Source organism: Adiantum capillus-veneris, chromosome 21 (genome assembly GCF_014529385.1).
Source record: "Adiantum capillus-veneris isolate H3 chromosome 21, ASM1452938v2, whole genome shotgun sequence".
Classification (NCBI taxonomy): Eukaryota; Viridiplantae; Streptophyta; class Polypodiopsida; order Polypodiales; family Pteridaceae; genus Adiantum; species Adiantum capillus-veneris.
In genome coordinates this window covers 90,580,691-90,724,869 of record NC_140951.1, presented here as the reverse complement: position 1 = coordinate 90,724,869, position 144,179 = coordinate 90,580,691, and the positions used below count along the sequence as shown (strand labels likewise).

General features: G+C 44.8%; 1 protein-coding gene across 1 annotated transcript; it reads right to left on the bottom strand.

Annotated features, from left to right (window-relative positions):
- Positions 1-42,725: 42,725 nt before the first annotated feature.
- On the bottom strand, positions 42,726-129,481 carry LOC147431327 (thioredoxin-like protein YLS8). The gene is made up of 2 exons (XM_086493930.1): positions 129,304-129,481; positions 42,726-43,384 (listed from the first exon to the last, which is right to left on the bottom strand). Exons 1-2 carry the CDS (start codon positions 129,421-129,423, stop codon positions 43,076-43,078), a joined length of 429 nt encoding a protein of 142 aa, XP_086350056.1. The 5' UTR covers positions 129,424-129,481; the 3' UTR covers positions 42,726-43,075.
- Positions 129,482-144,179: the final 14,698 nt, after the last annotated feature.

Here is a 144,179-nt window from a genome sequence, read left to right as displayed (position 1 = left end):
AGCTATGCTTGAGTACACAGTGAAGTCATCCAAAAAGATGACCATGAATTTTTGCAAACAAGTAGTGTGCGAGTATGCTTATCACTGCGCTTTGAAATGTTGTTGGTGCATTGCATAACCCGAATGGCATTACTAGAAACATAAATGCACCCCATTTCTTTATGAATGTTGTCTTTCCCTAATCTTCAATAGCCAATCTAATCTGGTTGTAACCATTGTATCCATCCAAAAAACTATACATGTCAAATTCAACCACCTCGTCCAGCATTGTGTCTGTAGACGGTAGGGGAGAGGAGTCTTTGATCGTTTTTTCATTGAGTTTCCTAAAATCCACATAGATTAGAGGCTGCTTCAACCTCTAAGCCTCTGTTTTAGCCTCTTGGAGATCCATCCCGATTGGTATCCCTGTGTCCCCTGACCCCTCCTCAGAAGGTAGTTCATCTTCAACTACGGCCTCTATTGTTGCATATTCTTGGATGACTCAACTAAATCTTATTCTCTAGACTCAGTAGCCTCATCAACTCTTGTGGGATGCATGTCTAACCTCACCATCCTATCTTATTGTTGCAGTATTAGCGAGAACCACGATTAAATTGTCAATCCATGGGACGAAGCTGACTCGACTAGTACATAGAGGTTACAAGAGAGTGTCAATCTCTTGGAAAACAACTAACAACTCGCATCTAACTCAAGTTACAGTCAAGTGACTGAAATCACCAAAAGCCAATCGCTCATCAACAAACAAATCACATCCGTTACAGCATCAAATGACATCCAAACATAACGAAACTTCTAGGACAAGTTTATAAGACCTAAGCACACATTCTTATGGTCTCAAACCCCACTTTAGGTCAAGTTCCAAAATCACGATTATTAACAGTAATGGATTTTTGACCTAGTTGTTTTCGACCCAGAATGCATCTTAATGCTTAGCAATGATGTCCCAATACCCTACCTATGCTTAGTTTTTTATTTGAAAGTGTAAATTCCTAGTTATGATAAAATTAAGTTGTGGGTCGGCGACGCCAGAAGCTACGAAATAATGTGAACTGCTTACGTCAATGCGTAGAGCTCTTACCTGCGGTTGTAATGCAACAATCGCGCTTGCAATGTGACAACTGGGAAGGGAGTAGGAAGCGCGAGAAGGAGAGGAGTGAGCACCGTTAGCTCACGCTCTGTATTTTTTATCCAAAAAACTTATAAAAGAACTTACAAAAATTGTCTTGTATACCTTAACCAAGGTTTTTGGGTGGTCAAAACTAATAATTAGGAGTTCTACCAAAGTTGGGAAGTGAGTGGCTGATACAATTTAGAAGCTTGAAGCCCCAGCTCATTAATTACAGATTTTATCTGAGAAAATATGAGTTACAATATTCTCGATTTATCAAAATAATAAATGTTTTACAAAGAGAACTCCGATAAATGGTATCCGTGTTAGCTTGCTGCTAACATTCCCCCCCCCCTTGCCTGTGTCGTCCCTTGACACAGCTTTATGGGCTGAAATAGTATTTGGGTTGACGACTGGCGAGGTGGTCTTTAAGCGCTTCCAGCGCCTTCTAGTATCTGATTTTTCTTTCTTTGTTTGGCACTTGCAGAAATTGCATGGTCACTCTGTTCTTCAGCTCCACCGTTGAGTAGCCTACAAATTTGGATGTGAGGTTGTTGATCACTGGCGCAAAGATCTTCATTCACCAAGTGAAGAATCTATTGTAGAAAGCTTCCTCAAATTCCAACATATTATGTGATGGCAAGAACATACACCGGGCGTAGAAGCCATAGAGTACTTCTTTGGAAGGCTGACTACTTAGATCATATCATAACCCCTTATTTCCCTCGAGGAATAGCATCCACGGGGTGCCTGCTTGCTCTGGCTCATGAAATACTTCAATACAATTGAGTAGCATTTGGCATATTTTATATAACATGGCGGAGGAGAGATCCGGTAGACTCTTGAAGAAAGACATGACGCACGTTAGGGTTTTCACCATGTATTCCTCTGTTGCTTGTCCTTTCTTTGGAGCTGGCAGTCGTGGGTAATTCAGCCAGGTTGTCCGCTTCTTTGTCAGTGCCTCATGCTCTTGCCACGTCCTTACTCTGGGTACATGACAAAATGTGGGATCTCTTTGCAGGGATGTAGGTGCTCTTGTGAACAGAATCACATATCTCGGATTCTTGTTCAACCAGCTCAATCTCCACTTTGGGCGGTCTTTATCTGTGCCATCTTCTTGCATATCTTTGTACAGCCTCTCTTTTACCTGTAGTGGTTCCACTTTTATGAGAGGGTATTGCAGGGATTGCTGATGCCATTGCGCATTGATCTGATTGGGAGTGAGTTGAGTGACATTGATACAGTGTAGAACTCTCAACTCCCAATCCATTGCGGCTTCCACTGCCCATCCACCTCTTGGGTGATCTTCTCTTTCAGTGAATCCTCCTTGGCTTTTGATAGCTGGACCATAGGCACTGTGTCTGCATCTGTGATGTTAATCTGAAAATCCTCTTCACTACTCGTCTCTGTTGTGGATTATGTCTCAAAATCAGCAAATGAGACTGAGGGTATGTCTATCTGCGGCGGCTCTAAAGTGCCTGCCTCATCCTGCATTTCTGGCTTTCCATCTCTGAGGTGTTGGTTAACTCTCTTGAGGTCTGCTATTTCTTTGAGGAGCTCTTCTTCTATCTGAACCCGCATCAGTGTCAGGTCCTTGCGCTGTGATTTCTCCAGCTTTAATTCTAACTCAAGGTCCTTGTTCTTCTTTTCTAGTGTCTTGTATACTTCATCAGTCCCTTTGATCGAGGCCACAGCTGGATTTTCTCTTATTTGCCACATAAGAAGATTGCATGATCATTGATTCGCTGTTCAGATTACTGTAACATTTGCAACATCCAATTGCACTTGAATATTTTGAGCTGACATGGATGTCGTAAGAAGTTCATTTGTAATTTATGTCAGCTGCTCGTCTTTTGCTTTGCAAGCATCGGATAACTTGGTGAGCAAATCACCTAACTCCTCCATTTCTTTCTACTGACGGCTGCTAGCTGATGTTGTTCAGCTTTGGCTTTCATCTCCTGCACTTGCCTCTGAAGATCGGCGATGACAGTCATTCTGTCTTCTAACTCTCCTTGGAGAGTGTCAATCACCATCTTGAGCTCTTTAGCCTTTGTGTTGCGGCTACGTGCTGCTAATCGAAGTCTCTCCATCATATCTTGCATCTGGCTTGCATATTTGTTTACTTGCAATATGAACTCATCATTTGAATGCCAATCCTCTTGTCTTTCCAGCTGAGTGGATGTGTCTGCAGCCTCATGTGTGTCTTTTTGTTGCGTCGGAGCTGCTAGTTCTTCTTGTGTGGAGGTAGAGGGTTGGTCTTTTTCTTTGTCGCCTTGAGGCCTTGTGGATGCCTCGGCTGTTTCTTGATGTGTGGAAGTAGAGGGTGTTGGCCTAGACTGTGTAGTCTCTTCACCGGCGTGCAGGGCTCACTTCCTTCTTTGGCTCAGGTTCTTTATGTTGTTGTTGCTCCTGTGTAGCAGTGGCCTCTTGTGTAGTGGTAGCCTCTTGTTCTGGCTATGCTTCTTTATCTTTTTCTTTCTCTTGTTGGTCCGCCTCTTGTGCAGATTTTGTTTCTTTGGTGGACTGAGAATCTTTGGCTTTCTCTTTCTCGGGTGATAGTGGTGGGCTTGGCATTGGATGGTCATGTTGTTCTATAGGCGGTGAGGTGGGTCTAGGAGACTCATAACCTTGTTCTTGTGCTTATTCTCTAGCCATCTCCTCGGCTTGTCTTTGTTCCTCCGCCTCTTTGGCGTTCCTTTCCTCTTCTTCTACTTCCTTCAGGTTGAGGGCTTCGGCTTCTTGGTACATTTTTTCCAAAGACTCAGTGGGGTCTTCAGCTTTCTTTCTTGTGTGATGCTTCCTTCTTGGGGCTTTAAGTCCGCTTGGCACCCATTTCTCAGGGTCCTTACCTTGTGCTTGTCGTCTGCGCTAGTAGGCGTGTTTTTCTCTTTCAAAGCGAGCTTGTTTTTGTGCGACTCTTCTTGGTGGGCTGCCGCAGCTTTTCTCTTCATTTCTTCCCTTCTCGCTCTCTTCTCCTCTTTATCAGAGCTCACTGTTGTGCCTTTTTGGCGAGCTGTTAGCTGATTCTTCATAGGATTTATAAGATCTTTTTCCTGACCTTGTAGCTCTTGGAGATGGTTGTGCTACCAATATCCAGGTATTTTGGTTAGGGGCAGGTGGTAGATTGTTGGCCATGCCGATGGCATGGTATGCTATCCTCGTCAAGACTTATGGCGCACCCAAGTAAGTGATTTTTCCTTCTTTCTTGGTGCCCTCCAACGTGGCCAGGACATACTGAGCGTGGTCCACTAGTTGCCTGGTTGTCGACTTTAGAACTTGGGTAAATGTGGTGGCAACTGCGTGATTTGGTGTAGTGTACCTTAGTGGCCTTTTTGCCAAAAAATGGAATTGATGATGGTATAATATGGCTGGCTCTTCCACCTGTTTGTGAATCAAATCTTCAAAGGTAGCCACGGTGGTCTCTTTGGTAAAAGTCCCTGCTGTTTTCCTATCCCTTGCTCTCATGATCATTCCCTCTATAGGTAGTCTGAGTTCCTCTGCCACTATATCTTTGGTTATGGACCACCTCGACCTTGTTTCCCTGAGTGTCAGATATTTGGGCCATTCCATCTTCTTTGATTGTGGATAAAAGCTCGTAAGCTTTCTGAAAATCCACTCCGCAAGGCTCTTGTTCATAGAAGTCTCTAAGTCCTAGCATGCGGTTGGCTTCTTTGGTCTCTGGCTTCACAGCAACAGCATATACTTCCTTAGGTAGGAGTTGCAACTCCACCTGATGCCCCTCTTCACTCTTGAATCTGCCGGTGAAGACTGTAGTGTGATGCTCTTCTAGCTGTTCTCTGGATAGATATGCTGCCTTGGCTGCTTTGATTGAATCAGGGTCTAGTTGAAGCGGGCAGTTCCTGCAACTTCTCCTTCTGGTTGAGCTTTTTCTTGGCCCTCTCTGCTGCTTGCATGGATCCTATTCAATGAATAGAGTGCGAAGTTAGCAGATTTGTCAGAATTTTCTCTACAATGTCCTTTAGTCTGAAATGCTGACAATTTTGGTCCAATTTGCTTCAAATCAGTTTTTGAACAAGCATAGATGCATAAAAACATGCAAGGAACAAAACGGAGGGGGGACGCCTACGGGTACGATGCCTGCTTCTCCCATCATGGCCGCTTTGACACCTAGGGGCGGGGCAGAGGCGGGTACGTCCTCATCTCTGCAGCACAGGCGCACTCGCCGATCTTGACGATCGTCAGGTGGAGGTGGTGGTTGCTGTGGAGGAGGGTCCACAGATGCTTCGACCCCTCCTCGCTCACGACCCCCGTCCTACCCAGGCACACCTCTCGACACACCTCTTAACACACCTCGGACACCTTGGGGGGCACACAATCCTAGTGCCTCCAAGCTCTATACTGTACGAGCAGATGGTTCTGTTGACATGGATAGAGTCGAGACTGAGATGAGACAGCGGATTCGCCAGCTCGCGGAGCTGAAGTTTCCGACCAGCATTCTGACGTCTTGGGGTGAGCAGGATGGGGACAAAGTCAGTTACATAGTGGAGACCATCCTGAGAGAGTACCAGCCTGCTCCGGGTTCAAATGTTGTTCCGAGGAGGTGGATCAAGGGTGTTGCACGGGACACCGTGAAACATCGACAAGATGCAGCTCGGAAGGCTTTTAGGATCGGCTCGCCGAAGCCTTCGGGCATCGCACACGAGACGTGGTTGCAGATCAGGGAGGATGAGCGGACAGCGGACACGCGGTTCAGACAGCAGCATGAGGCCGCGCAGATATGACAGATGACCAGGGGGACATCTCATCTTGGCAGCGGAGGCTTCGACACCTTTCGCTATGAGTTTGTGAGTTTCTAATCCAATCTTAACTATGGCGTTTTTTAAAACACGATGAATCATGTATTCTTATTACTTTGATTTTTGTATAAACGCAGAATCTTGCGATGGATATCAAGAGGTATTGAATGATCTTGATGCTTCAGGAGAGCCTGTAGACTGGGAGGCCTTACAGTCTCGCTAATCGCTTGAGGTGAGACGTTAATATGTGTGAGTTTATTTAATTAAGTAAGTATATGTGAAGTAATATCAATACTAATTTTGTGAGTTGTCCTATGTGCAGTTTGTGACGCCTAGTCATCAGTGGATCGGATTTCATATATATGCTTTGTGAGACACAGACACGCTTCTGTGTCTCTTTTTTGTATAGACATATGTGGTTATGGTTATTTTTCAGACAGTTATTGTTTTCCTTATGGTTATGGTTATGGTTATTGTCATTGTCATTGTATAGACATGATTATTTCTCCTATTCTTGTATAGACATAGTTATGGTTCAGGTTTTGTTTATGGTTATGTTTAAATTTCTGGTTATGCTTATGGTTATTGTTAATTTTGTTTATGGTTATGGTTATCTGTATTATGGTTTTGATCAAAGTGGTTATGGCCGGTTATGGTTTTAAGTTATGGTTATGGTTCGTTATCGTTATGCTTTTAAGTTTGGTACGGTTATGGTTTTGCACAAAGTTCATTTCATTTCTTTCATTGGCCTTAAATCTCATGTGAGATCCTACATGGATAGCATGTAGGAGGCGTATACATGATATTGTTTTTTTTTATATTTTATGTAAAAACGAAGGGAACTCTGCCGAAATTTCTGCAGGAGCACGGTTGATCTTGGTGCTGCTCGCTTTCTTGGGCAGAGGACAGGAAGTCTGGCTGTGGTGGCTGTGTCCATCTTTTCACTGGGCACAGGCCAGGCTACCTGTCCTCTTCCCAAGAAAAAAAAATTATGTTATGGTCGTCGATATATGCGTCTATATCTGTGTCTATACTTCCGTCAGAATCTGCGTCGCTATATGTGTCTATAACTGTGTCTATATCAGTGTCGCTATCTGCGTCACAAATAAAGCCTTTCCACGCGTATAGCGACGCAGATTCCGACGTTAAGCGTCGATATATACGTCGATGACACCTTTTTTTGTTGTTATGAATCTATGTTAGACTCAAAAAATTTCCTGATTGGATTCCTATAGCTCATTCTGCAAGAATTTTGCAAAAGTAGGCCTGGCCGCCTAATTTAGGCTTCTCGCTTCCATCTTTTGATTTCATTGAAAATTTTTGTGCTTGTCCATCTTGTCTTTCTGATCACCATTTTGTAAATTATTTGATACAGTTCTAGAGCTTGATTGACGCAAAGACTAAATGCAATGGGAGTACCCAAAGAGCGGATTAAAGTAGTCATGGATTTATATAGAACAATCTTGGAGTGTGTTCGTACTCCTGAGAGATTTTAGAGGGGAGGCAACAAAGGAGCAAAAAGTTTGCTGCTACCTCCCTCTGTTTCAACATGGTCTACAAGTTTGCAAATGAAATTACTCAAGTGTTCTCTAGTTTTGTAGTTTTCACTTCAATAAACGCATTTTGTGGTTGAACATAAATTTTCAAAAAGGGGTTTGGGTAATGACGGCACATCCAAGAAATTTCCATGCCATGATGAGGATAAATCAATTCCCTAGGCATCTAAAAGTGCATGCCATGGTGACAAAGTAAGTATGAAGGTCAAGGGCACATAGGTCGATCATATTTTGTATGTGTTTTAGGGTTATTTTGGCTAAAAGGATTTTCTATGGGGCCTCTCAAAGGTGATTTATTGGAAAATCTAAAGTGCAAGTTGGTTTTCAAAGTGCTCTACAAGATGATCCAAATGGCTTGCCAATGAAAGGTGTATTTGCTTCAACACCCATTTCAACATGACAACCAAACTATAATAGACACATGAACAATAGCCATCTTGGCTACGGGACTGAATGTCTCCTCATAATCAATCCCATAAGTCTGTGCATAACCGGAGAAAATCTTTGCTTGTGTTAGCTACCGAATGTCATCTACTTCTTTGCCAATAACTCCCCCATGTGTGGTTTTTTGTAGGTGAGACTGTCAAACATTAGGATTTAAAAGAGTTAGCAAAGAGTTATAGAACCTCCTATTATTGCATGAGTAGTAAGAAACCGCGACTGAGATTAAGGGAAGACCATGCCTTGTATTTCATGACACTCTTGAATAGATAAGCTAGCAATGAGCAGATAGGCATGCTAGTAAACAAAGCTTTGCTATATAATGATACTCCCATTGTTTATTGTTGTTCCTTACAAGCTTAACAACGCATTCTTCCAAGAATAATCTTGTGGAGCAAAGGCACAATCGTTTAAGAGCTATCTCTCTCAAGTATACATGCACAAGTTAGCTATTGCAAAACAAACTTTACATGCTTATAACAAGTCAATATCCTTACCTTGCTATCAAGTACCAAATGCCTCTCAAGAATGACTTGTTATTTCTAATGAGTTACGCTCTTGTCTTTATTGCGAAGTTCAATTCTATGTTTGATACTTTATTTGGTTTATAACAAGGTATGTGCACTACAGGTGTTTCTCTTTATAAATACAAAATAGTTCCTTGCTTCAACTTTCAAAAATAGACCCGTGGTAATCAACGTAAAGACATTATAATCATAAACACTATCTTGGATAGCTTATTTAATACTATAGCATCCCACTAAGTTTGTTAGTGCTCAAAATAGTGGGTGTGAGTATACCATTGTGCTCAGAGATGGAGCATGGTCCCTTTTCTACCACATGTTTACCTTGGACCCCACCTCTTTGCTATTGTTATCGAGGGGATCCAAAGGGGACGAGTGATAACTATCTAGGCCCCCCTTGGTGGGGGAGTTTGGGGAGGGTAGTACCTCTAAAGGTTGAAAATAGATCCAGTTGGGGTATGATTTTATATATTTATCCAATCATAATTGGGCGATATTCATCATGTGATGAGAAGTTCTTCAATACACACTTTTGTATGAGACATTGACACAGTCGCACTCTGCATTGGCACCATGCAGTATGCTTAGCGAGGCCTTGTGACATTTACCACTTGTTGATGTGCTCTTGACAACTCAATTTGTGCACTTTCCTTGCAATCTTGGTTTGTCACACATGCTCTATTTTGAGCTTACGAGCAAATGTCATGCAAAAAAACCTGCTGAATATCTCCTCCAAATAATTAGATTGCACCATACCACCACCATGTCGAGTGTTTTTAAAGTACACCCGTCCTTACTCGATAATGGGACTTCTCCATGCCTTGAGTGCTAAAAATCTCAAATGAACCATATTTGTGCATTAAAAATGCACCATGCGCAAACAAAATGTGTTGTTCACATAAGAAAACAATGCACATTATTAAACGAAAACAATCTCTTGTAATAAGTTCACTACAAGACATGGCTTACCATGTAAAGTGTGATGTTGTTTTCACCCCAATAAAGGGTGAAGACCTTGGTAAAATCCTCCAAGACTTCTTGAAATGATTGGCTATGTTCTTCTATTGTGTTGGTAAGGCCCATAAGCTCAACCATTTTATCAAAAGTTGCCCAAACTTGCTTGCACTTTTTTGCAAGCTCCCCATTCAAATCATTGTCAGTAGTAGATTTTCATTATTCCTTCCAGAGTTCCCAAAGGTTACTTGCCTTGTGGTTGGATCTGTTTTGAGCATCATATCAACCTGGATTTCCTTGGTTTACTTTCATCAAAAAGTTTTTGGCTTTTTGTCCACTCATTGATACTTGTTGGGAAATTTCATGGGCCTCCCTTGTGTTCTTTGCAGCAACAATCGACACATTTCCACCGTGACAGTAGATGGAATTCAAAAGTGCCTCCACCCTTTTGATCGCTTCTTGGCACTTTTCCAATGGCTTCATTGTGAAAGCATAGTCAATGTAGAGCTTTAATAGCCTATCAAAAATGTGCATGAATATGTGTAATGTACAAAAATGTATATTCGATAGAGGAAAGAGAAAGATTGGATTCCAAGCCTTGTCCTTTTGTGCACGATATGGGGCATTGAGCATGGGACATCTCAAAACAGACGCTTCCCATTCTTTGCCTTCATCTCCGAAATCAAGATTGTACAATCCTTTGTCTCCATCCCCTTGCTATGGAAGCATTGAACCGCCCTTTGCAAAGTTCTTGTGTGCTTTTTGTCTATTAGGTTTGTACCCTCGAGTGCAAAAAGAACAAGGCAAGAGAGAAGAAGCCTTGTGACTGCTGTCACTCATCATTTGTGTGCTCCACCCAAATGTGCAAGGGTTTCAATGGATGAAAACGTGCACTTGTGCTCCCTTGAACCAAAGAGTATTTCTTTCAATTATGTGATGGTGTTGGAAAGCTTCATAATGTGGGCATTCTTTTCTTGCATTTCTTCTTGGAGAGTTTCAACCTCCCTCTCCGAAGAGGGAATACTTTCCTGTAATTCCATTGTCTTGATCTAAAGAGCTTGACATTTGTGCATCTACTACGAATAAAAAGAAGCACATGCACCCATAAACAGCCGCGTGCAATAGCCTAATAAACCTCCTTCTCCCCTCCCAAGATATTGAAGAAACATGGAAAGGCTATTCAAAGATGGATGAAAGCAGCTTATAGGATCGTAAGGGCACAAATGGCCATGCATCTGTAACATTTAATGCACTAGTAACTTGTGTGTAGCAGAGATTAATAACATAGTGAGAATTGCATTAAGAATAAGTTTCTAATGAGCATAGAGAGAGTACTTAATTGAGAAAGCAACATAGCAATTTACACCTAGCTAGTTTAGCATAGACAATACTTGAAGAGAGAGAGAAATAGAACAATTGAGGACCAGATTTACATGGAACCGTTCCCCCCTCCAAAACGATTTCTATTATAGCTTCTCCCATCAAAGGAGACTTTTCTACAATACAATCTTTGTGTTCCTTTGAAAAAACTCATTGGTGCAATGAAGATGGAAGCTTCATGCACCAAATTATTCTTGAAAAACACACCTCGTGTCCCTAGCCTCACTCCCAAGACCTCACACACCTTCAAAAATGGTGACAGCTAGCAAGGAATGAGGAAAGATTGAGAGGAAGAAGATGTATCTTACAAGGAAGAAGTATTTGTCTCACATAATTACTCTAAGATAATATCTTAGCTTAGTAATTAGCATGGTAGAGGAGATAAGCATGCCATTGAATCTTGTCTCTTGGTTGGATTTGCATTCCATAGCGAAGAGTTGTTGCTGTAGGCCTCTACTTCTCAATGCTTGGAGAAGGAGATGGAGTTTTTTTTGCACACGAGTTGTGTGTGTGTGTGTGTGTGTGTGTAGCAATGTGTTGGTAAAAAATGTAGCCCTCTCTCTCTCCTCTTGGTTGACCTCTCTTGCCAATTACTCTTGTTGGCCTCCCATTGGCTCCTGCAAAGCTTAGCCAATCAAAAATTACAAGCATAATTGATAGCCTTGTGACATGTGTCCCCCTTTCCCCTTTTGTGAGAGCTTTAGGTAATTAAAATAATTTATGAAACTCTCACTGGACCTTTTAGTCTTCTAGCCAATAGGAATCAGGCAAGCCATTGGGTTGCTTGATGCTCATTGGACCTCTCGGTAGACTATCCAATAGTCTTCTGGGTGGTTCTTTTATCAAGAATTTTAAAATTAATTATACTAATTTTACTCTAGTTTAATTCTCATTAGTCCACCTCTATGGCCATCCAATAGGATTTCAGGGAAGATTGGGGGCAACTGGGTTAGGAGTCTGCCATGTGTCCAGTATTCCCTTTGGGGGAAGCTTTGGAGTGTGTGTGTGACATGTGTGTGTGTGTGTGTGTGTGTTTCTCTCTCCTCCCCTACTCTTAGGGATCACCCCCTCCTTGATAGAAATGTGGGAAGACTTTTGAGTCTTCCCATCACCATCCAGTTTTCCCAGCTTTGACTATTGGACTTTTTAATTAAAATTTTGGAACCTTAGCCTATGGAAGTCTTACTAAAGCTAAACCTTAGGTCTTTTAAGCTCCATTGATGCACATTGCTCTTTTGCAGACTGTCTCCTTTGGATCCCTATTTTCCCTCCTTTGGATTCCTACTGAGACCCGGTCTGGCAGCCTTACCAATATTCTAGATTTTACTCCCCTCGTACCTCCCCATATTAAATGATCAGCTTAGCATGAGAAGCTCATTTGTGAGAATTAGATATTAGTTTTTTATGAAATTACCTCTCTCTTGGAATCATAGTCATCCTCGACTATGAGGTAGAGAAGATAAAGCCTAATCATTATGCCGTTTGCTAGCGGGTAGAGGATCCCTATTTTACCCTACGACGCCATTCTAGAATGGATGACTAGTCCATTTGGTGCTTTAGAGCCTTAGCTGCCGCAAGCATGTTTGCACATTAGTCCATTTCAATCTTCCATAGTAGAGTGACAAACTCTACTTGGTGTTCGGGAGATGTCGTCTCCATAAACATGATCCTAAGCATGCATTATTATTAACATTTGTGCACAATAAATAAAAAGAGAGTCTTATAAGACAAAAACTTTGTTCATTCAAACATATTTACGTTTGCTTACCGTTAGGGAATCATTGTAAGCATTGACAAGGTTTAGGTTATCCTTTAATTGTATGCCTTGCATCCATCTAGTATCTTCAAAAGCATAATTTCTAAACTTGATAAGATATCGTCGAATAGTCTTACCACCTCTCAATACCTTGTCTTCATGTCAAAGAATGGAATCAAGTTGCAGCACCTCTTATTGGTCTTCAATCTCTGGTGGGTCTTCAATGGTTGCTTCTTGAGGTGCCTCTCCTTTGTTAGGCTTTAGTAGGCTCACATGGAAAGCATTGTGTATGAGCCAATGGTTGGGAAACTTGAGTTGATAGGTCATCTCATTGATTGGCCTAAGAATCTGAAAGGGACCATAGTACCTTTTTGCTAACTTAGCACAGTACTTTTGGTGTCCTGTAGGATTCTTGCCCATTGTGTGCCTTAATCGAGCCCTAGGAAACTTAAGCAAGACCCAATCATTTTGTTTAAAGGCTAGACTGTAGAGTGCGCAGGTGATGCAGAAGGTAGGAAAGAAGACTACACACACACACACACACACACACACACACACACACTAACACACACTAACACACATTGAGACACACACACACAATCGTTACCCTACAGCATCCATTCAACGTGCTGCTCTCCTCTTCTTCTCTTTTAACTATTATCCAAAGTATATTTACAACATAGTATAGTCGGTGTCCAGCCGCCCATAGCACAATGGACATATTCTTTAACATCATATTCTTTAACACTCCCCCTCAAGCTCAGAGTGAGCTTGCATATGATGGATTCCCAATGCTTCACAAAAGTAGCAAAACTTCTCCTTTCCAAGAGCTTTTGTAAATATATCCGCAACTTGATCATTTGTCTTCACATACACCAAATCAATCTCACCTGCCAAAACTTTTTCTCTAATTAAGTGATAATGTACTTCAATGTGTTTAGTGCGAGCATGGTAAATTGGATTCTTTGCCAACATGATGCTGCTAATATTGTCACAATATATAATGACACTGTCAAGATAGTCAAAACCAAAGTCTACCATAAGTACTCTCAACCGTGACTCTTCACATGCTGCCAAAGCTGCTCCACGATATTCAGCTTCTGTACTTGATAATTCTATAGTTGATTTCTTCTTGCTACTCCAACTTATCATACCATTGCCAATGGAAAATGCATAACCACTTGTAGATCTTCTATCCATAAAATCTCTTGCCCAATCTGCATGTGTGTAACCATAAAGACAAGGTTTCCCATTATTTTCATAAAACATTCCATAACTGACAGTGGCTTTCACATATCTCATAATCCGTCTCACTGCATCAAGATGACTTTTACATGGCTTTTGCATGAATTGACTCACAACACCACTGCATAACTCAAATCTGGCCTTGTTATTGTCAAGTAAATAAGGCTTCCAACCATCTTGCGATACATAGTGACATCCTCAATGTAATGTCCATCATCAAACAACTTCACATTTTGATCAAGAGGTGTATCAACCGGTTTGCACGTTGTCATTCCATACTTCTCAAGCATATCCAACGCGTATTGTCTTTGTATCATCCAAATTCCTGATAAAGTGTTGACAATTTCAATTCCCAAGAAATATCTCAACTCACCAAGGTCCTTCATGTTGAATTCTCTCAACAAACTCTTCTTGACATGCAAAATTTGCTCATCATGACTTCTAGTGAGAATCAACATAGATAACAATAACGACGATCTCTCCATCAACATGCTTCAAAAACAATGAGTGATCAGCAGTAGACTATTTAAATCCAATCTTCTTCAAGAATCTGGTTATCTTTTCACACCAAGCTCTAGATGCTTGCTTCAAACCATACAATGCTTTCTTCAACTTACACACATAATATGGAAACTCTGGATGTTGATAACCCTCTGGATGTATCATATAAACTTCTTCTTCCAAGTCACCATTCAAGAATGCATTATCGACATCCATTTGCCATAACTTCCAACCGAAGATACTTGCCATTGCTATCACCAATCTGACTGTTCTCATCTTTGCAACTGGACTAAATGTCTCATCATAATCAAGACCTTTTGTTTGTGCATAACCTTTAGCAACAAGCCTCGCTTTGTATCTTTCCACACTACCATCTGACTTGCACTTGACTTTGTATACCCATTTTGAACCAATTTCTTTCTTTCCACTTGGCAAGCGAACCAAAACCCCAGTGTCATTCTTCACAAGAGCATCCATCTCATCATCCATAGCTGACTCCCATTCTGATTTTCCAATTGCCTCTTGAAAACATGTAGGCTCTTTATGTTGCACACGTGAAACCATGTATGCATAATGTGTACGCATGTAACCGTTGTATGTCAAATCTATCAACTGGATAATGCACCCTCTCTGATCTTCTCAACTGTGGTGCACTCTTCTCTTCAACTCTTGTATATGGGGGTACATATTTCTCAATATGCTTACTGCCAGGTATCCTCAAATGTGGTAAACCATGCTCTTCATCGAGTCTTTCATCTCCAGAACTCTCTTCAATCACTTTCTTCTTGCCTTTCTCGTCTTGCTTCTTATCTCGCAAACGACCACTCCATGGGTTGACACTTCCTGTACTCTCCTCTGCCATATGTGGTCCTGAAATAGTTCTTGTTGCTGGTCCTGGCTTATCAACAACATGACACACATTCTCTTGCTCTTCATACTCATCTTCTATCATCACTCGCTTTGGTTTATACCATGGTTCATGCTCACAAAATCTGACATCTCTACTGACATAAACTTGTCTTGTCGTAGGATCATAACACTTGTAACCTTTCTTTTCAATTGGGTAGCCCAAGAATATACACTTCACTGTCTTTGGCTCCATCTTCTTTCTTGCTTCATTTGGCACATGAACATAGCAAACACATCCAAAAACTTTCATGTAGGAAACTATTGGCTAGATCCCATAAAGTCTCTCATAAGGTGAAATTTCATGAATGGCAGTTGTTGGTGTTCAATTCATAATGTGTAATGCTGTATGAACTGCTTCAGCCCAATATGTTAATGGCATATTCATCTCATTTATCATGGCTCTTGCAATCTCTGCTATGACTCTATTCTTTCTCTCAACAACTCCATTTTGTTGTGGTGTGTATCTGCAAGTAATCTGTCTTCTTATGCCTTGTTCACGTAAGTAATCATCAAAACTGTGTGACATGTACTCTCCCACTCCATCTGTACGTAGGCATTTAATTTGACAACCATTCTCTTTCTCAACCATAACTTTGAACTCCAAGAATACCTCAAATGCCTCTAACTTTGCCTTTAGAAAGTAAACCCATGTCATTCTGATGTAATCATCTATGAATGTGATAAAATATCGACAACCATTCGGCGTAGCATGATCACAAGGTCCCCAAATATCTGAATGAACAATTTTCAAAGGACTTTGGCTAATTCTCCCCCTCTTTGGAAATGGTAAACGAGATTGCTTTCCAAATTGGCAAGCTTCACAAACATGATCAAAATTCAATCTGCCAAACTTTGGTAATCCACGTACAATTTGATTTGATTGCATATGCTTTAGTCTTCTAAAATTGACATGACCAATCCTCTTATGCCATAACTCAGCCTAGTCATCTTGAGTGGCTGATTTGTTTGCATACATAACGTTGTGTGAACATGGATCTCCAGCTTCCAATGAGAACAAGCGACCTTTCTTTCTTCCACGTGCCAATATCTTGCCTGGTTTGCCTTTGTGAAACTCCTCTATGAAGCAGCCATAACGATTAAAATGGACTTGCAACCCTTGATCTGTCATTTGTCCAACTGATGCTAAATTCTTTGTGATTGAAGGCACATATAGAACATCTCCCAATGTGTTGTATGTCCCGTCTTTTTCTAGCAATGGAACTGAACCAACATGTGTATTCCGATGCATAGTATCATCACCTGTAGCAACAAACTCATCCTCTTCTAACTTCTCTTTTCTGTCAAACCATTCACCATGATATGTCATATGATTTGTGGCACCACTATCTAAATGCCAATCATCTGTATGATGTGGCTCCACCATGCTTCCAACAACATGCTCCATAGGAAATAAATGTCCACTCCATCTTTTTTCATATATGTCTTGATCATGAGGATTGTATCTAGCAAAGTTTCCTCCATATCTTCTATAACCTCGGTCTCTTCCACCACGATCACGATTTTGATTTAGCCTTGTGTAACATTCTCTTTCAAAGTGACCATAAATGCCACATCTGTTACAATATCCATCTCTTTGAGGATGTACGAATCGTCCATCTCCACGTCCACGAGATCGGCTCTCCCCCTACCTCTTTGGCTGTAATCATTGTAACTTTGACTTTGTTGGTTTTGCCATTGACCTCTTCCAACATTGTTTCCACGACCATAGTTTCCTCTTCCACCTCTATTGTTTCCACGACCTCTAGAGTAAAAAACCTGATCTCTGGAACTGATATTTGATGTAGAAGGACCTGACTTGCCTAACTTCACCTCTTCTTGTAAAAAAAGGTTTACTAACACTTCAAAATCAGGCATGTGTCCTTGAACAGATATAGATGTATCCAATGACTTGTATTCCGGTCCCAAACCATTCAATGTCACTGAAACTAAGTCATCATCTAGAACTTCAACATTAATGCTCGCAAGATCTTCCTGTATTTTCTTTATCTCTGTCACATAATCTGATATGGATCTATTTCCTTGCCATACACAATGTAACCTTTGCTTCAAGTGAACTTTTCGTGGTTCTGTATTGGAGCTGTTCATTCTTGCTAGTATCTCCCATGCTTCCTTTGGAGATTGAGCCTTCTTCACATGTGGTATAAAGAAGTCACTAATGCATAGTGAAATCCAATGCATCACTTTCCTTGAATTCTCGATCCACTTCTTGTAAGCTTCTACTCCTGCTTGCCATGTTTTATGTGCTTCAACATTCTCTCTGTTTGGTTCCAAACCAACCTCGGGACACTCTTGTTCACCTGTAATGTAGTCCCATAAACCTTTGTCCATGATAAAGTTCTCCATCCTGTAAGACCATATGTTGTAGTTCTCTCTGGTCAGCTTCTCTCCAATAATTTGTGTGACTTGAGTTGAACTTTCTGCCATTTTCACTCTCTCAATTTCTTCCAAAGGATTTTGATAAAATTTCGGCAGAGTTTCGTTTGTATTTGGACAATATCTCAAGTGACAATCTCAACCAAAGTGCTCATAAACACTGACAGAAAATCTCTCACTGCCGGGAAAATCCACTGACTCACTTTGCTATAGAGTGACTCAATACTATGCATAAATACTCTAAAACAATGTCCACATGGACCTGTATGCAAATGCAATCCATATGTTGTCATGTACCACATATCCATACATCCACCTTCTTCCCATAGTCGTAAACGACATATGAGGTCTTTCGCGGGGCCAGTCGGGGGTTCACTCCAGTACCTAGTCCACCTTGCCAAGGTACCAAAGCTCCCAAGGCAAGGCTTCAAAAAACCTCACTCGACCCTCACAAAGGCTGCAGTTTTCCAAAATACATTAACCGCATATCCATACATAACCACAAAGTACTCAATCTGACAATATAACCCCTCAACTTCTTCCGACAACCTTTCTTACATAGGTGGCTGTCCATAACGGACCCACAACAACCAAACATAATCTTCGATAACACAATATCATGATTCAAAAGCTCTATGTCGCTCTCCAAAACCTGTGTAAATGCTGAATTCTTCACCCGTAACCTGTAAATCTACTTCCGAGTGAAAAACTGGAAATCTCCTATGCTTGTGTGAGTTGGCTGTGTGCTGCAGAAAATTATAGATTTTGGCAAATCTGAGTATGCCAATGCATCCAAAATGCCCAAAAACATAAAGATAGACTCCTGGATCACTGTATTCCGAGTTCGAGTAAGGGAGTTATGACCAAAAAACCTCTCTTTTTTGTTGTTTTCCAGAGCTGAGGAAATCTGTGTATTGACTGTAGCTCCTTAAACTGAGCTCGTATACCACTTTGTAGAGTGCGCAGGTGATGCAGAAGGTAGGAAAGAAGACTACACGCACACACACTAACACACATCGAGACACACACACACAATCGTTACCCTGCAGACAGCAACCATTCAACGTGCTGCTCTCCTCTTCTTCTCTTTTAACTATTATCCAAAGTATATTTATAACATAGTATAGTCAGTGTCCGGCCGCCCATAGCACAATGGACATATTCTTTAACATCATATTCTTTAACATAGACCTCTTCTGTGCTTATCAGTAGCAGTAGCCTTTTGGCTTTGCTGAGAGATGAAAATAGCATCCTTAATCTATTGGAAAGATTCTTGCAGGTCTCAGCTATATTCATCTGCAGCAGCGAAGATCTTCCCATGTACCTTGAGTAGCACGGGACTTTTTGATCTCCCCTCTATTACCTCAAAAGGTGATTTTCCCATGGAAGTATGTACAATGTTATTATAAGCATACATCACTAAAGGTAAGTACTTCTCCCATTGGGACTTTTGATTTACTTCTGTGACATAAGCTTTTAGTAGATCAAGGATTGTTCGGTTAGCTATTCTTTGGCCATCCGTTTGGGGATGATAGGAGGAAGATAAGTTTAGCCTTGAACTTAAGTTCTCAAAGAGACCCTTCCAGAAAATACTGGTCATTCTACGATCTCTATCCGACACTATAGACATTGGCAAGCCATTCTACTTGAAGATTTGGGATAGAAAGAGGGTTGCCATTTGATGGGCCTTAATAGTCTTTTTTACAGGTATAAAATGTGCTTGTTTGCTAAACCTGTCTACTATCGCCCATATTCCTATATTCCCATGGATAGACTTGGGCAATCCATGGATATGCTCTCCCACAGTGAATTAGGAATTGGCAAAGGTTGAATCTATCCAGGTTGCTTCCCTCTATCAAACTTCGTCTTTTGGCATACCAGACATTTTGAAACATACTCTTGTATATTTGCTTTCATGGTAGGCCAATAGAAGTATGTTTCTATCCCTTTTCGGGTAGTTGAAATCCCTCTACGCCCCGCATAAGGAGGATCTTGAGATTCATACATTACTTTCTCACGTAGTGATTTAGTAACGCATAGTCTATTTCCATAGAGAAGATAATCATCTTGTAGGGTAAATGGTTCTTCCTTCTTCCCTAGTGCAAGGGCTGAAATCAAAACTCTAAAATTGGGATCGATAGCGTACTCATCTATCATAGAAGATAGATCATTGTGAGTTGCTATGGATATCTCATTCACTCTCGATCATCTTGATAGTGCATCGGCCACTTGATTATTCTTGCCAGCAATGTGAGCAATATGAAAATGAAATTGTGAAAGGAAATTTACCCACCTCATTTGTTTGTCGGAGAGCTTGTTCTACGTCGTGAAGTACTTAAGGCTTTGGTGATTTGTTCGCATAATGAAAGGAGTCCCCAATAAATAGTGCTTCCACAAGTCTAGAGCATGTAAAACTGCTAAGAGTTCCTTCTCATATATCCCTAGAGATTTCTCAATAGGGTCGAGCCTTTGCCTTTTGTAGGCTATGGCATGCCCTTCTTGAAGCAAAACAGCTCCAAGGCAATCACCACAGGCGTCGCATTGGACCTCAGATGGCTTTGAGAGATCCGACAGTGTAAGCACAGGTTGAGAGATAAGCTTCTCTTTAAGCTTTTCGAAATCATTGTTCTCCTTAGTGGACCATATATACCTAACATTTTTCTTTCTTAGGTCATGTAATGGTCCCGCGATTTGTGAGAACTTTTTTATGAAGAGTCTATAGCATGCACGCATACCTATAAAGCTTCTTAGTTCATGCAGATTCCTTGGATTAGGCCATCCTTTTATTACCTCTAGCTTTGATGGATCCATTTGGATGCCATCTTGAGAGATAATGTGACGTAAATACTAAATCTCTTGTAAGAAAAATTCACTTTTCTTTCTATTAATATAAAGTTTATTCTCTTGTAAAACTTGAAATATTACCTGGAGGTGTTTCTTGTGTTCGTCTAATGAATTAGAGTAGATGATTATATCATCAAAGAACACTCCAGTGAAGGTTCAGTGAGGCTTGAATAGCTTCTCCATCAGGTAGTTAAATGTGGTTGGGCATTGGTCAAGCCAAAAGGCATGACAATGTACTCGTAAAGACCAAACGTAGTGTGAAATGCGGTCTTTACAATGTCTTGATCAACTATCCTTATTTGATGGTAGCCATTTTTACGGTCAATCCTACTGAAGTAGGTCAACCCCTGTAACTTATCAAATAGGTCTTCTACCCGTGGAACAGGAAACCTATTCTTGATAGTGATCGAGTTTAGTGCTCTATAATCGACACACATACGATGTGTGCCATATTTCTTTTGCACTAATAACACTTGTGAACAAAATGGAGATGAGCTAGGCCTAACCATGCCTTTCTCAACCAATTCATGCCCTTTCCACATAATCTCCTCTTGTTGAGCTTGGGAAACTTGATAAGGAGGCCTTATTAGGTGATGAGCTTCCTAGAAGAAGTTCAATTGCATGGTCGTCATCCCCTTGTTTGGGAGGTAGGTCACAAGGGATGTCGTCAATAAAAATATCTTGGAATCCCTTGAGGAACTTGGATAACTCTAATTCCTTTTGATTGGTTATATATTCTTTTGCTAAAACATTAGGTCCATTTTGAGAATCTTTAACAAAAATCATGTACACAAAAATAGGCTCTTTATTGACTTATTGAAAACTTGCTTATGTACAATGGGTATGGTACTACCCAACTCCTTAGCATCTATGTATATATCTTTTTCCTTGAACCTAAAGTAGATTTGTCTTTCAGGGAATTTAACATTGGCAGCCATGCAATCGTGACCATGGTGCCCCTAGGATTACATCCTCATGCTTGAGAGGAGAGATGAAGAAATCCCCCTTGTCCACATAGATTTGAACATGGAGCCTCAATTTCCAAATTAAGGGAGTGAGTGAGGCTTCTTGCCCCTTGAAAGCACCATCGGTAGGTAGGACATCTCCCATCTCATAGGCTTGGATGGCTAGATTGGTGGCCAACTCTGTGGATATGAAATAGTGAGTAGAACTAGGGTCAAAGAGAATGGAAGCATCATGTTCTCTTACCTTCCCCCAACCATGACATAGAGGAGATCCTTTGTGATGAGCATCCTTTTCTTGAATTTCGACCAAGGTAGCTTTAGGAAGCTCATTACGTGTATTCTTGTGGGGGCAAGCACAATAGGCATTCCATTCCTTCCCGCACTTGAAACAACGGTTATCTTTTTGATAACGCTCTAGCTATTCAGGAGAGACTCTTATTTTTGCCTATATAAAATCCCTCTCCTTAGCTTTGTTGTTGTTGTCCTTGTCTTTGGGAGACTTTGGAAATTTTCCTTTCCCTTAGGCTCGTTACGGTCCTTGTTTTCCATTGGCTTAAGATTTCTCTTAGTCCCTTGTTGGAAGTTGATTCTTGAAGCCACCATGGTATGGTGTATGACCGCAGATATGGTGTGTGGCCTTTGGGAGTTAACATACTCCGTCAAATCCTCATATAAACCCGCACAAAAATATTATTTTTGCTCTCCAAAATCCATCTTTTTGTAGACAATAGCTTTGAGATGTAAATCCCAAAACTTGTCTACATATTTTTGTGAATAGATTCATAGGGAGAGAGCTTCAAGTTTCACCATTCGGTGCGTACTTTGTCTTTGGCATCGGTAGCCAAAAACTGCTTCATGATGGAATCTCTTAAAGCTTTCCATGTCCGTGGAGCTTCATTGTTTGCTCGTAGGCTAGACCACCATTGCCTGGTGGACTTTTGAAAATGCATAGCTACATGATGTAGCTTAGAGAACTCCGTGAAGCCCTCATCTCCAAACCCCGCATCGAATTGTTGGATAAAGGCCAAGACTTTGTTCGTAGCACCAAAGGTGCTATCGTGGGTAAGGAAAGAGATGTTATTTCCTCCCTCTTTGAGCTTAGACGACCTTTTCCAGGTGGCATAGGATTTCCTATGGCCTCTTCTTTTGGGTGGTTCAAGAGTTGCACCATCACTTTCTTCAGAAGAGGAAGAGTATGAGGAGGATGGAGAAGAGGGTGATCTCTTTCTCGCCTTTTCTTCCCTTGTTCCTCCTTGTCTGCACCATCACTTTCTTTAGAAGAGGAAGAGGATGAAGAAGATGGAGAAGAGGGTGACCTCTTTCTCCCCTTTTTTTTCTCTTGTTTTCTCTCTTCCCTCTTTGAATTATGGTGAAGAGGAGTATGCGATGGTCTTCTCCATTTAGGGGGTGTTGGAGAGCATTTTTCCCGCCGTCTTCGTGAAGCCATCTCCATCGAGGTGGCAGGAGACTCCCTTCTTTCTCGCTGTTTTGGTGGGGGCTCTACTGTTGAACTTGGGTTCTCCTTTGGGAGGGAGATGCCTCATCGAGTAGTAAGTTTTTGAGCCCTTCATATGGATCCTCCTCTTCTTCCCTTATTGGAGAGAGTCCTCTTTTGAAAGTCTCACTAGGAGCTTTCCTAAGTACTCTCTCTTCTTGGTGGGGAGTTTGGAGAATACCATGGGTGCGCAATTGCTATAGCACTTACCTTGGAGGGATTGATTGTCCAAGGCTTGTTGAAGCCTAGAAACAAGATAGTTTACAAGAATAGAGGTATCATTAGTTGCTCTTTCATTAGCAAAATCAAAGCTATCAACATTCATTTCAATCTCTTTTTCCTTGTCATCCATACTAGCAAATTTCATGTGTAAATGTTTACTTGTAATTTGGCACTTCAAGCTCTAGTTGCTACTCCTCTTTAACTTCAAAGATAAGCACTCAAGCATCTATATAGTGGATTGAATATTATTGATTGCAAAGAAAAGAAGAGAGGATTTAACAGAGCCAAGACAACACCGGTTCCTGTCAAGCTTCTAATAGCTCAATAATGGTTAAGCCATGGGCAAGCCCCATAGGACTCAATTATTAAGACCATAGCTCTCGACAGTATCCCCGTTAATTGCATAAAGCAAGCGTCCTTCAAGGATGAAAAATTCCTATTCTACTTACTCTTTTGCAATTAATAACACCAACCATTTGTAGCAAGCTTGAGGACCTCTCTTCTTGAGCATGAAAAGAGAAACCAATAGCTCTGATACCAATGTAACATTTAATGCACTAGTAACTTGTGTGTAGCGGAAATTGATAACATAGTGAGAATTTCATTAAGAACAAGTTCCTAATGAGCATAGAGAGAGTACTTAATTTGAGAAAGCAACATAGCAATTTACACCTAGCTAGTTTAGCATAGACAATACTTGAAAAGAGAGAGAAATAGAACAATTGAGGACCAGATTTACATGGAGCCGGTCCCCTCTCCAAAAAGGCTTTGTATTATAGCTTCTCCCATCAAACGAGACTTTTCTACAATAAAATCTTTGTGTTCCTTGACAAAACTCATTGGTGCAATAAAGATGAAATCTTCATGCACCAATTTATGCTTGAAAAACACACCTAGTGTCCCTAGCCTCAGTCCCAAGACCTCACACACCTTCAAAAATGGTGAGAGCTAGTAGGGAATGAGGAAAGATTGAGAGGAAGAAGATGTATCTTACGAGAAAGTGTTTGTCTCACATAATTATTCTACGAGCATAGCTTAGCTTAGTAAATAGCATGGTAGAGGAGATGAGCATGCCATTGAATCTTGGCTCTTGGTTGGATTTGGATTCCATCGCCAAGAGTTGTTGGTGTAGGCCTCTACTTCTCAATGCTTGCAGAAGGAGATGGAGTTCTTCTTGCACACATGAGTTGTGTGTGTGTGTGTGTGTGTGTGTGTGTGTGTGTAGCAATGTGTTGGTAATAAATGCAGCCCTCTCTCTCTTCTTGCCCGACCCCTCTTGCTAATTACTCTTGTTGGCCTCCCATTGGCTCCTGCAAAGCTTAGCCAATCACAAATTAGAAGCATAACTGATAGCCTTGTAACATGGGTCCCCCTTTTCCCTTTTGTGAGAGCTTTAGGTAATTAAAATAATTTATTACTCTCATTGGACCTTTTAATCTTCTGGCCAAAGGAATCAAGCAAGCCATTGGGCTGCTTGATGCTCATTGGACCCCTTGGTAGACTGTCCATGGGGAGCTTAATTTCTATTGGTTCTTTTATCAAGCATTTTCAAATTAATTAGACTAATTTTACTCTAGTCTAATTCTCATTGGTCCACCTCTATGGCCATCCAATAGGATTTGAGGGAAGATTGGGGGCAATTGGGCTAGGAGTTTTCCATGTGTCCAATATTCCCTTTGGGGGAAGCTTTGGAGTGTGTGTGTGTGTGTGTGTGTGTGTGTGTGTGTGTGTGTGTGTGTGTGTGTGTGTGTGTGTGTGTGTTTCTCTCTCCTCCCCTACTCTTAGGATCGCGCCCTCCTTGATAGGGATGTGGGAAGACTTTTGAGTCTTCCCACCACCATCTAATTTTTCTAGCTTTGACCATTTGGACTTTTTAATTAAAATTTTGGAACCTTAGCCTATGGAAGTCTTAATGAAGCTAAACCTTAGGTCTTTTAAGCTCCATTGATGCACATTGCTCTTTCCCCTTTGGATCCCTATTTTCCCTCCGTTGGATCCCTACTGAGACCGGTTTGGCAGCCTTACCAATATCTAGCTTTTACTTCCCTAGTACCTCCCCATATTAAATGATCAGTTTAACATGAGAAAATCATTTGGGAGAATTATATATTAGTTTTTATGACAACATCCAAATGTCAACATTCATCTCATTGGTGGCACGACGTTCCTGTGATGACCTTTGATCACCCTCACATACGGCGTTTGGTGTAACGCCAGGGACAAGCGAATATGTACATGCTTTTGGTGTGTGGAATACGTGGTGGTGGAGGCATACAATGTGTGATGTCCGTAAGCACCATGGAAACTGCTATGTCAAGAAGCAAAGGATGAAAAGAGAGAGGGGGGAAAGGAAAGGGAGGAGATGGGAGGACAGAAGGGGACGGGAGGGGAGAGAGAGAGAGAGAGAGAGAGAGAGAGAGAAATGGGAGAGAAGGGGTCACGAGAGAAGAGGGAGAGAGAGGAGGGAGGAGGAGGAGAGAACAAAGATTTTTCTTTTTGGGAGAAAGTTTTTGAAAAAGTGGACTTACGATGCTTATAGGTTTTAGAAAAGGTCAAAAAATGATTTTTCTAATATGTTTATATATTGGGGGGAGTTTTAAGTCAAAATAAGTAAAAATGAATTGTCAAATTTTGGCCCTTAGTGACCCACGTTTTTGCTAATGTGGCCACACCCCTTTACTCCCTTCACTTCAAAAAACTAAAGAGAGAAGTGACCTCCTATGTCCACATCCTACATCATGTGTCTAAAAAAAAGACTAGAAAAGCCTACTCAAAACTAACTCTTTGAATGTCCTTGTCCCCTTAACCCTACACGACATTAGCCTTAATCCCAAAAAAATAGGATTACTTACAAGGTCAATGCAAAGTCCATATTTCTCTTAATGAAGCAGAGCAACAATCAAAGCAAGAGTCGGTGGATCCTCTACCAACAAAGGCGGAGTTAGAGCCTTTTTGGAGCCTCTACCACACAACAAATGGTGTTCAGGGAGAAAAATGGAAATCATAGTTGAAGTCGGACATCCCTACCAAGACTTGCAAGCCTGCTCTTTCCAAAGAGCAAGCTTCTAAAGTGCTTCCATGATCCAATGATCGGGAAAAGTGTGCCTCAGCTTAGCCTTGAGCCGGTTGAAAAATTTGTTAGGAAATAAGACGTAGCTAGATAGATATTTGAGTAGATTACTTAATGGAGAGATAAATTTACATACACGAGATTATAGAGTAGAGTGAGAGAGAGAGTACACACGATATATGTGGTTCACCCAATGTGGGCTACGTCCACGAAAAAGCAGCCACTCAATGGCTTTAGTACTTCAAAACAAGAAGTAGTTTACAAAGGGATTATACCCTTAATGGAGCTCCCTCCTTGCTTCACTCTCACCACCTCACACTCACCTTGTTGCATCAACTTCACACTATATGAAATATGTGTAGAAATGGCCTCCTTTTATAGGCCAAAAGGGCTGCCCTCTCTCATGAGAGGCAGCCATGTGTAGCCGTCCTTGTGTAGATAAGTCTAAATCGGACCCTCCAATCCGTCCATGTGTGGCCGCCCTTGAGAAGACAAGTCCGCTTTTGAATTCGGCCACCGGCCACCGGCCATTGACTTCCGACCACCGGCCAACCGACAGTTGTTTTTCGACCACTTTCCGGCCGTCGTCCGGGTCGCCGTCCGGCCATAATATTCCGACGAAAAGGAATATTCCGGCGAGGGAAAAAAAAAGTCTCGAGAGCTTCCGCCCCCGAGGCCCCTAAAGTTGCCCCTGATTTTTGGTTGCCCCTGATTTTTGGCTGTGAGAATTTTGGTTTCCAGTGAGTGATTTTCCTTTACGCACGATGTCTTCTCCTCATAATGGGGGCCTTACAAATGTGCGCTTTTACCACAAAAAATTACAAGGGTAAATCAGGCTCCATACTTAACAATCTCCCACTTGGAGACTGATCTCCAAACCAAACCTGTGACTGCTTTTCATCCTGGCTTCTTATCCTTGAATGCCGATTGAAGATGAGCAAAAGCTCAACTTCTCCTTGTTGACCACCTTTGTGAACATGTCTGCAGGATTTTCACTTGTATGCACCTTTCCTAGCTTTAGCTGTCCCTCTTTCAAAAGAGTGCGTATGAAGTGATATCTCACCTCAATGTGCTTTGTCCTTGAATGAAAGGCTGAGTTCTTTGCAAGATGGATAGCGCTTTGGCTATCACTGTACAAGACACAATTGTCTTGTTTGAATCCAAGCTCTTCTAAGAATCTGTGAAGCCACAGAATTTCTTTGCTTGCCTCCGTCATTGCTACATACTCTGCTTCCGTGGTAGAAAGTGAAACCACTTTTTGCATCTTTAAAGCCCAGCTTACTGTTGTGCCTCCAACCGTAAACACATAGCCAGTAGTGCTCCTTCGAGTATCTTTGTCACCTGCCATATCTACATCAGCATACCCTTCTAGAAAAATATCAGTTCCTCCAAAATACAAAGCATTTGTTGTTGTCTCTTTTAGATACCTAAGTATCCACTTCACAGCTTGCCAATGCTCTTTACCTGGGTTGTCCATGAACCTACTCACAACTCCCACTGCATGTGCAATGTCTGGCCTTGTCCAGACCATAGCATACATTAGAGAACCTACCACTACAGCATATGGAACTTTAGAAATATAGGCTATCTCCTCTTGTGTCTTTAGACACATATCCTTCGTTAGTTTAAAATGACCAGCCAAAGGTGTAGAAACTGGTTTTGCATTCTGCATTGCAAACCTTTCTAGTACCTTCTTGATGTAATCTTCTTGAGATAGCTTTATTGTCTTCTTCGTCCTGTCCCTTGATATTTTCATACCAAGTATCCTCTTTGCAGCACCTAAATCTTTCATTGAAAAAGATTTAGACAGCTCCTCTTTTAGGTCTTTGATGTCCTACATGTTAGCACTTGCAATCAACATGTCATCAACATACAACATTAGTATGATGAATTTACCATCTCCCAAATTCTTCGTGTAGACGCAGTGATCCGAGTTGCATCTTGTGAATCCATGATCCAACATCCATCGATCAAACTTCAAGTACCATTGTCTTGATGCTTGCTTTAAACCATACAAGCTCTTCTTTAATCTGCAAATCATTTTCTCCTTACCTTTTACTTCATACCCCTTTGGTTGAAGCATGTAGATTTCCTCCTCTAAGTCACCATGAGGAAATGCCGTATTTACATCCATTTGCTTGAGATTTAGATCATGAGCAGCCACAAGGCTTAAGACAAGACTAATTGAGTTCATTTTTACAACAGGAGAAAATATTTCATTGAAGTCAATACCTTTCTTTTGAGAAAACCCTTTTACCACAAGCCTAGACTTGTACCTTTTCTTCCCACCTTCTTCTTCCTTCACCTTGTACACCCATTTGTTTTGAAATGCCCGCTTAACTTTAGGCAACTCAACCAATTACCATGTTTGGTTGCGATGTAGTGAGTCCATCTCCACTTGCATGCTCTTCGTCCATTCTTCTTTGGATTCATGTTACATAGCTTCTTCGTATGATTCCGGCTCTCCAGAATCTGAGATCAAGAGACGGTTGAAGAAAGAAACAAACCTTTCTGGAGGTCTAGTTGCTCTTGTAGATCTTCGGGGAATAGGTTGAGGCTCCTCATTTGGTTGACGTTGTTGCACATTGTCACCGTTTGCAGTCCTTGAGTCTTCACCGTCCACAAGCTCCATGTACTCATCACTTGTTTCTTTTGTTTGATTTCTTTCCAAGTAATCTTTGTACATATTTTTTTCATTAAAAATTACATCCCTACTCCTTAAGATTTTACCATCTTCAGGATTCCATAGGCGATACCCAAAGTCACCTTCTCCATAGCTAATGAAGAAACACTTTTTAGACTTTGCATCTAGCTTTGATCTTAGGCTTCTATCTATGTGCATGAAAGCCTCACACCCAAACACTTTGAGAAATGCATAATTCACCGGTTTACCTGTCCATGCCTCTTCTCGAACTCCCCCATCCAATGTCATTGAGGGTGGCCGATTGATAAAGTACACAGACGTACTTACAACTTCCGCCCAAAGCTCAAGCGGTAAGCCTGCATGTAGCCGCATGCTTCGTGCTCGCTCCATGATTGTCATGTTCATCCTTTCCGAAATACCATTTTGTTGAGGTGTCCTTGGGGTTGTCCTTTGCCTCCGAATGCCATTACTAGCACAAAAGCTTTCAAAAGCTTGGCTGCAATATTCACCTCCATTGTCGGATCTGAGGCATTTAACCTTGGTACCTGTTTCATTCTCCACAAAGGCTTTCCACCTTTGAAATATGGAAAAGACATCGGATTTATTCTTCATGACATAAACCCATGTTTTTCTAGTCGCATCGTCTATGAATGTTACATAGTACAATGAGACACCAAGTAATGGTGTACTTGCAAGACCCCAAACATCAGAATGAACCAACTCAAGTTCTTTATTTTTTCTTTCATTTCCTGATTTTTGAAATTTTACCCTCTTTTGTTTACCATAAACACAATCTTCACAGAACTCTAAGTCCACTTCTTTTAAACCTGGTAGAAGCTTCTTTGTTTGAAGGATTTGCATTCCTTTGGCACTCATATGTCCAACTCGATAGTGCCACACCGCACTGTCAACTTCTGTAGTTGCTGCACAAGCTGAAGGTTGCATGCTAACATTACACAATTAAAGTGTACCGACCTTTTCTCCCTTGGAAACCACCAAAGATCCCTTTGAGATCTTCCACCGTTTGTTTCCGAATGCAATGTTGTGACCTTCATCATCCAATTGTCCTGTAGAGATCAAATTTTTCCGAAGAGAAGGAACATGCCTAACATCTTTAAGCTTCCATTCATTTCCGTTAGCAGTTTTGACAGAAATTGTACCTTTGCCGACAATCTCACAAGCTTCATCATCTCCCACGTATACATACCCAAAATCACCTTTGGTGTAGTCTTGAAAATGTTGCTTGTGTGGTGTCGCATGGAATGAAGCCCCGGAATCTACTATCCAAGAATTAGACACATTGTCTAATGAGAGAATTAGAGCATTTTGCTCTACTTTACTTGCCACATTGGCCTCCGATGTTGGCTTGTTGTCTTGAGACTCTGTCTCCTTCTTCTTTTTGGACCAGCAATCCTTCTTGACATGGCTCTTCTTGCCGCAATTCCAACATTCAAGAACTGACTTTGTGTGTGACTTGCTCCGTCTTGAGTGATCACGATCCTTTTGGTTTTTGAACCTCTCCTTAGGCCTTCCTCTTGTTTCCACTGACAATGCAGCACTTGATGATTCTCCTCTGCTTCTCCTTCGTATTTCCTCACTTAGGAGAACACCCACAACATCATCAAACTTAAGAGTATTTGTGCCAGAAATAGAATTACTTACAGCCATCACAAGGCTGTCCCAACTATCCGGTAGAAATGATAGTATAAGGAGAGCTCGCACTTCATCATCGAAATTGATTTTCACCAATCGAAGTTGACTTATGTTTGTGTTAAATTCATTTAGGTGTTCTGCAACTGAACCATTCTCTGTCATCTTTAGATTGAACAAGCGCTTCATAAGAAATACCTTATTGGATGCCGATGGTTTCTCGTAGAAGTCGTCAAGTGACTTCATCAAGTCCTCCGTGGTCTTCATCTCCGAAACATTGAAGGCCACCGTTGACGCCAAGCTTAACCGGATTGTTCCCAGTGCCTTTCGATCAAGGACAATCCATGCTTCATCTACCATCGTTGCGGGCTTCTTTGCAAGACCGCCTGGTGGCAGATAGAGGTTCTTCTGGTAGAGATAGTCTTCAATCTGCATCTTCCAATGTTGGTAGTTTTTTCCGTTGAACTTCTCAATCTTGAGCTTCCCTTCCTCCGCCATAACTCCCACTCAATTCAAGAAATCCTTTCCTTGAGATAATTTAGCTACGAGCAAACCTTGCTCTGATACCAGTTGTTAGGAAATAAGACGTAGCTAAATAGATATTTGAGTAGATTACTTAATGGAGAGAGATAAATTTACATACACGAGATTATAGAGTAGAGAGAGAGAGAGAGAGCACACACGATATACGTGGGACACCCAATGTGGGCTACGTCCACGGGAAAGCAGCCACTCAATGGCTTTAATACTTCAAAACAAGAAGTAGTTTACAAAGGGATTATACCCTTAATGGAGCTCCCTCCTTGCTTCACTCTCACCACCTCACACTCACCTTGTTGCATCAACTTCACACTATATGAAATGTATGTAAAAATGGCCTCCTTTTATAGGCCAAAAGGGTTGTCCTCTTTCAGGAGAGGCAGCCATGTGTAGCCGCCCTTGTGTAGATAAGTCCAAATCGGACCCTCCAATCCGCCCATGTGTGGCCGCCCTTGAGAAGACAAGTCCGCTTTTGAATTCGGCCACCGGCCATTGACTTCCGGCCACCGGCCAACCGACAGTTGTTTTCCGACCACTTTCCGGCCGCCGTCCGGCCATAATATTCCGGCGAGGGAAAAAAAAGTCTCGAGAGCTTCCGCCCCCGAGGCCCCTAAAGTTGCCCCTGATTTTTTGCCGTGAAAATTTTGGTTTCCGGCGAGTGATTTTCCTTTACGCAAGATGTCTTCTCTTCATAATGGGGACCTTACAAATATGCACTTTTACCACAAAAAATTACAAGGGTAAATCAAGCTCCATACTTAACAAAATCAAAATACCCGATTGAAGGGAGAGAGAGAGGGAGAAGGAGAAAATCAGCTTGAAAAATTTAATTAAAAAATGTCAATTATTTTGGAACATTTCCTCTTTGAATGTAACCTAAAGGAAATTTTGTATGTTTGTGAAATTGATTTTTCCCAAACACTCATGTCATTTGAATCCATTGCTCTCTGACAGAAAGCTACTCTTGACGAAATTGTGTCTATTCAACAGGACTTCTTCCCTTTTATGATATCTGCTACTATGAGAGTCCCTTTCTATTTGACAATGATTATAAATACAATCATTCCTTCTGTACTTACGAAACTTCTCTTGATTATTGACGTGATCGTGTCTTTGATAATCACCATACTTCTCCTACATAGAGCTAAATATCATGTTCTCACTAGGACTTCTTTCCCTTCTATGGTGACCCCCACTCCCTTATCACGATCACCGTTTTCTTTTTTCTTGCATGGAGCTAATGGAACTACGCCTACTTTTACAAGGACTTTTCTTTTCTATGGTGTTGCCTTAGTACTCCCTTTTTCCTTGTCGCGGTCTGATAAAGAAACACCTAATCAAGAACCTTCTACATTAGTGGAAGGACCGACTACTCTGTTCTCGGACTGTGAAAACGAAGGCGTCGATTCGTTCTCGCTCTACCTGCTTTTCTTTTCCTTTTTTGAGCGACAAAGTTACCCTGTTTAAAGACTCCTACTCCTTCCTCCTTGCCCTGAATCATCGAGACTTTACTCAGAGAAATATTCATAACTTTGCGGCTTACTTTCAATATTTATGTAAGGAGGATTAGTCCCTCTTCTTTGACGCATTTGGTGAGTTTAATGAAGCTGATCCGTCTTCTGACTGACACAATGCCCTTGTAATCATTCCCTATTTCATCACTTGTTTGATAGCATTGTGAGCTCATACTATTTGTTGCAATTATAGAACACCATCTTTTTGCGATGCAATGAGCTTGCTTGTCATTTTCATGCCCCTACCAACCGCTTTCATCAGGTTTCTTCTTATTATGTAGTGCAACCCTTTTTATTGCCCATTGCAATTTGCTTTTGAGAGACTATGATCCTACCGCATATGGGCTAAGGACAAAACTCTGCCTACTTGGACGAAAGATTCACATGACTATTGAAAAACAAACAATCAATGAAAATCCAAGCGCTAGTGTGCCATGATTGGTTTGTAGAAAATGGTTTAATTTTAGTCATATTCATCAAGTAGTAGGAGGTACTAGCTTGAAGATATTTTAAAAAAATTGGGAATCTCGCGAGATGCGTCGAGTGGATGAAGTCGAGGCGGGTATCAGACGATGCAGTAGGCAGAGCAGGTAGGTGCAGGAGAGCGAAAGGAGGTAGCTGCGTGCAGAGGCAGAGTACAAGGAAAACATCTTCTCTTGTAATCACTTCGTAGTGAAGGCAACCTAACGTACTTGGTAGAGTGGTTACGGAAGCAGTCGTCGTAGAATTTTGAGGGTTCGAATCTGTATCGCTCTTTTGTGGAAATCTCACATAGAGAATCTCAGCCAATAATTGAATATACACCAATATAAGAGTAGTAATGTACTTATATTTTTTGTTAAAAATTCATGGCAAAGCATGGGTATCAATCTTTCAAACCTCGCAAGAATGAAAAATTAGAAGTTAACAGATGTCAATAGTAATAAAAATTTTGCAGACATGGTTTTAGAAGATCATGATCAACGCATTACGTGCTCGCATGCGGTCCCCTCAAAAAATAGAAAAAACCGTCAATAACTCAACACCGTCCTCGTCTAGTTATTATGAACCATAGGGATTGTGCCCTCCCCCCATATACTTGTTTCCTCCTCCAATGTTGAAGGGATACGATATGCTTCTCCTCCAATATAGGAGGGTCACTTTTTTTTGGTATGCAATGCATCGAAAGAAATTCAAGTTTTCAAAAATAGTGGTGTTATGATGATCCTGTTGCAAAATGGTACGTCCTGCGAGCATCCATAAGTGTGGCCAAGTACCTGCAATGCGACCTTTGTCCATGCGCACTTAGCTCCCTATTTCGCCGAGTCAAAATTGCACATTTTCAAGTCACTATATTTACTCCATATGTTGACAAGCACATCCCGTAAGAGCCTCAACTCTACCATGCATTTGTAACCAGGCATTAAGCAAACTCATCAAAAATCACTTTGAATTAAGGATGTTCCATCGCAGTTTCAGTTGTAGATGTTCATGTAATGGGTCCACACAACCAAGCTGCCAGTGTGCGCCTTCCTATTGTCTCTCCACATATAAGTTGTAGGCATCAACTCACTCAAATCGCAATGGGAGCATGTTAAAGTCACAAATACACAGCCGCAAAAGGCTACAAACTTGCATAAAATTTGGTTAACTACTAACTATGCACAAGAAGATTATTTCTCATGTAGGAAAACAAAGTTTTTTTTAAAGTTTCTCATACAATGCATAACATACAATGCATAACATCACGAGCTTCTGCTCGAGAGGCACCGCATACCTAGCTAGGTACGATTGGGGGCAGGGGACCACCGGGCCGGCAGTCCCCTACCCCCAATCGTACCTAGCTAAGTATGCAATACCTCGCTCACAGAAGCTCATGATGTTGAGGTAAGTCGCAATGTGGGAATTATTGTGAGAATTTATCCAAAACTTCTTGTCATGAATGGTGAAGCTTTGTTCCTTGACCTACTATTTCCTCACAAGCCTCCATTGATGAACTGATTAAAAGCACTCCCAAGCAAGATGCCACTCACATGAGTACTCTTTACAATGGTGTAAGCTTGCCATCTAGCTGTACAATTCATTGAGGGGCAGCAAGACACTTACAAAAGAGTAGTTGTGTTTCGGCACCTGAATTGTCTATGCTTAAACAACATGCTCATGAACTTCCATCTGATATCTGCAAGAAATTCATCATAACCCAAAACAAGCAAGCATTAGCAAAAACAACATATGCACATTTCATGCATTTTAACAAAGCCTTTGCCTATTTCATCCATCAGCTAGCATGCCAACATATGGCATGTCGACTTGCTGTAAGCACAAAAAGCGAAAACGTTTTATCTAGTTTAGTATCATGATCCCTAACTACTTTGTATGCTTTCTTTGTGTTGCACTTAACCCTTGATCAAATGTCACATGATAGCAACATAATCCTGCAACACTACGGTCCAAGAGAAAACACTCTCGATAGGATGGTCGTCAAAGACTTGTTGTGCTCTAACAAGTGCATCTCATCTGATTTTATTGCGTTTGGGGATATTCCAAGCACTTGTTTCCAATGAGAGACAAAGGCTTCTTTTTGTATCGCTTCGTATGCTTTCAAAATGCAGACAGACGTAAGCTTAATCCCACAGCTCCAATGCTACAACAAGCTTTAAGACTGCTATATAAATGTTGCCAGTGCACGAAATGCATACTTGCCATGGAGCATCACCCACCAATAATATACCATACACAAGCAAACCCTTGACTTGAAATCTCATCTTGAATTTGCTTTCCTTTGTCTCTGCCCCAGTCACGACACACACATATGGTCGTATAGGTAGTGCACTACGCATAAACTTTAAATCCTTGGAAAACAGCCCAACAGCATCCATCGCCTTGCACCTAGTCATGTCCGCAAATGCATAAAGCCAATCCTACTTGCATCATATGCTTGTGGATCTCTCTCTCTCTCTCTCTCTCTCTCTCTCTCTCTCTCTCTCTCTCTCTGCTGCCCCCGCACCCCTGCTGCCCCCTCTCTCTCTCTCTCTCTCTCTCCCTGCTGCCCCCGCACACCTGCCGCCCCCGCACCCTCTCTCTCTCGCGCGCTATCCGCCTCTGTCCCCCCCCCCCTCTCTCTCGCGCTCCCTGCTACCCCCGCACCCTCTCTCTCTCTCTCTCTCTCTCTCTCTCTCTCTCTCTCGCGCTCCCCTGCTGCCTATCGCGCGCCCCACCCCCTGCTGTCTATCGCCCTGCCCCTCCGCCCGCCCCTCCCCCCCTTTTTTGTTCTATCGCGGGTTAATCCCTCGTCTATCGCGCATTTTTCAGCCTTATTTTTCAGCCCCTTTTTTAAGTTTTAATTTTTTAATTTTTTACTATAGTCTATCCCCCACTCCCCCCCCCCCCCCCTCCGGCTGCTTCTCTCTCTATCTCTCTCTCTCTCTCTCTCTCTCTCTTATCAACCCCCCCCCCCCCCCCCCCCAACGTTTTCACCCCCGGTCGTACCGCCTTTGCCACTCGCCAGGACCGCTACTAGTGTGGGTGCATACGTGCATCTAACCCCCCCTTGCGGACAGCGATCAAGCATGAGAAAGGCAAATGATAAAGCCGACCCCTTAGAGGATGCCATTCGAAAATGCAAAGAGGAAATGACGAAGACCATCACCAAGTTGAACCGGAATCTCTGGGGCACAATAAACATTCTCGAAGGACGTGTGCTGATCCAAGAGAGCAAGACAAGCACGCTGGAAGACCGAGTGACAACCCAAGAGAAAGAGATCGCGTCACTCAAGAAAGAACTCGCCGAAGCCCGATCAAGAAACACAGTGGAAGAGGGCGAACTGCAACCCTCAGTAATTGAACAAATCAACACGATCAAGGAACAAGTACGAGCCATCAAAGAGGGAGAAGAACAGCACAAAGAAATGACGACTTCTTGGGTGGATGTTCTTACCAAAACCCAACAGAAGGCGGACGAAGCCGAGAAATGGATCAAGGTGGCCACGAAAGGAAAAGACAAGGAGATAACGCCCACATCCACACCCAACAACATCATTAACCAAACACTAGAGGTGGAGCAGAGGAGAAGAGTGCGCGCTTTACATGTGAGAATTTGCAATCTTAAAGACAAAGGCAATGTGGACGAAGAGGTAAAAGAACTCACAGCCCTGATGGGGATTCATGAGCCGACACACACAAGGCCATGGAGAGTGGGCACCATAAAGAAAAATGGAGGCAGTGGAGAAACCTCAAAAGAAAGAGCACTCATCCTCCGTTTTCCCTCTATGGAAGCAAAGAAGTCTTTCTTGAAGAAAAGACCAACTCTTAAGGAGACTGGCATCTTTCTCGGGGACGATCTCACCCTCTCGCAGATCGCTCATATGCAGGAAGTAAAGTCGGAGATTAGAGCGGCAAGGGGGAAAGGAAAGATCGCTTTCTACCAAGACGGAAACGTAGTAATACTGGAGCGACGCTCCACATGACGGTGCGAGACTTATGGGACCACACTCAAAGTAGCTGCCTGGAATTGCAATGGATCTATGCGTCTTGATGTGGGTGCTTTTGAGGATAGCTTTACTGGAAGAGACATCATTTTCTACTCTGAGACACGCCAAGCCCCGAGGCAATCCATGCCTCACATCAGTGGATATAGGTGGGAGACAGCCTACAGACAGAAGACACGCGCAGAGCACAGAGGGCGGGGCTCGGGAGGAGTGGCAGTGTTATTTAGAGAGGATCTGCAGCCACTGATACATATAGCCCGCAGGGACGAGCAGGCCAGGTACATGTGGGTGAGACTGAAAGCAGAGACAAGCAGATACCTCTATCTAGCTATTTGTTACTTTCCCCCAAGTACATCAGTTTATGCACCACCTAGGGGACAATCCCCTTTCTCTATTTTAGATGACGAATATGGGAGTTCTCTAGAGACAGTGACATTATCATCCTCGGGGACTTCAATGCTAGGACTGCCCATCACTAGGCAGTGTTTTATGATACTTCAGAGGAGATGCTAAGAGAGATAGATGTGGCAGATACGGGCCTTTCCAGACTATCACACGATAAGGAATACACTGAGTATGGGCGACACCTGATAGACATGGGCACTGCACATGGATTGGCCATCTTGAACGTCCTACAGAGATTTCCTGTTGCGGGAAGTTTTACATGCTTCCCACACAGACATGGAGCCAGCACGGTGGACTATGTCATGGCACAACCGAATCTCATTTCTAGTATCCACGATCTCACAGTTGGGCCTAGACCGGTCGGGGTGGCAGTGGATCATGCTCTGGTGTCAATGACCATCTCTTTCCAATTCAGTGTAGCACACAGGCCACGAGTAGCACCCCCTACTCGCTACACATTCACAAGGGAGACGGACTCTGTATACATGGACGGAATCTACAGACGCCTATGCACTGAGGACCCGGGGCGACCTCTGGAGGAGTTAACTACTATACTGACACAGACATTACATGAGGCAGAAGCAGAAGCATACCCACACACCCAGCCTGAGCAGAGCCGCCGATCTGGGAGCATGCCTCAGAACAGCTAGTACGATGAGGAGTGCCGCCAGACTAGAGCCAGACTTCAGAGGGAGGTGTTGTTGGGGGACGTCACTCACAGACTGTCACAGATGGACTTTCGACGCCTGGTGCGGCGGAAGAAGAGGGCTTTTTTGGCCCGACTCGAGCAGGATCTATATCAGTTATTCATGAGTCAAGACTCGCGTGAGGCGTGGCGGCTCTTTCATGAGCAGTCCCCCCCCCTGCTATTTCCTCCACAGAGACTTGGGGTCAGTACGCATCATCTTTGTACACAGTACCTGAACAGCCGCCCCTCCCCAACCCCCCCGACCCATGCCCACATACATGTGTCTTTTTCACCATTGAGATGGTGAAGAAAGCTATTGACAGGATGAAGACTGGGAGAGCATATGATCATGAGGGCCTAGTAGCTGAGCATTTCATGCATGCCAAAGACCTACTAGCAGAGCTTCTAGCAGTTATGTTTAACCGTGCCATGTGTGAGGGCCTACCCGACACCTGGAGCCTATCTACGATAGTACCTATCTTCAAATCAGGAGACCCCAGGGAGCCTGGGAATTATCACACTATTATGATCGGGCTCACACTGGCACGTTTGTATGCATCCATTCTTGAGCAACAGTTGAGTAGATGGGCAGAGAGGGAAGGAATGCGTGCAACTGGGTAGGCAGGATTCAGGAGAGGCTTCTCTACTCTTGACCATATCCTAACACTCAGGGCCATCATCGAGGAAGGCAGATCTCATGGGAGACGGATCTATTGTAGCTTTGTGGACTTCCGCAAAGCTTTCGACACGGTACCCAGAGCTAGACTGATGCGCAGATTACAGGAAATGGGAGTACCCACAGAGCTCATTTGGGGGATCATGGCATTATACAGATCAGTAATAGGGCATGTACGCACCCCCGCAGGGACTCTCAATACCGGTTCACTCCACTATTGGGGTGAAGCAGGGTTGCCCACTCTCTCCTACTCTTTTCGGTATGTATGTGGATGAGGTTTCTGACTACATTGACAAGGACGGGGATAAAGGTGCACAGTTGGCAGGGACATGGATTCCACTTTTGTTATATGCGGACGATATTGTGTTGATCTCTGAATCCCCAGAGGGAATGCAACACCAATTGGATGCTCTGCATACGTTTGCCCACGAAAGTGGTTTGTCTGTCAACCTTGGTAAAACCAAGGTTATGGTGTTTAATACCACCCCACAATGGATCAGGAGATCAGCACCTACATTCACATACGGGCAAGAGACTGTGGAGTACACAGACGCTTACACTTACCTTGGAGTGGTTTTCACTGGACCCACATTCTCACTCAGAAGAGCAGCAGAGACCAGACTGACTAGAGCCCACGCAGCATTGGGTAGATTGGAGAGGATGTGTTCGTAGGTTCAGTTTCAGGAACCCCGGACGAAGCTCTAGCTCTTTGACACCTTGGTGGCCTCAGCATTGCTCTATGGGGCTGAGATATGGGGACCTTCATTCGATCACCACGGGAGGACGGGTCGCACAGACGGATGGGGGAACATGGAGAAGCCTCTCGTCTCTATGATCTCGCGGCTCATAAGAGCCAAGGCATCAGTACCACGGGCCATTATTCGTGCAGAGCTGGCGGCCCCCCCACTAGTAGTAGAGGCGCTCACCAGATCAGTCTCCTTCATAAACCGCACATGGGAACTTCCCAGAGACAGATATGCTCGCATAGCACTTGAGTCCTCCCGACAGTTAGCCATACAAGGAGATACAACATGCTGGTATGGGGAGATGACATCATGGTTTCAGGCGCATGGGTTCAGCATAGACAGGCTGCCACCATTCCAGTATGCATTGGATGCACCATCTCTCATTCTTACACAGTCAGAGATCACCAAGCTCATTCGCCAAGACCTGACCCAGCTAGACACCAAGAGGACATGGATACAACCAGCACAAGAACTGGGCACGAAGATGGCTTTCTACAGAGACCACCTTCTCCAGCTTACGGAAGATGGTTTTGTGATGAGACCCAGATACATGGATACCCACCTGTCTCATGGGATACGGTGTGCTATTGGCCAGTTACGCACATCATCTCACCAGCTGCGGATTGAAACCGGGAGATATAGCAGAGGCCAGGACATGCCCCTTGTGTGACATGGAACCTAAGACAGAGCTACATTATACATGCCGCTGCCCCGTCTACTACGAGATACGAGGCCGCTTCCATTGCTTGTTCAAAGAGGGTTTTGGACCACTCTCAAGAGTAATGGGATACGAAGATCAAAGATGCCTGGGTTTGTTCTTGCTCGAGCTGCGCAGACACAGAGAGAGAGCCTGATGAATGGCGAGGCTAACCAGTCTCAAAGACGGATTACAGACTTCTTCAGAGCAGACACGGGACAGCCGCAAGAGCCACTCCCACAGCAGAGCTCCCCCCCCCCCCCCCCCCCCCGTCTCACACCAGAGGCACATTGATTGACCGAGCGATTGAACTGGGAAAATCCAGGCGCCCACAACTACGCAGGACTACACAGCATCGACGGAGGCTACATCAAAAGATTCAGAGCACGCTGGCCAGGCATGCACAACGCCCGGTCATACTACTAACCATGGAGAAAATTGATGAGATCCGCCAACGACCGATGCTAGATCTTTTGTGACTCAGCTATCTCAACTAGCTGCCCATTCTTGCTCAATTTTTTGGCTTAGCTCACATCGACCTATCTAGAATCCCATAATATATATCTTTGTTTTGTACTGTTGATTAGGTTATTTTGTTACTCTGACTTTGTATCAAATCCACCACCTTGTAACTTTCTGGTCTCATAGGTCACTATGGCCTTTTGAAGACGTTAATATAACATTTCATTTCATCTCTCTCTCTCTCTCTCTCTCTCTCTCTCTCTCTCTCTCTCTCTCTCTCTCTCTGTGTGTGTGTGTGTGTGTGTGTGTGTGTGTGTGTGTGTGTTGAAAGTAAGATGCAGAAGCAACTATATCTTGGTCTCGTCTTATTAATCAAGTTTTTAGTCTCGTCTTATAAATCAAGTCTTCGTTCGTCAGCTCATCATCTCGTCTTCAATACAACATCCCCAAGAAGTTTTTGGACAACTTTCACAATAATTCCCACACTGTAACTTACCTCAACATCATGAGCTTCTGTGAGGGAGGCGGCCCGGGAGTAAAATTGCCTATTGAGGTCAATAAACATGAAATTGCAGGCGCTACCGACCCGATCACAAGAAGATTTAGAAATTTCCTCATGTAGGAAAACGGAGTCTTTTCCAATGTTTTTCACACAATGAATAACATCATGAGCTTCTGCTCGAGAGGCACTGCATACCTAGCTAGGTACGATTGGACCACCGGCCCCCCCACCGGGCCGGCGATCGCCTGCCACCCAATCGTACCTAGCTAGGTATGCGGTAGCATCAAATCCTCTTGGGTTAAGCATCCCTATTTGCAATGATCTACAATCAACAACAGTGTCAACATCGCCTCCCAATTGGCAGCCTCTCTCTCTCTCTCTCTCTCTCTCTCTCTCTCTCTCTCTCTCTCTCTCTCTTCGTTCACGGCAAGGTATGTAAAGTCCTCTCTTCTTTCTCTACGTTCATAGAAAAGGTTGCTGTAGCAAAGGCTTTATGCGACCCTTTCGGTATTACTAAAAAATGCTTTCACCTAACATACGGAGGCACTATTTGACGTGGTATGTTCACAAGGCAGTATTCATAAGAACTCCCCTTAGGAAATCATGGTAATCATAGAAAGCAAGACATCCACCTCCCTTCCCCTTTCATGACCTTTTCTATCACGCAAGTGTCGTAGATTGGTTATGCCAATTCCCTCTTGACTAAGAGGTCTTGAGTTCAACTCTCCTCGTTGGATAGATCTTTAAGGTCTCTAGTTTCCTACGACATTAAAATTCTCTTCTTCTTCTTCTTCTTCTTCTTCCGTCTCCCTCGCTTTTCTCATGGGTGTGTGTGTGTGGGTGTGTCTCTCTGAATAAGAAGAGCAAACTGGAATAACTTTTCTGTCGGTCATCCCTACTCCATCTTGAATAACAGGTCTCAAGTTCAACATTTGTCGGATATATCTTTGAGGTTTCTTGGGACTGGTCTGTCTTCTTCTAGGCTTTTTTGTCAAAAGGGGGAAGCTTGGATGTTATTGAACGATTTCATTTTTCAGGTTTGGCCAACACAAGTATTTTACAAGGGAAAGCCTGTATTTAACAAAGAGCAAAGAAAGCAATCTATATAACTAAAGACGTTAACTAGTCGGCAAGATAGTATTTATCTCTGGATTAAATCCCGGAAAAGCCCATAATCACCTTAAAAGCTAAGAGTCCATTAGTAAGACTCATGGTAATCACCTGTAAGACAATGTAACCCTTAACTTCGTTGTGCACAGTATTTGACTAAATAGGACAATTCCCACGTATGCTGTTAGTGCCCAACAGGAGAAATAGAACTAGGTACCAAGATCTACTACCATACACACACACGAGCACACATTTATAAAAAGATCTGCGTACTGAGTTTCCATCAAGAACTGCTTTTCAACCAGGAATACAGTGGCTAGCACATACGTGATGCATATACATGCATAGAAAGAACATAGCAAATGTTTCACTTCAATCCACCATTAAACCAGAATTATTCGATAGGAGCACCAAGCATTACACCCATTTCACTTGAATGTGATAGCATTACACTTCATGTTTCACCCATAGCTTTTTCATCTGCCAAACATACGCATACGGATATGAAAGTATGAAAAGAGTATAATTTAGACCCATAGAAAATACCATACATCGGATTTCAAACGCCATAGAGGGGAAATTCAACAAGATGCATGAATTCTGTCATCTTCAAACAGTAGGGCTTCAAAACATAAAAGATTACATGTAAGAAGCTAGAAGTTACAAATTTCACCCAGCCAGGCCAAAAAAAATTGGGCGGCCCAATTCTTTGAGCCTGGAGTACGAAATCCAATAATAACCCCACATTTGCAATTGTCAGATCGACAAAATCATCGCGTATGAAAAGAACTGACATTGTCCACCTTGGCTTTTGATTCCCCCCACTACAAAGTATAGCCATAATGGTTGCTAGTCTAATATCTGTATTTCGTAGAGTAATCCTTGGGTGAAATAACCAGACCACGTCCTTTCCTTGCTCCTCTATAAACTGTCTCAACAATGTCAATGAACTCTTGCTTATCTTTCAAGGCCCAATTAATTTTGTTGTTGTTTCCTGTCCCCAAATCGATCATGATATGCTTGTTGCGGAAGAAAAACATGATGGTGCAAGGATCATACAATTCATACATTGTATTGAAATCTGGTACTTCTGTGATGTCCACAAGATATATCACTGCAAAGTTCTTTATTGTTTCAGCAACTGAGGCCAGTACCTCGTCCATCTGAAATAAAAATTGAACAATGAATCACGACATTAGAACCACACGAGGACAAAGAGAAAACAAATCTATTACGAGCTATACATAATTTATTCAGCTTGATGTTGGCTCAACTGTTAATCATCGGTAGTGTAAAGCCACAGCAAGCAGCTGTGTTTTGCTACCTTTCTCCTATGGTTATGATTCTGTGTGTCTGCTTGCAACCGCATGGGGGGGATTTTTTAAGTTTTTTATTTATTTATTTTTTTGGGGGGAGGGGGGGGGGCTGGGGCTGCAACCTGCTAGTGCTGTCTCCTGCACTCTTTTAACTTTTGTTCGGCCACCATTTGGATGTAGTTAGCTACCCCCGGGTGCGACTGCTGGAGTCTCGTTGCCTGCATTGAGCACTGTTGCCGACATTCTGCCACAATTGCCTTAGGATGCTAATAGTTCTTCCAACCCTACAACTGGGTTCTTGATTAACGTGTGTAACTCCTACTTACATACGTGCAGCCCTAGCCTACCAAAGCCCCCACCCCGGCGCCCTGCGCGGCGATGCTGCCCGAGTGAGCCTTTCCGAGCAGGCCCTCAACCAAGCCATAAAAACTTATGGATTTACTCTACTTCATGCAAAACACTAAAATCCACTGCAGCAAACAGTGTGAAGATGACTATGAAATTCAGTCAACCATATACTAGCAAGGAAGAGATGCTGTCACTATTTGACGGGTTAGGAGGTATACATAGACTGTAACCGGCTTGGACCCGGAGGAAAGAGACATGTGTATGGACAACCAAGGCAAAAATCAGCTTTTCCCGAGGACATAATAGAATTGGAGAATATGTTAAGGTGAGTTAAGTGTCATGAAGCTGTCACCAGCGTGTGACTACTATCTATCCTTTTTGTTGATTTCGTTCTTATTATCTATTTACTTTCACTTTTTGGAAACACCCCTCGAGAAATCTAACTGCCCTGCATTGCATAGCTGGTGTGGAACTGTCCAGAGGGAGTCCAGGCCTGAGGGCAAGAGAGCAATAAGGTTGGACAAGGACTATGGTTAGCTAAGTGGGGTCATTGACTAGCCAAAGCGAATCCTTTGCTACAGAGGCTACATTTCAGTTCTGGATGTGGCCACAGTGTACAAAGAGGGTCGGATGACCTAGAAAGATACAATGGCAGCATCTCCTAAAATTTAGGGAACTGCTATTTTGGGACCTGAAAATGTGTTTGCGTCATTACCTCCGGAATGACAAGGGGAACATTTTCTTGCTTTGCCGTGAAGTCAACTGGGCAACCAGTTGGGAGATTTTTAGGCGGCAACCCCGAAACGGGAAAATGCTTATAAATGTGCCAAGTGGCACCTTCTGGTGCACTTTCCTCATGCAAGAGAAGGGGGCACTGAATTTGAAGAGCAAAGAGGCTCATTTTCAGTTTTTGTCACAGGTTAAGAGCTATGTAGTGCTTGCTTTCCCACCTATGTACAGTGCGGTGCCAGGAGTGATGCCCTGCACGCTACGCACTGCCCTCTCTCTCCCCTATGGCAGTATGTTATGCCTCTCTAGTGGGCTTTTCAATTGACAAATGTACAGTTGTGTGGGTTCATGCGTGATTCCCAAGGCAAGAGCCTCTTGCACAGGTACTGGATTAGCTAGCGGCTAATCCCCCGCAGGTACAGGTGAATTTGGACAGGTGCGGGAGCTCAAGGACTTGCTACGGATGCGACCGGCACGTGAAACGGAGCCCGAAACAGTAAATTACAGCCTGCTGTGTATTTTTGCAGGTTTAGGGTTTTGGCCCTAAACGGTCCCTAATACCCCCAGGAGGTTCGGGGACGCGAGGGGACTGTTGTACAGATGATCTGGCGCATTTTTGGGGCTGAAAACAGAGAATTCAGCGTGCTGCAGATTCTCGCCAGGTTTTGCAAAGTGCCCGTATGCGTCGGGAAAGTCAGTCAATGCGTGGGAATACTGACTGTGAAGGGTCCTAGTACAGTTATGTTGCCAAAATCGGGCTGGAACAGTTGAAATTCAGCCAAGTGTGTGCGGGGCAGCTTGTAGGGATCCACAGCGTTTATTCCCTCTTTTGAACAATAAAGAAATACCGAAAGGGGCGCCTAAGTTAGGGACTAATCTGGTGTCGGTCTACTCATACAGGTGCAATCTAGTAGCCTGTATCCCTCTCCCCTTTGTTGTGTCTTGAAAGTACAAGTAAAGTGGATGACAAATTAAATGGGTGAAAGCTAAATCAAGGTTTAAAGTAAAGTCTACCGCCCTTTTTGGATTGAACAGGCCGGTTTCATGGTTCCATCGACGGGATTAAATCACTTTTTCCCATAGAAGTGAGCCTTGGTCAGTTTGGGCTTGAAGACACAGGGAATCATAGACCAGACACAGGAAATAGCAATTATGGCTGACAGACCAGATGATGTGACTGAAGAGGTTTCCTCGTCACAGGGTCAACAGACACATGAAGTGGGTGAGTCCTCAAGACCACCACAGACGGATGATGATATATTCAGGACCCAGTTGGCTACTGCTGTGGCTATGTTCACACAAGTAATACAGAATCCGAGGTTTTTAGCCTTTCTACAACCTCCTGTTCCGTCTCAGCAAGTTGGGTCACTGGATCATAGTCAAAAGCTTGTTAAGGCTCAAGCACAGGTGATTCATACTGCACAGTCAATGGAAACACCTGTATACTTGACGGAGAACATGCAGTCTCCACAACCTATGCCTAAGGTGCAAGAACAGGTGGCTGAGATGCCAGTCTTTCAAGCTGTACCAGTTCAGTCCGCCACCTTTCAACAACCTATAGCTGGTTCTAATGGGCAGGGAAGCAACCTACAAGCTATGCAACAGGTCTTCCCACCACCTTCAGTACACCCTGGCTATTTTGGAGGTGGATCGGTATTGCTGGTCATGCACCTGGAAATCAGTTTTACACGCCAGGAACAATGTTTGGGGGTGCTCAAACGATGATGCCTAACCCCATGTATGGTGTCACGGGAATGCTACCAGGGTTTCAGAGCACTCAGGGCCAATTTGGGATGCCGCAAGCAAATTTTGGTATGGCTGGAATTACAAATATGGCGTTTCCAGGTCAACTTAATTGCGGTCAAGGAACACGAATGAACCCTAACAGTGTTCCCATGTTTCAGTCACTTCCATATGACAATTTAACGCCGCTGGAAAAGCCAACTCCGTACAAAGAAGGTGGCAAAGGTGTGTCATTCACGACCTTTACAGGGTTTGATGACAGGAAGAAGGCTCTCTCATTCCTCCAACAGTTTGACAAGGCCTATGCAAGGGGAAACTTTACAGAGGCTTCAAAGGTCCGCAAGGCAGCCACTTTCTTGACAGGGAATGCAGGACAATGGTGGACAACTTTATTGCTTCAAGGACAAGCTCCGTCCACATGGATTTACTTCAAGCATATTTTTGCAGCAGCATGGTTATCTGATGACTTTGAAGCAGATGTCATGACAAAATGGCACCAGCTTAATGCTGCTACTTGCAAGAATCTGGATGACTACAATCGGAAGTTTTGGAAAGCTCTACTTCCAATAACTTCCTATAGGTTTGAGCCATTGACAGAACAGATTGAAAAATACTGTTGTGGCCTACCCAAAGGATTGAGAAAATACTGCACGAAGACCAAAGTCACTACTTTGACGCAGCTCATCGAGGTAACAAACACTGGCAATGGTTTGCTCAAGAGAGAAGATTGTGAATTCAATACTGGCATCAAGGAAGGATCAGCCAAGACAAATTCAGCGAAGAAGTATGTTTCCAAGGAGGTTCCTAAAGTGACTGAGGAACCAGCCAACGCAAGGAAAGGCAAAGCTTCGGTTGAATCAAAAAAGGGACCAGCGAAGAAATGGAAAAGACGTTTTCCTCGCAAGTCTGAAGAGCAAAAGAAGGTCCTGAGGACAGAGAACAAATGCTTTATTTGTGAGTAGCCTGGCCACATTGCTTACAATTGTCCTACAAAGAAAAGGCCAACTGATTCTGAAGACGAGGACAAGAAAGGAAAGAAGCCCATGGCTGGTCTAGTGCCAGATATGGTGGGCGACAAGCCAAATTCAAATGCAACTGAGCTTTGCAGAGCATGGGGAAAAGTCAGGGATCAAACAGTGCTTATCTTCTTTGATCCAGGTGCCAAAGCCAACTTCATTTCCCCAGAATTGGCTTCAAAGTTGGGAATCAAACCTGAAGAGATGGGGTATACAGCAGAAGCAGGTTTGGCATGTCCTAGCCATACAGAGGCTGTGACACCCATCATTGGAAAGTTGCGTCTACATATCCAGTCCTATGTAGATGCTGAAGAATTTTACATCATGCCACTGGACGGATGTGATGTGTTGCTAGGTATTCCTTGGTTGTTTCGTGTACAGGGAATCATGGATGCCTACAACAAAAAGATCACTGTACAGAGCAGGGGAAAAACTCACATTCTGGATGTAAAGCTTAAAGGGGAGTCTATTCCCACGGTATCAGCTTCTGCTATTACTTCTGTAATGAAAAAGCATCTTTCTGCGTACTTGGTTTTTGCACGTGAAGTGTCAGATTGTGATGAATCAAATTTATCTGTGCTAGAAAAAGAAAGGTCAATGTTTTTACAACAGTATAGTGACTGTTTTTCCGATTCATTACCGTCTCAATTACCGCCAGAGAGACCCAAGGACCATGCGATAGATTTGGTGCCAGGAAGTAGCCCACCAAATAAGCCTCCGTACAGGGTTAGTGCGGCTCAGCAGAAAGAGATAATGGGCCAAGTACAGGAGCTGTTAGAAAAGGGGCTGATTCAGCCCAGTTCATCTCCATTCTGTTCTCCAGTGTTGTTGGTGTAGAAAAAGGATGGCTCATGGCGTATGTGCATAGACTACCGTGCACTGAACAAGAATACCATCAAGAATAGGTTCCCTATACCTAGAATTGATGACATTATGGACAAATTAGAAGGAGCAGCTATGTTTAGCAGGATAGATCTAAAGAGTGGGTACCATCAGATCCGCATTAGATCAGAGGATGTGCACAAGACTGCTTTTAGAACGACGTTTGGCCTTTACGAATTTTTAGTGATGCCCTTTGGTCTCACAAATGCTCCTACTACGTTCAATAGGATGATGGACAGAATTTTCCGTCCACACCAGCAGTTTGTTGGTACATTCTTTGATGACATGATAGTCTATTCAAAGAATGAAGAAGAGCATAGGCATCACTTGGCCATTGTGTTTGAAGAGCTACGCAGTCATAGGTTGCTCATCAATGCAAAGAAAAGTGAGTTTTTTCTAGAAGAGATTCACTTTCTGGACACATTGTCTGGTGTCAGAATGGATCCTGCAAAAGTTGAAGCGATCAAGTCATGGCCAGATTTGAAGACGGTGCACGATGTCCGAAGTTTCTTGGGACTATGCTCCTATTACAGACGGTTTATCCGAAATTTCGTTGAGATTGCTTCACCTTTACATGCTCTTCAAAAGAAGGCAGTCACCTTTAGATGGACACAGAAAGAGATTTTAGCATTTAATCTCTTAAAGAAAAAGATGACTTCAGATCCCGTCATTGTGTTGCCAGATCTTAGGAAGTCATTTGTGGTCCAGTGTGATGCCTGTGGTAGTAGCATTGGTGCAGTGCTAATGCAAGATGGCAAGGTAGTAGCCTATGAGAGCAGAATTTTGCAAGGGCCAGAGATGACCATGCAGGTCTATGAGAAAGAGTTACTGGCTGTGATTCATGCGCTCTTAAGTTGGAAACACTACCTGCTAGGTGCAGACTTTGTTGTCCAAACGGACCATCAGACCTTGCGATACTTCTTGACACAGACAAAGTTATCTGAGAAGCATATGCGATGGGCAAATATCTTGTCAATGTTCCATTTTCAGATTGTGCATGTGGAAGGCAAGAAGAACGTTGTGGCTAATGCCTTGTCAAGGAAGCCACAAATTTCAGCTGTGTCAATTCCTTATCATCATGAACTTGATGATATGAGAGAACAGTATGCAAATGATGAAGATTTTGCAAGGGTTTTCGAGCAACTAATGGATGGACAACGTCATGAACACTATCTTCTTAAAGACGGGTTCATGATGATGCATGGCAGATTGTGTGTCACAAAGCCATTGCGACGCAAAGTTATGGAAGAGAGTCATGTCCCACCATATGCAGGACATCGTGGTATCGATGCTATAGTTAAAGCGGTTGAGACATTCTTCTACTGGCCTACATTGAGAAGAGATGTGGATGCCTTTGTGCGAGAATGCCTAATTTGCCAGAAGGTCAAGTTTGACAGCCAAAAGGCACCAGGGTTATTGCAACCACTACCTATTCCAGATAAACCATGGGAAAGTATTGCTATGGATTTTATCTTTGATCTTCCGAGAACGTAGACATGAAACGATGGTATTTGGACCATTATTTGCAGATTCAGCAAACAAGCTCATTTTATTCCTGTCAAGAAGAAGATAAAGCTAGATCAAATGGCACGCTTGTTTATGAGCAATATTTTCAAGTATCATGGCATGCCACAGTCGATTGTTAGCGACCGTGATCCATGCATGACTAGTTTGTTCTGGAGAGGATTGTTTGAGAATATGGGCACCACGCTCAAATTCTCTTCGTCATTTCATCCTCAAACAGATGGGCAGTCAGAAGAGGCAAATTCTACTGTCCTAGATCTGCTGAAGTGCTATGTGTCAGAGCATAAAGGAAAGTGGGAGCAGTATTTGCCATTGGTGGAGTATGCATACAATAATACAATGCATTCATCAACTGGCAAGGCACCTTTTGAGATAGTTGAAGGTGGCAAGAAAGTTCCTCCCATACTGCATACAAAGGACAAGATATTTGAAGCAAATAAGTATGTTCAGGACATGGATGAAATGTACAAGAAGGTCAAAGTGGCCTTGGAAAAGACTCAGGCAAAGCAAAAGAAAGCAGCTGATCGACACCGTCGTGAAGTGGTATATTCACTTGGTGATTGGGTGCTTTTGCGCTTTGAAAAGGCAAGGTTAAAGAAGATGAAGGGCAAGGAAAGACTGTTTCCAAAGCTCAGCATGCGTTACTATGGGCCTTTTCAAGTGTGCGACATAATCAGTGATGTTGCATATAGGCTGAAATTGCCTGACAGTTGGAAGATTCACAATGCGTTTCATGTGAGTCTTCTTAGACCCTATGTGGGTGATGTGCCAGAAGATATGCCAGCTGAAGATCAGCCGGAAGTCGAGGAACTTTACGAGATCTTGGTCCCTGAACAGATTTTGGCACACAAAGAAAGGAAAGTGAAAGGCAAGGTTGCTAGGCGTTACTTGGTAAAGTTCAGAAACTATCCACCAATGGATGCTAAGTGGATGGAAGAAGGTGAACTTGCAGAGTCACCAACTGTGTTATCACTTTACCTTGAAGCCTTCAATTTGCAACCTACCTTCACCCCTTGAGTTTCAAAGCTACATGGATTGTCAGTGTGACAATGGCTTTTGAAACAAATGATGTACATGGTATTTAAAGTGAGCTCAAATGAAATACCTGTTACATGAATGTTAGAGCTGTACAGATTGTCAGTTTGGCAATTGCTCTTATGGAATGTCCAAAAGTTTGGTTGGTGCTATAGAAGTGAGTATTTCTTGTCAGTTTGTCAAGGATACGGAAATTGCTTCTATTAAAGAAGAGTACATGTGTAACTGCATTCTTAAACTGTTGGTTTGGGTATGCTCGAAAGTGTTACGGGATCCAACGTGTACTATAAGACAGTGGCAAAATGTGCAGCTACCATTTTGTCATTGGAAAGTTAGTGACTCAAAGCAATGGCAGAGTGCGAAGTTACCACTATGTCATTGGGACAGGGGTCACACGCAGGCAATACATGTGTCGACGAGATGTTGAATACACCAGGGTTGACAATGAGCATGTATGTGTCGTACATGTGTCGACAAGTGTTGAATACATCAGTGTTGACTAGGAGCATGTACGACATAGATGCAAACGAGGACGTTTGAGATTTCAAGAGGGAGATATGTCACCAGCGTGTGACTACTATCTATCCTTTTTGTTGATTTCTTTCTTATTATCTATTTACTTTCACTTTTTGGAAACACCCCTCGGGAAATCTAATTGCCCTGCATTGCATAGCTAGTGTGGAATTGTCCAGAGGGAGTCCAGGCCTGAGGGCAAGAGAGCACTAAGGTTGGACAAGGACTATGGTTAGCTAAGTGGGGTCATTGACTAGCCAAAGAGAATCCTTTGCTACAGAGGCTACATTTCAGTTCTGGATGTGGCCACAGTGTACAAAGAGGGTCGGATGACCTAGAAAGATACAATGGCAGCATCTCCTAAAATTTAGGGAACTACTATTTTGGGACCTGAAAATGTGTTTGCGTCATTACCTCCGGAATGACAAGGGGAACATTTTCTTACTCTGCCGTGAAGTCATCTGGGCAACCGGTTGGGAGATTTTTAGGCGGCAACCCCGAAACCGGAAAATGCTTATAAATGTGCCAAGTGGCACCTTCTGGTGCACTTTCCTCATGCAAGAGAAGGGGGCGCTGAATTTGAAGAGCAAAGAGGCTCATTTTCAGTTTTTGTCACAGGTTAAGAGCTATGGAGTGCTTGCTTTCCCTCCTATGTACAGTGCGGTGCCAGGAGTGATGCCCTGCACGCTACGCATTGCCCTCTCTCTCCCCTATGGCAATATGTTATGCCCCTCTAGTGGGCTTTTCAATTGACCAATGTACAGTTGTGTGGGTTCATGCGCGATTGCCGAGGCAAGAGCCTCTTGCACAGGTACTGGATTAGCTAGCGGCTAATCTCCCACAGGTACAGGTGAATTCGGAGAGGTTTCACGCCAGAAATCTCGTCCGATTCAAAGGGCAAGTAGCCCTACAGGTGCGGGAGCTCGAGGACTTGCTACGGATGCGACCGGCACGCGAAACGGAGCCCGAAACAGTAAATTGCAGCCTGCTGTGTATTTTTGCAGGTTTAGGGTTTTGTCCCTAAACGGTCCCTAATACCCCCAGGAGGTTCGAGGACGCGAGGAGATTGCTGTACAGGTGATCTGGCGCATTTTCGGGGCTGAAAACAGAGAATTCAGCGTGCTGCAGATTCTCGCCAGGTTTTGCAAAGTGCCCGTATGCGTCGGGAAAGTCAGTCAATGCGTGGGAATACTGACTGTGAAGGGTCCTAGTACAGTTATGTTGCCAAAATCGGGCCGGAACAATTGAAATTCAGCCAAGTGTGTGCGGGGCAGCTTGTAGGGATCGACAACGTTTATTCCCTCTTTTGAACAATAAAGAAATACCGAAAGGGGCGCCTAAGTTAGGGGCCAATCTAGTGTCGGTCTACTCATACAGGTGCAATCTAGTAGCCTGTATCCCTCTCCCCTTTGTTGTGTCTTGAAAGTACAGGTAAAGTGGACGACAAATTAAATGGGTGAAAGCTAAATCAAGGTTTAAAGTAAAGTCTACCACCCTTTTTGGATTGAACAGGCCGGTTTCAGAGGCTGCTTCCGTGTGTGCAATGTTGGACCAAAAGTGATCAGTGGGTTTAGCTTTTGTTTGCCTGACATTGAGGGTAACTCGTTTAGTCAATCCATTGGCCAAGATGTCTTTTAAATATCTTCTCGATGTACGTATCTTCTCAAATCGGCCACAATTTTTTCAATTTCTTTGGAAAAACATTGATTCTCCATTGTTGTGGAGGCAATTATCTACCCCCCTTAATGGTCAATGAAACTTGAGGGTGAACACACTTACAAAATGCTTTTCAAATGCACAAGGCTTTATGTGCCACATGGACATGCTACTATATGCCATTACAGCCAACACGTGTCTATGGCGTAGAGGATTCTGTTCCGGTGTAATGTGCAAGGGAAGCAATTTATGGTGAATGCTGAGGATCAAGTGCTCAGTGTGTACTCAAGTTTCCTTTTATTGCATGACAGAGTTCCTTGTACTTCATGTGAGAGATATGCAACAGACTAGAGAGAGGAGAGAATGATATTGTGAGTAAAGGTTCTCTGAGTGATGGAGAGAGAAGAAGACTAACACCGGATGGGTCCCAAACCCCCCTCCAAAGGCCAAGGGCTCCCCCTCTCTATCGCTAGAGAGGTATTTGCTTTAGATTGCAGAAATGCTGATATAAATGGTCCTAGATGTTGAGATGTTGATGGGATCTTGTCATGTGCACATGGCTCCATGTGCCACGTGGGCATGCTTCATCGACTTCTAGAGCCAATTTTCCAGTTTTGGAACCCTTTTGCATAAATGGAGCGTTTTGACAGATGTTATTACACTATGGTGGGCATTTCGTATGAGGTGCATATAGTTTTAGGTTGGAGGAATCAATGAGCCATTTGTTAGAGTTCATGCATCTCTCCAGATTCGTCCAGCCGGTCCCAGTTTCTCCCAGGGACAGGTGCTAGGGAGTGAGGGTTGTTTTGTGGTTGTGCCCGGCCATTGTGAGGTAGGTTTCTCATGTCGGGTTGTCTTTAGCCATGTTCAGCTCCAGTTTTGGCTCAATTCCATAGCCAAGTAGGCTCCTTCTGCCAGAGAGTACTCATCCCCTTTGCAATCCATTGACTTCCCAGGACCCTAGAGGCATTCAGTCCCTCCTTTGCTATTTATCCCAGCATGTGGCCTTTTTAGGGCAGGTCGTGGAGGATTGATCCTTGGGTCGGCAGCCCTTGGGCTGGCCCTATATATGTAAGTAGGGGGGCCCACCTTTCTGTTGTGAAAACCAGCCCCAGAGGGAGCGACCTCCCTAGGGTGTCTCATTGGGCAGTATGGCGGCCAGCCGCCACATGTATGAGGAGGGGTTACCTAGCGTTTTTGGGCAACCCCATACCTAACATTTTTGTTGCCGTACCTAGCATTTTCCAGCCAGAGGGGATCACTTCCTGCTAGGTGCAACGGATGTGAATGTTGAACTTTGCTCAAGGTGAGTGCTCCGAACTGTGCTGAAGGTTCCTTTTTCTTACGCAAGGGAGAGCCTTCCGTTCCTTTAGTGAGAGAGTGCTAATGATCACAAACAAAGTGGTAAACACTGTGAATGAAGGTGCTAAGACTGAGAGATAGAGAGAGAAGAATACGACACCAAAATGTTGTCAAACCCTCCTCCGAAGGCCCCACTCTCTATGGCGAGAGCGATCTACTATTGATTGCACAAATCTCTACAATGCAATGGACTTGCCGACGATGTCGACGACGATGAGGACGGCGACGAGACGGGCTGAAAACTGAAAACGCTAATGGCTGAAATCTGCAAATCTTGTATTTGCTGAATTCTGACTATATGATCGGTAACGACGGCGATGACGATGATGCGACGACAGCGCATTGAAAACCCAGATGCTGAAATCTGCGTTTTCCGGGCTGAATCTGCAAACGTTGGCTGATCTGACCGTGCGGCGAGAATTTGTTGCACAAAGGTGAGTTCTGCGAGGTTTGGGATTTGCGGTGCGGAGTCTACACGCTGAAAACCGAAAACGCTGATCCAAAAACTAGGCGTGTCGCCGGGAATCTACAAAACGCTAGGCTGGAATGCTGGTCCAAAAACGCTAGGGCTGAATCTGTCTCTGCTACAAAAAAACGCTAGGAGAACTGCAAACGCCACACTGATTTGCAAGTGGCAAAACACTGGGGCTGATCTGCACTTGGGAAAAACACTGGCTGTCTTGGTAGCTTGAAAACGCTAGGTCTTCATGCTGGTCTTGCTGAGAAGGTGCACTTCCACTACGGTTTGCTGCTTCTTCTGCTAGAAAGTGCTAGCGCTAGGTTTTCTTATATACTTGCTTAGCCAGTTTGCCCTACCCAGTTTCCCAACAAAGTCACTTATTAATGATTAAGTGAAAAATGGCTAAAATAGGAAAAATAGGTCTATGCACTGTAAAAATGCTCCTAATGGGTTCTGACTGTAATCTGATGATCATGCTGTGTGCAATCGGAGATATGCATCTATTCTAAGTGTCTGGACATGCACGGTCTGCGACCAGACTCACAAAAGTGCCAGAGCACTTCCTACGCTAACTGAACTGAATTGAACCCTAGTCATGAAGTAGCTTATCCACGTACACATAGGGTTAGATGTGCACGTGACATCCCCTCCTTTTCAAAGTGAGATACTGGTACCGAACTATATGGTGTCGAGGGAGACGCCAATAGAGTCTGGAATCCTAGAAGACTCTTCGCCGGCCCACTCTAATGCGTGGGTCCATGCGATACTTGAACTTCATAAAGGTCTGCAACGCTTGCTTCTTTGGGCCGCGCCGAAAGCGACACAAAGTGATCTGTGGCTCCTTCACTGCTTCAACTTCGTCTATAGTCATGCGTCTACCTTCTTCAAGAATCTCCGAGGATGAAAATTCCTAAAACCACTTCCAACACAAAAACATGAACATACCCATTCCATGTAAAGTGACTGGAAAAATTCTAGTCTTCAGACTGTGCATGCAATGTAGATAAACATGTAGACGGAGTGCCAAACTGTTCATCAAACACACGCAAACAATGGAATCGAAACTTGTCTTTCTGATTTAAATCTATTAACTGTGGCAAATCACAATGGAAATGCCGATGCTTGATGCTCAATCCTTTTTGTGCTCTTTCGGATATTGTGTCATGCCAAGGAAGAAACATGGAATGGAATTCCTTGAATGCAAACTTTTCTTCTTTTCATGAGTAATCCGCATACATCCGTGCTCATTCATGAGTGAATCGTGTTCATCGTACAATATGGCATGCCTATGAAAAGGGATCACATAAAGACGGTGACTAAAATATAAGAAACCATCACGAAAGAAACACTTGAACAATGCGTACTGACGAATCATGCGCACACAATACTTCCCGTGGGGGTTCTTTGGACCTCCACTCGAGAGCCAAGATCGGTTCTTCGTGATTGATCGAATCTCCAATGAGATTCGCTAACTTTTTGTTGAATTTTTTTCAATTTGCAATGGAAAAAATAGAGAAAAATTCCACAAAACATATGTGTCCGTCTTTTCCCTTCCAAAAGTCTTTCAGGTGGTCCCCTCGTGACTCCACGTGCAAGCCTTGTGTCCACAAGTGAATTATTCTTGAATTTGATAATATTTTGCTGACTCAAACTCCATAATGCATAAGATTCTCCTCCCTTTCACTATTGACTCTTATTCTTCACCTCTAGTGATTGTTAAGTAGTGACCACCAGGTAGAATCAGCATCCAGTGAATTTTTTGTTTTCATAGGGTTTGTTCCTACCTCTCCTTATTTTCAAGATCCAAGTGTGTCAAAACCATAGCTAAGTACAAAATAAAACATAGAGTTTGTTTTTACTTTAATGCATCAGGTCCCTCCTCAGTGAATCCTTGAAGCCTTGCCATCTCGAACACCATACGAATTCCTTGTCTGTCCTTCGAAGAGGAACCCTCTTCCATAATGCCCTTCCCTTTGTCGGCCATAGTGTAATCCGACGTTTCTGTACTCTGTCTTTACCCGAAACAACCGAGGCTCACTTCTTGAGAAAAAAGTGATTTAGGTCCCGACAACGGAACCTAGGCGGTAGGCTTTGGCTTTCACCCGAAATTCTTTACTTTAACACACACAGAGAGAACGTGCAAAGGTAACCTGCGACGGGGATTAACACTTAAAACACACACACGACTCGGAAGCTAGAATGCTCCAAACAGACACCGACAACCTGTAGGCCCCAAAATTGGCACCCCTTTCGGTATTTTTTTATTCTTTAAGAGGGTAGCTTACAAGAAGAGTCCAGGGAATTCTTAATCCTTTACCTGTATCTAGCTAGATACCACTTGTTCTGGAAAAATTTCAACAACATAACAGCCCCAAAACTTGCTCGAAACCAATTCCCCTGCTGGAACTCACTTCCACTCACATAAACCCTCTGATTTCTGCCCAAAAACAGTAAATTCAGCACGCTGTATTTACTAGTTTTTGCCCTATGTTCAATTCTAAACAGTCCCTGAACTGTCCTCTAACAGTGGGGCACTGTTCCCAATGGTTCTGGCATTCGTATGGCTGAAAAACAGTCCAAATTCAGCACATAACCAGCGCTGAAAACGCACCTGTACAGTGAGGTTATCACCCCCACCGGTGCCTGCTTTTGGAGCAGCAGTTAGCTACTCCTATCCCTGCTCAGAGAGGCTCTTGCCTCAACAAAAACGCATAAGACCTCACAACAATACATGAGTCAAATGAAGAGCCCTCTTGTGGGGCATCACATTACTGCATGCAGGGAAGAGAGAGAGCAGTGTGAGGTGTGCAAGACATGACTTCTTGCACCACACTGTACATGAGAGGGAAAGCTTGCAGTCAGTAGCTCTTAACCTGTGTGACAGCTTGCAAATGAGGCCCTTCCCAGCTAGAAATCGAGCGCCAGCTTTTTTGCATGAGGAAAGGTGCCACTTGGCACATTTACAAGCAGTTTCCCGCTTTGGGCTTCCTGCTTAAAAATCTCCCGACGGGTTGCCCAGTTGACTTTACAGCAGAGTTCTAAAATGTTCCCCTTGTCATTCTGGAGGTAATGACGGGAACAGATTTTATGGTCCAAAATAACAATTCCCTAAATTTTAGGGGATGCTTCCGTTGGACTCCCACTGGTCATCTAACCATCTATCCCCACTGGGACCGCATCCAAAAATGCAATGTAGCCCAGTTGTCAGGTACTTTCCTTTGGTGACCCCACCTTGGCACTATGCCTTTATTGAGTTCACTTCCTAGTATCCACCAACTTGCTAAGTGCGACGAGGGGACCTACATGATCTTGAACTGAGCCTAGACATTCTCTTACTATACGAGTTCCAAGACCGACCAACTTCCCATCTGCGGGTGAAACTACCGTTCACATTAGCCATACAATGTCCGACCATTTGCAACGTCAAAAAGAGGGTCTCAAAAATAAAACAAAAATCATTGGAAAGAAACCAACAACTAAAGTTAGCGGTTGCCACGTCCTTGTCTCGTGATAGTTTCCATGGTCAACCTAGTGGAGTTCTAGCGATGGTGATGAGCAGCACTTGCAGGTTTTCTTCTTCCATGGCGATGGGCAGCAGATCTTCCCTTCCACTCTTCTCCTTAGGGCAGCCCATTCGGTGGGCATAGTAGTCAGAGGCCGAGGCGAGCAAAGATCCCTACTTCCTCTAGAGGGCAGCCACATTGGCAGCCTTGAGGCCTTTGTCTCTCTCTCTCAAGTTCTTCCTTTGCCAGGAGGTGGATCCGTATTGGGGAGCCAGCCCATGTTGTGGCCATGTCAGGAGTCTCATGTGCAGGAGCAATTGACACTGTCAATAGCAGTCGCAGTTGTGTGTGCCTCGGGTCTATCCATTGGGCATGTCAGTTCTGTGCGAGACTACTGTTGGTCACTTGTATGAGCAGATTGCTATCAACAAGGAGAGCCTTTTCCAGATCTCTCTCTCTCTCTCTCTCTCTCTCAAATGTCCCGTCTCTTCTACCTCACTCGTCTCTCTTCTCCACTGGTGTGCCTTGTTCATTCATGTGTTTGGCATTGCAGGTGTTATAGATCGAAGTCGAGGTACCCACCAAATCACGAGCCTGTTCTTGTCTTCATTACATCTCCCGCTGTCACTTTTGACACCATTCCCCGCGTCGATAAATTCCCAGGTAAGCAGATATGCGACAGTCTCACCCAAAACCTAGCCTTGGTCAAAAACTTATAAAATAAATCAATTAATGATTTAATTTGTTGGGTTGAGGGACAGTTTGCCCTATAAAGGAAGCAGTAGAGCCAGAGTTTTGGATCAGATGAGTCAACGCCAAAGATCAGCCCAACGTTTTTGTTGATCAGTCCCTTGGCGTTTTGAACCTTCATCGCGAGCATCCGCGCCGGATCAGCCATAGCAGCCAGTGTTTTCAGTTTTCAGCCCTTTCCCTCGCCAGAAGAGCCACGGATCTACTAACACTAGTCTCTCTACTGCAACCCGGAGCTTTTGGCAGCACATCAAACCTCTCTCCCAGCCATTCCCTCGCCGCATTGAGTGCTCACACGGTTGTCCATCATTTGCTCCATCATCAGCTGCATTTTCAGCCCTGATTCTTGCGACAAATCCGCTGCTTTTTGCGTGCCAAATCTGCGTTTTTGCAGCCAGCTTTTAGCCCTTCATTCCTCTCACGTCGGGAGCACAATCCAGCCACAGATCTACCCCTTGGTGGCCGTCTACAATCCCACACCGAGAAGGATCCAAAGGTGCATCAAATCGGCCCCGGAGGTGCCTCGTCTTGAGGAGTTACTGTGGCGACAGTCATCATTCGAGTCGGTAGAGTCTGCACTTGAGGTATTGCATTTGTGTACATTCCATTTACGCAATCTAAAGCAAATACCACATCGACAACGCTGTGGAGGGCCCTTGAGAGGGTTGGTTGGGACCCCATCGGATGTCATTCTCCTCCTCTCTCTCTTTCTCTCTCCTTCTACACATCTCTACCGCACTCTCATTCCCTCCCTTCAGGGAAAGGTAAAAGGAACCATCATTCAAGCTAAAAGGAATCACTAAGGCAAGGAAAGAAAGAAAAGCATTTGTGGAAGTGTAAAACCTAGATCTTCACCATTTCAATTCCGCTACACCTGACAGATCTTGCTACCGATGCTTGGATCTGAGAGGCTAAGGGCTAAAATGCAAAAACGCTAGTGAAGCTAACGGGATCTGCAACCATCAACGAGGCTATGGCTGATCTGCTATAGCTGATGTTGAGGGTGGGCTGAAAACTGAAAAACGCTGGCTGATGTGAGGGCTAAATCTGAAAACACTGGCGTGACTGCTCGATATGCGACGGTACGGTGAGGTTATGACTGAAAACTCCTAGCTCTAGCGCTGATCTAGTACTATTGTAGGACTGAGGATGCTGGAATTTTAATGGGAAAACGCAAGGAGGCTGGCTGCCCATTGGGTGTGGATGCTAAGAGTACTAATTATCCTCAATGGGTGCCCTTGGGGGTCACCCATATAAGGAATAAATGTTGGGTCGAGTAGAATCTACTGCCTAGGCTTTACAGCCACTGTCTGCTAAGTGTAGGCACTTGGGAGTGTTCCCATAGAGTTGCAATCAATGGGTATGCAACTAATCTAAAGTGCCTCGAGAGTCTGTCACAAATGGGTGACGTGGCAGCAGACCCGGACACACACTGACACGTGGCAACAGTACGGACCCCTGCATATTGCGCTGGCTGGTTGCCGTGGCCACTGTACGGAGTTTGCGGATTTTGTGGACGTGGCATTGCGTACGAAAAATCTGATGGCTGATTTACGCAAGCTTTTGGGACAAATGCTTTTGAATAGGAAGCTTTTAAGTTCAATGCTTTTGGGGCTTTGCTTTTGGGCAACCCTTGCAACAATAAATAAGTGGGAAGGGCCTCACTTCTCAGAGCATCTGGACGTAGAGTCTGAGAGTGAGCACCTACCCACTCTCTTGTACTTTGAACACAGATTAATACAAAAAGAAATACCGAAAGGGCCCCAGTCTTTGGGGCCAATATCTCTAGGCACGGAACTACGCCGTGCCGTGTCGACTCAAGTGTGAATTGTGAACTGTTTTTGAAGTGAATCTTTGTTGTGTCGCGGTAGAATCTTCACTTGGGGTGTCCAAGTTTGTTACAGTGGATCAAAGCACAAAAAGATTCTTCTTCTATAGAGGATCCAATCCTTTTTACAACGCACACAGCTTTTGGGAAAGAATCTTCGTGCGCCGACCACGCACTTATTAGCCACTCCCACCCTTCATACATTGCGCATCGGGCGCGCTCCCATCTTCATCGTTGTGTCTTACAAGGCATAGAGCCATAAAGATCCCAGATTACACATGGGTTCTCGTGAAGAATCTGACAGAGATGACACCTCTCGGTGGGAAGGCAAAGAAAAGTTGAAAATCCGGTGCGGGAACTGAAGAAAAGAATGAAGATTTGGACAAACTTTTTCTTACAAATTTGCCAGAAAGGAGTACAAACGTCAACTGCAGATTGGCATATGTGTGAACAGATTGATTAAGTACTCCAAGGACCCGAGATTGGCGAAACACCTGAAAATTTTGCCACAAGACGAGGACCACGTGCCAATAGAAAAGAGCAGACTGAACAGACTTTTAACACTTCAATAACAACTAAATTGAGAGAGAGAGAGAGAGAGAGAGAGAGAGAGAGAGAGAGAGAGAGAGAGAGAGAGACGACACGCGACACGGAGTGACGGAATTCCACCCCAGAGAGTATTGGCCCCAAACCTTGGCGCCCCTTTCGGTATTTCTTTATATTGCATCAACACAGTACAAGCCGATATTCCAGACTCTGCACCTTCTCCAGGAAGCATGCCAGAGAATTAGCCCTAACCTCATATTTAAAGGCCCTTGGCCTGAAAAGCGGTTACAGTGAAAAGCCTTCAAAACTCAAAAGCTTTTGGTCCAAAAAGCAATGCCAAAAGCTACCATCGTAATTTACGAAAATCCGTACAACCTGCCACGTCATCATGCCAACGCAATTTTCAAAAATCTGCCACGTCATCACTTTTTTCATGTGTCCGGATCCTGCTTTATTTTCTTCCTTTATGTCACTTGGGGCCCCATCGAACAGGGTCCCCATAAGTTGGTAGGACTTCTTCTGTTACTTGTTCTTCTTAGGGTTTAGGCCCCTCGCCCGGCTTCTGTAAGTTGGCTTCATTCTTTAGGCTTTGACACATCAGCAGTTTGTTACATCTCCCCTTCTTGAAAGAGAGTAATCGTCCGTGATTACAGCATATCTGCAAAACAACTCAAGTTAGCTCAAAAAAAAAAATCCGAGGGTCATTTCGAGAGACATTCCGAGGGACAATCAATTTGCTCTTTTTATTAAGGAGTTAGCTTCTCCTGTCTGCTCTTTTGATCAAGGAGTTAGCTTCTCCTTTCGGCTGTTTTGATCAAGGAGTTAGCTTCTCCTTTCGTCCACATCGAAACTCTTGTTATTCCGGCGTAGTAAAATTAGTCATCACACCCAGACCGTACTGATCTTCTTCGGGTGTCTTGATGCACTAAAAAATTTTACACACCCAAGCAATCTCATCCAATTAGGAATATTCAGTAGTTGGCACATCACAATGCATCACAAATGCTTACATATGCATGTTACAAGACACAACAAACAGTGCCGCTAAGCACTCCCCCGAGACAAACGGTCTGCGGTATGAAGCTACTCAACGACTACCTCGTCACTCCCCTCGCAAATAACCTAAAAAGGTCCGGGCCATGAGCTTAGAGGACTGTACAACCAAACGCTCCCCAGACCGCAGTCTGCGTCGCTTGGATGTTCACACATACAACCAAACGCTCCCCAGGCATCCGCCTGCGTCGTTCGTAGGTTTTCTAGCATACAACGGAACGCTCCCCAAGCATCGGCCCGCGTCGTTCCGAGGTTTTCAAACACACAACGAAACGCTCCCCCCGCATCGGCCTGCGTCGTTTCGAGGTTCAAACAATACCAAAAACAGTATTTCTCACTTCTCCACCCGGGAGTAAAATTACCAATCATTGAAACCAATATCAGACCAGAGTCAAACAATTCAAATCGGCACCAAAACAAGTTCAAAACAGATACCATCCATTTCAAACAAATCCCAAACAGGATCACCAAACAAGATCAAACAGAACTCAAACTTAAAAAGAAATCTCGACATCAGTCTAGCTCGAAAAGTCGACTGACTTTCCATCTTGAAACCTGCACCAAAAATTAGGGTTAGGTTCCTTCCATGAGGTCGTAGCCGAGCACAGCATGGTCCATCAGCTCTTGGACAGATAGTGTTTCTTTGGCGGCGAAGGTATTCCCAAGAGATAGCAATCATATCGAACCTCCAAGGTCATTTGCTCGTGAAGAGACATCTACTGAGAGATGTCGAGAAATTTCAAGTTATAATCTGCTAGGGTTTCCATGGCAAGCATTCCAAGATACCCCACTCTGCCAGAAGTTGCACTCTGAAGGAAGATGTCAGAAACCATATAACTTCGGACAAATTTTTTTCTTGAAAGCTTGCCAAGTACTTGGAGTGTGCGGCTTGGTAGCTATAGACATCAACATTTGCATGGCACTGCTTTTGAGAAAAACAGTGACTCGAAACAAATATCAGATCCTTCTTTGCGAGTGATCTTAATGGCTTATGCCCTGTAAAACATGAGCGGTCAAGACGGGAGCGCGCCCGATGCGCGATGAAGGGTGGAAGTGGCTAATAAGTCCGGGTTTGAGGGCGAAGATACCTCGAATAAAATTCCAATAGCTCTGTCTGTTCTGTTGTAGGACCGGTGTGCTTTCAAAAAAGCACACGCTTGATGCTCTGATACCACTGTCACAAGACGGGCACCACGTGCCAATAGAAAAGAACACACTGAACAGACTTTTAACACTTCAATAACAACTGAATTGAGAGAGAGACGACACGCGACACGAAGTGGCGGAATTCCACCCCAGAGAGTATTGGCCCCAAATCTTGGCGCCCCTTTCGGTATTTCTCTATATTGCATCAACACAGTACAAGCCGGTACTCCAGACTCTGCACCTTCTCCAAGAAGCATGCCAGAGAACTAGCCCTAATCTCATATTTAAAGGCCCTTGGCCTGAAAAGTAGTTACAGTGAAAAGCCTTTAAAACTCAAAAGCTTTTGGTCCAAAAAGCAATGCCAAAAGCTGCCAGCGTAATTTACGAAAATCCGTACAGCCTGCCACGTCATCATGTCAATGCAATTTTCGAAAATCTGCCATGTCATCAGTTTTTGCGTGTGTCCGGATCCTGCTTTATTTTCTTCCATTATGTCACTTGGGGCCCCATCGACATTCTTCCATTATGTCACTTGGGGCCCCATCGACAGGGTCCCCATAAGTTGGTAGGACTTCTTCTGTTACTTGTTCTTCTTAGGGTTTAGGCCCCTCGGCCGGCTTCTGTAAGTTGGCTCCATTCTTTAGGCTTTGACACATCAGCAATTTGTTACAGAATTACCCGATTGATAAGATTTATTCGAGATGGCATGTGGCCATTGCTTCTCTCAGGTAGGGAGGAAAGCCGAAAAGACACACGAGTGCAAAAAAGCGGAACCTGTACTCGCAGAAAGACATGGACAAGCACTCTTGAAAAGAAGCACTTCTACAGAGCCAACCAATCTGACTTCCTTGAAGACGAGAGCAAGAAAAAAAAAGAATTTAACGAAGGTGGACAGTCGATTTGAATCCTTTACTAGGTTCCGAGATGCTCGAACATGGTGATCCACTCTTCTTCCGAGGAAGGAAGCTCCAGTTACATGGTTGAAATTCAAAGGCTCTTGATTTTTCTTCTTGGCTGACTTGGGAGTACGAACGAGATATACGAACTACTTCGAATCATCTTCGGATGACCAAAGGAGATTCTCTGGACGCTTATTGCGAGAGATTTTGGAGCTATAGCCTCATCATTTAAGAAGGTCTCGTTTAAAGAACAGATAGAGCGGTTTTGCTGCATACTTCGTACAGAGATCCGAGACTTCTTGTCACGATTGTGACTTGTTACACTCTTCTTGATTCATTACAGATGCAGATGCGAAGTGTGACTAACCCAGGAGAAGCCCTGTTCTCGAATGGTCACAACCCTTCGCCCAAAAGACATACCTCTTCGCCAAAAGCCACACTCCTTCGACGACTGGTCACAACCCTTCACCCTACGGATGCGACTCTTCACCCAATGGTTGCAGCTCTTCGCCGAAAGGATGTGTCTTTTCGCCTAAAGTCATGTCTCTTCACAAAGAGACATGCCTCTTCACTGATGACTATTCAATTCCTATAAAAGAAACCCTTGTATCACACATTCAATCAATCAAACACAGAGTCTTCTAAGTCTTGTTTCTAAGTTCAGTTCAGTTTCTTAAGTCTTAATCATGAGTTTAAGTACTTAATTAAGGATTAGCATCTAGAATCCTTACAGTGGTATCAGAGAAAATTTTCTCCCAGGACCCAAAGGTTGTGAGCCTCTCACCCTCACCGCTACTTCCCCCCCCCCCTTCCCGGAGTTGTATGGAAGCAAAAGAAAGATGGACAATACCTACGTCAGCATGAGGTAATTTTCTCTTCTACACGTACATAAAGACAATCAGAAGACGGCAGACAAAGTGGGTGTTGCGGCATACCGATTGCACTTCTGGAGTTTGTTTCTCCAGCACAAGGTGACTCTTCGCATGGACAATTTGTGCTTTTCCATGAAGAGTCGCACCCTTTCCTTGCGCAAGTGACACGAGCCAGTGCTTCCGCGCCCCCTTCACCCGGCTACTCACGCTCGCAGCGCACGCAGCTTTCGAATCTACAGATCATCGTCTCATTTTTTTTTGCCAGCACTGGATTAAAGTGGACACCCTTTTAATTTTAAGGGGTTTTTGGCCGGCCGCCCAACATAATTTTAAAGTGGGCACCCCAACATTAAAAACAACTAATAACAAAGAGCCACCAACGGCAGCCAGCGCAATGAAAAGACTTCGCCAGCGTGAAGAAAATCTGCTGCCTCCTCTTCTGCTAATCCTCTGCGCTGCCAATTCTAGCCATTGTCGGGTGCGCACGCGGGCTTGTTCACAGTCATGGCCAACGACGCCCTCGACGTTCCACTCATCTTTCTCTCGTACATAGACGAGGTTCCCGAAGTGTTGCCCCAAAATTACCTGGTTTATGTCACTCATTGGCACAGGGCTGGGTGGTGTGGCATATCGTTGTTACGTGCGAGCCTCTTCATTTGCCACACTACGAGCACATACTGGGCCAGTACCCTCACTTGGCCTATTCTCTGACAGAGTGTCGCGTGGATACAGTGAACGACATCATCTCCCAGCGGCCTTTGGTTCGGGTTCAAAGCGAGTTGTAGCTTCCAGACTATATGCCTTTGACACCAGACGACACACCTCCTATCAACGAGGTGGAAGATATCGAGGATTCGGATCTTGGACCAGATTTCTTAGAGGAGTGGGACGCAACATCACTACCAGCTTCACCCTTTTACGGCTACCACACCTCTCCAGCCTCTCCGAGATATTCCCTCTGAGCTGTAAGAATGTCAGAGACAGGCAGTGCTCCACCCGCACGATCCGATAGCCATCCTCACAGAACAGATGTCCATCCTCCAGGAGGCCCTTTCCACCGGTCTTGCATCGATGACCGCCCGTTTGGATGTCTTACAGGCCTTGTCTTCTTCGAGGACGCAGCCAGCTACATATTCAATTTCCTCGGTAGCAGAGTCAGTTCCTAAGCAAGTCGAATCTCGAGAACCCGAGGTAGACAATCCTGAATTAAAATATCTTTTTAAGGTAATAAACACAGCACAAAAAAAGAAAATTGATGCAAAGTTGCCCGAGCCATACAACGGTTGCCGCGATAAGCGCATGCTGGACCATTGGCTTTTCAAAATGGAGGTTTATTTTCAAATACCGATCTCATTGAAAGCAAGAAGGTTGCTTTGGCAAGCTCCCTACTAAAGAATATTGCATTCCTTTGGTGGCGTCGCCACGTTAAAGATGGAAAAATCACCGCTACTTGGGACAAATTCCGGCGTGTTCTTTGCAAGGCTTTTGAGCTTGCAAATGCCGATTTTCACGCCTGGTCTTCTCTTCGCCGCCTGAGCCAAACTGGTTCCTTGACCACGTACATCTTGGAGTCTCAGAAATTAACTCTTGAGATAGAGACTCTCAGTCCTTCCGACAAACTCCACAATTTTGTTAAAGGACTTGAGCCTTCCCTGCAAGATGATGTCCATAAATTTAACCCTGCCACACTGGATGCTGCAATCGCTTATGTCGAGCGTCTTGGTAATAATCGGCGCCCATTCAAAAATTTCCTTCTTAGTGATCGAGTTTCCAATTCTGCAAGCTCTTCACAGCGTAATTACCAAGGACAAGGTGGTCAAAATCAGCGTTCTTTCTCAGGATCTCAATCTTCGAGACAATACTCTGCTGGACAAACTTCTTTTCGACCCCAATCTTCTGGACAAGCAACCACTTCCAGAGCCTCCTCTTCTATAAATAATCAGAATCGACGAAACAATCGTCCCAATCATAGAAGGAATGGTCGTCGTGATTTTCGGCCGGATACTTCCTCTGGACAACAAGCCTCTTCATCAGCTCCTTCAACCTCCAACTCCAACCGTACAGGATCATGTACAATTTGTCATGGACAGCACAAGTGGTATGAATGCCCCAAGAAGCCAAACCCTTCAAATCCTCGCCAGAATTCTCACATGGAGACCACAATTTCAAAGCCAATCTTCTGTTCCAGACAAAGGCAAACAAGCAGCACGTTGTGTTCGAGTTTCCAAGATTGTAAGTGCCTTAATGATGAATGCTCGAAATCATGTCACTGCTCTAGTGGATCTTTCGAATCAGGTTCTTAGCCTCCTTGGCTTTGTTGGCAAGCAGCCAATCAATGTTCTTGTAGATAGTGGGTGTTCTACTAATTTCGTCAGCACATCTTTGATTACTAAACTGTGCCTTCAAACTCAACCTAGTGAGGCAACTTATCAAGTAGAACTTGCTGATGGTTCCTTCCTCGAGTGCAACAAAAGGATTGAAAACCTGGATTTTCAGATTCAGGATTACTAGGATCAGCTTGGTTTTTCAGTTATGCCCTTGTCACATTACGACTTGATCCTTGGCCAGTCTTGGTTATTTCAGTATGATCCAATAATCAGTTTCAAAGATCAATCAATTCGGCTCTTTCACAAGCAACAAGAAATAGAGCTTCGTGGTCTTTTCAGTACCAAACCCATTATATTGGTTTCTGCTTTACAAGTCAGACGGCTGGTTCGAAAACGTGATTGTGCTACTGCCTTAATCATGTTGCGAGATGTCAAACCTGGTGCAGAAGACGCAGAAGTTAAATCATCCTCCAACATTGCTTATTTGCAACAACCCTTCTTTCAACCACATCTAGACTTGTTTCCCGACGAGCTACCAGCAACTTTGCCTCCTCGGCGTCCCGTGGATCATCCCATAGATTTGATCCCCGGCCAACCTCCACCAATTCGAGCCCCTTATCAAGTTTCATACTCAGAATCTCAAGAGATACAGCGGCAGCTAGAAGATTTGCTGGATGAAGGTCATATTCCATTCGGGTTAACCAATGCCCCGGCCTCTTTTATGACCCTGATGAACGAAATTTTCGGACCTTACTTAAACAAGTTCGTGATTGTCTATTTGGATGACATTTTAGTTTTCAGTCGAACGATGGCTGATCACAAGGAACATTTGAAGTTTGTCTTCCAAGTTTTGCGAACCAATGTGCTATACATCAATAAGAAGAAAAGTGATTTCTTCAAGAATCAGGTGGAATACCTTGGTCACATTATTTCTGCTAGTGGCGTTGCAGTCGATCCCAAGAAAATACAGGTCATAGTGGATTGGCCTTTACCGCTCACCATCTCAGATGTGCGCTCTTTTTTGGGACTTGCAAACTTCTATCATACCAAGGTCCACAAAATCTACAACATTGCAGCTCCTTTGACTGAGCTTACCAAGCAGTATAAACTTCAATGGACTGAAGAAGCAGAACAGTCGTTCAAAGCCCTTAAACACACCTTGACGACAACTCCATTTTTGGCTATTGCAGATCCCACTCAACCTTTTCAGGTCATGACCGACACGTCAGATCATGCTTATGGAGGTGTTCTTATGCAGAATGAGCGTGTCATTGCTTTTGACAGCCGCAAATTTTCAGCCATTCAAATGAGATACCCAGTTTATGACAAGGAATTCTTAGCCATTGTTCATGCTTACTGCACTTGGAAACACTATCTTCTTGGCCCAGATTCCGTGGTGCAGACAGATCATCAGTCATTGACATACATTTTTACTCAACCAGTGATGAATCCTCGTCAAGGGCGATGAGTTGAGTTCTTGGCAAACTTTCATATGATGATTCCATACGTGCCAGGCCTTGCAAATGCAGTTGCAGATTGAAACCGGCCTGTACAATCCAAAAAGGGCGGTAGACCTTAGACTTAAACCTTATTTGCTTTCACCCATTTAATTTGTCGCCCACTTTACCTGTACTTTCAAGACACAACAAAGGAAAAAGTGATACAGGCTGCTAGAATGCACCTGTATGAGAAGACCGATACCAGATTGGCCCCTAACTTAGGCGCCCCTTTCAGTATTTCTTTATCTTTATTCTTTAAAAGAGGGAATAAACGTTGTGGTTCCCTACAAGCTGCCCCACACAAGCTTGGCTGAATTTCAACTGTTCCGGCCCGATTTCGACAGCATAACTGTAATAGGACCCTTCACAGTCAGTATTCCCACACATTGAATGACTTTCCCGACGTAACGGGCACTTTGCAAAACCTGGCGAGAATCTGCAGCACGCTGAATTCTCTGTTTTCAGCCCCAAAAATGCCCCAAATCACATGTACAGCGGTCCCCTCGCGTCCCCGAACCTCCTGGGGGTATTAGGGTCCGTTTAGGGCCAAAACCCTAAACCTGCAAAAATACACAGCAGGCTGTAGTTTACTGTTTCGGGCTACTCGCGTGCCGGTTGCATCTGTAGCAAGTCCTCGAGCTCCCGCACTTGTAGGGCTACTTGCCCTTTGAATCGGACGAGATTTTTGACATGAAACCTCTCCGAATTCACCTGTACCTGTGGGGGATTAGCCACTAGCTACTCCAGTACCTGTGCAAGAGGCTCTTGCCTCGGCAATCGCGCATGAACCCACACAACTGTACATTGGTCAATTGAAAAACCCACTAGAGGGGCATAACATACTGCCATAGGGGAGAGAGAGGGCAGTGCGTAGCGTGCAGGGCATCGCTCCTGGCACCGCACTGTACATAAGAGGGAAAGGAAGCACTCCATAGCTCTTAACCTGTGACAGAAGTTGCAAATGAGCCCTCCTCTCTTCAAATTCAGCGCCACTTCTTCCTTGAGGAGGCAAGTGCACAAAAATGTGCCACTTGGCGCATTTACAAGCATTTTCCCGTTTCGGGTTCGCCGCTTAAAAATATCCTGACCGATTGCCCAGTTGACTTCGCTGCAGAGTAATAAAATGTTCCCCTTGTCATTCTGGAGGTAATGACGCGAATACATTTTCAGGTCCCAAAATAGCAGTTCCCTAAATTTTAGGAGATGTTGCCATTGTATCTTTCTAAGTCATCCGACCCTCTTTGTACACTGCAGCCACATCAAAAACTGAAATGTAGCCTATGTAGCAAAGGATTCCACTTTGGCTAGTCAATGACCCCACTTTGGCTAACCATAGTCCTTGTCCAACCTTAGTGCTCTCTTGCCCTATGGCCTGGACTCCCTCTGAACAGTTCCACACTAGCTATGTAATGCAGGGCAGTTAGATTTCCTGAGGGGTGTTTCCAAAAAGTGAAAGTAAATAAATAATAAGATACATGTACGACACATACATGCTCATTGGCAACCCTGGTGTATTCAACACCTCGTCGACACATGTATTGCCTGCGTATGAACCCTGTCCCGATGACATAGTGGTAGCTTGGCACTCTACCATTGCTTTGAGTCATTAACTTTCCAATGAAAAAATGGTAGCTACGCATTTTGCCACTGTCTTTTAGTACACGTTGGGCCCAGTAACACTTTCGAGCATACCCAAACCGACAGTTTAAGAATGCAGTTACACATGTACCCTTTAATAGAAGCAATTATTGTATCCTTGACAAACTGACAAGAAATACTCACTTCTATAGCACTAACCAAACTTTTGGACATTCCATAAGAGCAATTGCCAAACTGACAATCTGTACAGCTCTAAGATTCATGTAACAGGTATTTCATTTGAGCTCACTTTAAATACCATGTACATCATTTCTTTCAGAAGCCATTGTCACACTGACAAATCCATGTAGCTTTAAAAGTCAAGGGGTCAAGGTAGGTTGCAAATCGAAGGCTTCAAGGTAAAGTGATAACACAGTTGGTGACTCTGCAAGTTCACCTTCTTCCATCCACGTAGCATCCATTGGTGGATAGTTTCTGAACTTCACCAAGTAACGCCTAGCAACCTTGCCTTTCACTTTTCTTTCTTTATGTGCCAAAACCTGTTCCAGGACCAAGATCTCGTCGACTTCCGGCTCATCTTCAGCTGGCATATCCTCTGGCACATCACCCACATAGGGTCTGAGAAGACTCACATGAAACGCATTGTGAATCTTCCAACTCTCAGGTAATTTCAGCCTAGATGCAACATCATTGATTATGTCGCATACTTGAAAAGGCCCATAGTAATGCATGCTGAGCTTTGAAAACAGTCTTTCCTTGCCCTACATCTTCTTTAACCTTGCCTTTTCAAAGCGTAGAAGCACCCAATCACCAAGTGAAAATTGGTACACTTCACGACGGTGACGATCAACTGCTTTCTTTTGTTTTGTCTGAGTCTTTTCCAAGGCCACTTTGACCTTCTTGTACATTTCATCCATGTCCTGAACATACTTATCTGCTTCAAATATCTTGTCCTTTGTATGCAGTATGGGAGGAACTTTCTTGCCACCTTCAACTATCTCAAAAGGTGCCTTGCCAGTTGATGAATGCACTGTATTATTGTATGCATACTCCACCAATGGCAAACACTGCTCCCACTTTCCTTTATGCTCTGACATGTAGCACGTTAGCAGATCTAGGACAGTACAATTTGCCTCTTCTGACTGCCCATCTGTTTGAGGATGAAATGACCTGGAGAATGCCTCTCCAGAACAAACTTGTCATGCGTGAATCACGGTCGCTAACAATCGACTGTGGCATGCCATGATACTTGAAAATATTGCTCAGAAACAAGCATGCCATCGAATCTGGCTTTATCTTCTTCCTGACAGGAATAAAATAAGCCTGCTTGCTGAATCTGCAAATGATGGTCCAAATACCATCGTTTCCTGTCTACGTTCTCGGAAGATCAAAGATAAAATCCATAGAAATACTTTCCCATGGTTTATCTGGAATAGGTAGTGGTTGCAATAACCCTCGTGCCTTTTGCCTGTCAAACTTGACCTTCTGGCAAATTAGGCATTCTCGCACAAAGGCATCCACATGTCTTCTCAATGTAGGCCAGTAGAAGAATGTCTGAACCGCTTTAACTGTAGCATCGATACCACGATGCCCTGAATACGGTGGGACATGACTCTCTTCCATAACTTTGCGTCGCAATGGCTTTGTGACACACAATCTGCCATGCATCATCATGAACCCATCTTTGAGAAGATAGTGTTCATGACGTTGTCCATCCATTAGCTGCTCGAAGACCCTTGCAAAATCTTCATCATTTGCATACTGTTCCCTCATATCATCAAGTTCATGATGATAAGGAATTGACACAGCTGAAATTTGTGGCTTCCTTGACAAGGCATCAGCCACAACGTTCTTCTTGCCTTTCACATGCACAATCTGAAAGTGGAACATGGACAAGATATTTGCCCATCGCATATGCTTCTCAGATCACTTTGCCTGTGTCAAGAAGTATCGCAAGGTCTAATGGTCCGTTTGGACAACAAAGTCTGCACCTAGCAGGTAGTGTTTCCAACTTAAGAGCGCATGAATCACGGCCTACAGTTCTTTTTCATAGCCTTGCATAGTCTTTTCTGGCCCTTTCTGGCCCTTGCAAGATTCTACTCTCATAGGCTACTACCCTGCCGTCTTGCATTAGCACTGCACCAATGCTACTACCACAGGCGTCGCACTGGACCACAAATGACTTCCTAGGATCTGGTAACACAATGACTGGATCTGAAGTCATCTTTTCCTTTAAGAGATTAAAAGTTGAAATCTCTTTCTGTGTCCATCTAAAGGTGACTGCCTTCTTTTGAAGAGCATGTAAAGGTGAAGCAATCTCAGCGAAATTTCGGATAAACCTTCTGTAATACGAGGGGCTGCCATAGGCGCTCACTACGGCAGCTCCTCCGTGCACGCCGGCTGTCTTTGCTCTACGCCACGCCGTAAGAGCTCCCAAGATCGAAGCAAACTCACAGCGAATCGGTCCTCCAGTCTCCTGCTCAAACCAACTCGGCGCAACTCTGTAAAGATCCATCTGGTCGAAGGTTGCCAAGGGCCTCCTGACTGAGGCACCCTGGCACGAAGCCTCTGCAGCAAGAACTCCTTCCAGGGCTCCTCGCCTGGAAGAAGTCCTCTGACGACGAACTTCCCAAGAAGGGCTCTGCTCTGCTGTGCTGGATCAATGATCCCAAGCCCTCCCTGAGAACAAGTAAGTGTGATGACCGACCAAGCCACCTTGGCTCGGGCAGTCTGAGTGTCGCGACCTGACCAAAGGAAGTTCCTGATCAGCCTCTCTACCTTGCTGATACAAGAACTCGAGAAGATCCAGCAAGAAGTGATGTACCACATAGTCGCCAACAACACCTGGTTGGCAACTACTACTCTGCCATCCAGTGAAAGTCGTGCTCAGCTCCAATGTAACAGCTTTCTCCTGATGGACAGGAGAAGAGGAGCAATCTGCTGCTCGGGGGACAAGTCCAAACCAACCTGACAACCCAAGTACCGAACTGCAGTCCCTGGAGGAATCCACCTGAAACCCTCTCTTGGCATCCAATCTGGCACAGGAGCACTGCCAACCGAGAAAGCCACTGTCTTTCTCCAGTTGATCAGTGCGCCCGATGCACAGTAGAAGGTCTCCAAAGCCTGTTCACATCTGTGTAACTGTGGCCCCTGGCGTCGACGGCCACGGGCCTGCTGCCACCCCTCCTCCGCTGGAGCCCCAAGCTCGGAGGGTGGCTCTGGATCTGTGCGCTGTCGCTGGCTGTGGCTGCGGCCCAGCCTTGGCAGGCTGGGGCTGAGGCTAAGGTGCGGGTCGAGGTCTCCTCCGTGGACAGGCCTTCGCTAGGTGGCCCATCTGTTTGCAAATGAAGCACTGGTTTGGGAGACCCGAGTACTCCATACTCTGTCTAAACCACCCCCCACTCACCCGAGGCAGAAGGATGACCTTCGAGAGCGTGTGGGTATCTCTGACCAAAACTCGAACTGAAGGGATGCCAGCCGCCTTGGCAGCCACTGATGCTGCCGTACGAGGTGTCTCCAGGACAGTCCCGATGGCGGAACCAATCCTGGAGAGAAGTGGAAGGTACTCCCACCGTAAACCCGGAAAGCAGACTGAGATGGGGATGTCTGCCTCCTCTACTAGCACATCCGAAGTCGAGTCAAAACCATGTCGCCACTGTCGAAAGTGGGCGCGTGATGCTCGGATGGCCAGTGGACTCATAGCTATGACCTTGGAGGCCATCTCGGAAGTCTCGAACTCAATCTGGTAGTACCCCCGTCCGAGAATCTGGACATCCAAGATCTTGCCCACCTCTGCGAGAAGGGGGGCCTGAAGAAGGTCTCGCAACTCTCCTCTGCTAGGACGGGTGCCGAGAACCTTGCAGATGACAGAAGTCGCCTGCAAGCGTTCTACCTCTGCGGCAAGGCTCGCTTGCTCTGTCGGCGAAAGAGCAAGTCGAATGGTGGGCTCAACGGGGTCGGGCGAGGGGGCTTCAGGCAAGTCGCTCTGTGGCGGAGCTGGAGCCTCCATCTGTGTCTACTGCTGAGTCGAAGAAGCGGGCGGTGAAGAAAATCTGCAACCGAGTACGCCAAGCACTTGTCCAAAGAAGAAGTGATGCAGAGCCAGGTGCAGAAGACCTTCGGGAGCGATGAGGACAGGGGGGGGGGGATGGGGAGACGGAAAAAGCAACGAGCGAAAGTTTAAAAGGCTACGGGGGGGCGGGGGCAGGGGAGGGAGAAGCGGCCAGGGAATGGGGGGCAGCGGACGGGCTAGGGGGCAGCTAGGGGGGAGGGCAGCGGGCAGCAGAGGGCAAGGGTGGCGGGCAGGGCTGGGCGAGGGAGGCAGCGCGAGGGCGATGGGGCTGGAGGCAGCACGAGGGGGCAGCGCGAGGGCTGGAGGCAGCGAGGGCGCGAGGGAGGGGGAGGGGGGGGGGGGCAGAGATGGCGCAACAACAGGGGAGGGGGGAGCGTGCAGCAGCAGCGAGCGACCGAGTTCTCTCCTCTCTTCAAATTCAGCGCCACTTCTTCCTTAAGGAGGCAAGTGCACAAAAATGTGCCACTTGGCGCATTTACAAGCATTTTCCCGTTTCGGGTTCGCTGCTTAAAAATATCCTGACCGATTGCCCAGTTGACTTCGCGGCAGAGTAATAAAATGTTCTCCTTGTCATTCCGGAGGTAATGACGCGAATACATTTTCAAGTCGCAAAATAGCAGTTCCCTAAATTTTAGGAGATGCTGCCATTGTATCTTTCTAGGTCATCCGACCCTCTTTGTACACTGCAGCCACATCAAAAACTAAAATGTAGCCTATGTAGCAAAGGATTCCACTTTGGCTAGTTAATGACCCCACTTTGGCTAACCATAGTCCTTATCCAACCTTCAAATCCCTCTTCAAATCCCTTGGTACAAATTTGTTATTCAACTCAGCTTACCATCCTCAAACTGATGGTCAGACAAAAAGAGTGAATCAAATTTTGGAAGAAATGCTTCGACATTACATACAAATTCGATTGGGGTCATGGGAAGAGTATTTGTCACTTGTAGAGTTCGCATACAATAACTCTATCCATTCAATAACTGGCATGACTCCATTCCAAGTAGCTTATGGGCATACTCCTCTTATGCCGACAAACTTTGTTCTTCAACACAAAGTAGCTCTAGCAGATCAGTTGGTTCAAGAAATGCAAGATGTACTTATTCAAGTACGTGACAAGTTGGTTCATGTCCAACAAAAATACCAAAAACAAGCCAATAAGCATCGACGACATGCAGATTTCCAAGAAGGAGATTTGGTTTTGTTATATGTAGCACCTCATCGCTACAAAACTGTGAAATCGGTCTTTCCAAAGTTGCGCCCTCGCTTTTATGGATCTTTCAAAATAATCAAGAAGTACTCAGTTGTCAGTTACAAGTTGGAACTTCCACTCTCATGGGGAAAACTTCATCCAACTTTCCACATTTCTTGGCTCAAACAGTACATACAAGGAGATTCGCCCATTCCAAACTTATCTCTATGTGCCAGAAATTGAAGATGAACACATAATTCTTGTTCCAGAAAAGATTCTTGATGTTAGACAAAAAGAAACAAGACAAAAGATCACAACAGAATTTCTTGTCAAGTGGATGGATCTTGATGAGTTAGACTCAACTTGGCAGACGGATGAAGATATGCGGCAGTACCCAAACCTTCTTCAAGAATTCTTTGACAAGCGGAAGACTTTCATCTAAACACGGGGTTTTAATTTAAATGGTAGGCAATGTCACGATTGTGACTTGTTACACTCTTCTTGATTCATTACAGATGCAGATGCAAAGTGTGACTAACCTAGGAGAACCCCTGTTCTCGAATGGTCACACCCCTTCGACCAAAAGACATACCTCTTCGCCAAAAGCCACACTCCTTCGACGACTGGTCACACCCCTTCACCCTACGGATGCAACTCTTCACCCAATGGTTGCAGCTCTTCGCCGAAAGAATGTGTTTTTTCGCCTAAAGTCATGTCTCTTCACAAAGAGACATGCCTCTTCACTGATGACTATTCAATTCCTATAAAAGGAGCCCTTGTATCACACATTCAATCAATCAAACACACAGTCTTCTAAGTCTTGTTTCTAAGTTCAATTCAGTTTCTTAAGTCTTAATCATGAGTTTAAGTACTTAATTAAGGATTAGCATCTAGAATCCTTACACTTCTGCTTGGGACAAAAGTCAAATTCTATTCAAGAATTGATGGGTCATGCGAAACGGGGTTTTGCCATACATTCGGGCAATCTGACTTACCCCACATATGAGATCTTGACTCAAAGAACCCAACAGACTTCTAATAATGAAAGTAGAAAGAGAAAGAGTTCCCAGGACAAAGAAACGAAAGATACACGTCCCCGACGCACTCTTCAAGAAAGGGCTATCTATCTCAAAAAGGGGAAGTGTTTTGGTTGCGGGGAATTTGGACACATCTCCGCAAAGTACCCCCAAAAAGGCATAGCAAGAACAGACTGAGGACACGCCAAAGAGTTCAGAGCAACAGAGGAATGTGGCAGAAAAGGCAAATGAAAACAAAACTAGTACCACATTGCGTGGGGCCCGAACCGAATCAGATGAACGAAAGTACATAACTTTGCCGCACTTAGGGCAAAGTGAAAGATTAGGAAGCCCTCATCTTCTTTGATGGAGGAGCCAAAGCCAACTTCTTTTCACTTGAATTGGCGGCTCAATTTGTAATTACGCCCGACAGGCAGAGGCCACAGACGGAGGCACTTCTAGCGGCACCCGGACAGGATGTTGCCATTACACCGATCATTGGCAAACTTCGTTTGCAATGTCAAAGGTGTTAGGGCACGAAGACTTCTGTGTAATGGCCTTGGGAGGTTGTGACGTCCTCCTTGAAATCCCTTGGTACTACAAGAACAACGCCGTGGTTGACTATCATGCTGAGAAAGCGACTTTGACAAATGAAGGGCAAAGAGATTGTACTTGATGAAATTCAGTTTCTTTACTCGATTTTCTGGAGAGAATTGAATGATGATTGAAGCTCGAATATGTTTTAACCTTGATAAAGAACGCCAAGATTTTTCTCCACACTCATGCCAATTGCTTTTCAGAGGGCTTGCCAGGAGAGTTGCCAGCAGCTTGTCTTGAGGATCATACCATTGATCTGATACCTGGAAGCACCGAACCGACCACCTTATTGTGTGAGCAGAGCCCAGAATGAAGAGATTATGAACCAAGTGAAAGACCTCTTGGAAAAGGGTCTTATCCAGCCAAGTACTTCACCCTACTGCTCTCCGGTGTTGTTGGTTTTAGAGAAAGACGGATCTTGGAGAATGTGCATTGATTATAGAGCTCTCAATAAAATCAACATCGAGAACAGATTTCCGATTTCGAGGATCGATGATATTCTTGACAGATTACAGGGATCCTCTTGTTTCAGCAGGATCAATTTGAAAAGCAGATATCATCATATCCGAATCGCGCCGGGAGATGTCTACAAAACAGCTTTTCGGACGACCTTCGGTTTATATGAATTTTTGGTGATGCCTTTTGGCCTTACCAATGCTTCAGCGACTTTTAACCGAATGATGGACACGATTTTCAGAGAGTACAGATCTTTTGTTGGTACTTTCTTTGATGACATTATTGACGTCTCCAAGGATGAGGCAGAACATAGATATCATCTAATACAGGTCTTTCAGCCATTGCGAGATCACAAGTTGGTGATCAATGCCAAGAAGAGTGAATTTTTCTTACCGGAAAAGCAGGAGTACAGATGGACCCAGCCAAGATTGAGACTATACGTGATTGGCCCCATTTAAAGAATGTCCATGAAGTTAGAAGCTTTCTGGGCTTATGTTCTTACTACCGGCAGTTCATTAGAAACTTTGCAGAGGTTGCTTCCGCTTTGCATATCTTGACACAAAAAGGAGTCCCTTTCTCATGGGGACCCACAGAGCTGACTGCCTTTCAGACTTTGAAAGAGAAATTGACTACGGGACCAGTTTTAACTTTGCCGGATTTGCAAAAGTCATTTGAAGTATATTGTGATGCTTGTGATCGTAATCTGGGTGCGGTCTTAATGCAAGAAGGCCATGGCATTGCCTATGAGAGCCGATTGTTTTTAAGGCCGGAATTGACAGCACACATATATGAGAAAGAGCTTTTGGCGGTTATCCATGCTCTTACTCAGTGGCAACATTACCTACTCGGAGCCGATCTTACGGTCTTCACTGATCATCAGAGTTTACGCTACTTCTTGTCACACAAGTAGTTATCGGAAAAGCAGACGCGGTGGGCTAACATCTTGTCACGGTTTCACTTCCAGATTGTCCATGTGCAGGGACAGAAAACTTGGTGGCAGATGCTTTGTCTCGGAAGCCGTTAGTCTTGGCTATTTCCGCGATTCATCATAGAAGCTTCGAGGACATGGTCGATCAGTACGCCACAGATCCAAATTTTTCAGCCATATTCCATCGAATACAGAATGGGGAGGTAGTAGCGGGATATTCCATTCGGGATGGCTATTTGATGAAGAAAACGATGTTGTGCGTTACATAGCCGTTGAGGGAAAAGGTTCTAACCGAATGCCACTGTCCACCATTTACGGGTCACCGCGGCATTGATACCACGTTGAAAGGTGTGGAGCGATACATCTTTTGGAAGAAGGACGTGGGCGATTTTGTGCGCAGCCGCTTGGTATGCCATAAGGTCAAGTTTGACAGGCATAAGGCACACGGATTGTTACAGCCTTTACCCATTCCCACCCGCCCCAGGAAAGTATTGCTATGGATTTCATTTTTTATCTTCCAAAGACACAAAGTGGGCACGATGGTATCTGGACTGTTATTGACAAATTTAACAAGCAAGCTCATTTCATTCCAGTGAAAAAAGCAGTCAAGCCGGATCATTTAGCGAGACTATTTATTGCCCAGATATTCAGATTACATGGCATGTCTAAGACAATTGTCTCTGACAGAGATCCCCGATTCACGAGTTTGTTTTGGAAGGCTATTTGGGAGAACATTGGCACACGGTTGCAGTTCTCGTCATCTTTCCACCCTCAGATAGATGAACAATCTGAGATTGCAAATTCAATCGTACTAGATTTATTGAAGTCTCACATTTCTGATCAGAAGACTCAATGGGAAAAGTTCCCTTGGTGGAATTTGCCTACAATAACACGATCCACTCTTCGACGGAGAAGGCGTCATTTGAGATTATTGAAGGTGCTACGAAGGTTCCACCCTTCCTAAGCACGAAAGATAAGATTTTTGAAGCCGACCAGTTCACGAGGGACTTGGACTTGGTCCGGGAGGCTTTAGAGAAATCTCAAGAACAAGAAGGCAACAGATTGACACTGTCGCGATCTGAAATTAAAGGAAGACGATTGGGTGCTCTCACATTTTGAGAAGACACGCCTGAGAAAGGAAAAGGGGAAAGGAGCGGCTTTTTCCAAAGCTTCGCATGAGATACTATGGACCTTTCTAGATAAAAGAAAAGATAAATGATGTCTCCTTTAGACTGAAGCTGGCCGATACTTGAAGAATTCACAATGCTTTTCATGTGAGTCTCTTGAAGCCTTGCAAAGGCGATGTGCCCGATGATGGGGAGCCAGATGAGCAACCCGAAGTGGAGGAAGCGAGGAAATACTCATTCCAGAACAGATACTGGCACATAAAGATAGAAAGATTAAAGGTAAAGTGATTAGGCGGTTCTTGGTTAAATTCAAGAACTATCCTGCATTGGATGCGAAGTGGATGGAGAGGAGGACTCCTCAGTCTAAATGATGTCTCCTTTAGACTGAAGTTGCCCGATACTTGGAGAATTCACAATGCTTCTCATGTGAGTCTCTTGAAGCCTTTCAAAGGCGATGTGCTCGATGATGGGGAGCTAGATGAGCAACCCGAAGTGGAGGAAAGCGAGGAGATACTCATTCCAAAAACAGATACTAGCACATAAAGATAGAAAGATTAAAGGATTAAAGGTAGAATTCATTAAATTCAAGAACTATCCTGCATTGGATGCGAAGAGGATGGAGGAGGAGGATGTAACAGACTTCGACACTCCAAGTCAAGAATCAACAGCAACAGCACCAAATAACCACTTCAAAACAATTCACAGATCACAATAGATTTGCACTGGCCCGACGGAGTTCCGTGCCTAGAGATATTGGCCCCAAAGACTGGCGCCCCTTTCGGTATTTCTTTTTATATTAATCAATCATCAAAGTACAAGAGAGCGCTTAGGGTTTCACTCTCAGTCTCTGCGTCCAAATGCTCTGAGAAGTGAGGCCCTCACCACTAATTTAAAGGTTACAAGGGATGCCCAAAAGCACAGCCCCAAAAGCTTCAAATCAAAAGCAATTGCTCTCTCTCTCTCTCTCACAAAGAGTCAAAACATGAAAGCAAAAGCATTCTCTCTCTCATTCTCATTTAAGTAGAGAAAAAGCGAAATTTGCGTCGCTCATCATTTTCAAAAATAAATAAATAAATAAATAAATTTCAACCTCCGCGATTTCCAGAAATTAGGGTTTCTGGCAGAAATTAGGGTTTCTGTTGTCCGCCACGTCATCACTTTGTGACATACCCCCCTCTTGAAAGCATTGTAATCGACCGCGATTACGCCTGCAAAACCGACAAAAGCTATAAACCGTCTTAGCAGACACTAACTGTTAGTACCTACGTACTAGGAACACACATCTAGCACATGTCCAAAATCGACAGTCACATCACAGGACATCACATGACATTCAACATTCATTCGGATCTTAGACCATGATTTATCGGCAATGTAGCTAGCAATCACATCTAGGTCCAATCGGGACCTCAACGATGTCCGATTGACTAACCCCTATCGCAACCATGTCTATTCGAGATCAATCAGACCAAAATGCTGCAGTCCTTTCGTCTATCAGTTCCTGCACTCACAAGAAGTCAAGAACAAATCAGTATCATAATCAAGAATTCCATTTCATAAAGTCATCCAGCAGAATACTGTCACCTCTCAGTATCCCTGAAGCTCAAAGAGACATCAGTGACTTTAGTATCAAAGCCGTATCCAAATCTCGCGAATATTCATCCGCTTCAAATTTCTAATCTTTCGTGCTCAGGAAGGATGGAACCTTCGCAACAGTTTCAACAATCTCACATGGCGTCTTCCCCGTCGAAGAGTGTATCGTGTTATTGTAGGCAAATTCCACCAAAGGTAAGTTCTTTTCCCATTGAGTCTTCTAATGCGAGATACAAGACTTCAATAAATCTAAAATCACTGAATTGGCAATCTCAGATTGCCCGTCAGTGTGCAAGTGGAACGATGACGAGAACTGCAACCGCGTGCCAATGTTCTCCCAAATTGCCTTCCAAAACAAACTCATAAATCTGGGGTCTCTGTCGGAGACAATCGTCTCAGGCGTGCCATGTAATCGGAAAATCATCGTGATCATTCTATATTCTCGGGAGATCAAAAAAAATAAAATCCATTTCAATATTTTCCCAGCGGCAGGTGGTTATGGGTAAAGGCTGTAACAATCCCTGTGCCTTATGCCTGTCAAACTTGACCTTCTGGCATACCAAGCAACTGCGCACAAACTCTTCCACATCCTTCTTAAGTCTCCGCCAAAAGAAATCTCTCTCTACCCCTTTCATGGTGGTAGCAATGCCGCGGTGACCCGTAAAAGGTGGACAATGGCAATCAGTCATAACCTTTTCCCTCAACGGCTGTGTAACGCGCAACATAGTCTTTTTCATCAAGTAGCCTTCCCGAAGGAAGTATCCAGCTACTGTCTCCCCATCCCGTATCCGTGTGAAAATATCTGCAAAATCTGTATCTGTGGCACACTGATCGACCATATCCTCGAAGCTCCTATGATGTATCGCGGAAATAGCCAGAACCAACGGTTTTCGAGACAAAGCATCTGCCACCACATTCTTCTGTCCCTGCACATGGACAATCTAGAAGTGGAACTGTGACGAGATGTTCGCTCACCGCATCTGCTTTTCCGAAAGCTGCTTCTGTGAGAAGAAGTAGCGCAAACTCTGATGGTCTGTAAAGACAGTAAAATCCGCTCCGAGTAGGTAATGCCGCCACTGAGTAAGAGCATGGATAACCGCCAAAAGCTCTTTCCCATAGATCTGTGCTGTCATCTCCGACCTAGAGAACAAACGGTTGTCGTAAGCTATGACATGGCCTTCTTGCATCAAGACCGCACCCAGACTACGACCACAAGCATCCAATATACTTCAAATGACTTCTGCAAGTCCGGCAAAGTCAAAATAGGTCTCGTAGTCAATTTCTCTTTCAATATCCGAAAGGCAGTCACCTCTGTGGGTCCCCACGAAAAAGGTACTCCTTTTTGTGTCAAGGTATGCAAAGGGGAAGCAACCTCTGCAAACGTTCGTATGAACCGCCTGTAGTACGAACACAGTCCCAAGAAGCTTCTAACTTCATGGACATTCCTCAAATCGGGCCAATCACGGATAGTCTCTATCTTGGCCGGGTTCATTTGCACTCCTGCTGTTGTCACAATGTGTCCCAAAAAATGTATCTTTGGTAGGAAAAATTCACTTTTCTTAGCATTAATCACTAATGTGTGATCTCGTAATGCCTGAAAGACTTGAAGCAGATGATCTTTGTGTTCTGCCTCATTCTTCGAGAAAACAATGATGTCGTCAAAAAAAGTGCCAACAAATAGCCTGTACTCTCGAAAAATCCTATCCATCATCCGGTTAAATGTCGCAACAGCATTGGTTAAGCCAAAAGGCATCACCAAAAACTCAAATAACCCAAAAGTTGTCCGAAAAGCTGTCTTGTAGACATCTCCTGGCGCTATCCTGATCTGATGATATCCACTCTTCAAGTCAATCCTGATAAAGCACGAGGATCCCTGTAACATGTCGAGTATATCATCGATCCTAGGAATCGGAAATCTGTTCTTGATGGTGATTTCCTTGAGAGTGCTATAATCGATGCACATTCTCCAACATCCGTCTTTCTTCAAAACCAACAACACTGGAGAGCAATACGGTGAAGTACTAGGCTGGACAAGACCCTTTTCCAAGAGGTCTTTCACTGAGTTCATAATCTTTTCATTCTGTACTCGGCTCACACGATAAGGTGGCCGATTCGGTGGCGTGCTTCCAAATATCAGATCAATGGTATGATCTTCCGGCCCTCTCAAAAGCAATCGGCATGAGCGTGGAGAAAAAAATCTTGGCGTTCTTTTCTTCAGGTCAAAACATATTCAACTTTTATCCATCGTTCAGTTCTCCCAAAAGAATGAGTAAGAAAACTGAAGTTCATCAAGTACAATCTCTAAGCCCTTCATTTATCAAAGTCGTTTTCTCGGCCCGGTAGTCAACCACGGCGTAGTTCTTGTGATCCCAAGGGATCCCAATGCTCGGTGTAATGGCAACATACCATCCGGATGCCAATCGAACTACCTCTGCCTGTGGCGTCAGTCTGTCGGGCGTAGTTCCAAATCGAGCCGCCAATTCCAAGTGAAAAGAAGTTGGCCTTGGCTCCTTTAAAAGAGCTTCCTGATCCTTCACTTTGCCCCGAAAGCGGCAAAGTTTGTACTTTCATTCATTAGATTCGGTGCAAGTCCCACGCCATGTGGTACCAGTTCTACTTTTCTATCTGCCTTTTTTGCCACATTCCTCAGCTGCTCTCAAACTCTTAGGCCTGTCGTCGTCTTTATCATCCTGTTCTTTCTGTGCCTTTTTTAGGGCACTTCGCGGAGATATGTCCATGTTCCCCGCATCCAAAGCACTTCCCCTCTCAGATGAAGCGAGCTCTCTAGGTCAGGAGTAAGCTTGGGTTGTGCATCCTTTTTCTCTGGCTTGCTCTTTTTCTTTCTACTTTCATTCCCAGAAGTCTGTTCGGCTCGTTGTGTCATGGCCTTATCTGTGGGGTAGGTCAAACTGCCAGAGTGAATGGCAAAGCCCCGCTTCGCATGACTCATCAACTCCTGAATAGAAGTTGACTTCTGTTCCAAGCAGTGATTTCGGATTTCTGTAGGTAGACCCAAGGTAAACCACTCAATCTGTTCTCTGAACGAGATTTTCTTGAATGAAGAGGCGGGTAGAAAACAGCTCCAGAATCTTTCACAATAAGAATTCACTGTATTGCTCTTGGTCATCCGGAGATGGTTCCAAGCAGCTCGTATATCTCGCTCAAACTCTTGAGTCAACCAAGAAGAAATAAAAAGCCTCTTGAATTTCAGCCATGTAACTGGCACAGTCTTGGTTAATAGAAGCGTGGACCACCAAGTACGAGCATTCCCCTTAGAGTAAGAGGCAGCTCTCCGAATCTTGGAGTGCCCTGAATAGCGTCCTCCCGCGAAAGCGATGTCAAACTGCTATATAAAAGACAGCCTTCGAAGCGTCTAAGTATCCTGAAAAGTATCAAACTTGATCGAGTGGCCACCTTCCTTAAACTCTTGGACTTTCTTGCTTTTATCTTTGAGAAAGTCATACTGGTGGGCTTTGTAAAAATTCTTCTTGTTCGCATAAAACTTTCCGTCATCGGAATCTGAGCTGTCTGTAGACGAGTCCTCAGTAGAACTGTCAGTCTCTGGGCGAGATTTAGCCTTCTTTGCCTTTCTCTTGCCCTTTCCAAAGCGTTGCTTCTTGCTTCGCTTTTTACCTTTTCTGTCTTCTTCGCTCGAATCCGAGGAGCTAGAAGAACTGTCAGAAGAAGAAGAAGAAGAACTGGGTAGGTCTTCAAACTTGACGCGCTTCTTCAATTTCTTTGCCTTGTCAAATGTCGACCGACGACCCAAATATCCCGGGAAGTCAGTGCCTTTCTTCTGCTTTTTGCCGTGCTTTTTGGCTTTCTTTTGCGTGTCAAAAAGTTGAGCAATCCGTGCATCAACCACGTTCTCCAATTCCTTCTCCGTATATTTCTTGGAGGCAGAAGGTTTCTTGAGAGCGGGTTTCGGGAGTGGTGTTGTGGTTCTCTGCCACTCCGTCTGTACCTCTTCCAAAGAGGTCTGGTTCATATATTTTGCCATCTTCGGGTCCTTGGCAAAATTGAGCATCATCTTTGTTGCATCGCTGATCAACTGGCGACGCTCTATCTCTCGCCGCTCCGCCTAAGTAGGCCAAGGCGGGCCATACTCTATGCCTGAATCTTCGTTGTGATCCCAACCCGCATCTCCAGATGCAGAAGGAGTCGACTGATCATTGCCTGAAGCCATAGGTGCCGCGGAAAAAAAATCGGGGATCGGATTTCCCGTAAAAGAGAAATCGGCCGTGCTCTGATACCACTGTAAGTTGTAACAGACTTGGACACTCCAGGTCAAGAATCAATCGCGACAGCACCAAATAACCACTTCAAAACAATTCACATATCACAATAGATTTGCACTGGCCCGGCGGAGTTCCGTGCCTAGAGATATTGGCCCGAAAGACTGGCGCCCCTTTCGGTATTTCTTTTTATATTAATCAATCATCAAAGTACAAGAGAGCGGTTAGGGTTTCACTCTCAGACTCTGCGTCCAGATGCTCTGAGAAGTGAGGCCCTCACCACTAATTTAAAGGTTACAAGGGATGCCCAAAAGCAGAGCCCCAAAAGCTTCAAATCAAAAGCAATTGCTCTCTCTCTCTCTCGCAGAGAGTCAAAACATGAAAGCAAAAGCATTCTCTCTCTCTTTCTCATTTAAGTAGAGAAAAAGCGAAATTTGCGTCGCTCGTTAATTTCCAAAAAATAAATAAATAAATAAATAAATTTCAGCCTCCGCGATTTCTGGAAATTAGGATTTCTGGCAAAAAGTAGGGTTTGCACGAATTTTAGGGTTTCTGGCAGAAATTAGGGTTTTTGCTATCCGCCACGTCATCACTTTGTGACAGAGGACCTGGCAGATATTCCTCAGATTGTGAACCTTTACCTTGAAGCATTCGGTTTAGCATTGTCTACTCCAATAGAACCCCGATTTCAGGATGGGCGAATGTAGTGCAGCGGGTTTGCACAAGAGGAGAGTCGCTCCACTCCTTAGTCGACAGATTGCCCCGATATTTTGATATAGAGTCACTGATGTCCCTTTGGGTTTCAGGGATACTGCTGGGCTGACAATATTCTGTTGAATGACTTGATGAACTGGAATTCCCGAAACTGATACTGATTGATTTGTACTTGACTTGTTTGAGTGCAGGAATTGAAAGAGAAATGACTGCAACATTTCGCTCTCATAAATCTCTATAGACATGATTGCAATAAGGATTAGTTAATCGGGCATCTGTGAGACCACCTAGATCTAGATGCGATTGCTAAATATGTTGCCGATTAATCATGGTCTGAAATTTGGAATGATTTTGAATGTGATTTGTCATGTGATGTCCTATGATGTGACTGTCGATTGGTACATGTGCTAGATGTGTTGTTCCTAGTGCGTCGGTACTAACAATCAGTGTCTGCTCAGACAATTTATGGCCTCTATCTGTTTTGCAAGCGTAATCGAGGGCGATTACAATGCTTTCAAGAGGGGGGTATGTCACAAATGGGTGACGTGGCAGTAGACCCGGACGCACACTGACACGTGGCAACAGTACGGACCCACACATATTGCATTGGCTGGCTGTCCTGGCCACTGTAAGGATTTTGCGGATTTTGCGGAGCTGCTGACGTTGCATTGCGTAAGGAAAATACGCAAGCTTTTGGGACAGATGCTTTTGAATTGGAAGCTTTTAGGGGGCTTTGCTTTTGGGCATCCCTTGTAACAATAAATAAGTAGGCAGGGCCTCACTTCTCAGAGCATCTGGACGCAGAGTCTGAGAGTGAGCACCTACCCACTCTCTTGTACTTTTTTTTTTCCAGAAAAAGATCCTTCTATTAGTTACTGAAACTGCCCATAGGGCTACAACCACCTCTTCAAGAGAGGGATACAACAACCATGGTGGGAGACTCTCCCAATGAAAAAACCAGCATATGTACAATGGGGCTAAATCAAGAAATGGGGGGAGGGAAAAGCCACACAGGTGGTCGGTAGTACCATCGAAGTACACCCTAGACCATGGTGTAGAAAGGCCCAAGACGCCAGAGTCGAAGGAAAGCCTCTCTGCGCTCCCGCATGCGGTCGGAGCTACCTTGTAGTCCCTCGAGCTGTCCTCTGAGAGTGTGGATCAGCTCTAGCCAAAAATCGCGAACAGTCTCTGCTGGTGGCACAGGGCGAGCCTCAAAGATGCGGAAGCAACGGGCCCGCTAGATGAACCAGAGTGTCAGGCCACTGATGAGCTCCCAACACTCCTCTCTCTCACTGCACCACTCCTGTGGAGTAAGCTTTGTAGCAGGCTGGAGTGTAGGTCGCCCCTCCTACATCACTATCATCCTACTGGTGGAAGATAGCTCAAACTGAAGTGACGGGCCTATGAGGGTGGACCAAGCAGCTGCTCCCCAAGAGTATTGTCGAGCCGTGGAGAGAGAAGGCATCAGCCGAAGAACTCGTAGCCACACCTGCTGAAGAACTCGTAGCCACACCTGCTGGGCCGAGGGACAATCCCAAAGACAGTGACGCTGACTCTCCACAAGATGGTCACAAGCTGCACATGCGGCCGAGAGACCACTATGCACTAGCCAGTTCCCAACTGTTGAAGCTCTGTATGCAACCAGCCACTGAAACAACGTGACTCGCCTTGGCTGTCTGGAGTCCCACAACCTCTTCCAGAATGCTGCCAAGAACTCAGCTGTGAGACCTTCCTCTTGCCAATGAGGTGCTGCAGCGGGGTGGGCCTCTCTCTGTGCTACTAGTATATGACGTCCCAGTCGAACAGTGTACTGAAAGAACAGGACTCCTGGTGGTCTGCAGAAGAGAAGGGATCCCTCCATAGCCACTCACCAGGATCCCACTGTACTCGTGCCAGTGGACAACACTCCCAAGCCCACAGCCTCCAGTGTCCAGTCTCAAGAGCTGCTGGGTCAGGGTCTATGACACAAGTCCTCCCACAGATGCCCACTACTCGGATCCTCTGAAAACAGCACTCTGCTACCTGTGGGGCCTCTACTGCAACTCGCTGAAGGCGTCCCCCACCCTGAAGCTCGAAGAAAAGGGCTGGGAGAGTCTCTGAGCAGGCCCTGACTGACATGAGAACCTCTAGTCATGTGAAGGCTCCCATCCACCGGGGTGCTACTGGCTCGAGAGGCCCTGACTGACATGAGAACCTCTCTGAGCAGGCCCTGACTGACATGAGAACCTCTAGTCATGTGAAGGCTCCCATCCACCGGGGTGCTACTGGCTCGAGAGGCGTGATCCACTCAATTGGAACTGACTCTGAGATGTCCTGGCACATGCTCTACACCCCTCTCATGCCCTGTAGCTGGAGACCCTGCACCTCCTCTGACAAACCTGTGAACTCTAGCCAGTCACCTAAAGAGCGCGCTGGACCTGCTGCCATGGGACCCCACGAAACATGAGGCCAACTACCAACCAAGTGGCCTCTCTGAGTGCTAACCATGGGGTTCCAGACGAGGGGCTGCCGTAGGCGCTCCTCCGTGCACGTAGGCTGTCTCTGCTCTAGGCCACGCCGCAAGTGCTCCCAAGATCGAAGCAAACTCACAGCGAAGCGGTCCTCCAGTCTCCTGCTCAAACCAACTCTGCGCATCTCTGTAAAGATCCATCTGGTCGAAGGTTGCCAAGGGCCTCCTGCCTGAGGCACCCTAGCACGAAGCCGCTGTAGCAGGAACTCCTTCCAGGGCTCCTCACCTCGAAGAAGTCCTCTAACGATGAACTTCCCAAGAAGGGCTCTGCTCTTCTCTGCTATGCTGGATCAATGATCCCAAGCCCTCCCTATGAACAAGGAAGAGTGATGACCTGCCAAGCCACTTTGGCTCGGGCTATCTGAGTGTCACGTCCTGAGCAAAGGAAGTTCCTGATCAACCTCTCTACCTGGCTGATACAAGAACTCGAGAAGATCCAACAGGAAGTGATGTACCACATAGTCGCCAACAACACCTGGTTGGCAACTACTACTCTGCCAGCCAAAGAAAGTCGTGCTGAGCTCCAATGTAACAACTTTCTCCTGATAGACAGGAGAAGGGGAGCAATCTACTGCTCGAGAGACAAGTCCAAACCAACCTGACAGTCTAAGTACCGAATTGCAGTCCCTGGGGGAATCCACCTAAAACCCTCTCCTGGCATCCAATCTGGCACAAGAGCACTACCAACCGAGAAAGCCACTGTCTTTCTCCAGTTGATCAGTGCGCCCGATGCACAACAGAAGGTCTCCAGAGCCTGCTCACACCTGTGAAGGTTGGCGTCCTGGCCATCTAAGTACAAGGCTGAGTCGTCGACAAACTCAACGTCCAGTAGCTCATCTCCCCGAATAGGGAGTACTAAGCCCCGTAGACCAACCTGCTGCGACACCAAAAACTTGCTCATCGCCTCCGCATAGAACAGAAAGAGGAAGGGGGCAAGAGGACAGCCCTGTCTGACCGAGTGTGTAAGCATGAAGCGATCACCTCTACCTCTTGCCAAGAGTACCTGACTATGAGCGTGTCTGTACAAAGCTGACACCCCTCTAATCCAAGCATCTGAGAAGCCCATCCTGCGTAGAGTGCCCTCTAGAAAGTCCCAGTCAACTCTGTCGTATGCCTTCTCAAAATCGAGAAGAAGAATCACGAGGTCCTCACCACGGAGCCGTGCCAGGGCAGAAGCCTCCCAAAAAGTAAAGATGTTAAGGATACTGCGTTCCTTGACAAAACTCGTCTGAGTCCCATGTATAAGGCTCTCTAGAAGTGGCTGAATCCTCAAACTCAAAGCCTTGGCAAGAATACTAAGTCCCATGTATAAGGCTCTCTAGAAGTGGCTGAATCCTCAAACTCAGAGCCTTTGTAGGCTGAGTTGAGGATGGTGATGGGACGCCACTGTCGAATCTCATTCAAGGAGCCACCCTCCTTGGGAATGAGGTAGATCAGGCCCTCACTCATGCTGTCAGGCATCACTCCTGTGTGCAAAATGTACTGAAAAGCACTACAAAGATCTGGGCCAAGCAAGTCCCAATACTCCAAGAAAAAACTGGGAGTCAACCCATCCTCACCTGGACAACTACCACGGGGGAGGGCCCTAAGAGCCGTTTGCAGCTCCTCAAGTTGAAGTGGCAGCTCAAGCCTCTAACGCATCTCCTCAATCACAAGACAAGGCATCTGTGCCCAAACCTGCTCCCTACATGCATTCTGACGCTCTGACTAGGACTCTGCAGACACTAACTCACGGTAAAAGTCAGTAGCAACTGCACGCATATCCTCGAGCTCAGAAGCAACTGACCCGTCGGGCCTCCTCAACTGACTGATCTTGGCATGCGAGTGCCGAGGTCCCACTGCCTCAAAGAAAGCACCAGTCACTCTGTCGCCCACCTGGGTCCACTGAGATGCCTGTCGGTGGAAAGCAAACTCATGTCGCCTCTCCTTTGTGCTAGCAAGCTCCTGTCGAGCCTGCTATAACTGCTCCTCCAACCAAAGACTGTCTGGATGCTGCTCCTGCATCCTCTGTAAAGAAGCAATGCCCCGTCTGAGACGTTGCTCTGTCTCTCTCGCTGCAGCCCGGCGAGTCAGAGACTCCTGGAGAAAAAACCGGCTAATCTGAGCTAGGCCTGAGGCCACTCTGTCAGCAGGAGAGTCCTGCCTGTCCAAGCCCTCTGTCCAGAGAGCCTCTACCCTCTCTCTGAGTGTTGAGTCCAACAAGACCCTCTCTGGGATGCAAAGCATCGTGCTCCCACTCCTTTGCCTGTCTGCTACTATGAGGATCACTGGTGCATGGTCCGAGAAGAGGTCCTTGCCAGGATGCCCACTGTCCCTCCCAAGTCACTGAAGTGGTCACTAGTGTAGAAGCGATCTATCCGCGATAGATTCACTCCTCCCACTCTGCGGTCCGATCGAGAGAAGGCAAGGCTATCTGGGGGCCTCACAAAACCAGAGTGCTGCCAAACACCCGAGACCCTCAGAGTCATACAAAACCTCTCCCAAGTTGCCAACTCAACTCCATGCACAGTAGCATGGCTACCACCAATCCTGTCAGAAGGGTCCTCCAGCATGTTGAAGTCCCCTCCTATGCACCAATGTTCTGCCTACGGCAAAGACTCAACTATCTATGACCAAAACTCCGGACGAGCACTCGCCACATTGGGCGCATAGATGTTCAGGAAACCCACTAGGCCACCCTGAACCTGCATAGTAATCCACTGAGCCCTGCCTGGCACAATAATCCCTTTCCCCACAATGGCCTGCTGCAAAGAGTCCGCAATAGTCATACATACCCCACTCTAGATGCCTCCAGGTCCAAAAGCAGCTGACCAAAAAGTATCATATCGTCCACGCAAGAGCTGACCACAACGTCTAATGCGGCTCTCACACAGATGGTGCTCTTGAAGCATAAGGAGATCAATCTCTCCTCTGATAAAGGCAACGTTGAAGCTCCTGACCCAGTCGGCCCCGCTAACGCTGAAACTGGGGCCCACCTAGTCCTTGCACGTTCCATGAGACGATCCTCATGGGGAGCGAGAGAGAACAAATGCTGTTGCAGCAGCTAGACGGGCTATCTTCGAGGCTGGCTTGGATGGGGAGTAATCCGCATCCGAGCGTCCTCTAGATAGGCGTGACTGCAACGAGTGCCTGGCCCAAGCCCAAACAGAGCGAGCCGTACGTAAAGCAACCTCCTCTGTCCAGGAGTCCTCATGAATGTATACATAGCATGGCAAGCACTATGTATCGGCAAAGAAGTAAACCACAATGTGTCTACATCCTGTTGAGTCTGGAGGTGTCACCGCAAACTTGGCCAATGGCCACAAAGTCTGGAGCATGTCTATAACTCCTAGTTCTCCCATGTGGTGAGAGAACTCTAGGACCTGTGTGTGCAACCATCCCAACACTGAGTCGAGAGTCCACTCTGTCTGGTCTCTGCCGCAAAGGGGGAAGGAGAAGCCAACTGCTGAGTCCAAGGTCTCTGTCCCCCTAGCGGCAAGGAACAGAACATGGACCTTGAAGCAGGCTGCCTCATGGTCTGCTAAGGGGTCGCCGAGAAAACGAGTGAAGCCGTAGTCGAAGAAGTCCCATCGGCGCCGGATGTCAATGCTCGTCATACCACGAGGGATAGCTGCAAGGCAAGATGTCTGTACCTGCAGAGGGGGCCGCAAGAAAGGTTGTCCCTCTCTCGCTAAGCGACTCGTGGCAAAGGCGCTGCCAAGACATCTCCTAGCCGCAGGAGAAGGCCCTGCCCCCTGGGTCAACTGTGGAACTGAAGCAGGAGGGGGGGGAGAAGGAGCTAGGGGGAGAGGTGGAGAAGAGGGGCGGGAGGGAGCGACAGAGGTAGAGGGACGGGGGGAAGAGGCGGCGGGAGCAGGAGGCGGGGGGGAGGATGAGGAAGAGGGGGGGAACTCGGGGGGGAGAGGGGTTGTCGAGGGTGAAGCTGGGGTGGGGGCTGGAGCACGGACCTCATCCTGCTGAAGAGGACCAAAACGGTTCCCCGTGGGAACCCACTGTTGCTGAGTAGGCGCCTAAGGACCACTCTGAGTGCCAGGCTGACGATGTGGCCCCTGTCGTCTTCTACCACGAGCCTGCTGCCATCCCTCCTCCGCTGGAGCCCCAGGCTCAGAGGGTGGCTCTGCCTGTGTGCGCTGTGTCTCTGTCTGTGTCTGCTGGTCAGCCCTTGCAGGTTGGGGCTGGGGCTGTGGTGTAGGCCGAGGCCTCCTCCGTGGACAGGCCTTCGCTAGATGGCCCATCTGTCGACAAATGAAGCACTGGTTCGGGAGGCCCGAATACTCCACACTCTGTCTAAACCAACCCCCACTCACCCAAGACAGAAGAATAACCTTCGGGAGCGTGTGAGTGTCTCTGACCAAAACGCAAACTGAGGGAATGTCAGCCGCCTTGGCAGCTACTGAGGTTGCCGTGCGAGGTGTCTCCAGGACAGTCCCAATGACTGAGCCGATCCTGGACAAAAGTGGTAAGTACTCCCTCCGCAAACCCGGAAAGCAGACAGAGATGGGGATGTCTGCCTCCTCTACTAGAACATCCGAAGCAGGGTCGAAACCATGTCTCCACTGTCGAAAGTGGGCACGTGCTGCTCGGATGGTCAGTGGACTCATGGCGATGACCTTGGACGCCATCTCGGAGGTCTCAAACTCGATCTGATAGTAACCTCATCCGAGTATCTGTACGTCCAGGATCTTGCCCACCTCTGCGAGAAGGCGGGCCTCAAGAACGTCGCGCAGCTCTCCTCTGCTAGGTCAGGTGCCGAGAATCTTGCAGATGACAGAAGTCGCCTGCAATCGCTCTACCTCTGCGGCTAGGCTCGCTTGCTCTGTCGGCGTAAGAGCAAGTCGAATGGTGGGCTCAGCGGGGTCGGGCGAGGGGCCTTCGGACGAGTCCCTCTATGGCGGAGTTGGAGCCTCCATCTGTGTCTATTGCTATGGCGAAAGGATGGGCGGCGGAAGGAATCTGCAAATGAGTGCGCCGAGCACTGCCCAAAAAAGTTAGTGTTGCACGAGCCAATCTACAGGAAGCTTCGGGGAAGAAGAAAGCAAGCGGGGGGGGGGAGGGTGGGGAAGTGCGGGTGCACAAGGGGCAGTGCGCAGGGAGGAGGGGGGGGGGGGGGGGGGGGAGGGAAGTGCGGGTCTACAAGCGGCAGTGCGCAGGGGGGAGGGGGGAGGACGGGAGGCAGCGGGAGAGGCAGTGCGAACGGGGGGGCAGCAAGCGGGCGAGCAGGGATAGCGGGGGGGGCAGGCGGGGCAGCGGGGGCAGCGCTGGGGGAGGGGGGGGGGGGGGGTTAGCGATGGCGCAGCAGGGGAAAGCGAACAGCACTCTCTTGTACTTTGAACACGGATTAATACAAAAAGAAATACCGAAAGGGGCGCTAGTCTTTGGGACCAATATCTCTAGGCACAGAACTACGCCGGGCCGTGTCGACTCAAGTGTGAATTGTGAACTGTTTTGAAGTAAATCTCTGCTGTGTCGCGGTAGAATCTTGACTTGGGGTGTCCAAGTTTGTTACAGAGTCAACATGCACGTCTTGCATACAAGCTCACAAGGGAGCTTACCTTTCAGTTCTTTTCTTGTGCCCTGTGACATGTTGGACCTACGTAGCCCTACTAACCTCCTTGTCCTTGGCACCTCAATCTGGATCTATGGAATTCTGTGATCTACCAATTGATTCCCTTTAATTGCTTTCCTTGGACCTTGGGACCTGTGGGTAGCCTCGCTAGCCTCCCCTGTCCGCGACGCGTCATCCTCAATTATGGGAACCCTGAGACGCACTATCATCTGATCCTCGTTCTTCTCCGGAATCCTCTTATAAACTTGCATCTGGTTCCCTTAGTTCGTCGGAACCCTCAAATGCACTATCATCTAATTCCCTTACTGTTCCAGAATCTTGTGATGAGCTATCCTATGGTTCCCCTGATTCATTCTCTGCACTAGCAGGCTCTTGCCCTATTGAGGTGGATATTGCCCTATTTGTAGGATAAGTCAATATGTTGGCATGCATTCCAAATCCTTGCTTAGCGCATCCCATAAGTCTTTGAATAGAGTCAAACTTTTTTTCCAAACCATACTGTTGGATCTCTTTTGGCAAACCACAACAAAACTGCTTAATCTGGTCCCTCAAAGTAATGTTCCGAAACAAGGACACAGGAAAATAAGTATCCCAAAACCCCTTGCAGTAGCCATCCAATGTGTCTTTCTTAGTCATCCTCAAATGATGCTAAGTCGTGAAGACATCTAGCACAAAGGCGTCCAACGACTAGAATGTCACTGCGCACACAAAGACTGACACCCTGTAGGCCCCAAAGATTGGTGCCCCTTTCGGTATTTCTTTATTCAATTAAGAACAGACGATCCGAAAACGTAGATTAAAGTCTTACAAAGCTGTCCAAACTTGGCGAGGGCTGATATTGCAGGTTTTTGCCCCAATTTCGGTAACATAATGACGCCAAAGCCCCTGTAGGTCAAAAGTACCTGTCTAGGACAGATTCCCTCGCAATTTAGAAGCTTTCTGGTGAGCTGTAACAGAATTTCAGCGCGCTGTAATTTCCTGTTTTGTCACTGCAAGGTGCCCAAAGCCCTATCTAAGCATTTCAAGGCCTTCCCAAGGCTCCTCTGGTATTCTCTCGCAGTTTAGGTGTGAAACCCTAAACCTGCAGAAAAACACAGCAGGCTGTAAGTCTCTGTTTTGGATCGTTTTTAGCGAAGCGAACACATCTACGCATGTCCCAAGGGCTCCCGCACGCAATGGGACAGTCCCCCTGTAATTTCGACAAGTTTTCACGCGAGAAAACCCTCCAAATTCGCAATCTTTCGTGATGGAACTCTGCGTACCTATGGGGGATTAGCAATTAGCTAATCCGAAACCTGTTCAAAGGCTCTTGTCTTGGCAAACGCACATAAAACCCTTAGAACTGTACATGATCATCTGAGTAGCCCAACTAGTGGGGCATTACCATCTGTGCAAAGGGGGGGGAGAGATGCGCGAAAGCAAATCATCGTGCTACATGAGACAAAGGAGAAGGCAACCTTTCCATTAAAGCTGTGAACCTTCACCCACTACTCACACAAACTCTGTAAATGGACTTGTGAAAAAATCAGCCTTATCTCTCAGTTTTGGGCAGCCCCTCTTGGGATGAGAGTCTTGGAAGTGTGTGTTGATCTGCAGGTTGCTCTCCTGCTGCCATGTGTCCAGTTTGCCCCTTAGGTTTAAATTCATAGTTCCACCAACTTGTAAAGTTGTGACTTTTCAAATGGCCCAAATTCCATTTGGCGCACACAGGCGTCCACACTCATCAGAATTCAGTGCTAACTAGCCTAACTAGTACAGACTGACCGACCTAGATTGTCAATGTGAGAAACCCGTTCGGCCACAGTCGTTTCACACTGGCCATGCAATGTCCACTTGCACCTTTTCAAGGGTTCTAGGGAAAACAAGTAAAAATAAAATAAATAAAAATATGAAGTACATATTTAAAGAAGGCAACAGGAAAAATACACCTCCTAGTGATAGTGGGTACCTCGACTCGATCTAGAACACCTGTAATGCCAAACACATGAACAAGGCACACCTGTGCAGAAGAGAGAGAGAGAGAGAGAGAGATGGGAAAGGCTCTCCTTGCTTATAACAATCTACTCATACAAGTGACCAAGGGTGGTCCGGCATAGAGCTGACATGCCCAATGGATAGACTGTCACGGGGACGGGCACCACGTGCCAACGGCAAAGCACAGATAAAACAACTTTAAGCACTTCAAATAACAACTGAATTGAAAGAGATGCACGACACGCGACGGGGGAGTGGCAGAGTTCCACCCCAAGAGAGCACTGGCCCCAAACGTTGGCGCCCCTTTCGGTATTTCTTCATATTGCTTGAACTCAATACAATGCCGTTACTCGCGCTTTGCACCTTCACCCAGAAGCGTGCCAGAGACTGAGCCCTCTCCACATATTTAAAGGCCCTTGGCCTATGAAAAGCAGTTTACATGAAAAGCATCAAACTCAAAAGCATCTCACCTCCCAAAGCAACCAGAGCAATTTTAGGAAATTTCGTACAGTCTGCCACGTCTGTCACAAAGTGATGATGTGGCATGGCCGACTAGACACACTTCGGACAGAGGAAGGTCCAACCTCTAGTGAAAGATGCAAATAAAGTCTTGCCAACTTACAGAGCCTAGATGAGAGGCCTAAATTAAAGAACTTCAAGCTCAAAGTTGTACCAACTTATGGTAACCCGATCAAGGGGCCTAAAACCCTAAAGACCATAAGCTTGCACTCTGAAAGAGGGTTCCGTAAATCGCGCTGACATGCTGACGTGGCAGATCCTACGGATGTTGATGTGACCGCGTTTGCGCTGGCTGTGCCACGTGGCAGGCTGTACGTATTTTCCGCGATTCACATGGACGCACAATCTGAGATCCCAAGTGCTCTTTTATTCTTACAAGGGATGCTCAAAAGCAGAACCCCAAAAGCATTGTATCAAAAGCACTGCAAACTCAAAAGTGTCTGCTTCCAAAAGCTGCCAGCATGAATCGTGAAAATTCGTACAGCCTGCCACGTGGCACAGCCAGTGCAAAACGCGGGATTTTCGTACAGCTTGCCATGTCAGCATCTGTACGATCTGCCACGTCAGCATGTCAGCACGATTTACGGAACCCTCTTTCAGAGTGCAAGCTTGTGGTCTTTAGGGTTTTAGGCCCCTCGGCCAGGGTACCATAAGTTGGTACAACTTTCAAGTTGGCGGAACTCCTCTTGAGAAATAGGCCGCTTGGCAAGACTTTGCAAGTTGGTAACACTTCTTCTACTGCTTCTGCTACTTCTTCACTTAGGTTTTAGGCCCCTCTGCAAGGATCAACAGGTTGGCTCCATTCTTCAGTGGCTTGACACATTAGCAGTTTGTGACATCCCCCCTTCTTGAAAAAAGGCAATAATCCCCGATTATAGGATATCTGCAAAACAACTCAAGTTAGCTCAAAGATTTCGGAGGGTAATTCCGAGGGACAATCAGTTTTCTCATTCCAGATTGGAGCTCTTGATATCCTGGGTCGTTGGCTCCCCAGAAAAATCTCATCCAGTAAGGAATCTCATTCCAGATTGGAGCTCTTGATATCCTGGGTTGTTGGCTTCCCAGAAAAATCTCATCCAATAAGGAATATTTGGTGGTTGGCACATCACAATGCAACACAAATGCTCCACATATGCATGTTACAAGACATAGAAACATAAAGCCACCGATGAACACTCCCTCTGCAAATAACCATCTTGGTCCGGGCCATGAGTTGTTCAACAACTCCCTCATCACTCCTCCGACAAATAACCTAAAAAGGTGAGGCCATGGATGGATGAATTTCTATGTAGCTCCGGGATCAAAGAAAATAAGGACTTTCAAGCCGTTGACTTTGCCATATGCCCGACACAATTCATTTGTACTTTCAAGGCGTATGCCATAGATATCAGGTACTAGTCCAATAGCCACTTTAGCTCGTTTGGATAGAGATGGTCCTCGGGTTCAGTCGACCGTCAAAGCGAGGGCATCGGCTCCGTTGGTCTGTCAGTGCATTGGGGACAACCAAAATAGTTATGCCCTCTTTGAAAGAATCCAAAGCATCGGCCTTCTTGTAATAAGGCCTCTCGTTGTTGAGACGTCAAACGAGGCCTTTGCAGTTGACTTTCATGAGAATCTCTAGAATTTGTTCGTTGTTGCCGGGAGTTCTTGTTATTGGCCGGAGTTACTTCTGTAGTAAACTCTAGCTTGCCTTTCATTAATTTGTAGCCGACCACAGCATGGTCCATAAGCTCTTGCATGGTTGAGACTTGCTTGGACAGGCAATATTCCTCCAATGGTGATGGTAGTCCAATGGTGTATCGCTCGCACTGGTCCTCCAAGGAAATAAACTTAAAGGACACTGGAAAGTAGACGTCGAGAAACCTTTGGTTATAGTCATCCATGGTCTCTGTGGAAGCATTTTCAAGTTGCCTCATTCTGCCAAGATCTAGACTTCAAAGAGAGAAGTCATATAACTGCATGCAAATATTGTCTTAAAACCTTGCCAGGTCCTTTGCATGGCATTATCTATAAGAAATCCCGCTGCTCCAGAAATCTTGGATTCTTCTGTGTAGTTCCCCAAAGCATAGATATTGTGGAATTGTTGTAGGAAATGCAATGCTTTCTTCTGATCTTTCATCCCGGAAAAGGTGCAAAATTTGATTGTGGTGCCACCATCCTTGAAATCTTTCGGTTGGTTAGGCACATATCCCGGGTACGGATAATAAGGGTATCCATATGGGCTCCAACCATTGTATCCTGGTGGCGATGGTGGTGGGGTAACAACGGTCGCACTAGATCAGGATCAGATGGCTGCACCATATTCTTGAAGACTCCCCCAATCGGAACAGATGGCTGGGAAGGTTGCTAGTTGGAAGCTCTCGTACTTTCTGGTGCCGCAGAAGGATGTATCACCTGGGGGCTGGGGCATCAGAGGGGGTAACATGTAATTCAGAATTGTTGAAAACTTTGCAGCATTGGAGGATTCTGTTGAGGATGCCGCAAAAGAAGAAGAAACTGCAAGTGTTTTGCCGAATCCATGAACGCCATGTCCTGGGTTCCTTATCGCTTATGCCCTTTTAGACAGAGCAATGAAGACAGGAGCGAGTCCGATGCGCAATGGAGTAGGGGTGGGAGTGGCTCATAAGTTTGGGGTCAAGAAATAGATTCTCTATAGAAATTTTGAAGGGCCGGTTTGTTCTGTCTACTGAAGCTCTGATACCACTGTCACGGGGACGCGCACCATGTGCCAACAAAACAGAACATACGGAACAACTTTAAGAACTTCAAATAACAACTAAATTGAAAGAGATGCACAACTGTCACGTGACACATCCCAACCCTATGTGTCCGTGGACAAGCTACACCATAACAGGGTTTCCGTCAAGTCCAGTCAAGTTAGATTAGAAGTGATCTGGCACTTTTGTGAGTCTATTCGTAGACCGTGCATGCCCAGTCGCTTAGAGTAGATGCATATCCTCTGGTTGCATAAGCATAAGCATAAGCATTTCCATCAAATTCCATCAGAGACAGTTTGGGGATTTTTCAAGTGACTTTACTCTATTTCTCCCTATATTTAACATTTTTCACTTATTTATTAAGTGACTTTTGTTGGGTACTCAGTAGTTAACACAAATTGGCAGATGAGCCAAGGAGCAAAGCAGGCTACCAAGCAACAGGTGTTCCCTCCCTCTCAGCAAGACCCTCTCCAAGCAACTTGGTGAGGCCCATTCCCCCGCATCATCATCATCTTGGGATCGCCCCTCTTCTGGCATGCCCTAGCGTTTTCCCTCCCATGCAAACATCGCCAGCAAAGCTTGAAGGCTAGCGTTTTTATCCTGACCACTTCACCGTTTTTCAGCCACTACTAACGCCGGGAAAACCTCAGCAAGTTCAGCGATTTCATCAGCAATTTGCAGCAGAGTTACCACTGCAGGGTAAGGATTTACTAAACGCTTGGAAAGCTGCCATTTTCAGCAAGAAGTCATCTGCTGCCACAGCGTTTTTCAGCCAAGAGTCTCTCTCCAAAAACGCAACATAAAGAGCAGGAAGACCAGCGTTTTTCATCATCATTTCAGCCCCAACAAGGACAGTCAATTTCAGCCATAAAACCAGCGAGAAACAGTCATTTTCAGCCACCAAGAAGATCACAGATTTCAGCCTATGTCGCCATCGTCATCAACGTCGTCGTCGTCGGCACAGTCCCATTGCATCAGTCCATTGCATACGCATTGTACACTTTGTGCAATCAAAGTAGACCACTCTCACCGACGAGAGTGGGGCCTTCGGAGGAGGGTTTTACAACCTCTCGGTGTCGTATCTCTTCTCTCTCCTTCTCTCAGTCTCATTCACTTGCACGCACAATATCCACTCACTTTGTTCGTGATCACAGCACTCTACAAGACGGAAGGCTCTCTCCTTCCCTAAGAACTAAAAGGAACCTTGAGCAAATAAAGATCACTAATCTTGAGAAAATACAACATTCATTCCGCTGCACCTTACATTGGTATCAGAGCTTTGGAAGTGTTCTGCATTACTCAAGGAAAGAACCACAAGAACCACAAGAATTTTTTTTGCTTGTTGAGGTCGCACGCACCCAAGTTTACTTGGGCGTGGTGATTCCTAATCGTGTTTTGTTGAAGAGTGATAGGAATCCCCCTTGTGTCTCTTTTCACTCATTAAGAGTGGACCGTGCACTTAGCCACCGGCCATTCGACGTGAGGTGGGAAAAAGCAACCTTGGTGTGAGCGCAAGGCCGCCAAGGGGTGCGCCCGTAGAAAAGGGTAGAACTCGGGTGAAGAGAAGATCCTTCTCCAACGCGATTTGCAAGCGAAAGAAACCCTCAAGATCCTCAAGAAACCAAGCACTCAAGAACCTCAAGAACCAAGTTCCTCGTGAACTTAAGAACCAAAGATCCTAGTGCATGGTCGTCACCCGAAGCGGCATGGATACTTCGCATTCAGGTGATGAGCATGAGAGAGGCGACGAAGGATTCTCCCCACCAGGAGATTTTTCCAACCCTCCCCCTTCGCCATCTACACCACGAGCTCTCCTCACTCTTATGGAGATGATGGTCAAGTCGATGTTGGACATGATGGCACAACAACAAGAAACGAATCGAGTTGCATTGGCACAACTCGCAAGCAAAGCAGAAGAACAAGCAGCAAAGGACCATGCACAAGAAGCCAAGGAACGCCAGCGCGATGAAAGAAACGCCACACTTGCTGCAAAACAAGAAGAAAATCGACTTGCTCAAGAACGTGAGCGCATTGCTCTTGCCGCAAAACAAGAAGAACAGCGACTTGCTCTCGAACGCGAGCGCGCTGAACGGAAAGAATGCAAAGCAGAAAGGGACGCCGAGCGAGAAGCTCAAAGGGAGATTCGTAATCAAGAATTTATTTCCCAAGTCCTAGCCTCAAAGACCGAACCACCCAAAGATCGTGGGAGTTCGTCAAGTGGCGCAAGCCACGATGCGGATTCACACAATCCAGTCACAAAGAAGTTGACTTTCAGTAAGTATGACGATAAGATGGATGCTACTGTTATTCATTCTTGGTTGCATCAATTTAATGCTTATTTTGCGACAACTAAGAAAACAGGCAATAGCAAAGTTTTGACGGCAGCTATGTACCTTGCCGGTGATGCCATAAATTGGTACCAGGCATGGCAAGAGGCACAGCTAGCCGCGCACCTAGAGGCAGCCGACGATTTCACGTCCCCCTCTTTTAGTTGGGTTGATTTCTAAGACAAGCTCAAGGCGCGGTTTATGCCACCTCAGTACCTTGCACGATTGAAGGACGATTGGCGAGCTCTCAAGCAAAACGGTATGCCGGTTATGTCTTTCTCTAATCGGGTTTTGCAGCTCGACACTCAATTACGCAAATCGGATGCGAAGCGCAAGGAGGCATTTCTTTACGGATTGGACGAGTATATCAAGTATGATGTGGAGGTACTCGATCCAATCGATCTCAACAAAGCGGTGGCAATTGCTCTCGCCCACGAGATGAAGCACAACAAAGGAAAGCCTAAGGAAAACAAGACTTCTCAAGGAACCCCGCAGAATTCTCAAAACACACAGAATGGTAAGAACAGAAAGAATGGTAAGAATGGTAATTCTTCTAGCCCTTCTTCCTCTAATTCCTCGGAAAAGAACTCTAACAATGAATCTAAGGGTAAAGCTAAGACACCTACAAAACCTAAGCTAACCCCTGATGAAAAAGCTTCACAAGGAATTATAGGAGGATACATCACAACTGAAGAACAAGTGATTTATGCTAAAGAAGGTAGATGTTTTCAATGTCACGTTAAGGGTCACATTAAAAAGAACTGTCCTAAGACAGTCCCACCTAAAGAACCAAAGGCACCCACAACTACCACAAACTCTGTCACAACACAACCTGCATCTTCTCCTGACTCTGACACACACATTGATGAATCTCTCTTGAAGTGTTATAGTCATGTAAAAGGACAGCGTTTTATCATATTGTTTGATCCAGGCAGTATGCATGATGTGATTAGTCCCCCTCTTGTTGAGAGAGCCCCCCTAGAGGTTAGTCAGAAATCTCCTCTCGAGGTTTCTGGCTTCGCTCCTGGTATGGACTCTCTCATCACGAAGGAGTGCCTTGATGTGATGTTTACCGTTCAACAAGCTTCTTTTCGTAGGAAATTTCTTGTGTCTCCTCTCTCAGGATGTGATATGATTTTAGGCATTAAATGGTTTCGTGAACTCAATGCTCTCATTGATTTTGAAGCTAACACTCTCATTCTACATGCCAAATCTGATTCCCCCCTCATCATTCGTGTTGAGGAGGGCTTGCATTCTTTGTCTCTCATCTCGCATGTACAGGTAAAGCGTGAATTACGACGAGGAGCACAAGCGGCATTTATTTATGCTGCCCCAGTTTCCCAGAGTATTCAGGCTCCCGGTAAGTATTCGAAGTTGTTTACGACATTTAAACATCTCTTTTTGCAGGATGATCTTCCACCTCATCTCCCACCGGAGCGGCCAGAGGACCATTGCATCGAGCTTATGGAGGGAGCGCAGCCTGTCAGTAAGGCTCCCTACCGTTTCAACAAGTCACAAGAGGAAGAATTAGAGCGACAACTCATGGAGTTGGTGGCTAGAGGATTCATACATCGTAGTGTAAGTCCTTTTGCTGCCCCTATTTTGTTCGTTCGCAAGAAAGATGGTTTGTCTCGTTTGTGAGTTGATTACAGGGCATTAAACAAGATGACCGTCAAGAACAAGTTTCCGATGCCTCGCATTGACTATATCTTGGATAGGCTCAATGGGGCAAAGGTTTTCAGCAAGGTCGATCTCAAAAGTGGATACCATCAGGTACCGATATTCAAAGGCGACATTTTCAAGACCGCCTTTCGCACCGAGCGAAGGCAATGGGAGTATATTGTTATGCCTTTTGGATTGACAGGAGCCGTGGGTACGTTCAATCGTCTCATGGTAGGTCGTTTCGGCGATATGGTAGACGTTTGTGTATTCATCTTTTTAGATGATATTCTCATTTTTTCTGCATCGTGGGAGCAACATGAATTAGATGTTGAAAGGGTACTAACTCGTTTGGATGAGTGTCAGATGTACATTGCAACTAAGAAGTCTGAATTTTTTCTTACTGAAGTCACTTATCTGGGTTATATCATTTCTGCAGAAGGCGTCAAGCTAGACCCCTCGAAGGTGGAACAGGTTCGTAATTGGGATTTGCCCAAAACTGCATATGATGTGCGTTCTTTTCTTGGTTTATGTCAAGCATATAGTTCGCACATAGAGAATTTTGCACGCATTGCTGCACCTATGACTGATGTTTTGAAAGGGGTCAAGACTCGTCGTCAACGCGTAGACTTGCCCGAGGCAGCCGTTGAGGCTTTCGCCGCTCTCAAGGTTGCGGTGACGGAAGCACCGTGTCTTATCCTTGCCTCTTGGGATGATCCCTTTGAGGTATGGACGGATGCGAGCAATGTCGCCATAGGCGTTGTGCTCCAGCAGCATGGTCGCTCAGTAGCTTTCCTTAGCCGGAAGCTCAATAGTGCGGAAAAGAATTATCAGTTTATGATAAAGAACTTTTGTATGTCATTCACTCTCTTAAGCATTGGAAGCATTTTTTGTATGGTAGAGAGTTTACAGTGCGCACAGATCATCAAGCCCTCAAGTGGCTACAGTCTATGCCTAGTGCACATTGGAGTGATCGCCAAGCACGGTGGTCACAATTTTTTGAGCAATTTGGCGGTTTGATTGAATATGTGCCTGGAAAAGCTAACCCTGTTGCAGATGCGTTGAGTCGCAAAGGACAGATTTTGGCTCGAGTCAAGAACCACATTTTCTATACAGGGTGAGTCTTTTGACAGCATGAAGAATCAGTATGCAAATTCGGAGTTTGGTAAGTATTGGTTGCAGGCTCTTGCTTCCCAAGGGCCTAGCAACTATCTCATTCGTGATGGATTGTTATTTTTTCATCAGCGTCTATGTGTGTTGCCCTCTCTCAGGCCAGCCATATTGCATGATGCACATGATTCTCTCACGGGTGGGCACAGGGGTATGAACACCACATTGAAAAAGATTGAACGATTTTTCTATTGGCCTAAAATGCGTAAAGATGTGTTTAGTTATGTCACACATTGCACTATATGTCAAAAAGTAAAAGCTCCTCGAGCTAAGCAGCAAGGCCTCTTGCTTCCGCTGCCTATTCCCAAGATATCTCTATGGATTTTGTGACTAACTTACCACCAAGTCAGCATTCAAGGAACACTCAATATTTAACTATTGTTGATCGTTTCAGCAAATTTTGCATGTTGATTCCTTGTAAGGCCATAGTTACTGCACAAGATGTTGCACGATTGTTCATAAAGCATTGGTACCCCCTCTATGGTTTGCCAAAGTCCATTGTTTCAGATAGGGATGTTATGTTTACGTCCAACTTTTGGCGTGCACTTTTTGAAAATTTTGGCACAAAGTTGAATTTTTCATCCGCTTTTCATCCACAGTCAGATGGTCAAACAGAAATTTATAACCAGTTGGCTTTCGATGTATTAAAATCTTATATTCATGACCAGCAGTCTCAATGGGAGCTCTATCTTCCATTGGTTCAGGCTATTCTCAATGATTCCTTCTCTTCTGCTATTGGTCGAACTCCGTATGAGGCAGCTTTTGGCCGCCGATTCCAGTCACTGTTGACTCGATCGGTCAGTCAAATGCCTGATGCCAATGCTGAGAGTCAGTCATTGGATGAGATTTCTGAGAGTGTGAAGCTTCGGCTAAGCAAGGCTCAGGAATCTTATTCTCGACAGGCTAACAAGCATCCTCAGGAGGTCTCGATCAAGGAAGGAGATTGGGTGTATCTACGAATTATAAAACAGTGTCTTAAGCAAGTTGGAAAGAAATGTCCTAAGTTATCTTTTCGTATGTATGGTCCATTTCCAGTCATCAAAAAGATTAATGAGGTTTCAATGAAATTGAAGTTGCCTAACTCATGGTCAATGCACAACGTTTTCCATGTTTCTTGGTTGAAAGTGTTTCAGGGAACGCCTCCAAAGGACGTTTCGGAAGAAGAACCGGAGATCAACGATGAAATTGAAGTCATGGAGCCAGAGCAAGTCTTGTTGCATCAGCTTCGCCATGGTTCGAAGAAACAAGTACGATAGTATTTTTGGAAATTCAAAGATCGAGGAACCCATAAAGCGGTGTGGGTAGACGAAGAGTTCTTCAAGGATTATCCAGAGTTGTTGGCAGACTACAAGGAAGCCATGCAGCTCGGTACCAGTACCTCACTTTAAAAAGGAGGGGATGTCACGTGACACATCCCAACCCTATGTGTCCATGGACAAGCTACACCATAACAGGGTTTCCGTCAAGTTCAGTCAAGTTAGATTAGCAGTGATCTGGCACTTTTGTGAAACTATTCGTAGACCGTGCATGCCCAGTCACTTAGAGTAGATGCATATCCTCTGGTTGCATAAGCATAAGCATAAGCATTTCCATCAGATTCCATCAGAGACAGTTTGGGGATTTTTCAAGTGACTTTAATCTATTTCTCCCTATATTTAACATTTTTCACTTATTTATTAAGTGACTTTTGTTGGGTACTCAGTAGGGCAAATTGGGTAAGTTAATATATAAGCAAACCCAAGTTAACACAAATTGGCAGATGAGCCAAGGAGTACAGCAGGCTACCAAGCAACAGGTGTTCCCTCCCTCTCTTAGCAAGACCCTCTCCAAGCAACTTGGTGAGGCCCATTCCCCCGCATCATCATCATCTTGGGATCGCCCCTCTTCTCGCATGCCCTAGCGTTATGCCTCCCATGCAGACATCGCCAGCAAAGCTTGAAGGCTAGCGTTTTTATCCTGAACACTTCACCGTTTTTCAGCCACTACTAATGCCAGGAAAACCTCAGCAAGTTCAGCGATTTCATCAGCAATTTGCAGCAGTGTTACCACTGCAGGGTAAGGATTTACTAACGCTTGGAAAGCTGCCATTTTCAGCAAGAAGTCATCTGCTGCCACAGCGTTTTTCAGCCAAGAGTCTCTCTCCAAAAACGCAGCATAAAGAGCAGGAAGACCAGCGTTTTTCATCATCATTTCAGCCCCAACAAGGACAGTCAATTTCAGCCATAAAACCAGCGAGAAACAATCATTTTCAGCCACCAAGAAGATCACAGATTTCAGCCTAAGTCGCAGTCGTCATCAACGTCGTCGTCATCGGCACAGTCCCATTTCATCTGTCCATTGCATACGCATTGTACACTTTGTGCAATCAAAGTAGACCACTCTCACCGACGAGAGTGGGGCCTTCGGAGGAGGGTTTTACAACCTCTCGGTGTCGTATCTCTTCTCTCTCCTTCTCTCAGTCTCATTCACTTGCACGCACAATATCCACTCACTTTGTTCGTGATCACAGCACTCTACAAGATGAAAGAAAGAAAGAAAGAAAGAAAGCTTTATTAACAGACTAGAGGCCGAACTCGACCTATGAGACAAAATCGATGTACAACTGTCAATGCCCTCTCGGTGACCAGAAAAAGGACAAAATATAACATGAAATAAAATAAAATAGGACTGAACTAGCAGGATAGGAGTGATGAGTGGAGTGGGGTGGGAGATGGAGCACTAACACTAAGGGTATGTGAAATATATGCGTAGGGGTGTACAAGAATGCAATGCAAACTAGCTAGCTCCATCCAGTCCCATAATGAGGATGTAATATCTGATACATAGGCGATGGCGAAGTAAAAATCCCTTGTAGCATGATCTTCAGATGTAGATGTAAATGAGCGATCTGCTCCTGGATACGGCGATGATGACGAGCCCGAATCTCTACAATCTCCCTCTCATGTAGTACAAGTGTTTGGTAACCAGATGCTCTCGGTCTCCGTCTGGCTCGGAGGTCCTCAGCTCGCCGAAAGGTAACCCCCTCCTGTGTCGGTATATGCACTGTAGTAGATCTCTGAAAGAAGTCAGTGAGCTGGAGCTGCCGTCTCTCCCTCCCTGTAATAGGATCCTGTAGTAGCATCTCCCTATGACGCTGTATCTCCGTCAAGAACTGGCCAAATCGGCGCTGGTCTGTAGACTCCATGATCTGGCGTAGTGTGGGGTGTCCACTGAACAAGGAAGTGTATCTATCTCTGATGTCACTGTATGCTCTGCACCTGCATACGTAATGCTCCTCGCTCTCAACCTCCTCCTGAGATAGTCTGCAGATCCTCTCTGCTCTAATGACCCGTGCCGCTCTGCCTGCCTCAATCTCAAGCTGGTGTGATGATACTTTGAGCTGGCCAATCGCCACTCGGGCACTGTGGGGCATGTATACATCCATATATCTAGGTCTCTGGATAAATCCATCCTCGGAGATGCTCATAAAGGAGTCTCTGTAGTATAGCATCTTCGTGGGCAAGGGCTGGTGGGGTGTGATCCAGGTCCGTGTCGTGTATCGCTGTAATAGGTGCTGTCTCATAACTCTGTTCCTCTCACTATGTGAGAGCTGTATATGTGGGGCATCTGGATCGTACTGAAGAGGTGGTAAGTGGTCTATGTCCCACCCACATCGAGTCAATAACTGTATCATTTGTGCATACCATGATCCTGTGTCACCATCCTCCGCTAGTTGTCTAGATGCCTCAAAAGCTCTACGAGATAGTCTATCAGGGTCCATATCTCGTACTCTGTGAATAAAGCAGACCACCTGGAAGAGAGCCTCTACTAGCATGGGCGGGGCAGCAAACTCTGCTCTAATAATGTCATGTGGTACTGAAGGTTTACTGCGAATCACCCGTGAGAACATCAAGATCTGTGGTCTCTCAATCTATGTCCAAAAGGAAGTAGAGAGCCCAGGTGCCCAAACTGCCGCTGCATACATCAATGCTGGTGTGACCAAAGTATCAAAAAGCCACCCCTTTGTGCGGGGTTCCTGAAAGTGTGTCTGATGACACTGTCGCTCAAGCATGTCCAGAGCAGCATATCCTCGTGTCAATCTATCCCTCGCTGCTCTTGTCATAGAGAAGCATCCCGCTGTGCTAGCAAATGTGATACCCAAGTATACATATGAATCCACCACCTCAATCTGGCCTCCTGTAAGGGTGAAGATCGCCTGTCGTCTAATGTGTCCAGATGTGTGAAAATATCATAACCTTGGTTTTCCCAAGGTTCACTGACAGCCCTCTCTGTGTACAGAAATCATTTAGAGCCTGTAGGTGTAACTGGAGTCCCGCCTGTGACTCAGACACTAGAATGATGTCATCAGCATATAGCATAACATGGACAAGTGTACTTGAGATGTCAACTCCTCCTCCTCCTCTGTGTATGATGAAGTCAGCTACCTCGTCGATGTAGAGCCCAAAGAGAGTGGGAGACAGTGGGCATCCTTGCTTCACACCAATAGTGCTAGCAAGGGTCTCAGATAGACCTCCTGAACAACGTACTCGACCCAGTACCTTCTCATACAATGCATAGATGCCCCATATCATCTCCGTGGGTATCCCTAAAGACTGAAGCCGATGAAAGAGGCGCTCCCGTGGTACTGTGTCAAAGGCTTTGCGAAAATCCACAAAGCAGCAATATAGCCTCTTCTTCCTCGCCTTTGCCTGGTCAATCAGACAACGGAGAGTGAAGATATGATCAATAGTAGAGAAAGCCCGTCTGAAACCTGCCTGCCCTAGAGTGCATAGTCCCTCCCTCTCTGCAAGTGTACTCAGCTCTGCCTCTAGTACTACCCCATATAGTTTGGCCAATGTATGACCAATCATGATCGTCCTGTAGTTCCCGAGGTCTGTCATGTCCCCAGCTTTGTGAATAGGAGCTATGGTGTGCATGGTCCACTCTGCTGGGAAGCCCTCTGCTAGTACCCTGTTAAACAAGCGGGCAATAAAAGGTGCAAGTGTATCAACTGCATATATAAGGTGCTCACTCTGCATGCCTGTATGATCTGTTGATCTCCCATGCTGTAGACGTCTAATGGCTCTCTGTACCATACTTTCTGTAAAGAAAGTCAATGTGGTAGGACAGGATATTGATGGCTAGGGGATCGGAGGCTGATGAGGTACATGGTAAAGACTCTTAGCATATGTGTGCCATGTATGCGGATCCTCTATGGGGGTAGGAGAGCGAGGCTCTCTAATCCTTCGCCACGCTGTGGCGGCATCTCGGCTCATAGGTAGATGATACATATCCCAATACTGTGCCTCCTCATATGCTCGCCGTTTGCGGCATGTAAGGGACCGCATCTGCTGTCTGGCCTCTCTCTCAGTGATCTCTCCCAAAGCCTGCAGTCTGCGAAGACGTCTCTAAATCTCCCTGCACTCATCATCATACCAACGGTTCTGGGGCATGGTCCCAGATCTCATCGTATGTCCTGTATGCATGTGGTGGGGGAAACTGCTAATGGCGGATGTGTGTAACAATGAAGAGAGCTGAGCGGTAAGTGTACTCATGGGTGCCGAAGGATCCATCTGGAGTAGCCCATCATAGACATGGTGCTCATATATGTCAGCCAGGTCATGTGTGAAGTAGACCGTGGTGTGATGCGTGGCTCTCGGTGTGGCAGGTGTACATGATGAACCTGCAAAGGATAGAGATAGGTATGTGTGATCTGCCCCAATCGGGCACTGTGGTATAGTGAAGGAGGTCACCGCCTGTGCTGCCTCTTTGGATCCAAGTACATAATCCATTGTGCTCCATCCCCCCCCAAATGGACATATGTCAATGCGCTGGAGCCAGCCCACCGTTATATATAACGAGATGGTGACGGGCGCCGAGCTCTAGTAAGTGGTGCCCATATCTAGTGTTGTCTGGCCCAGTGTCATCAGAAATCCGGGTGGCGCTTGTATCCTCTGTCTCCATAACAAGCATCATCTCTGGGTCCTCCATATCATACATCTCACACTGCCTACTCTGGGTCCTGGCGTTGAAGTCCCACATCAAGAGGACCTCACCCATAGTGGAATAGTGCATAATATCCTCAGAGAGAGCCGAGTAGGGTGAGTCGCCTATTGGTATAGTCTCCTCCTCCTCCTCCTTATCACTACTCTCAGTATTCTCCTCTCCTTTAGAAGTCGCATATCTCGACCCTCTAGGTGAGAAGTAGCATAATGCAATGTATAATACTCGTCCCACAGATAGGTGTAAGCAAACCCACATGTATCTCGCATCTGGGTCCCGACCCACTATGTGGACTTGCCCCCGCATCTCTCTCTTGACAAGCATGGCTATACCTCCTGATCCTCGTGCAGTACTCTGTCTCGTGGTCCTCCTGTAAGTTGACTCCCACTCGTATCCCTCCATTCTGGGTAGGCCTCGCTCTAGACTTTGATGTGTCTCTGTGAGTAATATGATGTCATGCCCTTGCATTACTTCCTCTAAGCGTCCTGGGTGTGTCCATAAAGCTCCATTGCAGCCCATAGGTGGCCTGGCGCTATGCGACTATCTTCCCTTCAATGAAGACGTGTCCATCCCTATAGAATGCTTTCTGGCCTGCTTCCCTAGCTACTGTTACTTTAGGCATAAGTCGTTTACGATGGGCTACTTGTGCCTGGGTAAGGTCATCATCCATATATATGGTCTTATCCTTTAGATCCCTCAAGATGACTCGCTTCTTGAGAAAAGCAATCCTCTTTGCATCATTCTCAAACTGAAGGATAAGGGCACGTTCCCTTGTGAGGTCTTTGCCTGCTCTCCATACCTTATTAAAGGGGACCGGTTCATCTGCATTGTAACCCAACATTTTACATAGAGCAGCGCCATCCTCTTCTGGCGAAGTACCCTCTACTTCCTTGATTCCCGTGATCCTGACATTAAGCCTCCGGGCTTGACGCATCCTCTCCTCCGTTAGTGTAGCATTAACGAGATCTATTTCTTTTATAGCGACCGCCTTTGCTTTCCCATTCACTTTTGTCCATTTCTCCTCCTCCTCTTGTTTCACTTCATTCTTTACCCTATCTACCCATGTCTTATGTGAGGCCTCAATCTTCTCCACTGTTTCTGCAACCGCAAGAGTCGTCGTCAGCTTGAGTTACTCATGAGCTCTCTTTAGATCTGCTAGATCTGAAATCACCTCCGGTGAGAAGTCTCCTTCCTCCTGGCCCTGTTCTTGAATCTTTTTTAATTCAATTTTCAAGTTCTGTACTTCGTTTTTCACGTGTTCTTCTGATCCCTGAATGGCTTTAATCTCTACTTTGAGATGCGCATTCTCTTCCTCTAGGCGGTTGATGCGATCCAAGAGAGACTTTTGGACAACGTTTAGGCTTTTGTCAAGTTCTTTTTTTGCATCAGTAATCAGTCTTTTAAGTTGAGTTTCTAAAGCACTCGTCATTGTTGTTATTGCAGGTATGTAACGAAAGCGAGCTCAAGGGGTCCACACTACCACATTATGCATACATCAATTCCACATTATGCATACATCATATGTTTGACCATTCATGTGAACATTCTTGTCTGCATTAACCACCACAGTAACCACAGTCATGTGTACATTATTGTCTGCATATCCAATTATATTGTGACTGTCTGTCTGCTGTTTAGTGAAGGTCCTGTATTCTGAAAATTCGTGACTGCAATTCCTGTGTTCTACCTGTTGCGTCACCTGCAGAGAGAGAATCTCCCTGCGCGCTGCCTCCTGTGAGAGAGAGAGAGAGAGAGAGAGAGAGAGAGAGAGAGAGAGAGAGAGAGTGGCTGCCCTCCAGAGGAAATAGGGATCTTTGCTCTCCTCGGCCTCTGACTGCTATGCCCATTCATTCACTTAGGCATCACATCCAGATGTCGCTAATCTCTAACAGATTTCTAGATGAGCTAAGTACAAATTATTCATCAGACAAAATGCTGAAGACATTTCATCTTTCTCTACATGTCTCTAACAATACACACATGAAAGAGCACGTCTCTTCAATTCAATTGTCACAAAACGGGAGCGCATAACAATAAAAAATATACTAAGATAAATAGCATTTATCAATTAATAATATATATATATATATATATATATATAGAGAGAGAGAGAGAGAGAGAGAGAGAGAGAGAAGTTCAAGACATAATAGTAGGGACCTAAAGATGGGCTGCCCCCCTCTCCCTATCTTTACTACTGGGGAGAAGTCTATACAAGCACTTGAACCAAATGTATTACCGCGTTTGTTCTAGAATTAGACTTCATGGTACTCGGAAGCCGAGGCTTCCTATTCCTAGCGCCGAGCAGCCATGGGTATCACTGGCGGCTCATCTTCATGGCTGAAATCTGCGACAGCCTCCTCTTCTTTTTTCGACGCACCAGAGGGCCCACAGGGGGAGGTGCTTGTCCCTGCCAACTATTAGCCATGAAACATGGCCGGGCAAGGGCCGCTTACCATCGGGCAAGAGCCACGCGTAGGCATCACCATGGCCACCTAATTGATGCACCACGTGTTGGAAACGACAAAGAGAACTCGTAGCAACCAGCTAGGAACCTCCTCCTCAAGTGACCCACCCCAGGCAGAGAATGCACTCGAGTGTCCAAGGGCAAGAGCCCCAGCGACGTGAGCACCAAGTGAGCACAAGGTGTCCCTCTAGAGGTGACCCAACAGGGAATTTGAAACCACAACCCAAAGGTTGAGAGGCCAAAGCCTTACCGTTAGACCAACTATTTGGGGACGCGGCAGCCTCTTCTTGCTGCTAGTGTTGGCCTTTACTGGGTGTCTCTGAGAGAGAGAGAGAGAGAGAGAGAGAGAGAGAGAGAGGTTTGCTTTTACAGCTCTTGACAGCCGACAGGAATAGCACGGGTCTTGCTGGCAAAAGTAAGGCAGAGAGGGGGGCGCCTAGGGCTGAGGAGAGAGGATCGCTTTTTTCCTTGCCAAAAAGAGAGAGGGAGAGGTCGTGGGCTGCCAAAAAAAGCAAGGGATAGGGGCGTTGGGTTTTCGCTGCTTATGATTTAACTGCACCTGCCCACTTAGTAAGTGGGCGGCCGGTCTCTTTTGAAAAATGGTCTGAACCTGTTTAAAACTCAGTAAAACCTAACTAGCTGAAAACAATGCTTACACAATCACAACCCAAGCGTCCTTAAATGTTGTCTCATGCACAGATGCAATGGTAACATAGACCTCTTTACGAAAAAGAGTCTGCTTTTCTGAAAAGCATCCAGTTTTCTCAGAAAACATCCGTTTTTCCTCAAAGTTTCCTCTGAACCTATCTTCATTCAAGTGCTTGCTCAACCTCGTGCATAATTCTAACACAGTTCGGAATTTCCTCCCGACTATGAAATATTCCCTTTCCGATGCCCCGTCACACACCATGTGACGCATCAAGAATACCCATCACCTAGTCCTTTCTCACCGAACTTACGGTACAATCTACTTCGCAATGCTCTATGTCACCCATCCTATGACGCATAACAGATGTCCGTTCCCAGATGGTCGAATACTTCTTCTCGATGCTCCCCGTCACCCATCCGATGTGACGCATCAGAAGTACCGTTCTTGGTGGCCTCACGGAATTCCTCATTCACAGTGCTCCCGTCATTACTATGAATGACGCACTAGAAATATCTCTACTCAGATGTCTCCAATGAGAAAAAACCCTCTCACTTGTACTTCCAATAATTCATTTAGAATTATTTTTTTTGTTCTAATAAAGCTAATTTAGCAACATCAATCAAGGAAATTTCCAATTCAATGTACATATGTTCATAAAGTCATTCCACAAAATACTGTCAGTCTGTCGATATCCCCAAAATCTCAAGAAGAAACTAGTGACTTTATTCAATCTAGGCAATCTGTGACAAGGGAGTGGAGTGGCTCCCCTCTTGTGCAATCCGCACACCACCAGATTCAACCTACTGATTCATCGGTAACTTTTGGCATAGACACTGCTAATAATCCAAAAGCTCCAAGGTACAGCTCAAAACTGAAGAGAATTTGCAATGTTCTCCTCCTCGATCAACTTTGCAACGAGAGTCAAAAAGTGCCCTTCACCAAATTCTCCGGTGGACCTAGCTTACCTTTCTATTCTTTTCTTGTGCCTTGTGACCCGTTGGCCTCCCTTGTCCACTAGCACCTCAATCTGAATCTTCAGAATTCTCTGATGAACCATCAGTAGATTCCCTTGCTTCGTCGGAACCCTCGGATGCACTATCAACTAATTCCCTTACTTCTTCGGAATTCTAAAATGAACTTTCATCCGCTTCCCTTGGTTCTTTCTCTTCCCTAGAAGACACTTGCCTTGTTGAGTTGGACACTGGCTTGTCCGTAAGATAGGTCAATGAGCCGGCATGCATACCAAAACCTTGTTTGGCATGCCTCCTAAGTCTTTGAATGAATCAGACTTCTATTGCAGACAATACCATTGAATCTCTCGCAGCAAAACGGCTCAATCTGGTCCTTCAAAGCGACCTCTAAAACGAGGACACTGGCAAATAGAATCTAGATACCCCAAAACCTCTCGCAGTAGTTATCCAAAGTGTCTTTCTTGGTCATTCTCAGATGATGCCAAGCCGTGATGACATCTTCTTCGTACCCATGTCTTTAAAATTTAGATCCTCGAACCCTCGAGGCTGCTCCACATACACTTCAAAATGTCTAGGCTTGTAGAGTTAGCGATTTCGCTTCGTCCATCCATCTAAGGATAATAAACTAAGGAAAAATTTAGCGTAGTTCCTAGATTCATAAAAAATGTTGTCCAAAGATTACTAATCATTAGCGGATCGTAATTACTTATGATCATTTTGGGCATACCATGATGTTTGAAAATTTGTGCCACAAAGATCTTTGCCATGTCTTCAGCTTTGATGGTCTTTCTTACTACAATGAAATGAGCTTGCTTACTGAATGCGTCTATAATAGTCCAGATTGCATCATTTGTTACGAGTCTGTGGCAACTAACTTTACTTGTTGATTTCTTTTTGGGGAAATTTTATTTGACTTGTTTTAAAGCACCCCATTGAAATGCCAATGCCCAAGTTGCATGGTGTGAGGCGGACAGTGAGAGTCTAGGGCGGACGGCCAGTGAGCCCTAAAGTTGGACAAATGGACTAAGGTTAGCCACGGTAGGACTATGAGTGTAAATCACCTGATAGCTGGCCAACATTGCATTTTTCAATGTGGTTCCAGTGGTGATTGATGGTCAGACGACCCATGTGAGTGCCATGGAAGCATCTCCTAAAATTTAGGGAACTCCTATTTTGGACCAAAAAAAGTGTTCGCATCATTAGCTCTAGAATGACAAGGGGAACATTTTATGGCTCTGCTGCCAAGTCAACTGACGCACCAATTGATATATTTTTAGCCAAGTCGGCCAAAGTCGAAAATTGGGCGAGGTGTCACTCTGTGAGCGATTTGCCATGTTTGGGAGAGATGGGGCGAGCCTACAAGGGAAAGGGGGCGCAATTTTCAGCAGTTAAGTGGATTGCAGCAGGTACAAGATCTATAGAATTCTTCCTTACCCTCTTATGTACAGTGCGGTGCCAGGAGTGATGCCCTGCACGTTACGCACTGCCCTCTCTCCCCTACGAGCAGTTATGTTATGCTCTTCAAGTGGGCTTCTCATTTGACCAATGTACAGCTGTGGGGATTTATGCTTCTGTGCCGAGGCAAGAGCCTCTTTGAACAGGAATGGGTGTAGCTAACTGTTGCACCAAAGCAGGCACCAGTGAGGGTGATAACCTCACCAAACAGGTGCGTTTTCAGCGTTGTGTACACGCTGAATTTGGACTGTTTTGCAGCCATCTTGATGCCGAGAGCATTGGGAACAGTGCCCCACTGTTAGAAGACAGTTCGGGGGTTGTTTAGGGCTGAAAACAGAGAGAAAACCAGTAATTACAGCGTGCTGTAATTGCTGTTTTTGCGCAGGAAACAGGGGGTCTATGCTATTGGAAACGAGTCAGAGCTTGGGAAACTGTCCAGGGCAAGTTTTGGGGCTGTTATGCTGCCAAAATTTTACCTGCACAGGTGATATCTACTCGTAGCTTGGAAGACTGTCCAGGGCAAGCTTTGAGGCCGTTATGCTGCCAAAATTTTGCTTGCACAGGTGCCATCTTGCTGGATACACGTAAAGGTCTCAAGGACTCTGGTTTTTGTAGTCTATTCCTCATTCCTAAAAGATAATAAAGAAATACCGAAAGCTGTCTGCTTGGGAGCATTCTAGCTTCCTGGCCGTGCTTTTGTCTTGAAGTGTAATTCCAGTCTCAGTTACAGGTTCCTTTTAAGTCATTGCTTTGAATCGGGTGAAAGCTAACGTCTACCGCCCTACGGGCCGGTTTCATGGTTCCGTTGTCGGGACAAGATTCCTTTTTCCGCAAGAAGTGAGCCTCGGTTGGTTTGCAGCGAAGACACAAAGCACAGGAACTTGGAATTACACTATGGCTAACAGGACAGACGATGCTAGAGAAGAGGGTTCCTATTCCCAGGCTAGACAGGCTATTCCTTTACAGCATGAAGTTGACGAGAGTTCACAACCGCCACTGTCTACGCCTTTTGTTCGTGTGAATGCACAGCGAGAACAGGTTCAAGGGTTCACGACTGGGTACTTTGAAGAGGATGCGTTCAGGACACAATTAGTTGCTGCTGTGAATGTCTTCACTCAGTTGGTGCAGAATCCTAGGTTTATGGATTATTTGCAAGCACCATCAAAGTCACAACAGGCAAGGGAACGCCCTCACCGTACAGAGCCCGTTGAGGCTCAAGCCCACGTCTCCCATGCGTCTCAACAGGACGGGGAGCATTCACATGTTGCGGAGTCACGTCAGGCTCCTAGACAGGTGCCTTCTGTCCATGAACAAGTGGTGAGGATTCCTAATCCACAGGATTTTCCAGTTCAGCCCGCCACCTTTCAGGGTCAAAATGTTGCATTGAATGAACAGGGAACCAGTCTCCAAGCAATGCATCAGGTTTTTCCACCACCCACGGTACATCCTGGGTATTTCGGGGGTGGATCCATGTTCCAAAGTATGGTTGGTTATGCGCCTGGAAACCAGCAATACACGCCAAACCCCATGTGTAACAGACTTGGACACTCCAAGTCAAGAATCAACTGCGACAGCACCAAATAACCACTTCAAAACAATTCACAGATCACAATAGATTTGCACTCGCCCGGCGGAGTTCCGTGCCTAGAGATATTGGCCCCAAAGACTGGCGCCCCTTTCGGTATTTCTTTTTATATTAATCAATCATCAAAGTACAAGAGAGCGGTTAGGGTTTCACTCTCAGACTCTGCGTCCAGATGCCCTGAGAAGTGAGGCCCTCACCACTAATTTAAAGGTTACAAGGGATGCCCAAAAGCAGAGCCCCAAAAGCTTCAAATCAAAAGCAATTGCTCTCTCTCTCTCTCACAGAGAGTCAAAACATGAAAGCAAAAGCATTCTCTCTCTCTTTCTCATTTAAGTAGAGAAAAAGCGAAATTTGCTTCGCTCATCATTTTCCAAAAAAAAAAAAATTAATAATTATCCCCCTCCGCGATTTCCGGAAATTAGGGTTTCTGGCAAAAATTAGGGTTTGCAGGAATTTTAGGGTTTCTGGCAGAAATTAGGGTTTTTGTTGTCCGCCACGTCATCACTTTGTGACATACCCCCCTCTTGAAAGCATTGTAATCGACCGCGATTACGCCTGCAAAACCGACAAAAGCCATAAACCGTCTTAGCAGACACTGACTGTTAGTACCTACGTACTAGGAACACACATCTAGCACATGTACAAAATCGACAGTCACATCACCAAACATCACCAGACATCACAGGACATCACATGACATTCAACATTCATTCGGATCTTAGACCATGATTTATCGGCAATGTAGGTAGCAATCACATCCAGGTCCAATCGGGACCTCAACGATGTCTGATTGACTAACCCCTATTGCAACCATGTCTATACGAGATCAATCAGACCAAAATGCTGCAATCATTTCGGCTATCAGTTCCTGCACTCACAAGAAGTCAAGAACAAATCAGTATCATAATCATGAATTCCATTTCATAAAGTCATCCAGCAGAATACTGTCAGCTCTCAGTATCCCTGAAGCTCAAAGAGATATCAGTGACTTTAGTATCAAAATCGAGGCATCTGTTGACAAAGGAGTGGAGTGACTCCCCTCTTGTGCATCCCACTGCACCAAATCTCCGGCCAAGCTGAATTCTGGGTTCCGTTTGGAGTAGACTATGCTAAACCAAAACATCGAGGTAAAGTTTCATAATCCGAGGAGTATCTGCTAGGTCCTCCTCCTCCATCCACTTCGCATCAAACGCAGGAAAGTTCTTGAACTTAACCAAGAACCGCCTTCGGACTTTACCTTTCTTCGTATCATTTTGTGCCAAAATCTGTTCAGGAACAAGGATCTCCTCGTTTTCTTCCACTTTGGGTTGCTCATCAGGCTCCCCATCATCAGGCACATCACCCTTAACAGGTTTCAAGAGACTCACATGCAATGAATTGTGAATCCTCCAAGTATCTGGCAGTTTCAATCGGAAGGAGACATCATTTCTCTTGTCAGTAATCTGGAAAGGTCCGTAGTATCACATACTAAGCTTTGGAAAAAGCCTCTCCTTTCCCTTTTTCTTTCTTAGGCGTGCCTTCTCAAAAGTAAGAGCACCCAATCATCCTCCTTCAGTTTCCAGTCGCGACGATGACGATCCGCTGCCTTTTTCTGTCGTTCTTGAGACTCCTGCAAAGTCTCGCGAACCTTGGCAAAAGCCGTATCCAAATCTCGCGAATATTCATCCGCTTCAAATTTCTAATCTTTCGTGCTCAGGAAGGATGGAACCTTCGCAACAGTTTCAACAATCTCACATGGCGTCTTCCCCGTCGAAGAGTGTATCGTGTTATTGTAGGCAAATTCCACCAAAGGTAAGTTCTTTTCCCATTGAGTCTTCTGATGCGAGATACAAGACTTCAATAAATCTAAAATCACTGAATTGGCAATCTCAAATTGCCCGTCAGTCTGCAAGTGGAACGATGACGAGAACTGAAACCGCGTGCCAATGTTCTCCCAAATTGCCTTCCAAAACAAACTCATAAATCTGGGGTCTCTGTCGGAGACAATCGTCTCAGGCGTGCCATGTAATCGGAAAATCATCGTGATCATTCTATATTCTCGGGAGATCAAAAAAAATAAAATCCATTTCAATATTTTCCCAGGGGCAGGTGGTTATGGGTAAAGGCTGTAACAATCCCTGTGCCTTATGCCTGTCAAACTTGACCTTCTGGCATACCAAGCAACTGCGCACAAACTCTCCCACATCCTTCTTAAGTCTCCGCCAAAAGAAATCTCTCTCTACCCCTTTCATGGTGGTAGCAATGCCGCGGTGACCCATAAAAGGTGGACAATGGCAATCAGTCATAACCTTTTCCCTCGACGGCTGTGTAACGCGCAACATAGTCTTTTTCATCAAGTAGCCTTCCCGAAGGGAGTATCCAGCTACTATCTCCCCATCCCGTATCCGTGTGAAAATATCTGCAAAATCTGTATCTGTGGCACACTGATCGACCATATCCTCGAAATAGCCAGAACCAACGGTTTTCGAGACAAAGCATCTGCCACCACATTCTTCTGTCCCTGCACATGGACAATCTAGAAGTGGAACTGTGACGAGATGTTCGCCCACCGCATCTGCTTTTCCGAAAGCTACTTCTGTGAGAAGAAGTAGCGCAAACTCTGATGGTCTGTAAAGACAGTAAAATCCGCTCCGAGTAGGTAATGCCGCCACTGAGTAAGAGCATGGATAACCGCCAAAAGCTCTTTCCCATAGATCTGTGCTGTCATCTCCGACCTAGAGAACAAACGGTTCTCGTAAGCTATGACATGGCCTTCTTGCATCAAGACCGCACCCAGACTACGACCACAAGCATCCAATATACTTCAAATGACTTCTGCAAGTCCGGCAAAGTCAAAATAGGTCCCGTAGTCAATTTCTCTTTCAATATCCGAAAGGCAGTCACCTCTCTGGGTCCCCACGAAAAAGGTACTCCTTTCTGTGTCAAGGTATGCAAAGGGGAAGCAACCTCTGCAAACTTTCGTATGAACCGCCTGTAGTACGAACACAGTCCCAAGAAGCTTCGAACTTCATGGACATTCCTCAAATCGGGCCAATCACGGATAGTCTCTATCTTGGCTGGGTTCATTTGCACTCCTGCTGTTGTCACAATGTGTCCCAAAAAATGTATCTCTGGTAGGAAAAATTCACTTTTCTTAGCATTAATTACTAATGTGTGATCTCGTAATGCTTGAAAGACTTGAAGCAGATGATCTTTGTGTTCTGCCTCATTCTTCGAGAAAACAATGATGTCGTCAAAAAAAGTGCCAACAAATAGCCTGTACTCTCGAAAAATCCTATCCATCATCCGGTTAAATGTCGCAGGAGCATTGGTTAAGCCAAAAGGCATCACCAAAAACTCAAATAACCCAAAAGTCGTCCGAAAAGCTATCTTGTAGACATCTCCTGGCGCTATCCTGATCTGATGATATCCACTCTTCAAGTCAATCCTGATAAAGCACGAGGATCCCTGTAACATGTCGAGTATATCATCGATCCTAGGAATCGGAAATCTGTTCTTGATGGTGATTTCGTTGAGAGTGCTATAATCGATGCACATTCTCCAAGATCCGTCTTTCTTCAAAACCAACAACACTGGAGAGCAATACGGTGAAGTACTAGGCTGGACAAGACCCTTTTCCAAGAGGTCTTTCACTGAGTTCATAATCTTTTCATTCTGTACTCGGCTCGCACGATAAGGTGGCCGATTCGGTGGCGTGCTTCCAAATATCAGATCAATGGTATGATCTTCGGGCCCTCTCAAAAGCAATCGGCATGAGCGTGGAGAAAAAAATCTTGGCGTTCTTTTCTTCAGGTCAAAACATATTCAACTTTTATCCATCGTTTAGTTCTCCCAAAAGAATGAGTAAGAAAACTGAAGTTCATCAAGTACAATCTCTAAGCCCTTCATTTACCAAAGTCGCTTTCTCGGCCCGGTAGTCAACCACGGCGTAGTTCTTGTGATACCAAGGGATCCCGAGTAGAACATCACTCGCGTGGCCTGAACACCCCTGCCATTGCAAACAAAGTTTGCCAATGCTCGATGTAATGGCAACATCCCATCCGGGTGCCAGTCGAACTACCTCCGCCTGTGGCGTCAGTCTATCGGGCGTAGTTCCAAATCGAGCCGTCAATTCCAAGTGAAAAGAAGTTGGCCTTGGCTCCTTCAAAAGAGCTTCCTGATCCTTCACTTTGCCCCGAAAGCGGCAAAGTTTGTACTTTCATTCATTAGATTCGGTGCAGGTCCCACGCCATGTGGTACCAGTTCTGCTTTTCTATCGGCCTTTTCTGCCACATTCCTCAGCTGCTCTCGAACTCTCAAACCTGTCGTCGTTTTTATCATTCTGTCCTTTCTGTGCCGTATCAGGGCACTTCGTGGAAATATGTCCATGTTCCCCGCATCCAAAGCACTTCCCCTCTCTGATGAAGCGAGCTCTCTCCTCAGGAGTAAGCTTGGGTTGTGCATCCTTTTTCTCTGGGTTGCTCTTTTTCTTTCTACGTTCATTCCTAGAAGTCTGTTCGGCTCGTTGTGTCATGGCCTTATCTGTGGGGTAGGTCAAACTGCCAGAGTGAATGGCAAAGCCCCGCTTCGCACGACTCATCAACTCCTGAATAGAAGCTGACTTCTATTCCAAGCAGTGATCTCTGTAGGTAGACCCAAGGTAAACCGCTCAATCTGTTCTCTGAACGAGATCTTCTTGAATGAAGAGGCGGGTAGAAAAAAGCTCCAGAATCTTTCACAATAAGCATTGATTGTATCTTTCTTGGTCATCCGAAGATGGTTCCAAGCAGCTCGTATATCTCGCTCAAACTCTTGAGTCAACCAAGAAGAAATAAAAAGCCTCTTGAATTTCAGCCATGTAACTGGCACAGTCTTGCTTAATAGAAGCGTGGACCACCAAGTACGAGCATTCCCCTTAGAGTAAGAGGCAGCTCTCCGAATCTTGGAGTGCTTTGAATAGCGTCCTCCCGCGAAAGCGATGTCAAACTGCTGTATAAAAGACAAAGCCTTCGAAGCATCTGAGTATCCTGAAAAGTATCAAACTTGATCGAGTGGCCACCTTCCTTAAACTCTCGAACTTTCTTGCTTTTATCTTCGAGAAAGTCATACTGGTTGGCTTTGTAAAAATTCTTCTTGTTCGCATAAAACTTTCCGTCATCGGAATCTGAGCTGTCTGTAGACGAGTCCTCAGTAGAACTGTCAGTCTCTGGGCGAGATTTAGCCTTCTTTGCCTTTCTCTTGCCCTTTCCAAAGCGTTGCTTCTTGCTTCGCTTTTTACCTTTTCTGTCTTCTTCGCTCGAATCCGAGGAGCTAGAAGAACTGTCAGAAGAAGAAGAAGAAGAACTGGGTAGGTCTTCAAACTTGACGTGCTTCTTCAATTTCTTTGCCTTGTCAAATGTCGACAGACGACCTAAATATCCCGGGAAGTCAGTGCCTTTCTTCTGCTTTTTGCCGTGCTTTTTGGCTTTCTTTTGCGTGTCAAAAAGCTGAGCAATCCGTGCATCAACCACGTTCTCCAATTCCTTCTCCGTATATTTCTTGGAGGCAGAAGGTTTCTTGAGAGCGGGTTTCGGGAGTGGTGTTGTGGTTCTCTGCCACTCCGTCTGTACCTCTTCCAAAGAGGTCTGGTTCATATATTTTGCCATCTTCGGGTCCTTGGCAAAATTGAGCATCATCTTTGTTGCATCGCTGATCAACTGGCGACGCTCTATCTCTCGCCGCTCCGCCTAAGTAGGCCAAGGCGGGCCATACTCTCTGCCTGAATCTTCGTTGTGATCCCAACCCGCATCTCCAGATGCAGAGGGAGTCGACTGATCATTGCCTGAAGCCATAGGTGCCGCGGAAAAAAAATTCGGGGATCGGATTTCCCGTAGAAGAGAAATCGGCCGTGCTCTGATACCACCGTAACAGACTTGGACACTCCAAGTCAAGAATCAACTGCGACAGCACCAAATAACCACTTCAAAACAATTCACAGATCACAATAGATTTGCACTGGCCCGGCGGAGTTCCGTGCCTAGAGATATTGGCCCCAAAGACTGGCGCCCCTTTCGGTATTTCTTTTTATATTAATCAATCATCAAAGTACAAGAGAGCGGTTAGGGTTTCACTCTCAGACTCTGCGTCCAGATGCCCTGAGAAGTGAGGCTCTCACCACTAATTTAAAGGTTACAAGGGATGCCCAAAAGCAGAGCCCCAAAAGCTTTAAATCAAAAGCAATTGCTCTCTCTCTCTCACAGAGAGTCAAAACATGAAAGCAAAAGCATTCTCTCTCTCTTTGTCATTTAAGTAGAGAAAAAGCGAAATTTGCGTCGCTCATCATTTTCCCAAAAATAATAATAATAATAATAATAATAATCCGCCTCCACGATTACCGGAAATTAGGGTTTCTGGCAAAAATTAGGGTTTCTGTTGTCCGCCACGTCATCACTTTGTGACACCATGTATGGTAACATTGGCATGCAACAAGGCTTTCAAAGCAATCAAGGCGAGTTTGGGGTGCCACATGTCACTACACTACTAATGCAAGAACAAGCATCCGCCACATGGGTTTACTTCAAGCGAATGTTTGCATCTGTGTGGCTGTCAAATGAATTTGAAGCCGACGTCATGACAAGTTGGCACCAACTCTCTACAGCTACTTGTCTGCAAGAGTACAACAGGAAGTTTACAAAAGCGTTGCTGTCAATGACTTCCTAAAGGTTTGTGCCTTTGACAGAGCAGATTGAGAAGTACTGCTGTGGGTTGCCTAAAGGGCTCCGGAATTATTGCACAAAGAATCGCGTGGCCACTCTCACCCAGCTTATGGAGGTTGCCGACATTGGAAACAACTTGCTCAAGGGAGAAGATAGTGGATTCCAAGGCAGCCAGAAAGGGGGCCAGCCCAAGAAAAATCAGCAAAGCAGCCCTTTATGAAAGCGGCTCCTGAAGCGTCCCAAGGGCCAGCGAGCCGAGACTTCTGGAGCGCAGGCAAAGAAGCAGAAAAGGAAGCCTTTTATGCGTAAGACGCCGAGGAAAAGAAGGTCTTAATGGCTGAAAACAAGTGCTTTATATGCGAGCAGACTGGTCATTTTGCAGCCGATTGTCCATAAAAGAAAAGGCCAGCTGACTCAGATGACAAAGAGGACAGGAAAGGAAAGAGCCTATGCCCTCTGCAGGTTTAATGGCAGACATGTTGGGCGACAGGCCTAGTACAGATGCCAGTGAGTTATGCAGAGCGTGGGGTAAAGTTAGAGACCAGATGGCACTCATCTTCTTTGATCCAGGTGCCAAAGCGAACCGAACTGAAGAGATGAGGTACACCGCAGAGGCAAGATTGGCATGTCTTGGCCACTCAGAGTGCATCACTCCCATCATTGGAAAGTTGCGTCTGCATATTCAGTCGTATGTGGACACAGAAGAGTTCTACATCATACCCCTGGAAGGATGTGATGCCTTCTTGGGGATCACGTGGATGTTCCGAGTGCATGGAGTCTTGGATGCCTACAACAAATAGATCATTGTACAACATAGGGGCAAAACTCACATCTTGGATGTAAAGCTAAAAGGAGAGTCAGTCCCTATTGTATCTGCTTCTGCTAATAAAGAATCACCTTTCTGCGTACTTAGTTTTTGTACGTGATGTTTCAGATAGTTGTCAGTCAAATTTATCTATGTTAGATAAAGACAGGTTAGCATTGTTGCAAAAGTTTAATGGTTGTTTTTCTGATTCATTACCGTCTCAACTACCGCCGGAGAGGCCCAAGGATCATGCGATTGATTTGGTGCCAGGTTGTAGCCCACCAAATAGGCCACTGTATAGGGTTAGTGAGGCGCAGCGGAAAGAGATTATGAGCCAAGTCGAGGAGCTCTTAGAGAGAGGGCTGATTCAGCCTAGCTCGTCAACCTATTGCTCTTAGTACAAAAAAAGGATGGCTCGTGGCGCATGTGTATTGACTACCGTGCGTTGAATAAGAATACCATCAAGAATAGGTTTCCTATTCCAAGAATTATTGATGTTCTTGACCGTCTAGAGGGTGCGGCGATTTTCAGCAGGATCGACCTTAAAAGTGGGTACCATCAGATTCGAATTAGGCTTGAGGATGTGCACAAGACTGCATTTAGAACGACATTTGGTCTCTACAAGTTCTTAGTGATGCCATTTGGTCTTACGAATGCTCCTGCTACGTTCAATAGGATGATGGATTCCGTCCATATCAGAACTTTGTTGGCACATTCTTTGATGACATGATAGTCTACTCGAAGAATGAAGAGGAGCATAGGCATCACTTGACCATTGTGTTCGAAGACCTGCGCAGGAACAGATTGCTCATCAATGGCAAGAAAAACCAGTTCTTCTTGGAAGAGATCCATTTTCTCGGACACATTGTGTCAAAAGATGGTGTCCGAATGGATCCTGCGGAGGTAGAAGCAATCAAGACATGGCCAGCTTTAAGGACTGTGCATGATGTCCGTAGCTTCTTAGGGCTATGTTCTTACTACAAAAGATTCATTCGCAACTTTGCAGAGATTGCTTCACCTTTACATGCTTTGCAAAAGAAAGAGGTCACTCTCAAATGGACCCAAAAAGAGATTTCAGCTTTTAATCTCTTAAAGGAAAAGATGACTTCAAATCCAGTCATTGTTTTGTCAGATCTCAGGAAGTCGTAGGTGGTCCAGTGTGACGCTTGTGGCAGTGGCATTGGTGCAGTGCTAATGCAAGATGGTAGGGTAGTAGCCTATGAGAGCAGAATCTTGCAAGGGCCAGAGATGCCCACGGAGGTCTATGAAAAAGAGTCACTGGCTGTGATTCATGCGCTCTTAAGTTGGAAACACTACCTACTAGGTGTTGATTTTGTTGTCCAAACGGATCATCAGACCTTGCGATACTTTCTAACACAGTCAAAGCTATCGGAAAAGCATATGCGACACTTTCAGCTTGGGAGCATTCTGGCTTCCTAGTCGTGACTTTGTCTTGAAGTGTAATTCCAATCTAAGTTACAGTCATTTTCTTACAGGTTCCTTTTAAGTCATTGCTTTGTGTCGTAAAGTCAAGTGTTAGAATCGGGTGAAAGCTAACGTCCACCGCCCTACGGGCCGGTTTCATCATTTCCATTCAAAGTTCGTGGCAAATGCATTATAAAATCCATGTGTAACGGGACGGGAACCACGTGCAAACGAAAAAGAACAGTCTGAACAACTTTAAGCACTTCAAATAACAGTGAACTGAAAGAGATGCATGACACACGAGATGAGGAGTGGCGGAAATCCACCCCAAGAGAGCACTGGCCCCAAACGCTGGTGTCTCTTTCGATATTTCTTTATATTGCTTGAACCGTTTACAATGCCGGTACTCACGCTTTGGACCTTCACCAGTGGAGTGCCAGAGTATGAGCCCTCTGCATATATTTAAAGGCCCTTGGCCCTTCAAAAGCAGTTTACATGAAAAGCTTACAAGCCTAAAAGCATATGGTCCAAAAGCATATGCCCAAAAGCTGCCAGCACATTTCACGAAAATTCGTACACCTGCCACGTCAGTAGCGCAAATCGCGGAAGTCCGTACAACCTACCATGCAGCATTGTCAACGCAAATCGCGAGCGTCCGTACAGTTGCCACGTCATCATCTTTTACGCATCTTGTGTGTGTATGTGTGGAAGTGTGTCCCGCTTTACTTTAATTGTCTCTGGGTCACCTGGCCCCATCGGAAGGGGTCCCATAAGTATTAAAAGTTTAGGCATCTCAAGTGAACTGTCCAATGTGATCCCATTATTTAGTTTGGCTTTTAGGTATTTATTTTACTTATTTGTTAAAGTCTTGGGTAGGGCAATTTATTGGGCTTGCTATATAAGCAACCCCTTGCCTCCATTGTATACACATTCAGTTATTCATTGCCAAGGTTGACTGGTTCAGAGTCTCTCTCTCTCTCTCTCTCTCTCTCTCTCTCTCTCTCTCTCTCTCTCTCTCTCTCTCTCTCTCTCTCTCTCTCTCCCCCCTTGGTCTCTACACTTCCGCATCATCGACTTACATGGTATCGGAGCAACACCGAAGTGTATCCGGTTGGTGGCCACTTTCTGGCGTGTCCATGGTAGCTTCTTCATCGACTTGGTTTCACTATTGATGTCCACTATGAGCTGTAGAGAGGGTTTTGAAGTTTAGGCATCTCAAGTGAACTGCCCAATGTGATCCCATTATTTAGTTTGGCTTTTAGGTATTTATTTTACTTATTTGTTAAAAGTCTTGGGTTGGGCAATTTACTGGGCTTGCTATATAAGCAACCCCTTGCCTCGATTGTATACACATTCAGTTATTCATTGCCGAGGTTGATTGGTTCAAGAGACTCTCTCTCTCTCTCTCTCTCTCTCTCTCTCTCTCTCTCTCTCTCTCTCCGCTTCCGAATCGTCGACTTTGACAATAAGTTGGTGGGAACCTCTTTTAAACTTAGGCCACTCGGCAAGACTCTGTAAGGCTACGGTTGAAGTTGTCCGTACTAGTTCTCATCGCCCATTCCCTTGTTGATCATCATAATATCATGTCTGTGTCTTTTATTTACACTCAGATCCCATATTGTTCTTTATTAACGCTCCTCGCTTGCCTCTCTTGTTTTACTTGCGACAGTTGTACTCTGTTCTTATCAATATAAAAAGAAGTATTGAGAGGGGTGTCAGACTTTAGGCCAATGCATCTGGAAGCGGAACTCTGCCAATCCGTGTCTCGACTACTTTGAGTATTGAGTTTCTTCTTTGTTCGTGTGCACTGTATTTTCAACAAAATTACCGTCTTGTCGCTGCCCGAGTTCAAACTAGGAATTTTCTAAGTTGTCCATTTCTCTAGATCCCCCATGTCATATCCAAGCTCTCACTATCATTTCCAACTACGCTGATTACAAACTAGCCTCTCTCTCTCTCTCTCTCTCTCTCTCTCTCTCTCTCTCTCTCTCTCTCACACACACAATTATGTTCTTCACTCAAACTGGGAAAGTAGGTTGGGGAAGCCGAAATTGAGACATGGCGACACAAGAAAACAAAAAAAAAGGCAAGGTACCTGCATACAAGTCTCGTCCCAATCATGGCCGAAACGGATGACGACAGCGCGCTCTTCTTCACCTAGAATGGCTTGATCTACTGCCCAACCAGAGTGGAGATGGGGCAGCAGATAGGACATCGTTTCCTCACACTGCCGCTCAGAGATTGCGAGGCAATATAATTAACTTACCGAATCAACTATAGAACATAAGAGGACATACATTAGCACTGAAGTGAAGAAGTACAAAGTGCATTGGCCAAATTTTATTTTTTTAAGTGCATGTGTATTTATTAAACATATATGATGATTAATTAGGTTGGGGAAGCTGAAATTGAGACATGGCGACAAAAAAAGAGGACACAAAAAAAGGGCAAAGTACCTGCATACAAGTCTCATCCCAATCATGGCTGAAACGGATGACGACAGCAAGCTCTTCTTCACGAGAATGGCTTGATCTACTGCCCAACCAGAGTGGAGATGGGGCAGCAGATAGGACATCGTTTCCTCACACTGCCGCTCAGAGATTGCGAGGCAATATAATTAACTTACCGAATCAACTATAGAACATAAGAGAACATACGCAGAAGCATTAGCATTGAAGTAAAGAAGTACAAAGTGCATTGGCCAAATTTTATTTTTTTAAGTGCATGTGTATTTATTGAACATATATGATGATTAATTACCTCTATAGTTGTCTGTAGAATGGTCCATTTTCACAGCATTCTCTACAACTGATTGAGCAATAAGACCAAGGAACTACTCTTTGTTGTACATGTTCTCATAGATTTTGGAGCACAATTGGTTACTTGGTTGTGATTGATGTCGCTTCGGGTTCTGTTGTGGAACACAAGCGGATGAGTAGAACCAATTGATAGGCAACAACAATTGCTCAGCTTGGGACTTGATGAGCATTGGGAAGAAGCAAGTTGTGTCCCATAGGACTCACTATACAACAAAGGGCTATTAAAGGCAATAATTGAATCGAGCAAAGGGTTGCAGCTTAATCTTGTGCTTAAACCCTACTTCTTAACCTACTTTGGTAGTTGTTTGGAGATTGCCATTCAACCTGCTAATATCGGCCATTTAGTCTCTAGACCAGGGACACATCTTTGAACCACCCATCTTACTCTAATTCAAATGTAGTCAATTTTTCCTTATTTCACGTAAAACCTGAGAGAGAGAGAGAGAGAGAGAGAGAGAGAGAGAGAGAGAGAGAGAGAGAGAGAGAGAGAGAGAGAGAGAGAGAGAGAGAGAGAGAGAGAGGGGGGGGGGGGGGGGGGGGGGGCGGCATGTTGTCACAGTCCGAGGGAGCAAGGAATCTTGGCTGTTCACCACAGAACCTGGTGAGAAAACATATCTCTGGATAATATAAAGGGTTGTCCTTGTGCTACAGAACAGTTATGCAAAGGAGAACGTTGGGCTGCAATATATAAGATGCACTTCCAAAACAAGGGCATATGTAGATTGATATCAACCACCAAGGAATAAAGTAAATGTAATAAAAATGGCCTATGAACATTGAGAATAGCGGAATTAAGAGAAATTATAGTGAGCATTTTTATGAGGCTACTTTGAGAACATAGAGGGTGAACTTAATTCGCGGTAGCAGCACAGCCATTATACTTAATTAACTTGGCATGAACAATTCTTTTTCCAGAGAGACAATTAGAGAACATGACAACATTTGAGGAGACGGTCCCCTCTCCAACAAGCTTTTGTACTATAGATTCTCCCATAAAGAGAGACTTGATACAATACTTTGGGTTCCTTGAGACCTAGGTGATGCAATGAAAGTGGAAAAGTTCATGCATCACAAGCATAACATAACCTCAATCCCAAGGCCTCACACACCTTTGAAGGTGGAGAGAGTTAGCGGGGAATGAGGGTAGGGAAGAGTACAACAGAGAAGTAACATACGAGAAAGAGATAGTTCCTCGCTTATCATCACTCTTCTTGCATAACATACTATAATAGAATAATAATGATGATGAAGAAGATGGCAAGCTTAAGCATTGAAGCATGGCTCTTGGTTGGATTTGCATTCCATGGCCAAGAGTGTTGGTGTAGGCTCTCAACTTCTCAACAAGCTTGGAGAAGGAGATGGAGTCCTTGCACTTGGCACTTCACACCATGTGAGGTTGTGTGAGTGTCGGGGAGAGAGTATACCTTGCAAGCAATCCCCCTCCTTGCTTGGGTCGACCCCCTCTTCTAGCTCATGCATGAAGCTCATTGGCTCTCTCTCAAGCCTAGCCAACCACAAGCTTGGGTCCATTCAAGCAGTAGGGGTACTCTTTGGACAAGTTTCCTCCTTTCCCCTTTGAGAGAGAGGACTTGATAAATGCTTAAACAATTAATTTAATTAGCTAGAATCTTATTGGACCCCTTTAGAGGTCAACCAATAGGCTTTAGTCACCTTATGAGGGCAACATGGAGAGGAACTTGACACGTGTCCTTATTGCTTCTTTAGACTAGGCTCGCCTTGTATGAGGGTGTATGTGCTCTCTCTCATGCCCTTACAATTAGGGCTCGCCCCCCCTAAGTAGGGATCTTGGTTGACTTTGGGAACACCTTAAGCCCCTCAAGAACCTTAGTCATGGAGGACCTTAAGCACCTTAGTCATAAAGCACCTTAAGCACCTCAAGCTTGGGCCGGGTTCCCACCTCAAGTACAACCCTAGCTTGCCTAAGGTCTAAGGACTTTTAACACTAACCTTTGGAGGTCTTTAATGAAGTTAACCCTAAGGTCTTTAAGCTCTATTCTAGCATTGCTCTTTGATAGACCATTTCTCATTTGGACCCTTTCACTTTGGCCCCCTGTCGAGATAGATCCATAAGCACATGTCTATATTATAACCCTTGTTTCCATTTATTCTCCCACATTAAATGATCAGTTTAATATGAGAAAATCATTTGGGTTGGTCAGATATTATATTTTATGACATTACATCTCTCTTGAAAGCATAGACGTCCTCAACTATGAGGTAGAAGAGATAAAGCCTTAGTCATTAGTCGATGTTTCTTAGCGGGTAGAGGATCCCTTTTGACCCTACAATTAGGGCTCGCCTCCCCATGAGTAGGGATCTTGGTTGACTTTGGGAACACCTTAAGCCCCTCAAGCACCTTAGTCATGGAGCACCTTAAGCACCTTAGTCATTCAAGCACCTTAGTCAACAATCACGACAAGCACCTCAAGCTTAGGCTGGGTTCCCACCTCGCACAACCCTAGCTTGCCTAAGGTCTAAGGACTTTTAACAAAAACCTTTGGAGGTCTTTAATGAAGCTAACCCTAAGGTCTTTAAGCTCCATTCTCGCATTGCTCTTTGACATACCATCTCTCATTTGGACCCTTTGACTTTGGCCCCATGTTGAGATAGATTCGTAAGCACATGTCTACATTCTAACCCTTGTTTCTCCAACATTAAATGATTAGTTTAAAATGAGAAAATCATTTGGGTTGGTTAGATATGCACCTTCGAAGGTGTTTGAGACCTTGGGACTGAATCTGGGGATGGTTAATGCTTTTACAAAGGTTATGTTATGCTTGTGATGCATGAAATTTTCCATCTTCATTGTATCACCTAGGTCTCAAGGAACCCAAAGATTGTATTGTATCAAGTCTCTCTTTATGGAAGAATCTATAATACAAAAGCCTATTGGAGGGGGGACCGGCTCCACATAAATCTAGTCCTCAACTGTTGTCATGTTCTCTAATTCTCTCTCTTGAAAAATTATTGTTCATGCCAAGTTAATAAAGTATAATGGTTATGTTGCTACCGCTAATTAAGTTCACCCTCTATGTTCTCAAAGTAGTCTCATAAAAATGCTCACTATAATTCTCTTAATTCCGCTATTCTCAATGTTCATAGGCCATTTCCATTACATTGGTATCAAAGCGTTGGTTTAGGCTCTCAACTTCTCAAAAAGCTTGGAGAAGGAGATGGAGTTCTTGCACTTGGCACTTCACACCATGAGAGTGTGTGTGTGTGTTGGGGGGGGGGGGGGGGGGGGGGGAGAGAGAGAGTATACCTTGCAAAATCAAGCCCCCTCCTTGCTTGGGTCGACCCCCACTTCTAGTTGATGCATGAAGCTCATTGGCTCTTTCTCAAGCCTTGCCAATCACAACCATGGGTCCGTTCAAGCAGTAGGGGTAGTCTTTGGACAAGTGTCCTCCTTTTCCCTTTGAGAAAGAGGACTTGATAAATACATAAACAATTAGATTTAATTAGTTAAAATCTTATTGGACCCCTTTAGAGGCCAACCAATAGGCTTTAGGCACCTTATGAGGGCAACATGGAGAGGAACTTGACATGTGTCCTTGTTGCTTCTTTAGACTAGGCTTGCCTTGTGTGAGGGTGTGTGTGTTCTCTCTCATGTCCCTACAATTAGGGCTCACCCCCCCATGAGTAGGGATCTTGGTTGACTTTGGGAACACCTTAAGCCCCTCAAGCACCTTAGCCATGGAGCACCTTAAGCACCTTAGTCATAAAGCACCTCAAGCACCTTAGTTAGCAAGCACGACAAGCACCTCAAGCTTGGACCGGGTTCCCACCTCAAGCAAAACCCTAGCTTGCCTAAGGTCTAAGGACTTTTAACACCTTTGGAGGTCTTTAATGAAGCTAAACCTAAGGTCTTTAAGCTCCATTCTAGCATTGCTCTTTGACAAACCATCTCTCATTTGGACCCTTTTGACTTTGGCCACGTGTTGAGATAGATCCATAACCACATGTCTATATTATAACCCTTGTTCTCGCTTATTCTCCCACATTAAATGATCAGTTTAATATGAGAAAATAATTTGGGTTGGTTAGATATTAGATTTTATGACAATAAACATGTACAAAGTGCATTGAGTACCACAATACATAAGTTGAATTGTCCAACTATGAGAAAAGGAGTGTGTGTCGATCTAATATATAAATACGATGATCGAGATTGAGCATGTACTAGTGAGGAAAACATGTAGCTAAACGAGAGTTAAGGAAGCATTGAAAAACTCAATAAATATAGAAAGCATCAATAGGTTATAAAAATTAAACTGCACTACTGACCTGATAATCATCCATGGGTGTCGTTCAATTGTGCAAGGCAATGGACAATGCTTGTGTCAAGCTACATAAAAGCAATGTGAAGAGTTAAACATTCCATCTTGCAATGAAGCATCACAGAGTGAAAATGCTAAATATACAATGCACGTCATGCAGAAGTGTCATACAAAAGTATGGTGGAGAGTTGGCACAGTGGTATCTCCAGGAATTATAAGAAACGAAAGTCATGCGTTGTCCCATAGGCTTTATGTGTGACCAAGCAAATGCATAGGCATGTAAAATTGGATGTAGATAACAAACCTGCAGTGTTGTCGAGCTGGAGTCATGGTTGGGTAGTCAAAACATCCATTGTTGTGAATATATGTGCTTTCTATGACACACAAAACAAGAGTTAACACAAATACAAAAGATGCAGGAGATAGATTTAACATAAAGAGAAGCAGAGGTAACTTTATGTTCTATGTCATAGACGGTGTAGGGTGTATTGTAATGATGAGTTCTTGATTCATAAGCTCCAGCGCAATCACTACAGTAGAATAACTCAATCAGTTGGGTGTGAATACTGAGCTGGGGGGCGCCTCATTTTGTTGTTTCAACTCTACACTATATTGTTTAATTTTAAAAAGAACATTAAAGCAATATTAATTTTGTAATCTACTAAAACCTATTGAACTAAGGTGGACATGACAATGGATTTTCTTGTAAGCAGTGGTGGTAAGGCATCCTCTTTTCTCTGTAAGGTAAATTTTTAGCTACTTGTATTTCTGGACCCTTGGCACAAACTCTTGCAGGTGTTCCTTGCATTTCATTACCTGGTATGCTCAAGCTCATTTTGAAGATCTTTGGTTCTCCTTCTTCCATCGAGGACACAAAGCCCAGGGAAAGCTGAATCTAATCACTTACTTTTGTGTTTCTCATTGTCTAGAGTCTTAATCAAGGTGGGCCCAGCTACCCACAAATTCAAGACGCAAGAAAAGGTCATGGTATTGAAAAATGTGAAGAAGACCTTCAAAACGAGGGACAAGCATCGACATCATCCTTTTTGTGCCTAAAAGCACACATAGCTGCTTGTCACCGATACTATTAATAGTATGCTTGAGGTCATTATGAAAAGCAAGCTTTAAGATCTTGGCCATGTGATTGGGTTGGAGGGTAATGGCTTAGATCATGCCAAGAGGCTACATGTAGGCTCAAGAATTTGGAAAACCACGTTAGGCTAACCTAATAGAGGATCAAAATTGTGAAAGCCTGCAAGCTTCACAAAACAACCATAATCCATGACATGTCAAACGTAACCTTTGTAAATAGTAAATAGATCAAGTTCCTATGGTTGATGTTTTTTTGAAGAGCTAAGGTTTTTATCATCACGATCCCTCCTGGTCCATTCTCTGTTCATCATCGTTGTTGTCATTGTTAGCATATTTGTTATATTTATCATCGTGACCATCATGCTCTCTTCGAGTTTTTCAACCACTACATCCCTATGGCTACAATCCCTTCTATATTCATACTCTATCATGGTCTCTCTTTTTTTTTGTACCTTCTCTCATGTCGATCATGTCTACCGCGGTCTCCATCATCATCTATTCTCCAACTTTTGCCCTCGTGTTGCCTGTCACTTTCACTTTTGCTATCACGTCTACCATCACCATTTCTCTGGTGTTGTTCCACTTCTTTCAACTCAGCCTCATGTTGAAGCTCCAATCACATTGCAACAACTGTGAAGAGGTTGCTTTGCACATATGCTATGGTCCCTCATCCAGCTTTTGGTGTGACTTGCGGGAACAAGAAGCTATGTGCAGACCTTCAAAATAGGGGACAAGTACGCTAAAGCACGCTATCACAAAGCGCAATCATTTTTTACTTGTTTATCAATAAAGCAGCGATGTTAGCAAAACTTGAACAATGCATGCATTGAATTAAGCCTTATGTTGTTGTATCTACATCGGATCAAATGTTTTCAAAAGCATGCTAAAATGAGGTTGCTTAGCATCCGATTTTGGTTGAGGCCAATGGACTAGATCATGCCAAGTGGCCAATTGTAGGCTCACAAAACTTCAAAACCACATTAGTCTTACCAAGTAAATAAGTTTATAAAATGCGTTGCTACCTCATGAGCAAAAGTTTATGGTCGGTCATCAAGGGGTCATCAAGTTGCCCCTAGATAAGAAACTTGAACTTGATATCACACAGATTGGAGCCTCATCTTGAAATATTAATGAACAACTTTAAGTTCTATGCAAGAAAAAATCTTTCAATGGTACATAATTTTTATATCAGAGCAGCGTGGAAGCAAAAGATAAGGGAGGACACTCTTATGCCCAACATAGAGTGGAGTTTAAGACATGAGCCGGACTCCACACAAAGGTACCCATGAATGTGTGTAGATGAAAGTGGACTCCTAAAAGTGTAACTAGCTAGAGGGTGAGTATATGTGTGGACCACTGCTGCATGCACCAAGAAGGAAGAGAAGAGAGAGAGAATAGTGGAGGCTAAAATTGAGTGCACAAGTGGATAGAGAATGTCAAAGCCGAACTAAATGAGACAAGGATGAACCTTCAATTAATGCTATAAAAAAGAGGTACATCATAACTCTAAACCAAAATTGACTTGTATGGGATCAAATGGCCTACTATGGACAGAGAGAATCTCACTACGCTACAAGAAAACCAAAACACCTATGTCCGGTGTCATATTGGGAACGAGTCTACTTCACCTCCCTCCATGAGCCTATGCTCTAAATGGATTTCAAATACGTGCCGATGGTAGAATATCACCACCAACTAGACAAGTTTAGGAGTAACATCTCTTTGATGACCACACCGGGTGCCAAATCGTAACCCTCGTACATGAACTGACCACAAGTATTTATGGCCGACTCAATAGTGTAGGTCCATATGAAAATCCTACTTTAGTCAATCTCTCCTACATGAACACAACAAAGATGCCCCCCAGAGATCTCCCATTTATTCCTGTGCTGTGCATATTTCTAGTTGGTTATCCAACGATGCCTCATATCAACATAAACATGATTCCTCTTTATGCAACCATAGTATGCATCAAATAGTTCCTTCTACAACAATACGATCATGTTGGGTCTTTACTTTTAGCATGAATCATAAACCATATGTATGGCTTTACAAAGCTCATACCAACACATGTTAGCTATGGTTAAGAGGCAAAACCATAAACCATAAAACAGAATAATATGAGCGCCACATCCAGCTATCACAACAATGACCATAAGGGAAAGTTCAAATCTTAGCTTTAAACCAAAATCATCCATGAAGCATAACTCCCACACTTGGATTTGACCATACTTATGTTGAATATCAGTGGGATGTAGTTTCTTGACCACTTCGAATGCCAGCATGCTCTGCCCTACGTGCACATCCTCATCCAAGTCAATGAGGCTTACAAACTCTGATTTGGATGTGGGAGTAAGGTTGGTGGTGGTTCCAAAATTGGATGTGGCGGCAAGATTGGATGGGGGTGTAGGATTGCTGCTAATGTGGCTTGTGTCGAGGAAAGACTAATCAATGACATTGCAGTGGCATAAAAAACAACAACATATTGGTCAATGGGATGGCACAAAAATTGAGGTGAGGTATTGTTGTATCTTTGCATCACACTTACATTGACAAGCTACTTGAATTTCCAACACCCACCAAGGATTCTTCTAGAACTATCTCTTGCATGGTGACTAGATAGTAGGGGGATACTTCCTCGGACAACATAAAATATATATTGTTATCGAGTCCTATAGGGGGTGAGACCTCTGCAAAAGACTCCAAGACACCATCACATTCCACTAGGGCTTGCACAACTAGTTTGAGTTGACTAGGCATTGAACTGGTCACAGCCCCAACAAGCACAACGTCCAATTGTTTGCAAAGGGCTTCACTTGATGCAAGTGCTACTCCCCCCCCCGGAAATTGAATCTCCACTAAATTACCAGAGATAGAGTTGAGGAAAATTTTGCATGGGAAGCCCTGTCAAATTGCAAAGGGGTAATCAATTGGGAGAAGTGAAAAGTGCTCCAAATTTTATATTTATTGGTCTATTATTTAATATATTAAATTTTTTTCCTCAAGAAAAGGGTTGAGGATAATCCTTTCATGGAAAGGCCTGCTATTTATATTATGGTAGTACAAAACACGCTTGTAAATATTCCTATTGTTGGGGTATAGGCGTCTGTGCCTGTTGGGGTATAAAGCCCAATGTGGTCGCCCAGGTAAGTGGGCGGGCCGCCAGGTATGTACGCATATTCTTTTGTAAAAACCTAATAAGAACTCACTATGCTCTACACATTACAGTAGAGCGAGTTCACCATATCGTCGTGCTCTTCTTCTCGCACTCTCTCTCGCGTCGCACTTCCGCTTGTACTCCTTCAACTGGTATCAGAGCTCAGATCGAGGCTCGGGGCAGCACTGCAAGAGGCTAGAGTCACCAGCTCAGATTGGAGTGAAATTCGACAGGCAAAGACTCAAAGCTGTGCGAAAAGTGTCCCAACTTTCCGGCAATGTGATCAACAGGAACATAGCTCTAACAGGTTCATCAAACTTGACACCTTGAGCTGACAACTGACTATAGATTGTGTTGAATTCATTCAGATGATTGGACATAGGTGTCCCTTCTTTCATCTTCAAGTCAACAAGCTTCTTAATCCAGTATACCTGTGAAGCTGCACTCTGCTTCTCATAAAGATCACTCAGCTTTAACCATGCTTGATAAGCCGACATCTCGTCTGCTACATTGAAGTAAACGCTTTCTGCCAAAGTCAACATAATGGTAGAAAGTGCTAATTCATCCATTTCGCTCCATTCATCTTTGTCCATATCTTCTGGTTTTATCCCCTTGAGCTTTATAGGTTTTATCTGCTTCTTTTGTACCAACACGTGCCAAATTTACTTCTTCCACAATGGGAAATTGGTTCCATCCAGCTTCTTGATATTGTAAAGAGCGGTGTCCTGTGATCCAACCATAGCTACGCTTCACAGTAGTTTACTTTTCTGGGAAAAATTCGGCAGAGTTTCCCTTGTAAACTGACCTCTGAACCAATATCAACCTGTCAAATGAACCAAGAAAGCTTCAGATTCTGCAGAAATTTTGGCAGAGTTTCCTTTGTAAAATGGCTATGGTGTACTAACAACATACCAAAAAACAACTCAAAAAACACTGTCTCTCTGACACTGTAAGCTGCGGGTAAACCTGTCCTGCACCTGTACTGTCTCTGACTGTCCTGTCACTGTCCTATAAGCATAGACTGCGACAATGCCTCAACGGTAGTAAAGCAAAGATGCAATCCCAACTGTCTAACTCACAGTCAATACATCCTAGCTGCCTATCTAAGGGTGCTCGAGGGATCGCTCCAAGACCTATATCACCGAAAGGATCTCAACATTCGAGAATCCCCCAGCTCAATAAAACCTCACTCGACCCTCAACAAAGGCTGCAGTAAATCTGACAGTACATAGACTTCCCACAAAGTCATACATCCACAAATTTCCCACTGTATGCTATAACCGCTGCGGCGGTTGTTTGCTGCGTGACTCACAACCAGCAAACCCTCAACAGGCATACATCATCTCTGACAATACATCCCATGTGGAAGTACCTGCAATGTCAGGATGAAATCTGGAATATCAAGCAGCAAACACAAGCTACCTGATGAACTAGTGGATGTCGACTACAGTCTGTGTGTAGATGCGTCTGTGTCGTATGTGACACGCTTCCAAGAACTGTGAGCCGTCCTTCGATGTGTAGACAGCCACAAATCAACACTCTAGGAGTGTCGATATCCTCAACACCTGCAGTCGTAGGCCGAAAACCCCACATTTGCAGAGTCGGATCTGCACTCGCTGAGACCACATAGTCGAAAATGGCTTGCGCAGGACTTTGTCGAAGCTGAATGGTGATCCAGATGACCTCAGATTGAAATTCTGACAACACCGAAAGCTTACAGCTTACAGTGTCAGAGAGACAGTGTTTTTTGAGTTGTTTTTTGGTATGTTGTTAGTACACCAGAGCCATTTTACAAAGGAAACTCTGCCAAAATTTCTGCAGAATCTGAAGCTTTCTTGGTTCATTTGACAGGTTGATATTGGTTCAGAGGTCAGTTTACAGGGGAAACTCTGCCGAATTTTTCCCAGAAAAGTAAACTACTGTGAAGCGTAGCTATGGTTGGATCACAAGACACCACTCTTTACAATATCAAGAAGCTGGATGGAACCAATTTCCCATTGTGGAAGAAGCAAATTTGGCACGTGTTGGTACAAAAGAAGCAGATAAAACCTATAAAGCTCAAGGGGATAAAACGAGAAGATATGGACGAAGATGAATGGAGCGAAATGGATGAATTGGCACTTTCTACCATTATGTTGACTTTGGCAGAAAGCGTTTACTTCAATGTAGCAGACGAGATGTCGGCTTATCAAGCATGGTTAAAGCTGAGTGATCTTTATGAGAAGCAGAGTGCAGCTTCACAGGTATACTGGATTAAGAAGCTTGTTGACTTGAAGATGAAAGAAGGGACACCTATGTCCAATCATCTGAATGAATTCAACACAATCTATAGTCAGTTGTCAGCTCAAGGTGTCAAGTTTGATGAACCTGTTAGAGCTATGTTCCTGTTGATCACATTGCCGAAAAGTTGGGACACTTTTCGCACAGCTTTGAGTAATTCTGCACCTCCAGATGGTTTGAACATAGCAGGTATAGAAGGAAGTCTGCTTACTGAAGAAACCAATAGAAAGACAATGGACAAAGGCAAAGGAACAGCCTTAGTTGTCAGGGGAAGGACCAAAGAAAAGTACAAAGGCGGAAAGAGGAATCAATCTCGTAGCAAGTCCCGCAGTGCTAAAGGCAAGAGTGACATAGAATGCTACCATTGTGGCAAGAAGGGTCACATGAAAAGAGACTGCAGAGAATGGAAAGCAGAAAAAGGGAAAGAGAAAGCTGAAGACCATGGTGAGAAGAACAAGTCCTCAGTGAAGATTCAAGAAATAAATGTGACAAACACTGTTGCAGAGGATGACAGTCTAGTGTCAGGAGACATCTACTTCTTGAAGAATACAATGGACTCAGCTCTTCTTACAGCATCTGATGGAAATGCACTGAGTGACTGGATTATAAACTCAGGGGCATCACTTCATGTGTCTCCAAACAAGGAGTGGTTTACTTCTTATGTGACCACTAAAGATCATGTTCGGCTAGGCAATGGGAAGACATGTGAGATCTTAGGTGTTGGAGATGTTTAATTGAAGTTTCAGAATGGCTCTTCTTTCACGCTGAAGAATGTGAGACATGTTCCCGCAATTACAAAGAGCTTGATCAGCACAGGTTTACTTGATGATGCTGGCTACGTCACCACTTTTGGACAGAACATGTGGAAGATATCCAAGGGTTCTATGACAGTAGCCCATGGAGTAAAGTCTAGAGGACTTTACATGATTTATGTATCAAATGTCTCTAAAAATGTAATCAATGTAACCGAGCAGCCGAACGTTTCTTTGTGGCATAGTCGGTTAGGACATATGCCCAAGAAGGGAATGGAAATCTTGTCTCGTTCTGGTTATTTGCCTGGCTTTTCATTTAATGATTTTGAATTCTGTGAACATTGTCTGTATGGTAAACAAACACAGCAGCCACATAAGCATAGAAGCAGTAGAAGAGATACACAGTTGGCACTTGTTCATAGTGATTTGTGTGGACCTATGCCTAACCTATCTCTAGGGGGAGCTTCTTACTTAATGACATTTATAGATGATTACTCGAGGAAAGTATGGGTTTACTTTCTCAAGCACAAGGATGAAGCGTTTAGTGTTTTCAAAACGTTTGTGACACTTGTGGAGAATCAGAGTGGCAAGAAGCTTAAATGCTTACGCACTGACAATGGTGGAGAGTATGTTTCAAAGGCCTTTCAGGACTTTTGTGAGTCAAAAGGTATAAACGTGAACTTACTGCTCCTTACAGTCCTCCTCAAAATGGTGTTGCTGAGAGGATGAATAGGACCATACAAGAGAAGGTCAGAAGTATGTTGTCTAATGCACAACTACCAAATGGGTTTTGGGCTGAAGCTGTATCAACATCTGTTCATCTTGTAAATAGATCTCCTAGCAAGGTTTTGCAGAAGGATTCAGTGCCAGAGATGGTATGGTCAGGCAAAATGCCCTCATACAAGAATCTGAGAGTCTTTGGCTGTGAAGCATATACTCACGTTCCAAAGGAATTTAGGAACAAACTTGATCCAAAAAGTAGAAAGTGCATCTTTCTAGGCTATGGTAATTCTGGTGAGAAGGGGTACAGACTTTGGGATCCCGAATCCAGAAAGGTTGTCCGCAGCAATGATGTTCACTTTAATGAATCCAAATATGATTCTAAACCAGAGAGGGTTTAGGAGATTAGAAGAGTTGTCTTCCAAGAAGATGGACCTGCACGTGCAAGACAAAATGTTAGGGCTCAAGAGGAGCAAGGACAGGATAGAGTGGAACCACAGGTTGTGGCTGAGCCTGAGCCACCTATTGTGCGTAGATCTGGACGTGTCACGCGACCTCTTGATAGGTTTGTTCCATCTATGAACTATGTCATGTTGACTGATTGCAATGAGCCTTCATGTTACAAGGAAGCAGTGCAAATGAAGGACTCCGGGAATTGGCAATTGGCCATGCAGTCAGAGATGACAGCTCTGCATAAAAACAAGACATGGAAGCTAGTTAAATTACCACAGGGCAAAAAGGCTCTACCTTGTAAATGGGTTTACAGGTATAAGATCACCGCTCATGATAGTCAGCCAATGTACAAAGCAAGGCTTGTTGCCAAGGGCTTTAAGCAAGAACAAGGCATTGACTTTGATGAAGTCTTCTCTCCGGTGGTCAAGATGACTACATTGAGATGCTTTCTTGCATTGGTTGCCATATTAGATTTGGTGTTGCACCAAATGGATGTCAAGACAGCGTTCTTGCATGGTGATTTAGATGTGGAAATTTACATGCAGCAGCCAGAAGGGTTTGTTGAGAAAGGCAAGGAATATTGGGTATGCCAGTTGTTAAAGAGTCTTTATGGCTTAAAACAATCACCGAGGGCATGGTACCATAAATTCCACAAGTTTATGCTTTCTCAAGGCTACAAACGTAGTGAGTTCGATCACTGTCTATATACAAAGAAGGCTAAGGATGGCAGTTGGCTGATCCTTATTTTGTATGTGGATGACATGTTGATTGCTGGCAAGCACGTGGAAGAAATTTCAGCTTTGAAGTCAAAGATGGCAAAATCGTTTGACATGAAAGACATGGGTGAGGCAAGTCATATACTTGGTATGCGCATTGAGAGAGACAGATCAAAGAAGTGTATTTGGTTATCTCAAACAGAGTATATTGACAAGGTTTTGCAACGTTTCAATATGGAGAAGGGAAAGGCACTGAGTGTTCCATTGCCACCATATGTGAAACTTAGCAAACAAGATTGTCCTGTGTCTGAGAAAGAACAGGCTGAAATGGATAAGATTCCATATGCGTCTGCAGTGGGTAGTTTGATGTATGCAATGATTGCTACTCGCCCAGACATTGCATTTGCAGTGGGAGTAGTAAGTCGATACATGTCAAACCCAGGCAAGAAACATTGGGAGGCAATGAAAGGAATATTGAGATACCTGAAAGCTACAAAGAGTATGCGTATATGCTATGGGAGTCAGGAGCTAAGTGTAAAGGGTGTTACAGACTCAGATTGTGCAGGTGACTTAGACAACCGAAGGTCTACGTTAGGGTATGTCTTTACATTGGCTGGTGGAGCAGTATCATGGCGTTCTAGATTACAAGATTGTGTTACTCAGTCTACTACAGAGGCTGAATAT

Bases quoted from the DNA above. Each gene is read 5' to 3' on its own strand.
- LOC147431327 (XM_086493930.1), bottom strand. From the start codon at position 129,423: ATGTCCTATCTGCTGCCCCATCTCCACTCTGGTTGGGCAGTAGATCAA. The intron at 43,385-129,303 runs GTACCTTGCCTT...TTTTTATTTCAG, and splicing joins GGGACGAGACTTGTATGCAG to ATGGACGAGGTACTGGCCTC.